General features: G+C 37.7%; 5 protein-coding genes across 5 annotated transcripts in view; 2 read left to right on the top strand and 3 right to left on the bottom strand.

The window, feature by feature from the left end:
- Nucleotides 1-648: 648 nt before the first annotated feature.
- On the bottom strand, nt 649-12,080 carry LOC139723782 (origin recognition complex subunit 4-like). The gene is made up of 11 exons (XM_071634991.1): nt 11,899-12,080; nt 11,213-11,303; nt 10,424-10,585; nt 9,517-9,565; nt 8,560-8,708; nt 8,019-8,192; nt 6,330-6,416; nt 5,306-5,414; nt 4,656-4,751; nt 3,824-3,891; nt 649-1,032 (listed from the first exon to the last, which is right to left on the bottom strand). The coding sequence occupies exons 1-11, from the start codon at nt 12,078-12,080 to the stop codon at nt 838-840; spliced, it is 1,362 nt and encodes a 453-aa protein (XP_071491092.1). The 3' UTR covers nt 649-837.
- A 3,394-nt stretch (nt 12,081-15,474) lies between these two features.
- On the top strand, nt 15,475-19,515 carry LOC139723789 (arylacetamide deacetylase-like). The gene is made up of 4 exons (XM_071634998.1): nt 15,475-15,621; nt 16,577-16,820; nt 17,588-17,651; nt 18,702-19,515. Exons 1-4 carry the CDS (start codon nt 15,475-15,477, stop codon nt 19,513-19,515), a joined length of 1,269 nt encoding a protein of 422 aa, XP_071491099.1.
- A 2,746-nt stretch (nt 19,516-22,261) lies between these two features.
- Nucleotides 22,262-25,600, bottom strand: LOC139723788 (thialysine N-epsilon-acetyltransferase-like). The gene is made up of 4 exons (XM_071634996.1): nt 25,456-25,600; nt 24,478-24,669; nt 23,619-23,659; nt 22,262-22,534 (listed from the first exon to the last, which is right to left on the bottom strand). Exons 1-4 carry the CDS (start codon nt 25,598-25,600, stop codon nt 22,262-22,264), a joined length of 651 nt encoding a protein of 216 aa, XP_071491097.1.
- Nucleotides 25,601-34,071: 8,471 nt separating this feature from the next.
- On the bottom strand, nt 34,072-71,312 carry LOC139723787 (melatonin receptor type 1A-like). The gene is made up of 3 exons (XM_071634995.1): nt 71,212-71,312; nt 67,394-67,460; nt 34,072-35,211 (listed from the first exon to the last, which is right to left on the bottom strand). The coding sequence occupies exons 1-3, from the start codon at nt 71,310-71,312 to the stop codon at nt 34,072-34,074; spliced, it is 1,308 nt and encodes a 435-aa protein (XP_071491096.1).
- Nucleotides 71,313-112,710: 41,398 nt separating this feature from the next.
- LOC139723780 (homeobox protein engrailed-like) overlaps nt 112,711-121,896 on the top strand; it is a 69,671-nt gene continuing 60,485 nt past the window's right edge. Inside the window, exon 1 of the mRNA XM_071634989.1 lies at nt 112,711-113,059. Coding sequence (XP_071491090.1) covers nt 112,711-113,059 — 349 coding nt within the window. The remainder of the gene's footprint in view (nt 113,060-121,896) is intronic.

Below are 121,896 nucleotides of genomic sequence, written 5' to 3'. Positions count from 1 at the left end.
TGCAGACTTTCTGGAGTGAGTTTTGCTAAAGACGATACTCTTGACCCCTTTCCATGTCCAGGCACTTAGCCGTGACCTACCATGCTTTTTCACTAGCACTCTGTTCACTTCTACAAACTTGACCTAGTACGGTAATTGTAAAGTTAGCCAGCCCACTGAGGCGTAACAATAAGCCTCAGTCCAATACGAAATCCATAGTGACACAATAGGTATTAAGAGGTATTCAGTATTATTTGGTGATCTATTCAGTGGCAGTTAGTTTCCACTCATCTGTGCCAATCAGTGAAGAAAGGCACTCTAGCAGACACACTAGTCAGTGAAGAAAGCAAAGTGAGGACTTATGAGGATATTTCTTCACACCCCTGTAGGCGAAAAAAAATATCTCTGTAGACCCATTAATGCAAAGTTGGGTTGCCTCAGTTTGCGACAGGCATCATGATATACAGCATCATCACGGTACACTCTTGTTGGGAGTGAATATTCGATGCATCCAACTGTCCAACCCTTTTGGTTCTTGCAGAGCCCAAAGTGATCAAAACCTGAATCATCCGCATTCAGATGGGAGCGTGGCACAATCTTGCATGACTCGGGTAATAAGATGGCTGTCTGGGCCAAACTACCCAAATAATCTTATACTAATGTGTGAAATTCACTGATTTCTGCTTTGATATGTCACAAGAGTAGCAATGAGGAAATACTCGAGCAACAAAATGCAGATACCTTCATAGTCGCAATCCCCACATTAGGACACAGCACTGCATCAGCATGAAGCTATGAAAAAGCTTTGGTATGTCTGTCGGGATCTGTACGCTCTCTCTCTTAAGGGACCTTGGAGGCTCACGATGGCAGGGGATTGTTGAACCAGTGCTTCAGCTCACTGGGGCAGGCCGGGTAACTGCTGAGGGCCTCGGCGAGCTGCGACGCCGTGACGAGGATGCTCATGGCGCGGTACTCCTTCTGCGTCCTCGTGGAGGAGGCCAGGCTGTGGTCCACCGCCTTCACCAGCTCCAAGGCGACCAGATGCTCAAATGCCTGACAATATCAAAGTAACACGGATGGAGTCAAGATAAAGCAAAACATAACGAAATTTCACCTGTTCCCGAAATTAATTCCGCTCCTAACTTGCTACAAAGAGTATTGTGTTGTCTATACAACGCTGCACACTGGCAGTGGTCCGACGATCCCTGACCAGTAAAAATAGCTGTCGGACCAGTAATTTTTTCAGGAATGGACCAGTAAAACATGGAAAAACTGGGTACCTACAAGTCTGACAGACAGATTGGACCAGTAGAAAAAATGGGCTAGTGCACAGTCCTGGTCTATAAAATATCAATTGAATGCTGTCAAATTACCTTTTTGCATACAAACCCGCTACTACATAATGTTTGCGTATAGTGCTGCAGCACGTGTGAAGAAATATAGAATCCTGATTAAAAAGGAAACTCCATTCAATGGTCTCGTTAAGTTGACCTTGATAAGATCAGCAAAGATTCTAACAATGTCAATCAAACAGACCACTTAAAGTTTGATTAAAATCAGACAAGAGATTAGAGAGATATTAAGTTTAGGAGATTTATGTTTCTCTGAGGCCAATGACATAAACTCATTCAATTTGCATTTCATGACTTTAACCATTATCACCATTTCATGAAATCATGTGAAAATTTAGACAGTCCATAACTCTCCTTTTATTGTGCAATTTCAACAAAACTTCCACCAATTTCCTTTGGTTAATTTCATTTTACTCATGAGAGAAAACTTGAAAATAACAATTTCATAGAGACAGGAGTATTTTGTAATTAACCCTTACTGTACTGGGCTATTTGGCTCCATGAAAATACTGGGGGGGGGGGGGGGGGGGGGGGGGGGGGGCTGGAAGGCCCCCCCCCCCCCCCCCCCCCCCCCCCCCCCCCCCCCATTGAGCTCGGAAACTCAATGTCCGATGAATTTGAAAATTTGCATGCTGATAGACCTTTGCGTGCTGAATCTGATGGTGTAATTTATTTTAATCAAGTATGCATTAGCCCAACATTATGATGTTAATTATCATTTTTATGCTGATGATATACAGTTATATATTTCTTATGACCCGAAGACTCCAGGAGCTTCTTTTAATGCCATCACTAAACTTGAAATGTGTATTTTAGATATTAAGAAATGGATGGTAGCAAATAAGTTGAAACTGAATGATTCGAAGACTGAGTTTTTTGTAGCAGCTTCAGCCCACAATCTGCGCGGTCTTTCAAACATTCAGCTCAATGTTGGTTGCACACTAATTAGCCCCTCAGAAACAATAAGAAATCTTGGTGTTATTTTTGATTGTCGAATGTCAATGTCTCAACATATTTCTCAAATTTGTAGTACTGTTACGTTTTATTTAAGAAATATTGCTAGGATTAGGAGATTTATTGATCAATCTGCATGTCATAACGCAGTGCGTTCTTTAGTTCTATCCCGTATAGATTATTGTAACGGGCTTCTCTCTTCCATTCCTTCAACTCAACTGGATCGTGTGCAGCGACTTCAAAATTGGGCAGCCCGATTAGTGTTTCAGGTTTCTAGGGACTACCCATCTCAGCCACTTCTGAAGTCGTTGCACTGGCTTCCTTTGAAGCAACGGATAATTTTCAAATTAGTTTTGTTTGTTTATAAAATCCTTAATGATCAAGCTCCGAAATATTTAGACGCCTGTTTGACTTTATATACACCTACTAGAAATTTGAGGTCATCTAGTGATCCGCTTCGTCTCACATACTCTGTTACTCGCACCTTAGCCGGTGATAGGACATTTACTGTGTCTGCTTCAAAGCACTGGAACAATTTACCACTTACCGTTAGACAGTCTCCATCAGTCAGTGTGTTCAAAAAAGCCTTGAAAACACATCTTTTCAGTAGCAACTATAGTTCGTAGCTGTATATATAACATTTATCCAATTATACATACTGTCGTACATGTTTTGAATTGATTGTAAGCGCTTTGGGCCTTGTGGGAAAAGCGCACTATAAATAATAGTAATAATAATATGCAAATTGTTTGCATATTAATTATTCATAATGCATGTTTTATGCATTTGGGGGATATTTTCATAATTTCAGCCTAAACAAGTACAAAATTACATAAAAACGGTAATAATGAAGAATAATGTTTCCCAAATGTGAAATAAATCAGAGAGAGAAAAAAAACGAGAAAAAACAACTTTTTTGTTATGTTTTGTAGTTTTTATTTCTTATGTTTTCTATTGTTTTATATTCCTTATGTACATCATTGTTTCTAAACTTTGCCCAATATATTTCAGAACAATATAGAAGCATGAACCAAGTGGAAAACCAATTCCTGAGTAAAATTTATAAAGTAATGCAAGCCATGGTCTATTGACAGTATGTAACTGTACACAAATATATGCAGCGATTAGCCGTTTTAATGACATGCGCATACTAATTGGCCCATAACACCCCCTAGGTAGGTCCGATATGGACAAATGTGGTATCTAAATGTGCGCAAGACTTCAGGGGAAAGAGTCATGAAGCGAGAATCCGAAATTCCCAGCAGTCGCGATGCAATTGCCGAAAGTATGGGGGGGGGGGTTTCCCAGGCCCCCCAGGCCCCCCCCCCACCAGTGGAGTTAGGGTTAATCAGGGGCGGATCCAGGAATTCTGTACAGGGGGGCGCAACTCATATTTCTGGTGCCACTCTCAGGTTTCATTTCATTTTCTTTTAAATTTCTTTTGTTTCTAACGAAAAATAAAGGGGGGGGGGCATGCGCCGGTTGCACCCCCTCTGGATCCACCACTGTTAATGCACAAAGTTCCTCGCATGACTCACCTTTAACACAACAGCCTTGTCAAACTGCTGAACTGTGTGTGACTTCTTCTGTATGAACTTCTGGTATTCTGTCAAGAAGACAACGACAGAGAAATAGGTAACATTGCATTCTGGGAGTGTGATACAATCATTCAGGACTTGCCTGAATTGGTGACAAAAATGGCTCTAACCTTTTGACACTAAATCATTTCATGATTACACCCTTCACCTAAGATGACTTGCCCTGCTAACACCATTTACTTATACAATATTTGATGTCGTACTGTTTGCTATTTCTGATATCTTTTTTGCATAATTTAAGTATTTTGACAATTTATCACTGGACCCTGAGCTCATCAGACTTCGATTCAACCCTACTGCACACCTACTCAGCAAATTACCCTGTCCTGTTACCGTCATAACTACAAGACTGAAATGATACTACAAAGACCACTCTTCTAGTCCGAACTGTGTAACAAATGAAATCTTCAAATTTAGTCTTGACCGTGTCTCTGGCCTTTATAGATATTTTCCACAAAATACACTTGATGACTTTTTAGCAATGCCTGCTGAAACCAGTTTGATGAAAATCTAATTGACTGTACAGAGTCATCATACACCAACATAAGTCAGGACAGATAAACAGATGCAGGCATCTCAGCTCTCGATGAAATGATTTTGGCAAACCCAGGTGTAGAACCATTGAAAATGAAAGGCTGTATCTTAAAAAGGTTGTTTTCTCATTCCCAACCCAAATTGATTGTGAGCACTGTCACATCACATCTATTTGAGCCTAGCCTGGTGTTGATTATGGGCACATTGCCATCCGCCCCGCCCAGAGCATTAGTATTACCATTGAACACCATCTCAAAGTTGAAGGGATCTCCCTCGTACAGTTCTGTAAGATGCCGCATCGCGATGATCAGACACAGCTGTAGGACCGACACTCCTGCACAGAAACAGATCAATAATAATACACTGTTGAGATGTACAGATGTTCAAAATAATGAATGTATGTACAACATCTGTATAATAGTATGTATGAATGAATATAATTATATTTGTATGAATAGGCATTTGAGGAAAGATTTGACAAGCTTTCAGTGTGCAGCCTACAGATCCAGCAAAAAGCCTGATTTCTGAATGACTATTACTTCATGGGTATGAGTGATACAACATATGATATGAAATCTAGAAAAATAATATTGATATCACTTTTGTTTGTTTGTTTGATGATTTGTTTTGAAATTAAGCAGACTTGAAGACTGTCTAATCTACAATTTCACAACTGATGGTCAAAACATGGAATTACAAGAATGACTACTTGGCACCCAAATGAACATTCTATTGAATAGAAGTTAATGATATTTTATTATTTTGATTTTTTTTTTTCAACAAAGAAACTGTGAACATCATACTCCACTTCAATTTATGTAAACATTTAATCAATTTTGCTTCATTTTTTTTGGTGTGCCAATAATAGCGCATTTCCCTTTAACTTACCATGGAGCATTGCAGATTTTGAGTCTGCACTGTGAACTTTGCGGCTCTCCAGAAGATGCAAGCCATTGATGGTCGGGTGATCACTGCTTATTCTCGAAATTGGCAACAGCTGGAACAAGCAACAATATCATGTCAGACAAATAACTGTCAGACCAAGACGTCAGTCGAATAGTAATCTATGTGAGCTATGCCACTTATTACTGTCTCTCTTTTGCGATGTAATCAATGCATTTATGACACCAAGGCAGGTACAGGTAAAGTGTAATGATTTTGGCAACAGGCACAGTAATCACCATCAAATGTTTCAGACATTCGTAGAGCAACTCTGCAAGTCACAGAGCGATCCCAGTAAGTCTCTGTTGTTCCAGCTGGGCTACGTACTGTATATGACTGCAGCTAACCTCGTATACATTGTATGCTGACAATCGGACATTCGTGCAAGTCAAGCAATTTTCTCCAGTCCCAGAGTATGTCAACTTAGTACATGTATGTGAAGTTTACTGCATGCAGAACATGAATATGACAACATGTCAGCACATATTTTACTCTCAAGGAAAATTGTTTAAAATTTCTTCTTTTTTTTTTCGTGTTGTATGAGACTGTACGTGTACCTCTTGCAGAAAGAAAGTAGACAGCATCAATACATTTAGTCATTAGTGAGTAAATGATGCCGATAACATCATTAGAATATTTGGCAAGGCCTACACTTCTTTTTCCTTTACAAATGAATGAGACACCAACTCATAAGTTATGTTGTGATCTCAATGATAGTACAGATGCATTAATCAGCAAAACATATTAAAAATACTCACACACACACACGCACACATACATACACAATCTCTCATCAATACACGGCAGAGTGAAGCTCCTGCCTAAGGCTTCACAAGAACATTACTCATGATGTAATGGGCGCTGCACAATGAGTAAGAAGCATGGTTTGGCAGCAAAAAGGTTAATGCAATGTAATGATTCTCACTGCATGCAATACAGGGTGAACATGAAAATAGAAGAATCCTCTCACCATGAGGTCGAAAAGGCTTCTCACAGACTTGTCCAGGTCGTAAGTCTTCCGCAGGATGTCGCACACTGTTGTGTCATCGGTAAGGATCTGCACAGGAATGACAGCAAGAAGTTCAATTAAGTTGGGAGCAGAGATAGTCTGAACATTTCACATGATAAATCAAGCTGGTAAACTCATGCTACTTACTCTCACACTGGGTGGGACTGTGTATATGCATGCACTGATGATGGAACACTGAAAACTAAATCACAACCACGAGATAACGGGCATGAGCATTTTTGTTATGTTTCTCATTGGGGCATCCATGATCCTGCCACTCTATTGTGACATTTTTTTTTTCAAAGTGCTGAATGTAAAAATGCCTCTCTCTCTAGGTTGTTCAAAAACATTCTTTACGTTTTACGAGAGCAGAACAATTTCTACAATCAACTCAGAGCAAAATGAACATCAAATACCACACATAATTTTGTCTTGAGGTGAAATGGGACAATAACGAGTTGTGGAAGAATATCCCTGGATAGTTAAGGGTCATTGTAACTCCCTCATTACCTCACAAATAGGCATGGTGAAGTGAAGTTTTGCAATTTTTCCACACAAAGTGTCCTTTGCACATATCACATGGTATACATGTACACCGATGTATGTTGGAGAGGACTTGCACAGAGATCTGTCACAACTGAGGAACATTTACAATGTACAACTGTACATCACAGTGCAAAAAATAAACTTATCAGTCTACTTTAAGCAAGACTAGTTTTGGCAGCTAATATGTACCATGCAGTTTGCAACAAGCTTCCAGTCATCCCTTTTGTAGTCTTTGTTCTGAATCAGAAATATGCTTTTGATGTATATAGTGTTAACTCTTTATGTGCCTCGTTTGCACGCCCGACTCAGTCGACAGTGTGCCAAGTTCGCATATTTTGCTCAGATGCACAAACTCACCCAAACCGATCGATGAATTGCCAAATGCTGTATTAAAGTGAAAGCTTCACTCGCAATTCAATTCCTGTCACATGTAGCTTGCATTATGTGGTGATTGACTATCAAGAGGTGTTCTCTTTTGGATTTGTGAGTAAATTCTAAGTTTCTGTCACTGGTTTGTCTGCAAAAGTCATGCCTTCACAATTAATCAATTATAGTAGTCACCGGCCATTTGAAAGAAAAAAATATCAAAGATTTGTTGTAAAATTAACATCATAGCAAAGCTTGGCATTCTCTCTACAACTTTGCTCATTACTTGCCCAGCGTAACAAAAATCTATAAAAAGTTACATGGATTGGAAAAACAAAATGTTTTCCTGAAGCATGACTACGTTATAGTCTCAGAATAATATGGCACACAAGGGGCTTTACACCATGGCGTATGAAGAGTTAACAATAGATATCAGCTCCACAAACCACTTTGTACCACAATCACGAAATCAAGTGTGATGAAAATTTGCATCATTAACCTGTAGAGGACAAGTCCCAAGTATACTCGGGCAAGTGTCTATGGGAAATGCGTGTTGTAGCAAAATCAGTCCGTCCTCAACCAGTTAATTGCTCCCAAGCTTAATTTACATTAGCACAGCATTGTGGACCATGTATCTGTTGCCGGTACCAATAGTGTCATATGACCCTTGAAGTCTATGACAATGGATGCTGCAAAATTGCTCAGCATTGAAGGCTAACATTATTCGGCGCCCCTTACCCCAACATGTTTGTTCCACTCGCGGGCAAACTCCTTGTGTGAGAAGCTGGGAGGCAGCGCCAGCGTTTGCCTGAAGACGTCGCAGTACTGGTCAAAGGTCAGGGTGTTGAAGACGTGGATCTGGCGATGAGAGAAACGTGACTTCACTCGCTTCTCTAGGAGTTCTACCACATCCTGCATGTTGGAAAATGGTTAATAATAAAACAAAATCATTCAACTCATGACATAATCTTATTGGTAAAAATTCATTACCACTGCAAGAACACAGCCTACAGTTATCTATGTAACTTATCACACTCTCTCCAAATCAGTACAATAAAAGAGAAATGAATCGAAAAATTTAGAGGCACCGTTTACACAACAATCCTGTCTCCTTTCCTGTTTTGTTTTGCTTTATTATAAAATCTCTCTCTGCTGGCTGGTACAACAACACTCTCACCCCTACGCTGCTGTGTAACATACTGGAACATGATAATTAAGCCCATCTCCAGTACAGAAAGTCAGAGCAGCTTCATCCCACCGTAGGTGTAGTCTTTCTTACCAGCCTACATGTGATTCCGATGACAGTGATTGGGGTTTGCGCAGACTGGCACACGTCAAACAGGTTGTAGAGCAGAGTCTGGTTCTTGTGGTGGGCAAAGAGGTCAAACTCATCGAGGACAAACAGGATCGACTGCGCCCCGCTGGAGTCTGTGAGAAAAAAAAAATGGAGACGGAGAATACAAGCATGTAGGGTGTGATGGATTTTACAGAACATATTCCTATGTGAAGTACCTTGATATGACCTCAATTCTTGGATAAGTTGAAATGTAGAATAGGGCACAGTTTCATGAAATTTGCCAGCTTTGACAAGTTGTAAGTCTCTGACAATTACCATTAAATAGTAACAGTCAGTGACCATAGTTTCTCAGCCAATACAAACTAAGGATTTTAACTGAAATTGTCAGAGACTGACAACTTTCATGAAATGGTGCCGTGGTTTAATATCGAGGAGAGATTACACTCAGCAAAAATGTGACGGTCTGCTAATGTAAGCACGAATATTTCATCAAAACAGGCGACATGATTTTAGTAATGAGATGATGAATGCCCTTTTCTTGAAGTATACTTGGCATCATGAAGTTGCAACTGATTTTGATGATAGCATTTTGACAGGTAACATTTATTTCTCATGTCAAGACCAAGAAGGTTAAAATCAAGCAGATTTGGAAGATTAAACTACACAGCTTTGGGTGAAAATGTGTTCACTATTTTATATGATATAGATCAAAAACCAAAACCAAGTCAGTTCTCTCCCTTTCATGCTGAACAGTGACCAAAATGAAGGGCTTAGAATGTCTCTGATCTATTTTCTCTCAGTTTCCTCTTTCCTTCTGTTTTCATGATAACTTCCTATCTCAGGGGGACTCTAAATTTAGCAATTACACATCAATCTTGGCAATTTCTCAATCTATTTCTTTTCTGGTCGGTAAAACATCCATAGCACTTTTACACATACCTGTTTTTAGGGACTGTAATAGGAAAGCCAGGTTTTCAGCAAAAGACCCCTGTAATCGAATAAAGTCATAATTCAGATGAACACATAATCATAACATTTCATTGTGCATTCAAAAACACATATCTTAATACTCTAAACTATCTTCAGACAATGACTGATCTCAGCTTGGTCACGCTACTCATATATTTCTCTCTTTCATAACACCATATCTTGGACATGCACACACAGTTATTAATTTGTCCATGAGACAAAGAACCTCGACACTGAGGAAAACTCATCCTCACAATATGAACACTTTGTTTGAAGGCTGGCTGAGCCTCACCTATTCACATGGAACTTTGGTCTCGGTCAAATCAAATTGCCACTAACTGCGGGACAGCAAATCTCTGGAGCAAATAGGGCTTTGAATGCATGAGCCCGACTCATCTTAATTATGTTGGTGAGAGAGAGGGTATTTTACGTGCAGTTTACTACCAATTGGTTGAATTTTGCAATCCTACAGGTGCAAAGCTAGATGTGCAAAGCTAGATGTGCACAAACAGAGATGTACCAAGCCCTGATTTGCCATCAGCCAAAGACTGATTAAAGTGCACACAGCTTTTGATGTGTCCATGCACTTGGCAATAAATTGTTGGGGTGTCTTACTGGCAATATACAAATCTCTTCCCCTGACTTCAATCATAGTGCAAACTGTGACTATCCACTCAAGTATGATAACATAAAGACCTTCTTGGATATGATAGGCATGAGAATGATTAACATGACACTTATTAATGGCAAGGAATATTGAGACATATGCACCAAAATTGCACTGAAACATGCTGGCGAAATTTAAAAAAAAAAATATGCTCAAACACCACATTTAAGTCAATATTAAGTCATCCTGCTGGTTGTCATGGAAACTCACAAACACTTTGTCTTCCACTACGTTCTCAAGGCGGAGTTGCCGCGTGATCTCCTGGATGGCGATCCTGTCGTCCGTCTGCAGCAGGCCGTTCAGGTGCACCCGCAGCAGGTTGTTAGCTATCTTCCGGCTCTTCTCCAGCTCGGACAAAACGCGAGCCAGCAGCTACAGGTTGGCAAAGAGTATTACCATAGGCACTTTGAATACTAAATAATGACTATCATTAGAATGATTGCTGTGTATTTACAAGTCAACATAAAGCAAGAAGGTGAAAAAGTATTTACAGCTTGACCATGGCCTTCAACCTCTACCATCAACCAGACTCCACTTGAAATCACATAAATTGTGTAATATTCTAAAATAGTCTCATCTAGTCTATTACAAATTTTCTTCAAACGATCTCTTTTTTGGTCTTTCTTTTTAAAAGTTGGAGTTTGAGTAGCAAGATTACTGACTTTGACCCAAATCTATAACTTTGCATCGGCATTCTGTCCACAAAATAGCATGTTTCTCTCTTTTTTTGTGCTCTAAAATTTTGATAGATGTGTATGTATCTCAAGATCATTGAATGTATCATAATCATAATCAGCATTCATTTGTGAACATGTGTGTTTTGTTTGCTTCTTTTTTTCCCCCTATATTCGAAGAGGATAACAATTAATGATTATGAAAATAATAGCATCTGTCATCATGTGATACGGAAAGTTACAAAAACTATCACAAAACATGCTAGGGAGAATTGGGGGGGGGGGGGGGTAATCAAGGCCCCCTTCACATGGGTCTGGCTCTTACCATGGACTTGCCACTTCCTCTGGGGCCAATTACAAGGGCTGAGTTACTCTCCCCTTGAGTGGCACATCTTTCTATGATGTCCAACAGATGCCTGACCAAAAAAAGAAAAGCAAAAAATGAAAAACCAAAACTATGAAACTCTAGGTTGCCCTAGATGAAACCAGAGAAGTAGAAAACACACACATACACACACACACACACACAGAAAGATATCAGTGAAAGCCTAAGGAAACTGGACTAAAAAAATAGAAGAAAGGATAATTACAAAATTGTAATTGTAATTAGGAAAGTCAGTATCACGTAGTATGTTGCTCTTCATGAGCATCACTAACTACATGTCTTCTCTCCAAACTTTGCTAGCTAGGTGCCTTGAATAAAATTATCTAAGTTTCTTTGCAGAAAAAAACATGCCTTACTTTAGCTTTTTATTAAAGGATTGTGGGTAGTGTTTATGCAACTTATGCAAGGGATAGTATTTTCTGAAATTCCTTCAGGACAAGAATTGTTCTTGCCATTTTCAAAGAAAGGAAAATCATTTCTCTCTTCAGTGACTAATCTCTCTCTCAAAAAAAAAAAGAAGAAAAATGTACCTATCTGATTTACATTACAACTGTAACTTTCACTCCATGGCATTAGATTTACTTCTCTGAAAATAGCTCTCTCACACTACACGTAAGATTACCTACCTCCTCTGATCCTGGAGATAGGGCAAGCTATCTGGCAGCTCATAGCCACATACACGCCTGCGCAAGATTCTCTGCACCTCCAAGTACACTTCATCCTCTACCACAGGCAGGCAGGGTGGGGCTATTGCATCCTTTCTGTCACCAGCGCCTTTACTCTTTCTGCCCATGTTCTTTGACGGCATCACTGAGGAAGTATGATATGATGCTCACTTTTTCTGTGAAGAGTAAATTTACAGGGACTTTAGCAACTGTCCTTAACAAAGAAACCTGTCTGTTCGGAGGAGTTTTATACCTAGCAGGCCAGGGTCTAGAAGTGATCTCGCTAGTTTCTATGAATTTCTAGCTAGTGGAACTGAAACGTTGGTTGATGCTCCCTTGTCAATGCAAGAGGAATCACTCACAGACACACACACACACACACACATACAGCGGCTTTGCAGGAAACAACAGCATCTTAAGGTTTGATTTTGACAGAAAGATCGGTCTGTATCTGGTTGTCGGGGATATGTTCCGCGGAGACTGCGTCTCGCTTCACGGCCCAGAATCCCCTCGTAAGTAAGGAGAGCCGTTAAAGTTTTTTTTTTTTTTAAATGATAAAAGATTCCTCCGGACAGACGGATTTTTCTGTCCAGGTTTGATTACACGCCAAAACATAGCAACATTTTGAAACTAGAAGCTCTATTTCTTTTCTACGTTCACCACGTTCTCGTGTTTCGACTCAGTGCACTATCCACTAACATGTATATCGGTAGGTGGGACCGTTAGCTCGATTGGCTGTGTACTCTATCTCAAAATTGGTCTAAAGAGTTCCAAAACGCTCAGGATAGTAACTTCGTTAGACACATTTAGGGTCTCATATTAAATATTCACAGATAACTGCCCGAAATCGTTTGTCTATGGACAATAACGGTACTTACATAGCATTTCATGGAGTTCGCGTTTGCTTCACATGCTCAGCCTGCTCCGGTCGTGAGCTGAGTGCTTACTCACATGGTTTGATTTAAAACGCCGCGCGCGCGGCATGCACAGAATCATGTCATGTGCACTAATGTGGGGTCGGGTCTAATCAAGTAACCCATCAGAGATTTTTCTCCAACTGGGGTAAATCTCTTTGTTACCCATTTATCTACACAATTATGTCCAAGCAGTAATGAGCCACCGGTCAAGTGTCGCAGACCAGATGCAGTCAAACCCACCTGTCTAAAGCGGCCGCTCAAGGTAGACGAAAAGATGGCCGTTACAGACAGGTCACAGGTGGCCGCTTTAGACAGGGTCTCTAACTCAATGGCCTTATCTCGGAGCATTTTTTTTTTTTTCAGTGGCAGTAAACGGCAGGTGGCCACGATACCTACACGAATACTAGTAGATAGGTGGTCGCTATAAGGCAAGTTTGACTGTAAAACTAGATTTAGAAGAAAGAGAAGAACCATCCACAAGCACAAAAATATCAAAATTGGGTTTTTTGAAAATAAGAAAATTATGAAATCATATAAATATTCGCTAATTCATGTAAATAGGCCTAATTAAAAAATAGTAGTTTTGAAAACATAAAATTTAGTGAGCTAATGACGTATGCACAATGATTATGCCCCCCCCCCCAAAAAAAAAAAAGAAGAAAAAATCAATTTTTCTGCTTTAAAAATGTAACACATGATGTTTTCCATTGTTGAATAACTAATGATAATCAATTATATCAAGATTCATTCATTCATTCATTCATTCATTCATTCATTTTTTTCCATCTCCAAGAGATATGAGACTGGGGCATAATTGCATTTGAACAACAACAACCACCCTGGGAATTTCAAGATTAAATGTATACAACCTACATAAGCAAGTTGTTCGCGCATCTACTCCATTCCATGCACATTATATCAATATTGTTAGTAAACAGGGACCACAGAACTCTCTGGTATGATCCTATGTGCGGCATCGAGTAAAGTCAGAGAGGATGGGGAGACAGGAGGGGGGGGGGGGGAGCAGGAAAGGGATGGGGAAGTATGACGGTGTAAAGTTCGGTGACCCGATGATTACAATAGGCGATAGGTTGATCTGTCCAAGGTCCCTTTCTCACTGTCTTGATAGTCCCACTCCTAGTGTTTTATTTCCATGAACGTTCCGATCGATTATGCATGCCTGTACCACTGTACCCTTTTCTTCCCGACAAGTGTACATTGTGCCGTGTAGACCTAACTGACCACGATTCGCCCAATTCCATTGTCTTACCGGTGTGATATTTGATGTTCGCCTTAACCATGTTAACTTGTTGAACCAGAATGACAGCTGAATGTAGTAGAAGACACCTTTCAACGTCTTTGATGGGAAGGGATGAACAATTTTGCTGAGTTAATCATTGAATGACCATCGGCGTGTGAATCCAACAGCATACTCCCTATACCGTCTTCTAGGCCCACATTGACTGAGATGAGCACTTGTTTTTTGGCAAAGCATAGCGTGAGTGTATAGGCATTGATTATAATTATGCTACTAGATTATAACCAGCAGTTGCACATTCCCGTGTAAGGTAATATATTTGATAATAACTTTGCTTTTGTTTTGTTTTGTTTTGTTTTGTTGGTTATTGTTGTTGATATGTGTTATTTCTGTCTCTTCACGCCTTGTAAAACAAGGCTTAATTGCTTTCCTTCACATGCCTAATTATTTCATTGAAATGTGACCCTGCCATTCTTCATTGAAGTTTAGCAATGGTGTTTAGGACTTCGGTATATCAAGGACGGACTGACTGATGGAAATTCGCGTCGGGGACAGATTTTAATCGGGCCCGATATCAGGAGGCGTCCTTTTCAGTATCAAGTTTTTGTAAACAACATATTTACCGGTTGATTTTCGCTGTAATGGTGTGTGGAGCAACCCGGAAGGGCACACTGCTAGGCTCACGTCTAGTACAGTAGGGTTTATGAAGTTGAGCAGGAGCTTTTAATTAGCTTTTACACTACTGCGGTGCTGCATGTCACATTATTACACCGGTAGTTGGTTTTGGTTTTGTTTTGCGGCCCTCTGTAATTTTGGTTGAATGTCTCCTCCTAAGAAGTGTGTGAGTCTATGTAATGACTCACTCAATTCCACCGATTTCATGGTATCGTGTGAAGGGCTATTCACGACGTTTGTTTTTAAACCGATGCCCACTCTTCGCAGCTTTTTCCCTTCAAGTTCAATATATCACAAACCCAATGCTGCAGATTATTATTTTTTCCCCAACAAAGATTATTTTCTGTACAAGACAGATTGCATTTACCTGCGCATCTTGATGAAAAAGAGAAAAAAATCAATGGCCACCAACGTTTACTCCTATACCTTATGAGTTCGGCTTGGGGAAAACGATGTTAACATGTAGAATTTCGAAGTGTCTTTTTTCCTTTGTGACGTGTTTTCGCTTGTAAAGATATTTCTGTTCTAATACACTTTCATGTTGACTCTCTCTTCATCTTTCAGGCACTGGGGGTTAAGGCTCGTCCGACAATGTTAGTGTGAACATCTGGCGTAATGTAGGAGCATCCAATACCGACCAAAGCAACATTTGGAGAATCTACGAAAATTTGATGAATCTATAGAAAGATGACTGACATGGGTATCTTTCTCGTGTTGGCGTCGATCGTGGCATTCCTTTGCTGGTACGTCGGGCGAATCCCCGTCCCACGAGGCCTGACGCAGCCCGTCAAATATCGCCTCTTGATGGTCTCACTCATCGTTCCGAGGCTCTGTGTAAGTGTGCTGCCTTAAAATTAGTAGCCTTAAAGAGGAAATCCGCCCCAAAAATAAATAAACCTGAAAGGAAGACAAAAAATATTCCTACAGAGCAATACAAAAATGACGAAAATCGGATAAGAAATAAGGAAGATAATATGACATTTTGAAATGTTACATTTTTTTTTCGGAAAATATTTCTTGAACAGTCCTTATGAATATTAAAATGAGCAAGTTTACGATGTCAGATTCTTTCAATTTCTTATTCATTTCATATTCAGAAATGACAAAAATCTCATGTATTAGGTGTATAAACATAAAACTTGCCTTAAAACCACCCAAAATTTCAAAAAAAAAAGAACAAACTAAATGTTAACTCTGATATATCTTGGTATGGGAACATGCTTTTACTTGTATTAGCTAGAAATAACACATTTTTCGAATCTCACATAATACATTTAAAAATTGTGAAGGTATGGCATCATCAACTCGCTCATTATACAAGGACTGGTCAAGAAATGTTTTCCGAAAAAATGTGAAATGTCAAAATGTCATATCTTCCGTAATTCTTATCAGATTTGTGTCATTTTTTGTATCTTTCTGTAGGAAATATTTTTCTTTTTCTTTTAAACTCTATTTCTTTTTTTTTTTGGGGGGGGGTGGATTTCCTCTTTAACATTTCATAAACTCGTGGGTCAAAGACATTTTTTTTGTATTAGATGACGCAAATGACATATTGATGACATAAATTTCTGCACTAATGTGGTGAAATATGTGTCATGATTCAGTTCATTTATGGAATCACACACAAGATGGAATATCACAGTACTATAATCTACAGGACATCAATTACATCAAGTATAATCCTCGCATACATTTGATTATTTGTTGATATAAACTGGAGAATATGCAGAGACTTAAAAAAATACGAGCAAAAATAATTTGCAAATGTGTATCTTTTCCCCTGTCTCAGGTGAAAGTCTACATGCTGTTACATCCGGGTGACGAATTTGCAAATCTGAAAGGCAGGCGACTCTTCAAAGAAGCCTTTGAACCTACACCCCGAGAGTATGTTAAAGGTTCAAACATCAGGTCAAGGGTCACGTATTTTGACGGGGTCAGAGTTCGCGTATACGAGCCAATAAAACGGAACCGCGACGGACTACAACCAGCATTCGTCTTTATTCACGGAGGTGGCATGGTGATGGGGTCACCAGGTAAAGTAAACCGAAACAGTCTAATTCTACAATCAAAAACCCAAATCAGAAGAAAAAAAGGCCCGCCAATAGAATAGCAATCAACAACAACATATGAAGAGTTTGTTCGCAAAAACCGATAAGTCCATATTTGCCAAATGGAGATATTTGCAATTAAAGGTCAAGAAAAATAAGGAGAATAATTTTTGCTTCTTTTGATCATAACTTCAAAAATGTAACTTTATATGTAGTGACCAAAATATCATTTAAAAGGTAGGGCCTATTATTTTGTACTTTATGACAGAGACCGTACTTCAAAATCTTCAAAAATGGACATCGGTTTTTGCGAACAAACTCTTCATATTATGTTAACCATGTTTTGTTGTTGTTGTTGTTGTTGTTGTTGTTTGGCCGTGCAACATGCTCTTTTAGCTTTCTTATTGTGAACTCTGATTGAAATTAATACACGTGTAATGTGTGTAATTGCTTTCATTATAGTGACCAGGTACTATAGAGGTCGAATTTGAATTCAAACTGCACAGTACTAGTGTCGATTTAACAATTACTGTGCAGTTGACTTTGATTGATTAAACGTTGATTTTGATTGATTGATCAATACATTTAACTGTTCAGTTGAAGTGGCAAATGAGTGTTTATATTACTTTCATTACTTTCCTCAATTACGTTTAGATAGATGGAGACAAATAGATGAAGTGATTTTGCAGGACTCGCCTTGAAACTGGAAAAAAAAAATCAAACGTTGAATTGTGTTTTTCTGTACCTTACAGAATCGTACGACGGACTGACGCGGAGACAAGCCGAGCGTCTCGATATGGTCGTCGTTTCCTTCGAGTGAGTTTCATTTTCATTTCATCTCATTTTTCATTTATTCATTTCCATTTTCAACAACAATGTAAATTTGCAAAGCGTATCATGCAAATAAAAATGCAATATACATATTCTAAATAATAATTATGTCAAAGACAGTATAATTACAATAGGCTGTAGCGCAAAAATGCATGATCTTCGTGATGATTATTTCCATGGTGATAGCGTAAGTAAAAAAAGCGGACTTTCACTCTCACTTCATGTAATATCATATCTATCAAAAACCCACCACAACCTACATGAATATGCGATATACCTTGTATACAAAAACCCATATGTATATTACAATTAAATGGTGTGTAATTCAGTTTGGCCTAATACCATATAATTAGTATATCACCTTCTTACTTAAAGGTACTGTTTACCATTGGGAGTAGTGATTTAAAAAAATGTTTAAGTTATCACATTTGACGCATATGTGTAGGTCAGTTGTATCACAAAACATCCTATCATATAAAAATTCTGCAATGAAGCCTAAAATATAAGGAGATATCACTATTTTTCTCACGAAACAATAACTGTAGACGGCTTAGTCTAGAAACAATCCTATTATAACTATTGTTCACAGTTTGTATATCTAACAATACTCAGCATTGATTATGCTGATTAGCGTTTTTACACTGGTTGTTTCTATCCCTAACTCACATTTCTGAACTATTCTGAAGCATTACAACTGGGTTTTTGTTTCATCTGCGAATGGTAAACAATGCCTTTATCAGTCACAGTATATGCATATATAATGTAATCATTTATTTGTACAAAGCGTGCTGTGATTTGATCTATATGCAAGTGGATAATCATATATTCATTTATTTATTTATCTATCTATTTTTCTATTTATTTGTATATGTTTTAACTTTGAAAGATTCTAATTACTGAAAAGCGATTTTTTTTTTTTGGGGGGGGGGGGGGAAGGGGAGCCGTTGTTTGCCAATTAAGTAGCCCTAGATTAAGATATCGATGTCCGTTGAAATGTGCAGAAAATGAATTTCATCTGCATTTCTCTCTCCCCAGCTACCGACTAGCCCCAGAATACCCATTTCCGATTGGGTACAACGACAACCTTCGTGCGCTGACGTGGTTTTTGCAACACGCGGATGAATTTGGAGTCGACTCCCGACGAGTCGCCATAGGTGGCGACAGTGCAGGTGGAAGCTACGCAGCAGCACTCTCCCAAGACATCTATGATAATCACTCTCTTCCTAATATCAAACTTCAGATTCTGATCTACCCCGGAACGCAGCAGCTTGACTTTCAGACGCACTCGCATCAGAAATTAGACGCTGATTTCGGTGACTACGGGGTTCTCTCCCGAAAGAGCGCCACGGAATTTGTAGTGATGTACGCGCGAGGCACAGTTGACGCACAGGCGATTAGGCGTTCGTGCCTAGAGAACGTGCACTATCATTCAAAACACGCCAGACCGTTCCGGAAATTCGTCGACCGGAACTGGATTCCGCCTGAGCTTCGTCTGGCCGAAATACACACCAAAGAGAGAAGGGAGATGAAGGAATCGAAGCCGGGACCAGACAGCGATGCGGTGTGGCGAGAGGTGTCCAAGTGCTATCTCGATCCGCGTTTCGCACCTATTGTGCGCGAAAATCTACGCGGACTTCCGCGCGCGTTTGTCCTGACTTGCGGTTTTGATTCCATGCGCGACGACGGTATTTACTACGCGCTTCGACTGAAGCAGGCTGGGGTCAATGTCCTATGGAAACACTATGAATCCGCTTTTCACGGTATTTTCTGGATTTCTAAGAATGTCCATTTTAAAATGGGCTTGGAAATGCAGAACAACGTTATTGATTTTATCAAAGATTATATCTAAGTCCCAGAATAATACATTATATGTTACCGCAGCCCCAACGAAGTACTGAGAACCAGTGTGAATTTCATTGCTGGTGAAAAGGGAAATAAAATTTGAATGTCATGGTGACAGTATTTATGACTCACGTGGTCTTCCGTGTGCAATATTGTCATTTTGATATACTTGAGGATGGAAGAAAGTTCTTATCTATTTGTGTTTCTGTCTTTAAGCTATAATCTATGTCCTATCTTACTAGTATAACATTTACATGGAATGCATATACAGGGAAGTTCAAATATTTCAGACATTAAGACATCACATTTTGTACGTATATATACGTTTCTTATTAGTTTACATATATTAAATATAGTATTTCTCACCTTTGTCACAGTATTTGTACACTGTGCTATAAATTATTTTGTGTTTTGACCCAATGCCTCATGGCTTCTAGACTGCACCTATGGTGCAATCGGAAATTATTATGTTCGGAACATCGTTTTGCAGGCCACTGAAAAAACCCCAAACAAACAAACACAAACGCGCAGAAGTAATAAGTTCATGTCAGTTACTCTAACGGACGTGCCTACGTTTGCCATGATTGTTGAATATTTTAACACAAGGTTAACGTTTAACACAAATTTCACAAAATTCTAATTATCAACAGTCATAGAAGAAAGAATGTAAACAATTAAACACACACTCTCTTGCACTCCACGCGTGCACACACACATACATTCATGAGAGTATTATGTGCATGAATATTATCGTTATATATATAAAATAGATTATATATGTAATATATACATTGTATATATATATATATATATATATATATATATATATATATATATATAAAGAATGGCCTCATTGATTTATTGTGTATACTCATACAAATTTTATATCTAGATATACGTAAATGCGTATTGATATCAGATATTACATTTTAATGTGTATTTACAATTGTAAATTTATTCAGTTCACAATTTCTTATTTGAATAAATCATACGATAATTCTTTAAAAGCACCTGTGTGGAGATCGCCTATATTGATATGATTAACATTCTTGTCCATTCCATTCACTTTACCCACTATCCGCTTAGCTAAATATACACTCATACAGCCCTATCAAACGTTGGGTTTTATAAGGAGTTATACATAACTTCTACATCGCAAATCCACTCGATACACGTTTAATAATGTTCACGTTGGCTTGAATGTCCAAGTCAAAATCTAGCAATGAAAACAGCAGAATGATTATAATCTTAATGAAGGGAAAGTTGCTGTGCAATATCAAACTTTTGTACATTTTAATGACAGAATTTTGGGTCACACATTATCACAGTTTGATTATGAAATGAATTGATGCCACTGCATACCTCCCATTCCCTTGTTCATAAATCTTGGATAAAATTTCCCCTTCAATTGAAAAACCAACAGAAAGACAATAACTTCCGTCCTATCAATTTTTCAGGAATTGCAAACATTTAGTTATTACCTTTGTGAAAGATATATACAGAGTGAGCGACACTTCGTTACTGATGAAAGGAATAATGTCCATTATGATTGAGACTAATTGACTATAAGATATCAAGTTCAAAATTTATAAACTCTTTTTATCATTCTGTGTCAATTTTGGACTGTATTAACTTAATAACTTTATTTTGAATTTACTATTCTAATAAAAGTGAACTTGAACATGAAGAGGACTCTTTCGAGTACATCACATTCAAGGACTCATTCACTCCTATAATAGAAAACTACATGCCTTTCCCTCCTCAATATATAAAAATATACAGATGTACATTTATAACATTATATTTTTATATATCTGGCCGATACATGAAGAATCTAACTTCAAGAACAGATACCATTTCATCAACTTATAGGATATTTGAGATTGAATCTGCAGAAATACAAAGAAGATAATTAAGATTCTTGTGATAGTAGTGATGACATCTTTTAAGGATATTAATTATCATGAGACAAAAATTCTGAAGTCTCATTGGAAAGGCATTATACAAAATGTATGTATTTTTCTCAGTGTAATGATATCATTTTACAAACTTTGAAAATTGCGATTACATTTTTTTTTGCAATATCATTCTTCATGTATACATGTACACATATATCCCTTTTCTTTTTACATCTATATTATAATATATCAAAGGTATATTATTTTTGTGTTTCCAGCTAAACGTAAACTAGTTCCATGTTCTTATTTCTCACTCTTCTTCTTCAATTTTTTTTTTGTTCTTTCATATTTCTGAGGAGACTTTATCGACAAATCATGCTATAGATACTTCAAAGCTCCGCAAATCGCTTCAAGCCGATGATGATAGATATTGGCAGTATAAGGTGGCAGTGTTTATACACCTTTGAACACCGGCAGAGACAATAGTTGTGTTCGAATGCACGCAGACTTGTGCATTAAGTCGTCTTTCGCACTGAGAAACGTCTTTCGGTGTGAAAGAATATTATGTGAATATTGTTTGACTCCCCGTTGGTATTACTTTGAGTGGCACACTTTCCCCGATGTTCACTGATGTTAGCACACTTGTCCTTTCCCGATATTTGCACACTTTCCCCTCGACATTAGCTCACTTGTCCTTCCCCGATGCTAGTACACATTTCCGCGATATTAGCACACTTGTCCTTTCCCGACATGTAGGGACACTGTCTTTACCCCGATATCAGAACACTTTTCCCATTGTTAGCACAATATTCCCGATATTATCACACTTTTCTCGATTTTACATTATGCGGATTTTTAATCACTTGTCTCTTCTTTTCTTCGATGTAGATCGTTGCCCAGTTGGGCTAGGTCGGTCTCTCCCTCGATGTAGATCTCCACCCCTCCGCTTGTAGATCCGCGATACTTATTGGACAATTTTTCCATGTGATCTCTATTCAGCGTCATGAATTCCCGCTGCTCGCGATCCGTCGCGTTCACGGCTCCGAGCTTCTGGTAGAACGTCTTCCCGCCAAAATTCCATCGTGACACACCCCACATGAGAGAATTACAACCGCTGTCGAGACATATCTGTGAAAAGAATATCGATAAATATTATTATACAGACGTACAAACGTACCTATAACAACACATATTATATAATTAAAAACGCACATTGTATCATACAGACACAGCCATGTACGCTGACTATAAATTTACGTTTTATATTTTGCCTAATCTTAGTTTATATAACTTTTCTTTACTTGTCTTTACTTTACTTTGCTTTGATACAATAATTCAATGTTGGATGCAGGACTATTGATTGTTAATCAATCTCAGAGTTTCATTCCACCTTATCAAAATCTGTGAGGTTCATCACGAGCGGGAGAGGGGAGGGGTTTATGTCAATTACTCAGGGGCGGATCCAGGAATTATGTAAAGAGGGGGCGCCTTTACAAAATTAAAGGGGGCGCACGCACCCCTCCCCCAATTTTTTGTCTTTTGATTTCTTTTATTCTAAAAATAAAAAAAGAATGGGGGGGGGGGCGCCCGGTGCGCTCCCCCCAGGATCCGCCACTGTTACTTGACCGGTGACTGTCATTATTCATGCGAGCAGACATACGGATACAGTAATACTAAGCATTCAATTTTCAATTCAAATGAAATTTCATTTTCAATATCACAAAGTTACAAATTCCTTGCAAATGAATAGATTCGCAAACAATGTTCAACCACAAAACGCTGGTTGATTTAACATTATTATTTCCGGCTGCGTAATGATATGCAACAAATCTTGTTTACATGACTGAGAAATTATAACAGGGGCCCTGTTTATAAAGCTGTTCGTAAAGTTACGCCTGACTGTACGAACGACTGGAATATGAAGTGCCAATACGTGTGCCTATTTCCCCCTTACGTTTTAACAAAGTACGACTGATGTATGTCAATATTTTATCTACATTGGGATAAAAATACACTTTCAACTAAAAACATGTGTTAACACGTAAGAATAATCATTCTCATCTGCAATTGTCAACTTCAGCTAAAAAAAAAAATTAATGATTACGAAACCCACTAGGCTTGTCATATTTAAGTCGTTCGTAAAGTCGTACGTAACTTTACGAACAGCTTTATGAAACAGGGACGTAATGACGAAAGCGACATTCAACAATACCTTTGACGTAGTGCGAAAGAGGGTCGGCGCGAGGTTATTTCCTGGAAGTCAAGAATAAAAATGAAAACAAGACGATATATTGAATCACCAACATGCTGATATTTATGGATACGTCAGAACAAGCGACGCCCCTGGAGTATCAATCAATGGTGCTCGTTAACATTGTGTTTTGGAAGTAATAGAAATGTCATTAATCATAACATGATTTCTATCTTTCTGCACGACCACTGGAATCTGTAATGAAGGACGATCGCGTTGCGTGTATAAGCCTTTTTGCCCTCTCGGTGAAACTTAATTGGTTTGCTTGTCTCGCAACAACACATTTACGTATTCCATGTGATATAGCGCTATTCTTCTCCATTTCAGACAGTTTTGAACAGACAACGGAATGACGTAGCCGTATGCGTCATCCGTTTAATACGCAACAGAATCAGAGACAAAATGAAATAACAAGCTCAATTATACTGTGTTTGTCCGTCTGCCTTTCTGTTTGTGTGTATGTACAGTTAATCATCATGCATATCCCACACACGATACACACATAGACAAATTGACAGAGACAGACAGACAGACAGACAGACAGACACACAATCATTGTGTATACATAAGTATTGTGTATCATATGCATTTCCTTTCGTAAATTTGATATCGTAAACACAGACCTATAATTATGCCACCCCATGCGACGGCGACAGTGGTACATTCGCAAAGATATAGGAAAAATACAACTGAAATGTTTCAGTTGCCGTTCATTTTCACTTTATGTCCAATTGTACAAAGAGATTAACAACAATTTAACCATGAAAAAGACGAAATCGAGCTTTTGAAGGGCGCACTTCTCTCCATGATCAACACCTACCCCTGTGACTCGACGTGACGAACATGCCGCTCATGAAGGCGGACCGACCCTTGTAGATGCTGTACATCTCGTTGAAGGTAGAGAAGCCGACGATTTCGCCGTTCTTGCTCTCCATCTGCTCCTGGGTGAAGTAGCACTCCACCACCAGGAAGGAGAAACGCGGAGGGTCGGTGAAGGCATCCCTTCTCAAGACTATACCAGGGGAGGAAGGAAGGAGATGGAGAAGTTAGATCATAATTCAAATTTCCCGTTTCACCTATTCATTCTTTCTCTTCTGCTTCATTCTGAAATTTGATTAGCATTTTCTTGAATTTAACATTCCGTGAGATGGAGAGATTTGATCCTAATATCATTTCCTATTTCACCTATTCATTCTTTCTCTCCTGCCCCTGTCATTCTTCATTGACATTTCTTTGTGGAAATTCACATAAATAGGCAAGAGATAGATAGATAGATAGATAGATAAATAGATAGGGGATGGACAGATAGGGAAATAGATAGACAGACGTAATTTATATATATATATATATATATATATATATATATATATATATATACATATATATATATATAGATACATATATATATACATATAAATAAGATTCAGATATAAATAGATGGGGAAATCGGTAGAGAAAGACAAATAAGGAAGCTGATAAAAATATAGATTGATGAACATTTGCACGCACAGAAAATAATATTATGTTTCAATATGAAAATATAGGACAACAGTGATTGTTTCTTATCGCTCCTACATTATCCCATAAGGCGTTATTCTTTTCCATTGCTCCTTAGATAGTATTGCTGGCTGAGGAGATACAGCAGACGTCTTTCGACGTTTATGATAATCTTCAAATTATGACGTCACAATCGGGGTAGACTGCCCCATTCACGAATCCTACCTCCACAACCCCCTCCCACCCCACCCCCACACACACATACACACAGGCGTGTCTCAATTTTAAGGTGGGGTCTTACTATCTTCTGTGGTGTCCACGGTCATGTCCCGGTCATCGCTGCTTGGATGTTGTTTTTGACTGCTGAATTCAGCTGTTTCCCGGATGGGACGATAGAGGTCGCTGCAGTCCTCCGGCCTTCCTTTTCGAATGATGTAGTATACCATGGCAACGCTTATACTGACCTTTTGGTGATTGCGGATATTCCAACGTAGACTGGTTCGCGCCCCCAAATCTAGTGCAGATGAGATGAGATGAGTAGCATTAACATTTCAGGCAAGGCTATAAGTCAGGCTATAGGCACGATATGCAAATTCTGCTACCCTATCAAATTATCTTAAAAGCATATCCAACACGAAATGCATTAATTTTCGCAACGATGTTCTGCTTTTGAAATGAACTTGCATATGCAACAGATGTTTGTACATGCTACACCCTGTAACATTTGCCTCTTAAGTTGAATTTGACTCTGTTTCTTAATGTATCTCCATTGAAGTACAGTAACAAACAAAACTGAGGTTAATGCTAACATAATACGTGTTCAATAGGAGTAACCTATAAACATGATGATGATGATGATAAATAGTCACAAGATTGATAAAAATGATGACAGTAGTAGAAGTAGTAGTAATAGTAGTAGTAGTAGTAGTAGTAGTAGTAGTAGTAGTAGTAGTAGTAGTATAGCAGTAGTGGTAGTAGTAGTAGTAGTAGTAGTAGAAGTAGTAGTAGTAGTAGTAGTAGTACTAGTAGTAGTAGTAGTAGTGGTCGCAGTAGTAGTAGTAGTAGTAGTAGTAGTAGTATAGAAGTAGTAGTAGTAGTAGTAGTAGTAGTAGTAGTAAAAGTCACTTCTCCCTCTAAAGTAAGTGTCACGGGGAAACTTGGACTTTTTCATGTTCACATGGAAACCTTCATTTGAAATGCTCTCCCGTTCTTACAACATGTCTCCTAAAGATTCCAAAAAGATAGGTGATGACAATTCTTTTGAGGTCGGTGTTCTACACCTTTACTATTACCCTCACGATACCTTCATGTTTCATACAGAACGCATTGAATTCAGTGAAAAAGTCCCTGCTCAGGCACTAGCCATGCACTGTTAAATGCCGGGATGACCACTAATCTTTCGCATGAATTTGATTAGCTACCACCATGCGAGATAATTGATTCAAACTGAATTTCGTCGATGAAATACCAAGCACACTGGGAACGTAATGAAAATCCTCCAATCGCGACGTTCAAAATGTGATCATTGATTGTTATAATTGTAGCGGCACATGAATGTGATGTCGCCTCTTGAACTGCGTAAATGAGAAGCCTTCCGCGCTGGAGACTGTAATAATTTTTCCCGCGTGACATCGATTGTCAGCTTTAATAAGGTAGAATAATAGGCAACACAATGGGAGAGAGATGACTCTGAGATTGCTCGCAATTGGGAGCGATTCATGATACAGCGTTGAGCGTTGATGAGTTTTGTGGGTCTCTTTATCTCCTTCATACACACCCGCAAGCACACACACACACACACACACACACACACACACACACACACACACACACACACACACACACACACACACACACACACACACACACACACACCCACACACACACACACAACACACATGCACGCACATTCACACTTTTTTATTTGGTTTTGTTTTAAACACTTTTTCAATAATCCTTATTCATTAATATTCAACCACACACCAAACATAACACACACACACACACACACACACACACACACGCACACACACACACACACACACACACACACACACACACACACAATATAGGAGACTGTCGTCATTTTGCTAAGCTTGACTGGAACAGAAGCATATAAGAAAAGCAAAACAAAATGTGCGTGTGGTAGTCTATGATGTAGAGTGCGTACATCCAATGGGTGTTCTAGAATTAAATTGTTTTAATGAAGATTATCATCATGAAAAAGGGGAAAAGGTATTAAGTTTTTACTTATCCGAGAAAATAAGCTGTATGTACAAGACCAACTTTAAAAAAGGGAAAAGGTACCAAGTTTTCATTCATCCGAGAAAATAAGCTGTATGTACAAGACCAACTTTAAAAAGAAGCTTTTCTTGAATTACATGAAACTGTGTAACATCGATGAATAGTATATGAGTATGTTACACTGCCAAAAACACATAATACACATGCTGCACGCGCGCAGCACTACTGAACATTTTTCTCTCACTACATTACTAGTATACAATGCTTAAATCGACCTTTTGTGCTGCAGACCAGCACTGAGCTTAATTCACCATGAGGCCGTCAGCCCAGTCAAACCACACTTATGGTGATGGTCTCCTGCTTCCTTTGTAAATCAAATATACTGTTTTTGACGATTCGTACAACCAGTATGATAATCATGGTACAGTATCGCATGACATTATACTTATAGCTATATTTTGTTCAAAATTCTTTTCAACAATGTTAAAATGTAAGTTTATTTTGTTTTGACTTAAGACATGTGAGAAGCAGAATAAATGCAAACATAATGAATTATTGATCTCTGTTTGATCGTGGTTGGTAAGAAATTCCAACGTTTTGGACAGAAGTGTCTAGACACGTTGAATACTGTTATTTTTGGAGTTTATATAGATGATAATAGGATGAGTAACGGATTGAATACGAATTCTCGATTTAAATAACCAGGATGATACGATCCCTCTTATACCATAAATCTACCGTATATGGATTACTGTTCAACAATGATCAAAGGTATCAAACGCTTGCTTTCTTTCATATTATATGTATTTTTTTTTCACGAGCCAGAAATTCTATCGTACAATGGTATTAACGCATGCATGAATGACATGTCCCAGATCGAAAGTGTTTCTATATAAATCGTCTTGTGTTAAAGAATTCACTGTACTGCTCAATCATTGATGGACTGCATTATCATTTCATTCAAATTGAATCCGTTTGTTTCTTTGTTGCTTTTAGTGCAGTCCTTCCTTGAATAATACCAATCATCATGCTTATGCGCAGATGTCACCATAGCAACGGATGTTTGCCAAAACGAGATAGGTCATTTGTGAACACACTGCCTGATGTCATCTATATCCACGCTGAACCGGAAGTGATTCGGAGAAGTCGCTTTGCCTATATCGGTGGAAATGATTACCACGACAGTGACCAAGCACGGATTTTGGGCTACACCGCAGGCAGTGTCTCTATGGCTAAGAGCAATTTCGTACAAAGATGCACGGAAATGCTTGTATTTTTCTCTCTTTCTCAATTAATGGTTTTGGTGGCTTTTTTATGTGTCTTGTAAAAAAAGTCATATATTCCAAATTAGTCATTACACATAAATGTAATTCCTAACATACATTTCATTATTGACTGTTCAATACAGTTCATCAACGCGAAGCCATGAATTTAGAAGGACTTTTGTCTTTTGGTATTGATAGACTTATTCTGTGCTGGAGTCAACGAAACAATATTTTATTCATTTGATTTTTGTTTTGTTTTGACACGATCGAGGTCATGCGATAAACCATAGAACATGAAATACAAAATGAATGGGATGGTTACTATTCCAAAAATAGCACTTTTCAATTTGTCGAAAAGGTCTTTGATATTTTCATTCATAGCATCATCTTATACAGCACTTTTGATATCTATTTTAGTAAAGATGAGAAATTCTGTCAAACAATCAAATTGTTAAAGGGGAAGTCTACCCTAAAAATAAGTTTGTTTGAATAGAAAAAAAATGAGGGGAAGGTGGTGGTGAAAGTTTGATCAAATTCTGATAAAGAATAAGAACATTTTGCAATTTTGAAGGTCCGACCAATCCAACAGAAATTGACCACTCCGTGGTGTATGAGATGGGAACTTAAGTATGCAGAAATGTTCCTGGGGGGGGGGGGGGGGGGAGGCTGTTGATTCAAGGGTCTACTGAAGTGCAGTGTATGACCACCTGTTGTGTGTAGAACAATGTTAGTATTCAAACATCCATGATAATTACTGTGAAAATATCACCTTTTTAAAGGACAAGTGCACCATTATATAGGCCTACGTATGTGGATTGAGTGAATGCAGCAATATTAGAAGAACACATCAGTGAAAGTTTGGGGAAAATCAGACAATTCGTTGAAAAGTTTTGAAATTTTAAAGTATCTGCGCAGTCATTGCTGGATGAGAAGACTATTACTACATTGTATGATGTCACACGTGTAGAACGATATAAGGAAAATATAAAAAGAATTTCACAAAATTTTATTTTTTGAAATAAGTGCATGTTTCCTCAACTTGCCACTGACGTATGTTAATGGTAATATTATTACCCCTGCCTTCTGAAAGAGGCAAGTCAAGTGTTCATTTATTATGCGAGAAAAGTGGAAATGTGTTGAATTTTCTTTACATTTTCTTTTATCGTTCGACGCATGTGACATCATAGGCTGTAGTAGTCTTCTCATTCAGTGCATTTATTGTAGCTGTTTTTGTTGTTGTTGTTGTTGTTGTGGGGGAGGGGAGGAGCGGAAACATACAATGTATATATTCAAACTATGAAATAATATCTTTTCTACTACTTAGGTGCTTTCTGCCTAGACCGTGAATGGACTTAAGAGTTATGTACGTTTCACGGCAATGATTTTGCAGTCCTCTTTGTGCTTGGGAAAATCATGTAGATCCCTCTTTGATAGTCATCTATTGTCAAATTTAACCCTTTCAGAATCGCCACGTTAAAATGCAATGGGCATTGTACATATGCATACACATGTGTGCCGCCGATGCATGGGACCTAAAGCGTTAATCAAGGACTTTCAGGGCTAGTCCGGTCTTGGTTGTGCGACGCTCAGACTTATTTTGGAGATTCTGCGACCACGTTGGCCTCTGATATTCTTTTGTAACAAAAGAAAAAAGGATAAGAATAATACTATAATTCCTGCAGGATCACGATCAATGTCAAACTGATATATAGTTTCTAGCCAACTTTGAAGCAGTTTACATGGGCCTATACTTTGCTAGGTATCAGATTTCATGCTTTAGATAATGACCTGGATTATGCACTTTTATTTAATGACAGAATGATATGAGCTCATTTGAAGATATTTCTTATGATATTCTTCAGCACACGAGGTAGTAGAAATATTACGATTTTAAATCGCTTCACGGTCACTATCGATTGCACAAAACTTTGTGTGTATGTTTGCTTGTTTGTTCGTTTGTCTGGGTATAAGCGTCCTTACAGGGGTAGTGATATCTATATAACCTAAGCTTGCCTCTCATTATAAACGTAACTTTCAAAGTATACCTTAGGGGGTGCTTAGCATGGCATAATTGTGCTGCTCAGGCCCTTTAAAACAGAACGACATGAACACTAATATATTAACAATCGGCTACGCAATGCGATTTTCATATCTGAAAACACAGACAAACCCACTTACGGCTTACAATCCCATGTCTATGGACGTCTGACGTGTTTTTTGTTTTTGTTTTGTTTTGTTATGTTTTTGACTTGGTTGCGCTCTGTCGAATATCATTTGTGTGAAATCGAGTATTACCATTTCATTACATGCATTATTACTGAACATTGTTGACGGGTTCGGGCTCAGTCTCCGCGGCCTCTCTGAAATATACCCTGATGACGTTAAATCTGATATACGTTAACATTTAATCACGTGCATGGATGAAAACAGGACGTGTCACGATGACGAATCACCAAGCTATACCCAAAAAAGAAATGGCAATCCTATCTCTGGAATGTCATGCAATTCTCATATTTTGTCTGAAGGTGACCTCCACGTACACTGACCGCACTGATCTAGCTCGGTAGGGAAATGGTATGGGAATCGAGAACTAAATAACTACATGTATAGGAGTAATTTCGGACGTTAGTGTATACAGTATATGTAATTAGTAATGCGGATTACGAATCGATCTTTATCACACCTGTTCATCGTCTCATATTCAAGCACCTCATAACCAGGCCTAGTCGAAGTTCTCAAGTCAGAAAGGTTATATTCTTACTTGTAAGGTCTTGTTTGTTTGTTTGTTTGCTTGTTTTCTAATCTATTCGGCACTTAGAGGTAGGAGAGATCTGGTACATACCCAAAATGGAATGATATCGCTGTGCACACCAAAGGTACCTAGACGAAATGAGCTGGCCTATCCCGGCCCTTCTGAAGTTGTGACAACGACGCCGATGGTACTTGAAATAGTAAGCCCTGTGCAGTGTTTGGCACGTCACGTCTGTACAGCAACGAGCATGGTATAGGTCCGGACGGATGTTGCAGGGTTTTAAACTAACCCTGACGTTATCTGTGTCAACCGAAGCGACTTCCGCAAAACATGACAAAGTCATCCCCGCAACTAACAACGTCTCCAGTTTCAAATAGATATACAAACAGACAGACAGACAGACACACACACACACATTAACTGAGTCAGGCATTTAAACCACTATTCTGAGTGTAACTTACTCACTGTCACAACGGAAGAGAAATTGCTTTGATTTCGCATTCACATTCCGTCAACCATCATCATTTGGATGTAATATTGAAAATCAAGTTGGCATTTGACGAATATCACAACCAGTGCTTGCCAGTTATTACCCCCCCCCCCTCCACACACACACACAGTATACGCACATAATAGCAAAATTCTTGACGAAATGATAATTCACTCTAACAAACACAGACCCAAAGCACACGAAGTTTGTGTAACTACATAACTATTATTACGGATGAGAGGGAAATACTGGTGGCACAGCAACATGTCACACATTCTGATAACAAAACAAATCACCACCACCATATCAGACTTAAGGTAACCAAAAAAATATTCTTTCCTCGCCTCAAGTGTGTTTGTGTGAGTGTGTGTGTGTGTGTGTATGTGTGTGTGTGTGTGTGTGTGTGTGTGCGTGCGTGTTTGTGTTATTTTCTTTGGACATAAACTAAGTGGTGTAACTCTTCATCTTTTTCATAACATTCAGAAAAAGTAGTAGTAATAGAAGAAGAAGAATGTGGGGATGAATAGCATGAAGACCGAGACGACTTCAAAATGTTACCAACACACTTAACTGTATAGTTCTACTTCAAGTCAAATAAGGGACACACACGAAGCGTTTGGCAGTTTCATTGGTAGTAAAAGTTTAATGGTCATTAATAATGATCGGTGCTTTGTATTTCTTGATCTTCATGCAGAAAACATGCAGAGAATTAATCACAACTCATGTAGATGATAATTGAATGTTATAACTAACGTAGGCGTAGTTAATGAGCGCAACCAGAAAATAATGGGCTTCATTACAAGATGTAAGTTAGCAGCTAAAAAATCTATGTGAAGAGTTTGTAATAGGTAGGAATAGAATAGTCGTTGATTCAAAGCAATATTATTGTGTAGGGCTATAAAAACTAACCAGTATGGTAGGCAAAGGTGTAAGCAGAGCGCATGACATTCAACAATTTTATATCGAAAGTGATGTTTGCTCTACATGTTTAGATTAAGGCCCTTTTCTTGCGAATCTTTCGTTTATGAAACTTACTTTGACATCTGTAACATCTGACATATTTCATCTCTCATTGTTTTACTCTTTACCTCTTTTATGATATTCACCTCTTTTATGAAATTTACTGTGAGATCTGTGACATCTGACATAGTCAATCCCTCATTCTTTTACTCTCTTACCTGACTTATTGTCATTTTTAGAAACTTTTTATACTTACCGACCCTTGATAATATTTTACCCCTGATATTTCAACCTGGCGCCAACACGATGGAAAATATCAAGACAGTCTCATAATATCATTACACCTCTAAAAAGGCAATGTTATTTATACTATAAAATGGCAAGATGTTTACGCTTATAGATGGTGGAATAAACCTGCTAAACGACACTTCGACCTATACAGACCCTCAACAAAAACAAACAAACAAACAAACAAACAAATAAACAAACAAACAAACAAGCAAGCAAAACACGCAAAAACGCAATACCCTCCCACGTTTGTAATGCTGTAAGCTCATTTACAGTTCATTCATCATGATATAACAGATACATGGTTACTGTCCATTCCCTCTTTAGCGTAATTATATGGGTTGGTGATGGGGTGGGGGATGCAGAAGATGAGAGTCTAGATAACTCTCACCTGAACGTCACTGAGGATAGAAATAAGATACTATGGTGTGACCAATAGTTAACTGGTCGTTGTGCGACCCTCAGTGAATCCTATTAGGCGTTTTATGCGTGAGCGCCCTCTTCAAACAGGTCGTTACGTATCAGTGAGTTTGCGTGACTACGGCCCTTCTTAACTGCAATTAGTTAATGGATGTATTTCACTCAGAAAAAGTATAGTCTTGATGCACACCGGTAATCATTATGTTATAGACCTGGATGACAGCAGCGAAAAGGTTTTCTGGATCTCCTTTGCTGTTAGACATGAACATGATGATCATGATGTTAGGAACAAATCTATTTCTATATGTATAATCCAATCTCTTGCAAGGTCGGAGATGTAACTTCGCAATTAATTTACCGCAGAGCATCAATCGAAATTGTTCCGCCTCGATAAAATGACGCGAACGTATGAGTAGAGATGGAGAGTGCGTGGCTATCCATGCGATTCTCTGTGGCAAGATGCTAAAAAAATAATAAAAAAGAACAATGGCGATATAATCACTTAGAGAGAATGGTTCGTAGCCACGCAGACTGGTCCTCGATATCAGAAAACCTGCGACTGAATATGCACTTGAAGACCTTGCGGAACACCGGGTGCTTCCAGGCGTAGATGATGGGGTTACAGCAGGATGCGGAATAGAGCGAGAGGACGGTGTACATGCCGGCAGACTGTGTCCCGGGAACGAGGACCATCGCCAGGGTAGGGCTAATGCATATGAAAAAGCAGACAACAATCATGATCATGTTCATAGTTATCCGATTTTCCGTTTCGTCCACTGCTGTCTCTTCCCTGTTCTCCTCCACACTCCGCAGCTCTTTGGGCTCTGGGGGCGTCACAGTCTCGATGGGCGGCACCTCGTTGCTACCCCCACACGTGGACGTATAACCCGTGGTGCTAGGCGTCGGTCTGCCGGGTCGCGCCCTTATGTGCGCCACCTGACGCATGTGGCGCCTCACGAAGAAGTAAATGCGAATGTAGCAGAAGCTGACGGTGATAAAAGAGCAGCCGAAAAGCAGCCCGCATATGACGTCTATCAAGCGGCTCTCCTCGCTCAGTTGACAGAGCCAAAGGATGTCACTGAACCCATACGGAACCATTCTCGTGGGTCCCAGCGCAATTAGGAACACAGACGTAGACGTCCACACGCCACCTATGGTCACTATCATATTTCGCTTCGTATAAACGAATCCGTAGACTCGATGTGACTGCGTGATCAGCACGAATCGGTTGATGGCAATCAGATCCAACATGACGATGCTACAGGTGATGAGGATGTAATTCAGGACTGCCGTCGACCTGCAGGCCACTTCGAACGAGACGGGATGGGTAGCTCTCGTCAGAGCGGACATCTGGACGGGGATATTCACGGAGCAATTGAGGAAGTCGCTGACGCTGAGGCTGACGACGAACGCGTTCGGCAACGTCTGCAGCTTTCGGCAGGCTGCCACCGAGAAGAGAAGGAGACCGTTTCCGACGACCCCAAGCACGGACACGACGCTGAGCAGGAAGGCGACGGTCATCCTGTGACGGTAGGCGTCATCAGGCTGTAGGAACGTGGACGGCGACGAGTTCATGGCTGCTTGAGTACGACGCGGTTTTGACCTTTCGAGACGTCCTATTTCAGCGGAGCTTTGAATCTGAAAACATAAATAGAGACGGTCACAGCAACATTTAAGAACACTGTTCAAGTTCGTAATTCAGAATCTGTAAATAGATGTCATTCTATTAAGTGCAAGTTCATCTTCATATACATTAGGGTTGAAAGAATGCAGCAACATTTGAGGAAAATCGGACAAGTCATTTAAAAGTTACAAATTCATGTTAGATTTGTGAAGTGTTACTGGCACCATCACTGGATGAGAAGACTACTGCAGCTTATGATGTCACATGGGGATTGTGTCGAACGCTATAAAGGAAATTTAAAGGATATCCAACATATTATTTTCCCTTTTGTCACATAATAAAAAAACACCTGACTTGACTCTTTTAGAAAGCAGGGGGAATAATATTACCCCTATATACGTCAGTAACGAATTGAGGGAATGTGCACTCCCCCCAATTAAAAAAAAAAAAACATTTTGTGGAATTCGCTTTATACTTTCCTTATGTTGTTCCACGCATGTGACATCATACACTGTAATAGTCTTCTCAACCAGCAGTGATTGCGCAGAAACTATAAAAATTCATAACTTTTGAAGGGATTGTCCTCTTTTCTTCAAACTTTCACTGATGGGTTCGGCTGATATTGCTGCATTCACTCAATCCACACGTATATCAAGGGTGGTTTGTCCTTTAAATGGCAAAAAATGAATTTCACATAATCATTCATATATATATATATATATATATATATATATGTATATATATATACGGATAGAGATATATAATATATTCACATGTGTTACACTTTCTTATTCGTCATGCCCTGTAGATAAAGTTAAGAATAACAACCCTTTACGCTCGCAGTGTACGTGTATCAAATGTAGTGGAAACCAAAGTTTAATATCGACCTTGTCTTCCGACCATGTTCTGAGAGTCCGTGACTTTTCTCCACGTTAGGTAATAATCATAATTCAAGTGTACTGTAACATTGGGCCTGTGTTGTTCATGAACTCACAATATCACCGTTTTAAACCTTTCCATCCGTTCTTGTCTTTCATCACATTTGCCAATATGCTTGCGCAGACTGTGGTGCGGAAATGAACTACGCTTGAATACCAGAAGCCTCTTATATAAAAAGAAAGAAATCAAAAGAAAAAAAAAAGAAAAATTGCAGGAAAGACGACTGAATAAACATGAAGGCCTCGAAAACCTATTTTCATACACATATAGATCTCTCGAATAGATGACCAAAAGTATTTGCCTACTTCTCCATCACCGCGAGGCGAAAATGTTTGCTCGCTTTGGTGAACAAACACGTGAGGTACGGTACATCACCTTGTTCCTAATATCATATACAGAAATGGTTCCTATCTGCTTCTACAAGTAGTCCTCTCTGAATATTGTGGAGGAAAAGAAAAATGCACATTAGTTTGTAGATTGCAAAATTTTAGATAGTAGGGGTGTGTGTGTGTGTGTGCGTGGGGGGGGGGGCAGTTACAACCACGCTTAAAGGAACACATCAATCCCAAAGGACGAACTTTCTTGGGACAATTTGGATGTATTTTTAAAATGTTCCTTGTGATCCATATCTTAGGTATGTTGACTTTTGTTAAAGGGATGGTATAGTATTGGTTGAGGTGAGAATTCAGCTTTTAACCCCTGCGACATACTTTGGAGCCATTTTATGAGATGTTAAAAAGCGCAAAATTCTAAGAGGAATTTAAAGTTTACTTGATCAGTGTTGATGAAAATCAATTTTGAAATGGTTGGGATATCCAAAAAAAAAAGTAAAACAAAGCGATCCTAATCAAAGGTGGGTCCCATCTTTTATTACAATCGCTTTGTTTTGGTTATTTCAGCCATTTAAAATCAAGTTTTCGTCATATAAGCTCTGAATTCCTCTTAAAAGCATATGCTCTTTCATATTTCATATGAGGTTTCTCATTATCTCCAAAGATTATCATCAAAAGAAGTTGAGAAGTTGGGAACCCGAAGCCCCATAGAACATAACCAAACCACTAAATACTTCATGAAGATATGCATTATACATTTTTTAAACATTCGTCTTACTTATTTTTTTTTCTGGATAAGGTAGAGTCCCACCTCTTTAAAAAAATCTTTCAGATCACCTTTATTCATACTCCAGCAGTGACATCACCCTCCTGTAACATAGTATTGGGCTGAACAACAGACACATTTATGTGCTTTACCATTCATTGCTATTACCTGTATTTGAGCATCACATGTTGTTTATGCAAATGCTTCTAGCATCCTTTTTTAACGTAACAATGAATGGTAAGGTACATTACCGTGTCTATGGTTCAGCTCAAGTATAAGTAATGCTTTTGTTTCTACCCTTCCGGGTCATAGCTAAAGAATTTCACACCGTAAGCATGGTAAGACGAAATTTGTAATGCTATATTAAGTTTCTGTCATTACTAATTTGTTTGATCTCTTTTGCGGGTGGGCACATCATTACTCCTGGATTAAGGCTGATTTTTTTTCTTTCCTGATATGAACTCATCAATTAAATAAGTTGAGGCTGTTCAAGCATGAATTAATAATGAAAACGCCAAGGATATTTTCGTTCATTCGATCGGTATATGGATAAATTATGAAATTATGCAAAACGTTGTGGAACCTTTTACCTTTACAGAGGGGGACAAAGGAATTGATTTGAGCAATGAGATGACCATAATGACTGTATACTGCAGAACCAACACCGAAGGACACATTATTACAATTTATGATTTCAAAATAAAACAAAACGCATTAAAAGCTTGTCACTACAGTAATTTGCTCAACCATACACTCACACAAGGCTTTTGGCAAACCCTTTTCAAGGACCTTGCCATTGTAATACTTACCACAAATAGCATACTTAATACATCATCACACCTTTTTTTTTGGGGGGGGGGAATGGGTGGGTGGGATGCGGAGTCAAATTATTTGATAACCTGTACATCTTTTACTGCTATGATAATATCACTTATATCCCTTGGAAATTCTAACCAAACTTTTAATCATGGTACTGCAAGCCCCACTTGCTCTGCGTGAACAACGATTATAACAATTATTTCATGCTCGAAAAAAAGAAGAAGAAAAAAAGAAACATATCAATACCTACAATATTACAAATTTCCCCCAAAACCATAATAATGTTGTTAAATCTGCTATAAACATTGACACAAGCACATCGTTTTGGGAAGACTTTGATTTGAACGATGGTATCTCAGTGACAAAAAAAAAGAAGAAGAAGAAGAAAGAAAGAGGAAAGTAGTAAGATCTCACGGCTCCGTATAGTTTGAACTTTGGGGCTTCTGTCAGTAATGAAGATAAGACTGGACCAAGGAGTAGGAATGTTATCGCTGTTATATCTAGGTGTTATGTATCCGTTTGTCATGTTTGCTGCTCCTTACACTGCAAAAAAGTCCGGTGTTAAATGGTGAACACCGAGCTGGTGTTAAATTTTCGGTGCTCATTTATGGTGTTAAATTAACACCTCCGGGTGTCATTTCCAAATATAAAACTGTTTTTTGAAGAGTTTGATAGTAACTGCACTTCTTGTTGATTTTTAATTTAAACAAGACGATCAAGAATTTTACATTAAAATACTAGATTTTTGAAAAAAATGTGCAAACAAATTTACACCACAGTAACGCCAGCTGGTGTAGTCTCTTATTGAAGTTTGACGGGTGTTAAACCATTGATATTAACACCAACAAATATCAAATCAACACCATGTGGTGTCATTTTTTCATTAACACCAGAACAGTGTAAAAATATCACCAGGTACAGTGTCAAATTAACCCCACAAAGTGTCAGGTGAACACTTTTCAACACCATCACAGTGCATTTTCAACACCTGTGGGTGTGGTCCTCTATTAACACTTGATCGGTGTTAAATTTAACACCCATGGTGTTAAATCTAACACCGATGTTTTTACAGTGTAGAGAACTAGTCATGAACTGAAACTTAAAGAGGAAATCCACCCTAAAAACAAATAAACTCCAAAAGAAAGAGAACAATATTCCATACAGAATCATACAAAAATTACCCCGATAAAGAAATAAGGAAGATATGACATTTTGGAATTTCACGTTTTTTTTCCGGAAAATATTTCTTGACCTGTCTTTATGAATATTAAAATGAGCGAGTTGATGATGTCATACCCTCACAATTTTTCATATGTGTTATGTATGAAATTTGGAAAAATTGTTATTTCAAGATAATACAAGTAAAGATATGTTTTCATACCAAGATATATCAGAGTAAACATTTATCCTTTTTTATTCTGTTTTTATTTTAAGGCAAGTTTTATATTTGTACAGCTGAGATATGAGATTCATTTCTCTATTTAAAATGAATTGAAAATTGCGAGAGCATGACATCGTCAACTTGCTTATTTGATATTCATAACAACTAGTCAAGAAACGTTTTCCGAAAAAATGTGAAATTTCAAAATGTCATATCGGGGATCTATCACTTGGTCTACTCCCACTTCATCCAATAGCCATTTAGTCTCAACTCACATGGCCTAACCCTGTTTCGTCTACAATCAGTTCGTCTAATGACCATTTAGTCCAACTACCACTTAGCCTCATTACCATTTGGTCTACTTCCAGATGGGCTATGCCCACTTCGCCTAATACCCACTATTAACTACAGTTTATTAGACAAAATGGGAAATAGTCCAAGGAGACAAAACTGGAATTAGACCATCTGGTCATTAGAAGAAACAATAAGTAGCCAAAGTGGGCATTAGACCAAGTGAGAAGTAGACCAAACGGGCATTAGACGAAATTGATAGTAGACCAAGTGAGATTAGCCGTAGTGGTGTTAGACGAACTGGGAAGTAGACCATCAGATAGTAAACCAAGCGGCAATAAACCGTCATATCTTTCTCATCCTTTATCCGATCTTTGTCATTTTTGTATCGTTCTGTAGGGTATATTTTTCTATCTCTTTTGAAGTTTACATGTTTTGGGGGTGGAATTCCTCTTTAAGGAACCGTCTGAAGTAATCAAGTCGTGATATCGAGAATGGGATGGGTGTTCATTAGTAGCCGGCCGTCTTGACTTATGCTGACGTACATGCATGCAATGAAACGTTTTAAAGTTAAAATACTTCTTCGTGTTCGTCATCAAATAGCTACTACTGTCCTCAATGTTGATATCATAACAAGGAAACAAAACTTGAGAAAAAATCATGGTAATCCAGAGAGTTTGAATGAGATTAAAATGGCTACATAAACTCTGTACGTCCTAATCCCATTTTGCAGGAGTTTACAATTACGTGATGGTATTTCTCTCCCCCCCCCCCCCCCCATAGGATGCCAGACCATTATTTATAATGATATTGCTCCGTTCCGCGACTTTGACATAGTAAAGTAATTGCGATCCACAACGCGTGACTGAGTGTAATCGATTCGGATAACCTTGTCAGCACGGCCCTCTTTTACACGACTATTAAGGTAATGTTTTTTTATTTTCTCTTTAATTCTTTTTTTCTGATGGTTTGGAAATAGAAAAGGATCCTTACTTATTGAAATGGGGATTAATGGCCTCCGTCCTTGCGTTATGAACGTTCGCACGCGTCTCCTCTTGAGCATTGTGCAAATAGCAAAGATTTTGTTATCACTCCTTACGATCGTCCGGTGCTCGCCCGAAGAGCCACGGATACTCTCTACCATGGCAAATACTCCCCTCCATACGGCGTGTGTTTATTTTTGAAGCTATCAAGCCATGACAGGCAGACTAGAGGAGACTATATCAATATGTGAAGAGGAACACAGATTCGTTGGTTCGATCTATTTTCTCAACTCTTGTCTTGGTATATAGTTTGAGCTCAGTTGCCATTACGGATATGGCGTCGTAATAAAGCGTGCCACGTGAGGAGTCCTCACCTTATAGCCCCACCCCCATCCCCATCTCCATCCCCGAATCCATCATGATATCAAGCGATGCGAGCATATTTTTCGCCACCACTGATCAATCTCGACCCACTATTACAAACATGACAAAGGGGAACGCAGATGCAGGTGATTGGACTCTTCGATCAAAATTCATGCTCATTTAATAATGCGAACGAGGGGACTCGAGGGGAAAACACGGGAGTGTGAGCTGTGATGGAGGACAACGATGCAAAATGTGAAATAAGGCTTGATTTGAGAGGAAACCACCGACAAGCACTTCCAAGACTCGTTAACAGTGGCAGGCGCGCGGCTAGTCGAAATCATTCTTTGGCACTCATCAAAGTGGAATTTCATTTCAAACGTTTTCCATCGACAGTTCATGCTTTGTGCTCGTATCATTATGCGGGACGATAAAAGAATGGACCGAGTGTAAATATCGCCAGTCAAGTACGGCGTCCTCCGGCTATTTCCCGGATGCTTTCGTTGTTGGCGCTTTTTAAATAAAATCAAAGACTACTTCATAACAGAAGAAAATGACATGCACGATAATGAAGTCGACTAATGAATAAAGGCGCATTTCTGTCGATAGGAACTGACCTGTACAACGCAAGAATTACATCAAGACTAATCGACGCTCATGGTCCATAGATCACTAGAATGAATTATCATATCATATAGGATGACATATTCAGAGAAACGATGCTTATCGTAATATAGATATTAGTTCTTATCATATCAAACCTTACTAAGCGCTGATGCCTGTGAAAATCCTTATTATGATTATGCTCCCAAGGATCAAACAGATAATCTTACGAATAGTATCGTCTTTCCATGTTTTAACTACACAACTCTGCATCACAATTAGGACGTTATAATTTGCGGATCCAGAGGGGGTGTGGGGGGGGGGGGGGCGCACCGGGCGCGCTCCCCTCTTTATTTTTTGTTAAAACGAATGAAATAAAAATGAAAAAAATGCGCGATGCGCGTGCGCCCCCTTTAATTTTGGAATGGCGCCTCCCTTTACGGAATTCCTGGATCCACCCCTGCGTTATGATACACGTTTTCTGTCGTTCCCTTCCTCCCTCTCTCTATCTCCCTTTATTCCTCTTCCTTCCCTTTTGTATCTCTTCTCCTTCTCTCTCTCTCCAGTCTCTCCCTCTCCCCGCTCTCTATACCTCTCTTTCTCTCACAATTGTTGAACTGTTCTCGCTTGTAACCATTTTGCCAAGCCTATAGCAAACAGCGCTTATATTGCGCCGTGTAAGGTGTAATTAATTACGGATATTAAGTTTTTGATAATATCATAATCCCTTGTTGAATAGTAAAAACTTCATCCTCTAATCATAGCGTTGCTTTGGTTTTGCCATAATGTATGGCACATAAGACTGCAAAGACCGTAACTGAAGACAATAACTGATGGAAATTAATTTAAAATCATAAAGCAGACTTTTGACTTTCGGGCGGCAATCAAACGTTTAGAGGGACTGTACAGTACTGGTTGAGGTAGGGATTCATGTTTTGAACATTCCTAAGAGAGATAATGAAAAGCCTCTTATGAAATATGAAAGAGCATGTATTTTTAAGAAGGATTCAATGTTCAGTTGATGAAAATTGGTTTTCAAATGGCTGAGATATCCAAAAATGTGCTAATAATAAAAGGCGACATGCCCCAACTTTATTAGTATCTCTTTGTTTTACCTTGTTTTTGGATATCTCAGCCATTTCAAAACCGATTTTCATCGAATAAACTTTTGATACCCCTAGAACTGCATGGTCTTTGACATCTCATAGAGTGGTTTCTGAATATCTCACAAAACGTTAAAAGCTAAATCTTCACCTCGACCAGAACTGTACACACCCTTTAATGAACTAAAAAGTTTGTAGGCCCGTAGCATTATGAACGTCAGAAAAGGGGATATTTATAACCAAAAATAGACAAATAGATAAATAGAAAGATAGATAGATAAATAAATAAATATATTACAAATCAATCAATAAATAAAATGAAAACGCAGACATTTTTACGATTGTTGTATAATCCAAATTGAAATTTGAATCGTTTCTCTGGCAATGAAAACAATTATAACAAATCAGTTATCACATGTTTGATTGTATATCAAATTGCACTACTCAAAATTATAGAGATATCTATCATCAAATGTCAGCATTACCTCTAAATGGAGAGGCTTTCTAAGATATCAATCCATTTGAATTTGTATTTGTATTTATTTGTATTTGATTGGTATTGTTTGTAACGGTTTTACATTGATAAAGCCGATTCTGGGTTCATGCACTGGTCGGGGAGGAAGGCCTCGAGTCTGGGTAATTGGACCAGAGGTATTTACCTAGAATCACCCCAGTCTTTATAAAATATTAAATGACTTTCTCCTATTTCATGTTAAAATGCTAGTTAGAATACTAAATAGATGAATAGATGAATATATAGAGAAGTAGATAGATGAATAGATAGGTAGATAGATAGATAGATAAATATCAATAATACAAATTATGATATTACTAATATATTACTAATATAATAGTAGTACAACTACTTATAATTTCAATGTATTGAGAATATGTATTTTTATTTCCATATTATTGTTCTTTTCTAGTGATATGTTTGTACATTGCCACTCTTTGTTGAAAATGAATAAAAGAAACGAAATATGAAGCAGAAGAAAAAGAAGAAGAGGCGGAAGAAGAAAAGTAATAACAACAATAGTAATATGAGACAATTAATTACGAAAATGTCAAGATGAAGTTCATCAGTCACATCATGCTCCTTGAAAAGTCTCCGTAAACAACAATGACGTTAATTTCCTTCCCTTTTCGTTTATTGATATAGCGGTAAATAAGTCGTGTGACCTAAACTTCCCATCAAATGTCTTTCGTTTTGCAATGACTTCTAAAATGCTTCCAAAATCGATGATGCCCTGAGTAATGAAAACCTTGCAGTTCCGCTTCGTCAAATGCTAATGAAAAGCAATCACCCTCTTCTCAGGGTTTGAGATGGCGATGGTCATGAATGTGGACTGATCAAACTTTGTTTTTCGGAAGACTTCATACAATCTGACATTTTTCCCAGTAAAAAGACAAATGCCAGATTTCTTATTAGTCAACCTTTACCCTGCCTCATTAGACATACAAATATTGATCGCCTCGTTATCTATCACTCAGGAGTCATTATCCCAAAAGCATCCGAGATTTCTTTAATACACTTCCATGTATAACCGACACCGCTAATATTCGTCTCATCCACGGACACTGGAAAAATTTGGATGAATTGATGATGTAATCGGTTGTAGATACGATAATAGCCAGTATGTCCGGTGATAATCTATTTCATTGAACTCTTATTTCATATAGTTTTTTTGTTGTATAATTTTCACCCTAAAGAAATCAACGCTTGCAGTCTTACTTTCCTGACCTGCCTAATCATTTTTCCCAGAATGTAAACATTAAAGTGAGTGATAGACACGAATCCGACCTTCCACTCATCCGAATACAGTGCAATATATACACCACTTATCCAATACAGCCCTTTTTTGTACCAAAAGTGTTACACCATGGTCCAAATATGTGAGATTCCTTTAATTATTACAATGCAGTTCACTTCATCCGTTTAATGTACTATCAAAATAGGAATAAAAAGACCCATACGCTGACATGTCACTTTCTCTCCCTTCCGGCCACAATATTTCTCTCTTATGAAAATAGATTCTATATCATTCTTTAGATACAATTGCATATGGAAAAGGCTACAGGCATCCTAACCCTGCTCAATTTCACAACATAACACTACTCTTTGCTAAGCCTATACGTACAATGCACAGTTACACGTGCGTCCCTATGAGCACACACAACCGCGCTCGCACGCGAAGACTGCGCTCATACAAAGACAAACGCAACAGCTCCACATTTTAAAACCTCTTTTCTAACCTTTTGAAGGCTTTTGAATTGTTTTATCGTTTGTTTCGAGGTCACCGTCAAGGTTTCCTTATGCTTGCTTTTTCTTGCAGTCTTTCTATTTCCATTAAGGAGGATATCAATCAACTGGCGGCATAAACTCTCAAAGAAATTATCTGATATGTTGCGATGCATGACTTCAAATGATTGTTGCTTTATCAACTTTGTGTACTTACAACGACACTTTGGATGTAAATCTGTGTTCAAGTAGTTTTTTCTTTTTTAAAGAGAATGATGCAGAATATAAAACAAACAAAAAACCAATACCACGTAATTTAGGACTCATTTAAAAGAGTGGAGTAAATATTCAAAATGGTACTTTTGTCATAAAATTTTTGTAAAATAGGCACAAATCATTGCTCTTATCTCACCATGTTTTACAGAGCGAGCGCTTTAATTTCCCTACCGTTGACAACCACAAAACTTTTATTGATTGCTACATTTTGAGTGTCTTCCGGTTTCATTAGCGCGCAACATTCGAATCACTTGATCGGGAGATTTCGCCGAAGCCATTAACCTTTAGTCACATGCAGCACCAGACGAGATTGAATGCAGTGGTGGCAGCCATTGTTTGATATTAGAGTCATATCGATCCACGGCGTTTACGGCACTTCCGGTTCAATGTCGCGCGCAATTTTTCGATTAATGATGTAACGAGACATGAATATTCTTGTCCCCATGCACCGACGGGGAACATTCGTGCCACAGAGTCATAAATCAAACTCAGAAATCAATATTGGGCAATTACACGAAGGATAAGGGGGGGGGGGACCCGTAAGTGTAATATACCTGCAATCCCTTCCGTTTGTCGTGACAACGAATTCGAAAAAAAAAAATGGAGAAATTCGTCGGATCTGATGACGCGCAAATGATATTATGTCAAGTCAAGCTCGTGACAGCCAGAAAGTTCTTAGAAACGTTGACGTTGACATTCAAACATTTACAAAAGGAGCTGTACCCAAAAGAAGTCATTTGATCACTATTTACTATTCATCTATTACTCCCAATTATTTGATGAATTCACAAAACACGTGATCTCCCTTTTCCGTGAGCAACCATACCGGGTGCTGTTCGTTATTCCGAAGGTGCGCTATTCCGAAGGTTTGTTAATCCGAAACACACAAATTCCCTATACCTAGAGGTTCGTTAATCCGAAAATGAAAAAGGGTTCGTTAATCCGAACATTTTTGTGGCGTTATTCCGAAGGTTCGTTATTCCGAAGATTTGTTAATCCGAAAATGAAATTCGGAATAACGAACCTTCGGAATAACGAGCTGTAACCGTTATACCACCCGTTCCCCTTGTGATGGATATTTTTTGCACTATTGTTTCAACCATTCGAATTTGTTTACATCAAGATGATACTCTTTATTATTAACATACAAGAATATAAAAGAAATACCAACCAAAGCATCTATTAAAGGGGAAGAAAGGCTTCCAACCTCTTCCCCCTTAAACAAACAAATAAACACAAAACAGACACAATAACAGTCATCAAACGACATACATTTGATGAAATTAAAACACTTTCTGAAAGACTATGGAAACATTCGGTTTCATAATAGAGAAATGGTGCACTCTCTAATCATGACAGATTGAATTCATGAAAGAAGTCTCATTTCCACTTCCAAAATCATGCTTTCTCTTTTGGATCAAGAAAATAAACGAATATCAAACGTACTAGTAGACAGCTCCTGAGATGGAACACTGCTCATTGAGTAAACCTGTACCAAACTTACTCTTTTTTTCGCCCTGACTAACTTTGGTGTGTTAACTTGTAAGAGATAAAATCGTATATCCTGTGACCAGGTGATATCTATCTATAAGATTTTTGCAGTCTATTTTCGAGAATGTTTAGGCACACGTGAAGAAATTCTATTTATTCATTTTTCTACCTTGATGTGCGGCTGATTGCCTGAAATTATGTAATTGTTGAGCAATTGACAGACTCAACGCGAAAATGCCTTCCAAAACAACGTTTGTAATTGTAGTCTTCAGATGATGCCGCGTCGCAGAGCTTCAAACAGTCATTAGTCCATGATCACTCGCCTTACGAATTCAAATACATCTGTGAATAAATTTGATCTATTTCATGACATTTTGGGTAATTCATATCGATTTAATTCCCCAGGAGATATCGAAAGGATGTTCTTGTTTAAAGGATCCACTAGCATCCTGAAAGGAACATGTGAAAGCATATAGGGCAATATTGACTGTAATCACTGTTGGACATTTTTGTTTCTTTTATAACAAATTGTGGATCCCACCTCTTTGAACGGTAAGGAGATAGGATCGGCAACTCACAAACTCATACAGACTGCATGCGCACACAAATGTTACATAAATTCCGCACGATTTCATCTTGAATCGCTGGCTGACAACGATCAGATTCCGGCAGGGGGCGATTGATACTTACAAATAATATCTGCAATATCAGCAGCCGACTTCACGCTTGTATATCTGTCCATAAAATGAGCGCCCGAAGCGATTGATTGGGGAATGATTCGCTGGACGCGGCAGGCATACTAGTACTTGTACAATCCAGAAGAGGTCGGTCATCAGCCTCCTCGGCCGACCCTCCCTGCCTCCATCACCATCAGTTAGAGAGACGAGGCGGGTGTGATGAGAGAACCACTGACACTAAATGATTAGTCCCACCTGATGACGTCATAATCTTCCTCCAAAATTTGCAATGATTTGAAGAGCAAAACCCATTAGTCGACGTAATCGGGAGAAACGATCAAACATTGCAGACTGACGAAGCAATACGACCATCAATGTACACACACATACACAGCTGAGAGTGTTTGACCAAGCTTGCCTTGGCCGCTATGCATAGGAAGTCCTCTTGAGAGATGAACTCCAAGCGGAACACTAAATTGTCTTGACGATGATCTCAAACTCGTTGATGCCAACCGATTCTGCGCAGTTCAAGCCACTCGGGACAGCAGCATAAGCGACTTCCGGGTCCCGTTTCATAAAACTTGTCATACAGTAACAACTGCCACATTTCTATGACAAATTTGCTGTCAGCCAATCAGCTGCATGGTTTTCAGCAGCTTATAACAACTGTTGTAACTTGTTATTGATAGCAAGTTCTATGAAAAGGGGCCCAGGCTAAACCGATTGGGTGAAAAAGTAGAGAGAAAAAAAAATCTAATGAACACCAGTTGCAATATAGCAAAGGCTTTTCATTCACACATAAGACTGATGTATCAAATTAAGTGACACCTTGGCCATACTTATCACTCTGTTGTAATGGTGGGGAAAAAAAGAGGAGAGCATAATGACAAGATCGGAAGAGACTCCTTTCCTCCTCAGTTTCCTTGCTTTACATAATTGTTTTGACGACGAGAGCGACCCTCAGTTGCAACGGTCATGACAATTGGTGTTTATTTTTATTTTTCACGTCCCTAAGAGAAACAGGCAGGATCGAGATTTGAGCGCTTACTTCTGCGAGCGATCATCACTATCCTTACAATCGGAAACGATGGACTTCAGCTGTACAAAGCAAACATTAAGATGCACGTACGCCGGAGATCGGAGCAGCCAATTAATTAATGCTTTCCTCCAGCCCAGCAAATGATCTGTATGTTGACGCCAAATGCACACACTATCATACACACGCACATCATCTTCACGTTCACACACACGCGCGTTTATGTCATTTCAAAGAAATTGTCAAATCATTGGAGACTATTATCTGAAGAGGAATCGCGCAAACAGGTCTAATGAATAGGTCAAGATTATGTTTCAAACAAATCAAAAGTCATCGCGCGATAAAATTGCGCAGAATTTGAGAAGTCGTACATATCATGAATACTATTTCGAAGACAGTCTACAAAGTCTACAAAGCATAGTGATATCGCATGCATCTGTTTGTAATTGACTGCTCCTTCTTGTGATAAATTATCACTCTCTCTTCTACATTACATCCACGGTACAAACTACTACCTAACCTATCCAGTCTTGCTGAAAATAACAACAATAAACACATAACCAAGAGAAATTAGCAGACGGCTTATATCTCCTAAGATTTTTTATCCATGAATACAATATGGGGATGTAAATGAAAAGTGAAAAGGACAATATACATTAAAAGGGTTTTTTAAGCTTGATTTTTTCATTAGACTCACAATGTGACGAGAAAAACACTGATTTTGCCCTTCGACGAGGGGAACTTAAATGAGTGTAAATGTGGAATTATACGCATCAGTCCTTCAAGCGACGAAAGTGACAGTTTGCTTCAAGAAAAGAGTCCAGTCACTCTGACACTACTCGCCCCGACTGCTTTATTTTTTTTAACAAACATTTTGTGTATACAGACAAACGTTTTACTTCGCTTAGGAAGTAATGCAATCGGATAGACTGACAACCAAACCTTGATGGCGCCAAACATAATATGACGCCCTTTTATATACCCCTTTCGAGACCACTATAGCTGAAGCTGACGTAACTGCAACCCAGTTTTTAGCTTGCAAGCCATTTGAAGTCAAATCCCCTCACAAATCATTCCACTTGTTCAAGCAAAGAAGAAGAAGAAGAAGAAGAAGAGGAGGAGGAGGAGGAGGAGGAGGAAGACGAAGAGGAAGAAACAAACAAACCAAGAAATACCGCACCTATCCTGTTTTAGTTGATCATTCCGCGATACCAATCCAACAATTCAGTATCATTCACCACAGTCATGTTATTACGACTTTATTTGTATGATTGATCAAGTGTGCGGGATATGTTCTCGTTTGGTTATCTCGTACTTAGAATAAAAATGACGAGTAACAGGTTTGACAGGTACAGTGTATGTGGTGATATATGCGCATTAAGGCGCGATTCCTGTCGTTCCTCTGTCTTTTCATTTTTTCCCCGTCCCGTTTTCTTGTCATCAGCTGTTTTCCCCTGTTCGCACCTTTCTTTTTTTAAACCATGGCAACCCTTCCATGACATACCATGCCGACAAGTATACGTCATCATTCGTTTATTTTTGGATTGATTGCGAAATATAGATATATCATTCCAAATGTTTCATTTCTCGGATGAAGCAAACATACTAACCAGTGAGGGCATTAGTAAGAATTGACCAAACAAGATACCAGTGGAACAGTCTAACACGCCCAGAGACATTAGCCGAGGATTTACACGTAACCGAGTATGGGCCGTTGTACTAACGCCTGGACAAAATGATGTGTATCATTTGTTATATAAAATGATGGGGCAGATCCTTGTCTGTTGTCGTTTGACAGATTGCCCTTATCTCAATGTTCATCACTAGATCTAAGCAGAAAGTACAAATGACTGGTCATTATACTTTACTTATCAGTACCAGTCATGAAGACAAATACGTGTTAGGCAAAATAGATACTCTCAACTATCCATTTGATTTGCATCATTTTGTAATGACTAATTTGATGCCCTTTAGCTATGATGAAGTCACATAATGTACCCCGAGGGAAAAACCCTTGCTCATTTGCATTTTTGTCTGCTTTTTCACCATTTGACATTTATCTATCACGTGAGTGACATTTGTGTTTTCTATACACATTGTCTCGTTATACCTAACGAGCTTTGTGTTGAGTGCTTACCACTAAAATTAGCCCGACTGTCTCACAACGTACATGTATATCAAACGTGAGGTAATTTCGGAGGTGCACTCGACGTAGAAAGATATTGCGTCATATAAATGTTGAGAACTTTATTTTCATGTCCCCGTGATTAATTTGGTGTTGACGGTGACATCTTCTTATCATGGGTCTCTCTTTCCTCTTTGGGCCTATTAGAACAATACCAACAACAAGAGGAGGAGGAGGAGGAGGAATAGGAAGAAGAAGAAGAAGATAAATTGTTCTCTTCAGTCAGCTCTTCCAGATCACACACACACGTACACACACAAACAAATCAAATCAGTTGGAGCAATATCCGAAATACCATCATCCCATTCATGGTGGATGTTTTAGGTGATAGGTCACGAAAGATTATACCAGTCGGATCTGCTCTGATGTGAATTTGATACACGTTGTCATGTAACCAAACCAATCAAATTTCTTATAGGTGTTGTCATGAAAGCACATACATGTATATGATGTACAGTTTCTTAAATGTGTGAATGTGAACGTATTGTATTAATCAGAATAGTGGGAAAGTTTCTGTTTGTCAAGCTACAGTACATGCATGCATGTGAAAGCAAAGAACTAAAAAATCTCCAGAACTTTTTATGCAATGCCTACATCATGTATTCAGCTACTGATGTATTACATAGGAAACGCTAAAAGTAGTTCAAACCCAACGACCCGGGGGAAATTCCTTACATACACACACACGTATGTGTATGTGTGTGTGTGTGTGTGTGTGTGTGTGTGTGTGTGTGTTCATAATAATTCCTTAGTATATGTTTTATGTGTATGCCTATAATACACTGTGAGTCAATGCATACCAAATAGGACCTGCATCTTTATTGAAGTATGTGGCCAAGTACATTGTATATGTTATGGCTATTCTCGGAAATGACGTCATGCACATACTATTTCATTTCATTTCATTTCATTTTTTATTTCATTCTCCTTTTTCCAACAGAACACAACACAGTATGAATTAGGTTATTATCACAATCGTATACACACAACTTGCAAATGATATCAAATGATACAGTAATAAGACGGAAGAAGACGGAATAAGACGGAACAAAACAGGAGACACACAATAACATGACACGACTAGACAGAAAGGTGGAAAATGGAAGGAAGGAGGAAAGAGAATGCCTACACGCTGATCAAAGAAACAAAAGAGGGAATTGAAGAGGGAATTGAAGAGATGCTTTAAACAGCCGGTGCTTGCATACAGCCGTGTAGAGATTATGATGGCTATTTCATGAATTAATGAGTTCAGAGATTAATTGACTGATGGTTGCATGATGAACCCTGTGGTTGTTGGGACTTGGTTAATAAAAACGAACCTCAGAGAGGGTTTAACGGAAAGGATTTCAACTTACGCTTAAAGGAATACAAAGAAGGAGAATTTTTTATTTCGCAACTTAATGAATTCCAGAATCTAGGGCCTGTGCATATAAATGTATTCTGAGCCAATAATGTTCTCAGAAGGGGTAGATGAAACTCAGTAGATTGTCTGGTGGGATAATTATGGAAAAATTGATTCTTTGTAAACATTGGATTGAATATACAGGGAAGTACATTTGTGTTGAAATTAAACATAAACTGTCCAAGTTGAAAAAAATACAAATCTTTAATTTTTTAAATGTATATGTAGTGAATAATGGATCTGTATGGGAACGTGGCGGGACGCCACAAATAACACGAAGTGCCCCTTTTTTGTAATAACAGTAATCTATCTAATAAAGTTTGATGAGCGTTACCCCATGCTAAAAGACCGTAATTAAGATGAGGTAAAATTAAAGAGAAATATAACGTCAGCAAAGAAGACAATGGAATATGAAACTTAAGTCTATTAATGATACCAGTATTAAGGGAAATTATTGTACTAATGTTAATAATATGTGGCCTCCATGAAAATTTGTCGTCTGCTGTAATCCCAAGGAATTTTATATGAGATACGCTTCTAATTGAGTGTCATCAAAAATAATCTCTTTACGTAAAACTTCTATAGAATTACTAAATAACATATACTTAGTTGTCAAAAGATTAAGAGATAATTTGTTAGCTCTTATCCACTGGGTCACTTTTTTCAATTCGGAATTAACAATGAGCACGAGTTCATCTGGATTTTGATTTGAAAAAAATTATTTGAATCATCAGCAAAAAGTATAAATGACAACACGTCGGATGATCTGCAAAAATCATTGATATAAATGGTAAAAAGTAAAGGTCCTAATAAGCTACCCTGTGGGACGCCACACTTAATGAATTCGAGACTTGAAACGTTCTCGTTCAGAGATACGTATTGTTTGCGGTTTTGCGGGTAGCTCCTGAACCACTCCAAGGCCTTCCCCCTTATTCCATAATGAGACAACTTGTAAAGTAAAATTTCATGATTTGTTGTATCGAAGGCCTTGGAGAAGTCCAGGAATATACCAATAAGATGAGAATGATTATCAGTAGTATGCGCTGCGTGGTCGATAAACTTCAAAAGGGCATGAATGGTACTGTGTTTTTGACGAAACCCAAATTGAGAATTTGTAAAAACATTATGAAAAGTTAAACAATTAATTGTTCTTTTAAATATCAATTTTTCCAAAACTTCAGATAAAGATGAAAGCAAGGAAATGGGTCTGTAATTACTCATATCAGAACCATCGCCTTTTTTGAATAAAGGGAAAACCTTAGCTATTTTCATAAAATCAGGAAAAACACCACATGATATAGATCTATTAAAAATATGTGAAAGTGGATCAGCGATTGAAAATATAATTCCCTTTAAAATAGAATTACTTATGTCATCGTAACCAGCACTTCGCTTGTCATTCATTGCAGTAACAATATCAATAATTTCATATTTCGTAGTTGAAACAAAAAAGATAGAACTTGGGTTTGATTGACCTAAAAATGTTGAAAAATGCGTATTTGACTGTGATACCCTTTTTGCCAAATTCTCCCCAATCACTGAATTATAATTAAGTCAAAGAGTCAGGGTGTATGGAAAAATCTAGAATCTAGAGGTTGGAGATCCTTACAGAAGGTTCCAGAATGGTTGAAGAAACATATCTATATATAATAAAAAAGACACAAAAATTACTTCAAACACCTTTGGGCTGGGAGTACCGTTACAACTGCCTCTGAAGTGACCTACTGATCTGTTTTGTTTTGTTTTGTTTTGTTTTTGTTTTTGTTTTGTTTTGAGAGAGAGAGAGAGAGAGAGGGGGGGGGGGGGAGAAGGCCTGGAGACATATTTCCCGTGGAACAATGATTCCCCTACATTTGTGGTCGGTTCCATGTTCATTTATGTGGACATTGATACACGGAAATTGTGACTTGCTGGACAATCACTTGTTTAATTATCAATTGCACATTGACAGGACGCGGTCGTCGTGGCATCTCGTTTCTACACCATCACCATGGATTAATATTTTGGAGTACTCTCTTAATTCCTTAGGTTTAGATGAAGGACATATCCAAAATTGATTTGAAAATTTCAATCTGACAGGTTTAAAAGTCAATCTAATTTTAAGTCTAGTTTTGGATTTGTCCCTAACCACGATCTTATAGATTGATTTCCTATCTAAGGAATTTAGAGAGTACTGTAACCTGTGCCCAATGATTTCTATGTGAGCAAAACATTCATCTGTGCGTCGAGCATTAATTTTCCAACATTTCCTTGCGATTAAATGGAACTCACCATTCATTCATATTTATTCATTTTTCAGCCGTTTATTTATCTATTTCATATTCATTAGATGATAGCAGCAGATTGCGTCACATGGACATTAAATTCAACCGACACTCCGGGGCTTGTCCATTCTTGATTCACGCTGTTAGTTTCAAAAGTACCCTGCAGCCCCTTAACTTATTAATGATTTTCTTTTTTTTTTCCAAGAATTATGCAACGACGAGGGAAAAAAATCAATTTCAATATTTAAGATCTACACAGTATAACAGATCATTAGCTCAGTGAACAATTATAAAGATACGCATTCTGTACATAATTGTATGTAAATATATATATATATATATATATATATATACATATATACACATATAATCCTTATCAGTCCCTAAAACTTCCTCCGCATTATTATTATAGATTTGGACAGCATGATCATAAACGTGCTGGCAATGAAAAAGAAATTGAACATGGCATTTGAGTTTCTTCTAACTTCATTTTAAAGCTAAACATTCAATTCAGTTTAATTCAATTATACTTTATAAATTAGTGATTTAAACAAAAGGTAATGTATATATATTTGTATGTTATAAACATGCATTCATGTGTTTGTCAATTCATAGAGTGAAACAATTTGAAAAAAAAGTACAAGTCGTAAGTCATAAGTGTTATACAAATTATTTGTGTGAATACTGATAATATCAATTCATTTTTTTTTCAATTCAATTAAACTTTATTTTCATAACAAGAAAGCAATGCACACTTTGCAATAGAAACGAAAGATATATAAAGCGATGGATTTAGAGTTATCCTCTAAAAAGCGGAGCTTGTAGAACGTGGATCAGTAGAAAAAAAACATACATTATACCAATAACATAGACGCAAAATTAATCTAAATATGTAGGCCTACTGTTAAGGCATACGACATTTTATATATATACATGCATGTTTATGATATGAAAGCATAATTAACGTAAAAAGTAATTAAACAATACAAACTTGAAATAATATAACAATTTTGCAGTACAGACACTATTCACTGAGCCTCTGTATCAGGAAAATAGGCGACAAAACACAATAGATACAACCACACACGATTTTTAAGTTATTTTAAAGGCTTTAAGCGAACATTTTGAGACGTTAAGATTTTTTAGACTTCAAGCGATCTTAGTTTCCAATCGTCTTTTTGAGAAGCAGCTCATAAGTTATCAACCATAAATGGAAAGTGTCTGCATAGATGTGGTCACTAACAATGAGTGATTCGATTATACAAAACAAGTGGTTTCATAGAAAAAATATCAATCACCTTTTGTGAAAGTCTTTATCTACTGGTCGTGATGACAAAACAAGTGGTTTCATAGAAAAATGTCAATCACCTTTTGTGAAAGTTTTATCTACTGGTCGTGATACTCACTATCATTTTGTATCCCCTGTCTTTCTTCGGGAACACGGATTATCCCTCTTTGTTTGTTTGTTGTTGTTGTTTTTTGACAGTCATGATTCAAACAACAAATTATTTGCGTATGACTTGTCTGCTGAAGCACTGAATTCACTCAAAATTTTAGACATTAAAGCGAAAGAAAACAACGTTCCACAAATTATTTGCGAACAAAGTACCTACCTCGGATGAGATGAGTGGTGATCATTTGTTGCATGCCTGCATCCATAAATTTCCACAAAATTGTTAAATGTGTTCGGAGGTCCTCGCAATAGTCGCATCTCTTTTTAATTACATTTTGTCCGCGTCACATCTGTAATGACAGCCACGAGGATTAATGTTCCTTCTTGCATGTGTCTTGGTGAAAAGTAATATTCGGTCTTCTGTATCATCAACTTTCCTTTGCCTAAACTAGCGGGGTGATTGGGCTTGGGTGGGGAGGGGTGTCGAGGGAAAAGATCCAGCTGATATCACAGTCGTGTGCAGTATGATTTATATAAACAGCTGCAGCAGTCTCCCAAAGTCGCTATCAAGCTAGACTGAGTCCCGAATAGTGGATCTACTGAGATGACATTCAAGTTCGCGTTACTTGAATGATCCTTTCAAAGCAACTCGTTCATGGACACCGGAACAGCCACGTCCGTCGGTCGTTTGAGTCCAAAATGCAGACACGACCACTCTGGCAGTTAGGGGCGCGAATAATATTACGTCTTCGATCTGCACCCGCTGGATATATTGCATGATGCGGGGAGGATGGGCGTGCGTCCGCCAAAGCAAACGGAGAGCGCCAGATCTAATTAAGTCATTAATAATTCACACGTATGGACCAGGTAAACTGTGACGAGATACGAAAGGTTAAAGATGATGTAAGGGGAACCCTGTGACCATGGAACTACAACAACGTCGCTCTATGCTATGACGTAGCTACCTTCCCTCCCTCTCCCTCACTATCTCTGCGACTAATCAACCCCGTCGTTCAAAATATGCGTCAAATATAGCCGAGGACGGTTTAACCCAAATCTTGTTTGCGAATGCAAAATTCTAAAGCAATCAGTTTAATGCCATCGTTGTCGAGAAGAAAAGGACTCTCTGTGATATATAAACATCAATTATTATGGAGCTTAGTGACCGCGTTGTGGTTCTTTTGTTAGATTAAGCTATCAAAAATTATTGTTATTTCTCGACTCAATGAAGCGAACATTGTCCACACTTTATCCTCGTTCACATTACTCGTATATACTTCCCGTGTATCTTTTCTCTCCATTCTGTTTTCTTTCTCTCTTCGCTCCCTGTCCGTTATTCCAAAAATATGTATATATGAATTATATACAATATATATATATATATATATATATATATATGTATATATATATATATATAGAGAGAGAGAGAGAGAGAGAGAGAGAGAGAGAGAGAGAGAGAACAGAAGACTTAATGAGAACAGACAGGCCTCGACTAGACGAGTGCAATTGAGGAGTTTGTTCGCAAAAACCGATAAGTCCATTTTTGAAGATTTTAAAGTACGGTCTCTGTCATAAAGTACAAAATAATATATTTTAAATGATAATATTAGTCACTACATATAAAAGTACCTTTTTGAACTTATGGTCAAAAGAAGCAAAAATTTTCTTATTATTCTCTTTATTTTTCTTGACCTTTAATCGCAAATATCTCCATTTGGCAAATATGGACTTATCGGTTTTTGCGAACAAACTCTTCAATTGTAAAAGCAAAAACATATGCGAAACATAATGACACTATAAGTCACTAGCTGTGATGATTGGATTTGTGTACGCGTGAATTGATGTCTCCTACTTTTCATTCAAAATGATGATTAGGATGAGCCATTAACCCTTTTCTGTGCCAATGAGTCAAATAGGACAAATTTCACACACAAACCTGTGGACAGGTAATGAATGTGGCGTGCTGAGGGTTAAAAATTTTTGGCTTCATACAAATACATTTCATGTTGTGTGCCCGTGTGTATAAGTGTGTGCTTCGCTCGGCATGTCTTCCACCCACTAATACCAACGTCTCCACGTTACCAGGGCATCTTTCAAGATGATCTCTGTGTCACAATCTTGAAAACGAGTGACCGCTGCACAAAGCATGGATGTGCTATAATGATTATATATGATAGTGTGGATTATGAATTACTGGGATATTCTTTCTTTCGTATAGGGACTATCTGGTTGCCCTCCGGGCTAGTAGAACGAATGACGAGAGGTACACAGCTATGGTTCATATGAGCCGTCTTTGAAATAGCGCCATCATTTGACGGTGCCGTGTCTCACTGACCTATGTCGAGTCACGCCAATCAGATTTATAGTGATTTGTATAACAATTACGCAGCTTTCCTTTGGCCTAGTCGTTTCGGGAATATCACAGTTGTTGTTGCTGCTTTTGCTGTTGTTGTTTTCTTTCAAATAGATTCGACGATGACTCTAACTTTTAAATTTGATTATGCCACGGAAATCATAACCTTCTCTTGTTTCTGGACCCTTGGATTTCCAGCCCTTTGGCGTTCCATCAGAGTCAAATTTCGAGAAGTGGAAGAGTAGAAAGGGATTTCGGTTTCACGAGGATATTATCCATTCATCATCCACATTATATCTTGTTACTCGATCTCGATCTTCAATTAACCTATGCAATCCAAAATGATCTCCAATATCCTTTGCATTATTGTACTGAGCTTGCACACAGGAGCAGAGACACAGACAGAGAACGAACAGGAAAAAACAGATATAAAAATGAAATGTAATATATCTTATGTTTATGTAAATATGATAGTTGCAAAGATACTGATACATAGACAAAGATATCTACATTTGGTGACATTTGATGAACAAATAGACGGCGTTTTTGCAAAGTTTATTCATTCATTCAACTAAAACGACCTTATGTAAGATTTTTTCTTCAAACATAAAATTATTCTCTGATCTCTGAGAATACATCTATCACGAAAATGAATAGATATATGATTTAAATCTTCGACACTATACAGAACTCATAAAACTCAGTATAAATATGACGTGTCTTCGTTTATTCTAATTGAAACATATGCCAGAAGAAACATACAATTTGGTTTGATTATTCTAAAATCGTATACACATGTCAGTCGACTTCTTATTTATGCTAAAATTAGCTTCATTGTATGCTTGAAAGAAAACGCCAACAAAATTAACCAACATCATGAATGATTAAAAGTATTTCATAATTTCCCCGAAGGAAAAAAAGAATAAACAAAAAACCTCGATAACCTATTTGATGGACAGGAAGCTAATCCATCAATGATGAAATGTTTGGAGAGACTTTATTACATCTTCAGAACAGCCATTTTGGTTTGACTATGAATTTCTTTAACCTCCTTTTAGTCCCTTTATCTGTCAAGCGTAGTCTGGTAAGTTTTTAAGTCTCACATTAAACCAAATTTCTCTACTCTCTTCGAGATCCTATGACTTAGGTTCGGAGACTTTTGAAACTAATCATAAATGTGTTACTAGGTGGTACTTGAAGAAGTTTCCGGTCTGAAACAATACTTTTCTTGAAATTAATGAATTCTTGGGTCCATTTTTTTATAGTTTTATTGCAATTGATTAACAAATTGTGCTTCATCAGCGAAAAATGAAAAAAAAACTCTTACGTAAGAGTTTATTAATATGTATAGATACGCAGCATACCCACCACTGTGTTGGGTCAGAATCAGCAATGGCTGTCGGACGGAAGCTTGGTAGTCTAGTGAACACAGCGCCTGTCCAGTAATCAGGAAGTCATTGGTTCGAGTCCACCCAAGTGTGTAAGCTTATGATTTTTTAAGGTGATTTTGTTATTTTGAAGGCTAGTTATTCCGAAACACACAAATTCCCTAATAATCCGAATAATCCGAAAATGAAATAATAGTTCGTAATGCGAGCATTATTGTGACGTTATTCCGCACGTTTGTTGTTCTAAAGGTTAATTGAAAGTTCTTTATTCCGAAGGTTCGTTAATCCGAAAACGAACAGAGGGAGACCACTGACGAACTTTCAGATTTATGAACCTTCGGGATACCGAAATGTAACTGATTTTTATCGTAGCTTCTCACGTCGATGACAAGCAATTTGTCCATAAGTTGCACATTTTCTCTCAATCTATATAAACACAATGTATTTGTACGTGTGGTATCCACTATCTTTTATCGATTATTAAAAATATCAAAGAATTTGATATGTAATTCTATGCCATTTTCGCTTTGGCTTTGACAAATAAAACAATGTCAACAAAACAAACTGAAAGAGGTTTCATGAAAGTTGAATCGGAGATAAGACGGCTACGGTATTTTAGATTTCACATGATTCAATGAAACTTATTTTACAGTAGGCCTAATGAGCACTTTCAATATTATATAAGAATATGACATCTTGCGTCACAAGATCTAGTCAAAGAATGAACACTTCGCAAAGATTTTAACTATGTTGGAGTTACCTCTTAATTGTGACTTGTATAGTCCTGCGGGTTGTAGTCACTACATAAAGACCATAATTTTTTTTTTACGAAAAAAAAAAAAAACTTACTGTGCATAAAAATATGAGAATGCTGTGAATGAATGACAACGCCACTGCTTGGTCTAAGTTGCACCTAATGCTTGCAACCAATCTGACTATTTACTCTTTTATGTTCTCATTAAATGAAAGTCACTATGAGGAGTAATCTATGACTACATCACTGAGAAACACAGCAAAATTCTTTCGTTAATATAAAAGAGCAACGCTTTCTCGTTCTGCAGTTGTTTAAGGTGTAATGAGTATTTTCGAATGGACAAATCCTCTTTTTTTCCTATTTCAAAGCTGATACCATGATTTCGATGTAACAAGGAGACCCTATATCGCATTCACTTAAATAATTTCAGCTCACTGTCACAATATCAATAGTAACAAATTGCGACTGTAACAGCAGAAAAAAAAACCCGCCAAACAAGTTCTATGAATTCTCTTTCCGTCAATGCGATGTAGAACCTCTTGTGATTTACGGTGTAACAAAAGTGTATTTCTTATTCGTCTCTACAAGAGTTTTCGCGATTACATCTCTGTTTGATTAGATACAGCTCGGTTTCGCCTGTCCACGCGATACGTGTCATTATCTGGCTGTATAAAATGCTCCAATGAAGACAGTGTTACAGTCCCTTGTGAGTCGTGACTTATACGAGGCATATCAAAATGAGAGATCTTGCAAAAGACAAAAAATAAATAAATAAAGAGAGCGTGTGATAACACAATCATTTCTATTGTCTTTGCCTCTTGAATTAATCTGTCCTCACTTAGTGTGCAGGATAATATTGTCGAATCTGAATTTATGGTCGCATTAAGGACAAACTGCCTCGCCTTTTAGAGCCTGTTCTGCTGCCAGAACGCGAGAGACAAAGAGATCATATCGAGGACTCGCGTGACACGTGTCCAGGTCCGTCAGGCTGGCGGACAAGCGCGCGTCTTTAAGTACTTTGCTCGTCACAAACACTTTCACGCCATAATGTTGTTTGTTTGTTTGTTTGTTTGTTTGTTTCCTTTCCTTTTGTTCTGTTCTGTTTCAGCTTGTGTTTTTGTTTTTCTGCCACAAGACTGCACGAAAAACAAACTTGTCTGTGGATTTAGATATAGTACTCAGTCTGGAGATCCCGGGCTGATGGATAACATACTTTCAGTTAAGAGATAGATAGGTATAGATAGGTGGATAGATAGACAGATAAATGATAGATAGATATAGAGACACACCCGGAATTGAGAACCAATTTTCACAACGAAACAAAACTTATGATTTACAATAACTCGATGGAAACAAGTCTTATGAAAGCCGCAATGCCGCTAAGACTTACCTAGTGATAGACCTGGCTATATAATGGCTACTGATTCCCAAAAGTTAGACGTCGGATGATGAAATGGTCTTATCAAACCACAAAGTAAGTACCAGAGTAATCGTTTATTCATGGGTCTTACGGAGTCAAAAGAAATGTAACGTCTCATAGAAATCATTTTTCAATCAATGACAAACGTGCAGATTGTAGACACATTTCCTAAAATAGTAAACGTTAAAAAGAGTTTCATAAATAGCTACATCAAATCGGCAAGGCGCATATGTAAAACCAATGATTTCTTTTTTTTTATTGAGCTCGATTAATCAAAATCAGATTTCTTGTACCAGAAAAAAACAACAACAACAAACGAACAAACACTAACTTGTGCATCATTCACGCCCATTAATCAGTTGACTTTGATTATTGTATCGAATGCTGCAGCATTACCATAAGCTTTGATATAAGAGTTGGAGTCTTTATAATTTATGAAATACAATTAAACATGATTGTCACGTCATCACGCTTTCATTAAGATGTTCAACCTTCCGACCGATTCATGCTGCAATGCTTTAGGTGGTTTTTTTTTTTGTGTGTGTCAGCATAGTCAACGTTTTATTCCATAATATGCATTTTAAGTTTCCTTATCATTTGGACTTGCTGTGGCCATTTCAATATTCAAATATTTGGATCTCCTTTGTAGCTCCTAAAAAAAAATAATAACTCCGCGTACTGAGCGCGACCAGATACATTTATCTAAATCATAGGGCGGTGAGTTGGCTCAGTCGGTAGCGCGTCTGCCTCCGACCCAAGCGACCCGGGTTCGAACCCGAGTCTGGACTGAGCAATGTTGTGTGTAATCATACCGTCCCCTCTAGCAAGAGGCAAAACACTCTGTCCCTCGGATAGGACATAAAATGGAGGTCCCGTGTGCGAGAGAGTCACAACTCATGCACGTAAAAGATCCCGCTTCATTCATTCATCGCAAAGAGCAGGGTGTTTAACCCGATGAAGTGGTCCCGCCTCACATCCAACTGGACCCCATGGAAGACCAGCTTAGCATAGCTGAGTATGGGCTACCCAGCCATCTTCTCAGGTGGAAAATGAACAAACAAACAAACTCTACACCTAACAAAACAATACCATTGTCCTGCATGTCACATTTCTCCTACAAATTCATCTCGAGGCGGCTGGGAGGTTTAAAAACGTTAGTAAGATTTAAAAGACAGGGCACAAAATTTTTTCAAAAAAAGTTTATCCAACAATTAATCGTAAAAAAAAACAACAGGTAAAAAAATCATCACGATCCAAAGGTTGGAAAGGCTTATCTAGCAATGGGACTCGCCACATGACGCCACGACATTAAAAATCATACAGCGGATATGGCTTTTATTTACACTTTTTTGAGTCTGAGCTATGCATGTATATGATAAATTGCATATCAAATTAAAGAATATTCTTCTGTCAATTAAGTAGGTGTTCTGTTGAAAGGTTGGACCAATAACTGACGGAAAGTTTTGTTCTATGCAGAGGAATCAGCAGCTACTGGCTACGTACGGTCTCGTGGACGTACGGGGCGACTCTCTTATTCTATAATACGAGACGCCAAGCTGAAAATCAGAGGGCAATGTCATATAGACATTGCTAAATCAAAAAGAAACAAAACAAAAACAAAACTAAATCAAACTATGTTGTAGAGTCTTGATAAAAATACGGTGTTTTAATGATAGTGCTATGCGATTTTGGCATTTCCAACGGTATACACCATATACTATGGTAACGTTTGTCCTTAAGCGATGGCGAAGTAAACGAGGGTAAAATCATCACCTTTTCCATTTCTGCGCAGAAATCTTTGTTAGAGTTCTCTTCTTATGTCGAAAATGACATCGATAAAGATATCATATAAACCCTCCACATCAAAGTGTGGTAGTAAACCTGTAGGTAATACGAACTTTTTAACTGGGCAAGGGTTGTACTTATTGTAACTATTATCAACTGATAATCAATCGAAGACATGACCATTCTGTGCAAGCCAATGCAAGTTTTGCGAGGTTATAACATCATCGCCTAATCGTATTTTCTTCAAACATTCTTCTTCTGATATTACTAAATGATATAATGCGAAAACGTGTGGAACTTCAGCATTCCATAACTTTCTTCCTTTATGCTTGACTGTAATGAAATTTCTCCGAATCTGCTTTGTATGACTCTATTCAGTGAAATGGATTCCGGTGGCATTGTCCTCCAAGACATATAAATGTATATGGCATAACAAGAGACACCTGCAATGCTCATAGTTAAGGGCAGACAGGAGAAGCGATGTCTCCCTGGGCCACGGGCCGGCGCCCAGACGAGGAAAATGCTAGGTCGCCCGGTATGGTATACAGGGGCGCCACCGGTAATCGATGTGTACAGCGGTAAATCAAGTCGCCCCTTGCGCTGCACCTCGACGCTCCCTATACAGGTGATCGTCTCGCGTCCACGACACCAATGTTCGCTATATACATACACACACACGCAACACACATGATGACACTTCATGACAGCAAGACGTTTCACAGGAAGAACGGCTGCTATTTTAGTCTAGACGGCACTTCCGTGAGGAGCTTTCCCAAAAACTGCGGAAAGAAAATAAGAAATGAAAGACGGGGAGAAAAAAAAGTAAGAAAGACAAAACCGCCTCCACGCCCATGCACCAAAGGTAGAATCAAGTTTTGGGAGGATTTCCACGTGAATAATGCCTCTTGTTTTCATGGTCGTTTTTTTTTTTTTCTTCTTCTTCTTCTTCGTGAGGAGAAGAATATCGGCGCGATCAAATTCAAAGCTTCTTTTTCTAATTTCCCCTCGACAGTTTCGAGAATCGGGTTTTGATTTGCGGCCAGACACGACAGGTAAGTCCGTGGCAATCCGATACAGGGGCCAGAAATTGAGCAAACGTGCCCCGAGATGTGGGGGAGGAATTCGGCGGCGTTCGCCCCGGCCTGATGATGGCGTGTACCAGGACCATGACCCCGCGCGAGCGATTGCGGATGTCAGCAATGATAAAATGTCACCAGGATAGATAGTCGTCGGAGCTACTTCTTAATCTGGAAGATGAACGGCCCTGCTATCTCTGGCTTCTTCTCTTATACTTCTCTCTCAATCCTACTTCTGCCTACAACTCGTTCTGTTGTTGTTGCATTTTTAAAAAAATATTACATCCGATTGCAATGACTTGGATCATAAATATCATCTTCACAAGAAAACAAGATCAACATTAAAATTTCGGGGATGGAAATTAATTCGGTTTAACCCTTTCACATGCGCACTAATCTTAATGGTTATTTGAATAGAATGCATTTCAAGATGAAAGACGTACTGATAAGGCGTTGAGAGAAAGAAAGAGAGAGAGAACCTTGCTGTTACAAAACTTGAAAGCTATGTAATCTATGCATTTAGTTATGTGTGTATTCGTATCAATGCCTGTACATTATGAACGCGTTCACATACGTTCGTATCATATTCATATCTGTATACATATAATTATCTATTATGAACGCGTTCACATTACGTTCATACACCTATACATTGTGCTACGTGTATAAGTGAATGAAGTACGTACTCCTTACAGAGAAGAAGATGAATTAGCTGGGTGTTGTGCAAAAACGTTTTAATTGAGTATCAATTTCATTACCTCAGAGACTGAGTTCCTTTGACAATCTATAAACTCCCTTTTGAAAACGTGCGATCTCATATGGATACGGGATATGTTTCATCTTAATGGCAAATAGTTATATGCTCACCTTTGCATATATAATGCATTGCTATTTACTTATTTCTGTGTGTTTTTCTGTGTGTTTGTCTGTATATCTACATCTGTCTTCGAAGCAAAGTGGAACGTAGAATACTTTATAAAGAAAAGAGAAATTCTGAACTGAAAAAAAAATAACACCGTCTTTCATAAGTTTGTAAAACTAATTTGAGATAATATTCAAACGTATGACTTCGCCCCCTGCGGGAGTTAGTCAGTTTTGTTATTCTGCATAGAAAAAAAATATGTGTCCGCCGATCTCGCAAACATGGAGGAGTTATATTCCCATTGTGCCTGTGGCGCTGATTCAATTTTACGAGACGATTGTTTAGGGGTTCATTTTGTTCTCAAACAATCCTCCTCTATTCTCTTCCTTCTCTCCTGAAGCAGATTGAAACTAAAACGTCTTAATTTTAGCAGGATTAGTTCCTCAACCCTAATCCATTAAGGATATGACTGAATCAACTCACAGTATATTCACGGCCCTCTCTCCTCCACTCACTGCTCAATACACACAATCATTATCAACAAACAAATTTATGACTAATCATCCATAGGAAGGCTTGCGGGGTTCCGCAAAAAAAAAGGGGGGGAGGGAGGGAGAAGAAAACAGCGAGTAAGAATATCATTTCTTCTATTAACCTATCAGGAGTATGGATGTTGATTGTAATACCTTACAAACCGAGATTCAAATGATTGAGCTTGATATATGAATATAACCCCTGGCAATGCAGGAAGGCGAAATACTATTATGATAACATTATGTAGAGTTTGAATATTAAAAACACAATCATATACAGTAACGACAACCCAATGCTCACGCTACCTTTGAACAATGAATTCAAAAATCACGCGCAAAAAGACTGGTGGAAGTTTTGTCAAAACAAGTTCTTAGTTTAATAACAACGATAACAATGCTAAACAGCAATAACAATAACAAAGTATTACATCAGAGAACAGCTTAACATTTCTCGTATGTATTTACAGATTTAACTACTAATATTTTAAGGTAACATGAGAATAGATACGATATAATATTGATACACAGAATGTGACCTGTACGCATGTACCTAATATAGATTACTTAACAAACTTATTTTTTTTTAAGTCACAGTAACTAGAACAGTAACAATAATATCAGGGCTATATTGTTGTTAACAAGAAACCAGAGGGTAGCGCCAGTGCTATTCGATCTTGATTCCTTCAGTCTTTTGTAATGTACAAATTGAAATAGTCATGTTAAGAGAAAATAAAACCGAATTTTAAATACGTTCGAAAGATAGAAAAAAATGTTTAAAAATTACGATATATAGTATAAATAACTACTTGAGATATCCTTATAACAAATGAATAATAAAAATAGGGATATATTTAGACTAATGTTATAAGCCACTACTCCATTCAATTGTCTTGTTTCTTTCATATATTCATCTGTAGGCTAGCAATCCAATACTTTCGTCAATCAAACTGTATATCTTGACTTGTATTGATACCCTGATCATTAATTTATGCCACTAAAAATATTCAAATATGTGTCATTTATTTAATAATAATTTTTCTGTTATATATCATGATAATCAATCTTATTATATTAATCAAGATATATTGTATTATATATTATACAGATTACTTGGATAGGCTCACACAAAATCATCTAAACCAAGATTCTGCCACTAACATCATCTTTCATTAATATTGCTAAAGTACAAATATGATTAATAAAAAAAAAACCCCAACAACACTGGAATGCACCTTCTCCCCAGACCGACGTTAACTTGCATATTTCCCTGCAATGTCTTTTATTAATCAAATGAGTAACTTGGAAACATCCAAGTTGTGCTCAGTCTAGAGAAAATGGCATTCCGATTTCTTTGAACGATGTTTGCACGTTGTTTTTAACGTCTTACCCATCATTTGTCACATGCTCCTCATTCAAAATAACGATCCAGCCAATTTCGCGGTAAAACTATTGAATTCGGTGAAAGAGCTCTGAGGAGCATACCTGCATCACCAGGTATGATAGAGGCAGACGACCTCGAATCGAAACTGAGGTTGACGAGGACAAACCACTGCGACAGAGATCGGATACGAGGGAGGGAGAAAGCACCTCAAGTTGACTTACTTAAAGCAAACTGCTTGCTGAAGAGGATCCGGAGGGACCCGAAGAAAGGATAGAGGGAGTCGAGAGAGGTGAGGAAGGGGTAAAGGCGGGGGGGGGGGGGGGGGGGGGGGCGCAAACTTGTTTGTTTTGCCAAGACTTTGTACCCTGTCGGTGTTCTCCCAAGGTCAAACTAGTACTGATCACGTGATTAATAGCGAAATGACATATCGTTTTTTGGGGGGGTTGTATTCCTTACCTAACTGTCCAGAGGAAGATTGTTTGCCTGTCGAATTTCTTGAAACTAACAACCAGTAGACAAACATTTTATTTTTAAAACTGGTATTCCAGACGATATAATATGTAATTTCACAGATCGCTAGTGCTTTGCTTTTGATACCTACGATAGAGCGTTTATATTCTCGGCGGCACGGAGCATGGGTTATAAAAGGGAGAGGTTCTTGTTTCTTCTCCTTCATTAACACCTCCCTGCTTTAACATAAACCATCATAAAAGATAAACTCGTCTGAAGGATTTTCCACAGTGCTTGAATGGATGCAGTACCGTTTGCGTCCCGGTCATGATTATGTGTTATTGTAATACCATTTCAGGAACCGTAAATCAATAAGAATAAATCAGAAAGTGGAATTACTCATGTATATCAAATAAAAGTAAAAATATAGAAGAGCCCTTTCATGTTATCACACCACTGTAATTGATTGTGTATACAGTGTACCATATTTATCATATTTAACTTGACATTTTTTCCTATTTTCAGTTCCCCCTCATTATTTGTTCCTCCTGCCGTAATACATCTTTGCAATGTAACTCCATAGTGTCGAACGATCTCCATTTAGTTAATTGATAAAGTTATTTATGAATGAATACACTGAATCTACTTTCACCACCTAACAACCATCAACGCCATTAATGACGGTTACAATTATTCATTTTGATACGAAAAACATAATACCACTGTAATGATCATTCCGAACCTATGTATTTTGGGACTTACAGTTTTACAAGCTAGCTTTTATGTCGGCCCCATCATATTTCTGTTATTTCCTTGGGACACCTTGATGACCATTAACATTTTGTGTTCAGTGTGTTCTGATGTTTTTTTCCTGCAATCAGACGACATGGTTGTATACATTTTGTATTCTTACTTGTTGTATTACTGTCAATGGTTTTGTAATTTCTTTAAGGAAAGTGGAAGTATGGAAATAAATTGAACTGAACTGAATATTCATTCTCATCATGGTAATGAGGTCAGAAAAACTATCAATTATTAGCATTAATGTTAATTAACTCACATAACATGAAAATTCTTCTCCTCCCTTTTATATCACACTTTTTCACACCTCTGATGATCACTGCTTCGTTGGCATAGGTCTGCCTATACCTGCCCATGTGTGCATGCACGTACATCCTCTACTGAGTCACCTCACCCTTCTATCCTACCACCTGCGACAACCATACCATCAAATTCCCCTCTCATTTATCCCTCTATGACGTTTATCACCCCCTGCGAAGTCAAGCGGCTAGCACTTCCGTGTCATCTCTCGAATGCGTTCCACCATTCGCAGAGCAGACGACACTGACAGCTCCTGAAGGAGTATGGACCCAGTGACAGACAATATCGATATGATTGTCGTCCGTGATTCTTGTCAATTAACCGCGAACAAATTGTCCAATCTTGTCAAGAGCCCGCAGCGCTAATCGAATTAGGTCTCGAGCAGGATATCGTATTCATGAACAACAGATGGCGCTAAACACTACGCGACTGGAGAGGGGAAAAAGCTCACTGTCACTCGGATCGGCCAGAGGTCGAGCTGGAGTAGTTAATCCCGCGGAAAAGGGGTGGCCAAGGGTATTACGGTATACCGGTGAGAGGGAGAACTATTTAAAGGGCCACAGACGCAGCTTTTTTCCCCTACTCTCACTGGAACACACTCATTTTTGCAGAGGTAATCTGTTCCGACAGATGTAGGTTTCCCCTCTCTGATTTTTAAAACAAACTATTGTCTGAGGGGCGTGTGATGTTTTGATTTCAGCCTGGGAAATACACATATCAATGGTGCTGTGCTGTGTACGTGCTGTAATTGCAATAGATGTCAATACGAGATTACAATCACGAAAACCGATGCGCAGATTCCTCGATTTTCGAGAGATAGAGAAGCTCATCAACCGCAGGGTATACTTGAAATAACCCCCACCCTTATTTCTTTTTTTTTATGAGCATTTTGTTTTCTTGAGTTTTGAGTTTCTTGAGTTGACCATCAAGAGAAGAAACTCTGTTGAATATAACATTTAATAGGATTTATGTCTCGGCTAAACTGGCTAAGTATTAGTTGTCCTAAATGTACTTTATAACCATCGGCTGATCGTAGACATACGTATGACTTTCATTTCATATTTGTACATATCATATATATATATATATATATATATATATATATATATATATATATATATAATTTAGTAGCCCGAATAGGCCACCAGATAAAAAAGTTAGTGTCGATCCCTGTATGAATATACATACATATGCGTATTATAGATATTGTGTAAATATTAGAGAAAAAGAGAGAGAGACAGAGAGCTTGCAAAATCAATTTATATGCACTTTGATTGCTTGTGCGTATGCGCTGGGTCCTCGGTGGTGTCAGAGTTCAAAGGGAGTTTAGGGTGAAAATTATTATTCTGACATTGAACTTTGACAATTATAACAGTAATATTTACGTCAACAATAGTTTATTGTCTGTTAGACAGACAGCCGGCCAAATGCGGTTGTCATAATTCATGTTGAAGTTTAAAGCCACAACACAAACAAAGGTCAACATTCAAGGGAATTGTGCGGGTTTATAGTTTTTATGGAATGCCATTTTTTGCACAAAATTTGTGTCTGTGCGTGTTCGTGTGTGTGGGAGTGTGTTTATATATATGGTTTGCATGTAAGACATGATATTTACGACAAGTTTTGTGCAGTTCCCCCCCCCCCCCACAAAAAAGAAAAAAATGATGCGAATACGGGTCACTATTAAAAAGTCCTCTCCTGAATAATTGTTTGTTAAAACACTTCATTTTGTTTGTCAGCCTACTTTCTCGTTTTGCTTTGTTTCATTTTGTGCATTTCTGTGAGTGAGTGTAGCAGCGCCCCCATACACTCTTGTTTTTTTTTTCAAACATGTGTTTGTATAATCGATACTAACACATCGATACCAGCACGTTTTTTGTTTTTGTTTTCCATAACCTTTTATCGATTCCATATTTAAAACAAATTCATGACAATCAAGTTACATATATTTCAAAATTAAAACAATTCAGCATAGCACAATTACAATGAAATCAAACCAAGCACGTGTTAGTATAATCGATAATGGAGAGGACTTTGCTTTTGATCCGTGCTTCTGAACCTTTTTTCAACCCGAGGCCCACTTTGACTTCTGCAAGAATGTTGTTGTTGTTGTTGTTGTTGTTGTTGTTGGTCTTTGTTTTTTGTTTTTTTTTTAGGAACAGTTGACTCAGATATTATTATTTCTTTTTTACCTTATTTTGGTCGACATTACGGCCCACTGGTTGAAAAGCGTGGCTTTAGATGATTAAAGAAGAATGATTAGAGTCATCAATGAACATAATGAATGCGCATGTGATGTCGTACTGGTTGATTTGGGCCTGAGGAAAACATTTCTGTTTCTCCATCTTCCACTTTCCTCCCTCCTTACATCCATCTCATTCCAGTCTGTTGCTGACTATCTGGGATGCGGGTGTCATCCAGGATGTCATACAGGATGACATCGATGAGCAAAATGTTGATGACGACCATGGTGGTCAAATATTATATCAACTTATTCATATACATTGTATGTGTGTGTGTGTTCGTGTGCGTGTGCATGTGTGTGTGTGTGTGTGTGTGTGTGTGTGTGTGTGTGTGTGTGTTGCTGTCGAGTCGCATATAATGGGGACGTCTGTCTGTGCGCGCGAAATTTTTGCGCATGATTTGGTCTATTCCCCATAAGGTGAGGGCGTGTGTTAACGACCGTCGGAGGACTAGCAGCAAGTTAGTCGGGAGGAGAAACAGGTGCGACTCGAGCCCGTAACAAGTTCATTCGTGATTGACCATTTAGCGTGATTACGCGAGACGGGCGAATCCCGCCGAGGAAAGGCTGTACGTCGCTGTCGTTTTCTCCCAGACAGATCACAGTAGTGCAGGTCCTCAGTAACTCGTCAGTCAAGATATCATAATCACACACACACACACACACACACGCATATATATATATATATATATATATATATATATATATATATATAATATATATATACAGTATATATACAGGCCCTATATATATTTGCGAGAGATTGATCCTAAGCGAAACGTATGGGTTGTATCATTGTGAAGCATAAACGTGGAAGAAATCAAGTTTGAGACGGACGTTGCTCTCTACTTTTCCCTTTAATAATCAAGATTGGGTCTGCATGTCTATATTTATGTTTTATATGTATATATATATATAATGCAGGGCTCGACACTAACGGTGGCCCGGTGGCCCGGGGCCACCAAAAATGAAAGTCGGGCCACCAAATTTCAAAAAAGGGCAAATTTGGTGGCCCGCCTCGGGCCACCAAAATTTTTTGAAAAGTATGTCAATAAATTCGTAACTTTTTGCGCCGGAAATTAGCAGTTAAATTTGTTTAAAGGATGGATGAAAAGGACTGAATGAGTGCCTGAGAGTGAGTGTTGCAAGTTTGTTGAAGTTTAATTTATGAGTAGATATGTTTAACTTCTAATTCTTACTATCATAAAACTTAGATATTTGACTCATTAAAAAAAACCAGGACTTTTAATGTTTTTATTGTTTTTTTCGGGACACCAAATTTTTCTCTCGGGCCACCAAAAATTTGAAATTTAGGATTTTGGTGGCCCCATCGGGCCACCAAACAAAAAAGTTAGTGTCGAGCCATGTATAATGTATATATTTTGTATATATACATATATATGTGTTATATGCTGACCTATCTTATATAGCATCAAATCGGCAATAAACATGACTGTAATCATATGCATTTTATGTTTATAATCATGGTAAAGTATGATCATTGTACCTCGGAAGTATGATTTAAAAAAAAATTAATCCATTTTTGTATGAGGTAATGTTAGATTGCGTCTCCGTCCGTGTTGAAATATTTCACTGGTTTGCGCAAAGGTAAAATTTCAGAAGAGTTCTAGTATTATTATCATCATTTCATAAAATTATATGATATTGCACTGTATGATGCTTCACCTATCATATCATGGCACACCATGACATGTAGACAACTATAATAACACGTTATCTTGGTAGATCCTGTTGAAGGCCATGGCAGGCCGAAAGGGAAAAGTATGTAGAGAGCAGCCCGCTTAAAACGTGATTTCTTCCACGTATTCATAATCATAGCAAATAGTGCTATCAAAAGCAAGATTTGTGATTGGCCCGATTGATACCACGTGACGTGCATAATATACAAATAGTGAATGGTCACGAGTGCAATGGTACGAGATTTCGCACGAGGTGAAAGATAGAGGCGCTCTGTTCAACGAGGCGAAGCCGAGTTGAAAAATGCGCCTCATCTTTCACCGAGTGCGAAATCTCGTTCCATTGCACGAGTAAAGACCATACACTATTTGATTTATACAACGTCCAAGTAGATCTTTTTGGTCTAAGTATATAGGCCTAGAAGTCTATATATTTAGGAAAAATATAGCCATACTTACATGTGAATCCACTGCGATTCTCTTTCTGGCTTGTGCAATCAGTGTAGATACAGGTCACAGCTGTACTACCGCTCATACACGTACACTAGCACTACGTAGGCCTACGTACGCGCATGCATGTACCGCACGTGCGTACACTGCGCTAGCTGCATGCGATCCTCAATATGCAACACACAGTACACGCAGTACCGTACAAATTCTCGAACCGTGGAATAGAACGAAAAAATCGAACCAAGTTGCACGCAAAAATAGAACCAAAATTGCACGGCGCGTTGAATGGAGTACTTATTGAATATCACGTCACCAACAAACCTCCAATCAAATTACAAGGATCTACTTGGACGTTGTATAAATGCTGTTATCGTGCACGATAAAAATTAATATAAAATAGCATACATACTTATGATACAGGCCGGCAGTGCACGACAAAAGTTATAGTGCACGCAAAATATAACGATTGCAGACGATAACCCACTATCGATTTGATATCGGTTTTTGCTCCCTCATTTTAATCATCGAGTACTGAATCCTGCACCTCATCGACGCGAGTGCGCCACAACCGCGATATGCTCGATATTATCGTTATTCTCGATTCTCGCTGGCTATGCCAGCAACTTATCTGTGTGGGACTAGACTTTCAGCGGTAGATTTAAACATGGAAGCTGAAATGAACAGGTTCGCTACTGTTACAGAGACTGGTCTATATAAATAGTATCTTAGACAATAAGGACATAAAGGATGCCATCAAATACGCCCTACGAATTTTGGACTCTTACTGTTCTGAAAAAGGAATCAATCCGACGGATATTGAGCAAGTCAACCCAAGATTTGTGCCGCTTTCTCCGTACATTCTATACGCGGAAGTGCGCCGTGGAAATGGGTAGCGTGTGTACGGTATACGCTAAGCGCTCTTTGATCACGCTACGCTACGCTACGCTACGCTATGAACTTTTACTACGACATTTACAACACACTCTCGGAATCCACTTGTGCAGCAATGGTGACTTCAATGATGCCTGCCACGAGCCTTGTGTTTAAATCCAGTAGATCCCTAATCCTACAAAACATCCTCTAGTCCTGGTCCTGGACCCACAGTGCAGTATGTAAACTTAGGGCGTCTAACGTGTTACTGTTATATCCGTGGTAGACCTATTGTAGCTCTGTCGCTCGTAAGTGACGTAGATCTAGCAGTTAGTAGTACATGTACAACGTTAGGCCAGGGCCACTAGACCTAATCTATCGTATAGGGCCTAGAAATCGTTAGATATAACCACGTAGACCCTAACACGTCAGGATTTTGTCTACACAGGTTCAAAGAAACTGGTATTATTGCTTGTCTAGACACGTGTAGAGTCTTAAATAACCTAGGCTTTCCTATTTTTTCAATTTATCTTGCCTGGGTATGTATGCTATTTTATATAACACATAGTGCATGACATCTTATTGCACTATAACAAGTACCAAGCACCTCCAAATTCTGAATTTGCCCTCAGGCAATTATATTCAATTCGGCCTGCGGCCTCATTGAATATAACTGGCCTTCGGGGCAAGTTCAGAATTTGTCGGTGCTTATATTGTTATAGTGCATTCAGCCTCATGCACTATATATATATTATAAAATGGGTTCAAGAATGCAGCCAATTAGTCCAGTCAAAATATGAAATGACCCACAACTAATTGCAACAGAAACGATTCCACTTGCATTTGACCCGGAAGAGCTATCAAAATAACATATTAAAAGTTCCCTAAAATTCGAGTGGTGGATCAGTGTCTAATTTGCATAAATTCAAAATGGCCGCCATACAACCTATTTATGCCTATATCTGGGGATATGTAACCCACAGAAAGTAAATTCCGGTGTCTAATCCTATGTTTTTTAGGTCAAGGAATACAAATATGTTATGTATAGCAACTTTCAAACATCCTTTTATATAGTTTTTGCATATATTTGCATATAATTACATGCAAAATGGCCGCCATATTGCCTGCGCAAGCCCGTATCTTCGTATATCATTAATGTAGTACACTCAGGAATAAGTCGCTATATATCTGGACATAAAACCGCAGAAAATAAATTCTGGTGTCTAAACCTATAGATGTTTTTTAGGTCAGGGAATACAATTATGATATAAGCAGTAACTTTCAAACTTCCCTTTATACATTTTTTTGCATATATTTCCATTCAATTAAATGCAAAATGACCGCCGTAGTGCCACTACAGGCTTATATTTCTATCTGTAAAAGGTACCTAGTGATGGTGTCTGTGGTCTTAATTTTACTACTGAGAATCACTGATGTAGAATACGTTCCACTCAGCAATAGTTACCTATATTTCACTAAAAATTTGTATATATTTATACATAAATCTATTCAAATTACTACCGTGAATATGATTTCAGATATACGAATACAAGCTGCAGAAGGTTGATTGTACTGTAATGTCTCATCCAAGATATCAAGGGAAAATTGTTATACCATTTAAAACCTTGATGATTATCCTTCACCTAGTGTGTATATTCTTGCATTTATTAAAAGTATTGTATTACATTGTACTCACATTTTCTTGAGATACAGCCTCAAAACAGAGAACAACTGTAAGTAGCATCGAATAGAACATATCTTTATTAACTGTAGATTCAACTTATCTTCCAAAGTGTGCTCAATAGGTACACAAATATTAAAGTCTAAAATTATGTAGTAGGAATCGTTAAAATATTTCATGATTGCATGATATCTAATGTATTATGTTTTGTAATTTGCCCTCATGTTTACTGCTTATTACTTGTGTCTATGTTGCAATTCTTTATTTCTTCTCTCTCTTTTTTTTGCCAAGGGGGGGGGGGGGGGCATGTCATCAAGTTCATGATTATCCATAAGCTACTCTACAAAAGTTTAATGAGTTTGGACATATCTCATATAGCTTTCAAAGTGTGCTTACGGTACACAAAAATTGGTCTTAAATCATTCAGCAGGTTTGTTTTTTTTCAAACATCTTTTTTCTTACCTACGATGATTTACATCCATGTTTAGTTGATACTTGTGTCCTTTGTTGCAAAACTTTTGGTAAAGGCATGTTTATCAATGAGCAACATATGACCGTGATAATTTGTATGGAAGTGGATTTTGTCATATTTTTGCACGGTTTCACCCAGTGACTCACTGAAAATGTAAAACATTGTGATTTACAGCCAGATACAAAGAAAAAGAAAAAAAAGGAAATGCCTTAACATTTCTATTACTAGTACTCTGGATTCATCAGTCGATCAATACAAACAGCATCCTTCTCATTGGCTTCAAGCTCATACAACACATATAAATTCTTATACGTCTTACTTTCACCATTTTTCATGTTGTATCTGCAGCTTTATTAAAAGAAATGTTTCCTATTGCATTGAGGCTTCGCACTAATAACATTTTCACCAACACACAGTTGTTGTTTTTTAGAAATGCGAGCAGCATGAAGGCTGAATTCAATTTTGCTGGCGAAAAAGCAGTCTTAAGTCAGATAAAAAACAAAATACATAACATCATTTTCTGTTCCTAACCCTTCCAAAAGGTCCCTTCCCTCCAGCTTTTCTTCAAGTTAAACAGTGGAAGGGAAATGACATACAATCATTGGAATTGGGACGATTTTAGGAAGATGTTTAATCAAAAATATGTTCTGATCACTACAGAAAAAGCTGCAGCTATTAAGGAACTCCTGAAGAAAGTCTGATGCAACTGCAAGACAGGATGTTAGCAACTGGCAGTGTATAGTTGCAGGGCAAGCAGATTTGACTGCACACAACCCATACCAATGTCAGATGCGGGCCATTATATATCAGACACTTGTAATGTTGTATTTCTAAAATATGTGAGGAGTGAGATTATGCTGTTCTAATTGGTGACTAGGAATAAGAAGCATTCTCGAAAGACATCGACACAGTTTACAACAAACGTGAGACTTACCACGCTTCAGTATGAAATGGAGCCGAGATCCTGTTTGCTTTAAATTAATCAACTGCAATTTCACACCATCCTAGTCCAGAATTTGTGGTAAACACATAAAACACTGTGAGTGTAAGCTATAGTTTTGTATACTCCTGTTTCTATTTTGAGAGATCACATTACATACCTTAGTATCTGTATTATCACAAGCTAGAAAATGAAAATGATGTACAGGAAACGAAAGTTTTCTTGAAATCAAGTGACTTTGATCCATTAGATTTTAAACTCATCTTAGCCAAAGGTTCAAGACAGCAAAAAAGATTCAAGCTAATATTGCAAATAGCCATCATTTATATTCTACTGTCCGGTCGTCGGTCATGCATACATTTTCAAAAACCATTTCCAGCTAGGTTCTCTTAAAAAAAACCCATGTAATGACAGATTTTCAACAAACTAGGCAAGTAGCATCCCAAGGATGATAGGCTTTCAAGGTGTTCAAATAGACACCATATTCCGAAAGGTCCCAGAACCCCGAAATTAAGGAATCTATTATAAAAAAAAACTCCCGTCACACACACACACCCTCACACACACACACACACACACAAAAGTAGAACCAAGTGTAACAGAGCTAGGTATAATGTACAAAGTTGAATATCTTGGAGATTGCATATAGATTTAAGTTTACTTTCACAGTTTAACTTATTTTCGAAATATTACACATTATATATATATATATATATTGACAGCAAATCTTGCACATATAGACGTGGCTGGTGTTGGGTAGCACCCCTTTAATCATCGAGTGTGGTCTTGTAGTGTTGTCTGTGTACAGACAACACTACAAGACCACACTCAGCACCAACACAATCCTGAAGAAGGGCTTTTCGCCTGAAAGCTCGATGATTAAAGGGGTGCTACCCAACACCAGCCACGTCTATATATGCAAGACTTGCTGTCAATAGATTTACTGTCCTTGCACCGCCCCGCCATGTTGTGGTTAAGTCCTTTGATGTCAGTATATATATATATATATATATATATATATATATATATATATAATGATACTTGTAATCAATGTGTTGGTACCAGTACAGAAAGATGACGAATCAGGGTGGTAATGCATTTCAGTCCAACAGTGCTATTTAGTCAGACCAAATTTTCGACGCAAACATTCGTCTTTCTTCACAATTGTCATTGTCGATCCTGAGGAAGATGAATGTATCCGTCGAAAATTTGGTCTGAATAAATAGCACTGTTGAACTGAAATGCATTGCCACCATACTTCGTATGTATATATATATATATATACATATATCACGGGTACCATCTACCCCAACCCCCCCCCCCCTCCACCCCAGGCCACAGGATGCCCAAAGGCACCTTAAATATTACCTATAGGTGCGGATGCCTTGGGGCTGGGACCAGTTATTGGGGGCCACTTTTGATTTTTGATCCTCTTTTTGAAAACATATGGTCAAATTTTCAACAAACTTAGTACTGTAGGTGCATTTATCGCTAGTGTCATGAATATATGAACATCATGCCTCCCTGGGCCATGGAGGTCCCTAAAGGCTTGTAGAAATGGCCCTTCCCAAAGTCTTCCAATTTCCTCTCTCCCAAGTAATAGTCTGTAAGAATGCATGGAAGGTGAACTTGAGATACTCGAGTGAGGGCTGGACCCCTGGGTCTTTTATTCAGAAAGTGAGTGAGTGACATGGTATCCTGATATGACAAGAACATTCTCTAAACAAATGTCCAAACTCACGAAGCTTTTGTAGAGTAGCTTATGGATATAAGCTACTCTTAATTTGAATAGATTTATGTATAAATATATGCAAATTTTTAGTGAAATATAGGTAATTATTCCTGATTGGAACGTTTTCTACAACAGTGACTTTCAGCAGTAAATTAAGACCATAGACACCACCACTGGGTACCTTTTACAGATAGAGATATAAGCCTGTAGAGGAATTATGGCGGCCATTTTGCATTTATTGAATGCAAATATATTCCAAAAAATGTATAAAGGGAAGCTTGAAAGTTACTGCTAATATCATAATTGTATTCCCTGACCTAAAAAACATAGGTTTAGACACCAGAATATATTTTTTGTGGGTTTTATGTCCAGATATATAGCGACTTATTCCTGAGTGTACTACATTAATGGTATACGAAGATACGGGCTTGCACAGGCAATATGGCGGCCATTTTGCATGTAATTATATGCAAATATATGCAAAAACTATATAAAGGGATGCTTGAAAGTTGCTACAGATAACATAATTGTATTCCTTGACCTAAAAAACATAGGTTTAGACACCGGAATTTACTTTCTATTGGTTACGTATCCCGAGATATAGGCATAAACAGGTTGTATGGCGGCCATTTTGAATTTATGCAAATTAGACACTGATCCACCACTCGAATTTTAGGGAACTTTTAATATGTTATTTTGATAGCTCTTCCGGGTCAAATGCAAGTGGAATCGTTTCTGTTGCAATTAGTTGTGGGTTAACCCACTTTTTGTCGTATTTTGACTGGACTAAATAGGAAGCGCTGAAATGAGACACACCTCCTTCCTTTACTTCAGTACAATTGCACTGCCTGTAATCCTATGGTAGATTGCCAATCGTCTGTGCGCGCGGCGGCTCCTTTGATGAATTGCATGCATGCGCGCTGTCAATCCTGTAAACAACTTCTAGTTCGGGCTGCCGGCCGGCCTGCCTGTCTTCCCTTGTGCATAACATGTGTGGCGTACGTACGTATACTCTACTATATGTACACTTTGTACAGTACAGTAGACCAAGCGTTATGGGACCGGACGCGTACATGGAGTCACTTTGAAGAGCAAATCCAACGATTTAGCAGGTTAATTCTCACGCCGTTTTCAGAGTATGTTGTCTAGTAGGCCTATATGAGGAGTCTATATCAAGTCTTTAAGGTAAAGGGTGCATATTCTATGTAAAATAAGTAAGTTTTCATGCGGGAACTTAAGTGTCCGGAAACCCAACCCCCCATTATACTTATACTGTATGTGCGGGACTTCCGCGAGTGCGACGTGCGTAAATGTTTGGGACGAACATCTTCGGACGTCTTGACCCACAAAGGTACGTGAAAAACGCTGAAAAATGATGTTAGTTTTCGAATTTTCGACCCATTTTATAAAACAAATGATGCATAGGATTATTTCGTGGCGTTAGTGGAGGCGTAGCTCACTCGGGTATTTACAATGTAGTGCAACATGCACTCGGCTTCGCCTCGTGCATGTTTCACAATTGTAAATACCCTCGAGTGCACCACGCCTACACTAACACACTCTATCCTGTGCATCATTTGTATACTATTTTGCACTGCTGCGCGCAGTCATGACATTGTGTACAATCGTAGTCTAACGTCTCCGTAGTAGGCGTAGGCCTACTGATATCGTGATTCCCACGCATACAAAACTTGTAGAACACACAATACCATGTCATAGATTAAATGTATTGCTACGAGCGTGCTCGCCATTAATACACGTTGCGCCTATACGCTGCAGCCGCGTAGCGAAAGCACAGAAGAGTTCTGTGAGCGTAAGGCGTAGCCACAGTGTGTATGAAGCGCAAAACAGACATCCGTGCATACGCTCGCTCGGAATGCATAGTCGGTTCGCAACATCCCAACTTCAGGTATTAGCCCGACCAGACGCCATGCTGCGAGAGGCTGTCACGACACATGTGTACAGCGACAGGGCCGGCTGTGTATGGTTAACGTAGTCCTAAAAGCAAGCGGTCTGAACTGAAAGCCCCATTTTGCTAGAAGTAAAGTAAAACGTATACAACCTTCTGATCAGTTCTATTAAAGATTTGGACAACATCTGTATTGGCATATTCTATTATGAGGAAACACAGGCTTGATTCTCCATGGACCGTGCAAGGTACGTATAGGCTAGTCGTAAGCTGGAATTCTGATTTGTGTGTGTGTGTGTGTGTGTGTGTGTGCAGAGTCTACAGCCTACTGGGCTAACGGTCATGGCCTAGACCGTCCTAGAGCTAGAAAAATAAGTGTTAGAAATACACTCTATTTACTATAACAAATAGTGCATGCTCTTTCATGTACTATCCAAGCTAATATACACTCCAAATGCACAATTCACCCTCGTGCAGTTCTATTTCACCTCAGCCTTCGTCCTCGCTAAAATGAAACTGCACTTGTTGGGCTAATTGTGCATTTGTCGTGTATTATGATCTAACGTTAGTATAGTGCATTCAAAATCATGCACTATTTGTATAATATATATATATATATATACATATCCATTTATATATTCATAATCATGATATACACGTACAAGTATATACCTAGCAGGATGCATGTAGGCCTACATACATGTAGGCCTATATCTTTATGATATTTACGTCAGAATCTTTGAATATATACCTCTGTAGACCTAGCTGGGATAAGACTTGTGCAGTCAGACCGCAGCACCGGATAATTCGCTCGTATTTATTCAACTCGTATGCAAGCCCGCTCGAGGCTTGCATACGTAATGAACTGCGGAAGGGGATTTTGTCCTTGGGCTTTCGGCAACAAAAATGCACCTTATATTTACAAATCTGGTATCAAATTCAAGGAAAATATGTAAGCTATCGTCACATGTTACTCAAATTTTTGTAAATGAAAAATATCATAGCGTGATTTGAGCTTGAAAAATGATGAAAAAAAGTAATTCGTGTAGTACACGTTCAAGACGTCAAAAGATTACCAAATTCACCTTGCGTGTCAATGAAAATGCATTATTTGGTAGTCCATCTCTTAATCTTTGTATCTATGTAAATATCTTGACAATTTGTTGCTTAATCCGGTCAGGAACCAGTAAAATATACATCGATGTCAGTGCTGGTCAGCTTGAAACCGTGCAATCTCAAGAGTAAGCTCTCTCATTGGACAGCGCCTGCATTCAGCGCTTGCATTACGTCATTACGCTGCTACGGTTTCATGCCACGTGCGTGCATAGCGCATGCATGCATACAGGCACGCGTGCATGTAGTTCAAGTCAAGTTCAAGCACTGAATGCAAGCACTGTCCAATGAGAGAGCTCTTTCGCGCCACTGTCCTCGGGCCCCTACTTTTTTTGATTTATATTAATGATATCATTAATTCCTCTCCTCGTTTAAACTTCATTTTATTTGCAGACGACACCAATGTTTTTTATTCCCACAAGGATATTGTAACATTGGTGGATACATTTAACATGGAATTAAGTAATATTTCGAAATGGTTTAGAAGTAATAAGCTTTCATTGAATATTGATAAAACATGTTTTATACATTTTCATACGCTTCAATCTCAACCCACCCTTCCTCAAAGTATTTCTATTGATGATATAAACATTGCTGAGAAACATTCAACCAAGTTCCTAGGAGTGACCCTAGATAACAATCTAACTTGGAATACTCATGTCCAGAATATTATAACAGCAATATCAAAGGCAACTGGTGTGTTAAGGAGAATAAAATACTTAATTAACGATCAAACTTTAATGATGTTATACAACACCTTATTTCTACCATATGTAATGTACTGTAATATTGTATGGGGCAACTGTAGCAAAACCAAATTGAACACAATTTTTCTTCTTCAGAAAAAGGCTCTTCGTATATGCACACATTCAAATTTTTTGGCTCACACTGATCCCATATTTTATCGCCTAAAAACCCTAAAGGCCCATGATATACATTCATATTTAACTGCTATATTCATGTACAAACACATTCGAAATTTATTACCATTTTTCCATAATGCCCTAGTTACTAATGATCATATTCACTCATACCCTACCCGTCGTTCCCATGATTTTCATTTAAGTAATCCAAAGCTTTTACTTGCTCAAAAGTCGATTAGACATCACGGTCCGGATACATGGAACACTCTTCCTGAAGAGTTGAAACAGTGTGCCTCCTTGTTTTCATTCAAAGCAAACTTAAAGAAGCATATTTTATCACAGTATACTTCAAATACGAATTAAGCCCGAATAATTTATATGACTTATGTTGGTCTCCCGATAGTAGCAACATCGTAAGTCATTCCCTCTTCCAGCAAACCAATTTTATCATTCCAAATCCCAGCCTATCTGCCCCTGTGCACTCTCAAGCACTCGCACGCACATTCACCACCTTCACACATCAGAGTTTATTTTCCCCTGCTATCCTCGCAGCAGAATTTGTATTGTTTACCAATTTACCTACCTACCTTTTCCTCGGGCCGGCCATCTTTTCAAGCAATGCTTACAATGGCGGCCCTCTGCATTATCATTTCCTAAATATAATATTGTTATTGTAATCCCAGCTGCATAGACATGCATACTGTAATATCATTAATTTCCTTTTATATCATTGTTTATGCAAGTCAAACGACTCTGTTTCAAATATACTTTGTATATTTCCCATGTTCACGATTATTCAGTTTATGTACAATGTATATTGATTTGCAGAAAATAAAGTATCTATCAAACAAAACTGTACACTTTGTGTGGAGCATACTTCCGGCTTAAGAGTGAATTTTACAGACATTTCAAAACGGAAAAACTAGTATAAATCATGCTTGCGTCTCCTTAAATATATGATGAGCATCTAAGTTTCCTCTCTACGAAAAAGCCAAAATCAGAAACAACAGTTTCTAATCCGGTCAGGAACCAAAAAGGAACTTTAGACGACAAAATCTTCCGTGAAAAGCAGGTAGAATTTACACAAATTGAACTGATTATATCGTCATGATAAGAACCGATATTATACGCAAATTTGGTATCAAAATAAAGATCAAAGTCTGGAGAACAATTTACCGTGACTTGTAGCCATGATGAATGTATGTACAAGTCGCTACACTGTGAAAACCATAGCCCTGTCAAACTCTCGCAAAATCTCGCACGTACGAGACACCTTTCGAACGCAAAGATCGTTGTCAACGAGAGTGGTGAATAAATCTTGCCGGATCGGCTCATTAGCATCCGTGCTGCGGTCTGACTGTGTGGTGGTGTGTTCCGCGGGACAGAATTCCATGCTAGAATTCCCTGTTTAAGAGTCGGGAGCATTGAATCAGCTCTACCGAATCTGAATCATTTTCTCCCATTTTGTTGTTTGTTTGTTCCTTTCTCATATTCAAATTACACTTCTTGCCAACAAGTTTAGTGTAAATATATCATTAGATTCTCTCCCAAGGTAAAAAAAAAAATACCCCTCAATAACCTGTCTTGAAGACTGTAGTACAGAAAAATCAAGGCCAAGTTCTCACATGTTTTCATGCGAGAGAACAGCTGTTACTCATATAATGTGCATTTCATTTCACGATCGCTTTTCTTCTTTTTTCGGAGGGGGTCGGGGTGGTTGCTATGATTGAACAAAGTCTATAAAAGCAATGCACATATATATGATATATTATGGGGCCTCCATGACGCCATGTAGTCATTAACAATACGTGTGCCGCAATGGCGTTATAACTTTACAGAAATGTTGTTGTGATAGAAATAGATTTAAATAGGCAAAAAACTATAAAAACTGTAAAAAGTAGCATCATCTCATTGAAAATTTTTTGCTTTTTCCTCCATTTCTACCTATGGATAAATCACATTGAGAACCGGAAAATCGTCATCTTCAGTGAAAAAAAAAGGAAAAGAAAAACAAAACACACACACACTCTTTCACCGATTTCCGTCAACAGTGAAGCGGTTGTTGCAGAAGTACATTTTTTTCTCTCTTTTCTTCTTCTTCTTCTTTCTTTGATTTATTCCTCACTTTTGTCCTCTCCATATTTTCTATTTTATTCGGACCAACAATTGCCCTCGGAAATATTTTCCTCGCATTCTCTTAAACTTATCCCTCTCCTGTGCTTTGAACAATTCAATTATTTATATAGCTCTTCACGCCAGCCCTGTATATGTATATAATTTATTTCCTCCACTCTGGCCATGAACTCCATCGCTTCTCTGCCCCCCCCCCCCCCCCCCCCCCCCGCTCGTTACTTCCAGTTAGAGTTTGACCCGATTCCTCGGCGCAAGCAGGGTCCATTGGTCCCCGGATTGGTGTGACGGAAGAGAAGGACAAGTTCATTTCCCAAACCTCTCCAGTTATCAAGTGGGTAAATCCATCGCAATTATGGAATTTCCCCCTCCAGTTTTCTCCTCCCATTCGTCTCCATTTCATCTTTGTTTTTTGTTTTGTGCTTCTCTTTGTTTTTCGTAACGTCATAACTTTTACCTACCAAATTAATAAGTTATGAGGAATTTACTATCATCGACATTGTCCTTCGGTTAAAACGTTCTAATTATTTAATCGATCTAGGACGACGTTCGCCTGTTTTATTTTGGTCAGAATGAAATTTTGGCTAGAAATTTCTTTATCAAAGAGAGTGGCGCTATGCAACCAAGCGGAACCTTTGTTTTTTAAAGAAAGGGGTTTCACGCACCCTAGAAATCGTGATTTATTCCATTTCAATCGGGAGAAAACAATTACTGTGCACAAAGACTTTGGATACAAACAAAAAATAATTCACTAAGCGTAAGATATATGGTGTCGTTAACAGTCAATTTATTAGTATAAGTCTTTAGAGAAAGAAAGCCAATGAAGTTTGAGCTTTACTTCTGTCAGTAATCATGGTAATGATATGTCAACACTGTTCTGTTTTGTTTTTTGAAGGCAGTTTAAACCATTGACGGCGTTACAGCGATCAGATTGAACCAAGATTATGTATTGGTACAGGATTAACGGACAAATTCTACAGATTACATGTTGCTGTAGCTTGCCTCCACCCCCTCCCCCACCATCCCAGTTGATAACTCAGTTGTTTTCTGATAGTTTTCCGATTACACTTGATGATGTCGAGTCATGACTAAACTCAAGTACCCACACTGTAAATCTTTCGTTTAGACTGTGTTTATTCAGGGCTTAGCAAGGTGATATGAAGCACATTATGTAAGTAAATTATTATTATCATAATCACTTGTGTGTTTTCCTGTGATTTCAACCGTGCATACGAAATATGTTGCCTGAGTATTTGAACAGATTTACGCATTTCATAAACAGTTGATAGTGTTAGAATTTCTTATGATATGACATGCAATCTATGGTATGTCAGGATTATCTCTGTATCGAAAAATCCAAAAACATGCAAATTACTGTCATAAAGGAATGTGGAAATTTGAATTACATATTTGTTTATGTTTATAAGACAAAGAGTTAGTCTCTATCACAGTTATTGTCAATCCATGTTGGCTGTTGACCATATTGCTCTCTAAAAAATATCGAATGAAAATATTCACTCTTAAAGGAGTAAATTAAAAAAAGAGTGAATTTAGAGTGAAATTAGAGTGAATTTTGAGTGAAATGTTCATTTTCACTGGTTTTAGAGTGACCTCAGGGATCACTCCAAAATCTTCGAGTGATCCTTGAGGTCACTCCAAAATGAGTGAAAATGAACATTTTCACTCAAAATTCACTCCAATTTCACTCTAAATTCATTCTTTTTTGTATTCACTCCTTTAAGAGTGAATATTTTCACTCGATTTTTTAGAGAGTATATGAACTATTTGTCTCTCGCTTTGGCATTTGCCTCGTTAGTACTTGTCATTTCAAACTTTATCATAGTTTAAATAGACAATTCTAAATGTTTTGTAACTAAAAGTTGTTGCAAAAAAAAAAATAGTCATAATTACATAACAAAACCCGAGCGTGAGCCCAAGTCTAGTCAATGCAGATGAAGAAGTTATCTGTGATTGCTTTTGCTGTCAATTGTGAAGAAGGTTATTATTTGTGATATTGCTTTATTTTTTTCAGTGCTATTTGTTTTATTTGTCCACTTGTACACATAAATAATGTAATAGATCAACAATATTGAATATAATACGACAAAATCAGTGATAAGAAAGTTTACGCATAACACAAACTTATATAAACATTACAGCTTCATGAAAGAAATAACGTATACGTGTATACTTCGAGGTAGAAGCGGAGGAGACCTTTATCAATAAGCAGTGTGCTTGACAGCCTTGGAATAAGATATATGACATGAGAAAATTCCAAATTCTAATTGTTACTGAAAGAGTAATATGCATGTTAAAGAAATGATGATAATATCGATATAAAACTGTTGCTAATTTAGATGACGAAATGATATGAAATGATCACTGTTTTTATTTTCTTTTTTGTTTTGTTTTGTAGAGTTTTCCACAAATCACAATCGTAACATACATCTGTAGACCAAACAATAGCAACCAAAATCGATTAGTTTACATAATAATTAGAGTTACAGTATACACTTAAATCACTGTATTGCATGTCAAATTCATATTTGAAATTACGATAATGAGTAGGCGGGACCTACAGAAAACCAGATACTTGTGGGGTTAGGTCACCAGAAAAGAAGTCCACACACACACACACACACACACACACACATTATGCGCTCAGGTACAGCTGGAGAAGCGTGCGTGCACACACCGATACAAAACAGAGAAATGTAAGAGGGAGAATAGCACTGACAAGGCCTTCATAAACACAGCATGAAAATTACAAAATAATGTAGGTACCTGCAGCTGCGAGGTTTAAAAGAACATGAAAAACAAGGAACTGGGGAAGAGGCCAAATAGACCTGTTAAAAAACTTTGCCGAGCAGTATAAATCAATGTTACTAATTTTGAATCATTTCTGTTTTCATGCTGTCGCCAGAGTACTGTTAGTATACTTATTGATGAAGCTTGCTTACGTTAAAACGTATAAAATTCGAAAGTTTGTCTTAATTTAGTATCAAAGAATTCCAAAGTTTCGGGGCATTAAAGATGAAAGTACTTTGCAATATAGTTTTGGGTATGATACATGCCAATTTGTCTAGCTGAGTATTTCCGTATTTCTTTATTTTTTTCATAAGTTGATAAAGACTCTAGAACTTAATGCAGTCCACAGTGTAATTAATTTTGTGCATCAAAGGTCCTAACTTCATTAAATATAAGTCATCAATTTCAAGAATCATACTTGCTCTACAAGAAGAAAAAACATGGATCACTGTAAATATGTAAATAAAAACCCCTCAGCATCATAAAATCATCTTCTAAGTTACATATCTTACAAAATTTCGTTGAGTGTACACAATCTGTGGGAGCTGGATTCAATACAACCTGACCTTAGATATCTAATGAATTACTGAATGACATAACAGATTTTGTTGTTGTTGTTGTTGTTGTAAATTCACTGATAGCTTGAATCATGTTGTTTTAGATGACAGCCCATTATTGATAGCTTCGCGAAATATGTTTGGATCTTCATGAGAAAACAAGACAGTAGAGACATCGGCAAATAAAACAAAATGCAAAAGTGTAACGTTTTTTAAGTAATGATCTTAGTAATGATATTAATAGTATTGCTAAAGATTATACTATTCATCATAATGGTTATTTTTGATACTATATTGGGACGTTATAACTTAAAATTGCAAAATTCATGACACATAACCAAACGAGTCAAATGCAATACACTTGCTAATTAAATTAACAATGATAAAATTACGAAGTAATATAATAACGAGTGTTATTGATAAATATCATTGTGGATTTATTAATCATGATGAATATTATTTGTATATTTTCAAATTACTTTTGAAAGAATGTTTAACAGAATAACAATTTGTAAGAGGTTGTGAAGAAACATTAGTAGTTACACGTAAAGCGATATATCAATTACTTTTTATTTGAGGAGCAATTCGACCGAAAGAAAGAAGAAAACGACCGCTTGAAATCAGGGGGATCACTAACACCACGCGTCCTCTACTGGCACCTCAAAAACAAATGAACAAAGCACACACAAAAAAAGTGAAAAGCCACCTGAAAGATGAGACCCTACATGAACTCATCCACTTCTGTGAAATTCAAAAAGTTTGCTTTCCTTTTGTCTTGGACATCATGGCGTCCTTTATCCTTGAGTGTGAATGTGAGTGTAAGTGTATATGGTAGAAGGAGAAAGATGAAGAGGACCAGATAGAACAGAAGGAGAAATAAAGACGGGGTGGGGAGAGGGATAGAGAGAGAGAGAGAGAGAGAGAGAGAAGCTTCAGTGCATTTGCCACAAGAGGGGGTGTTCGTCATAGATTCGTCCGAGTAAGGCGCTCTGGCCACTCGCACCGCCGCAACCTGAGTTCATCAACTTCGGAGATGAAAGGTTATTTCCGAATTGAGATATCATCTGAGATGAAGAAGAAGAAAAAAAAACTGGCATAGAATGACAACAAAGAAAACAACACTGAAAATAATCACTGGAGTTTACGGTAATAGTCATTCAACTATTACAATCGATGGAAAATTGGTTTGCCAGTTCAGTTTATTCAGATAGCACACAGATATAGGCATGTCCTCATTACGTTTTAATAGCAAAGCTTGCTTCCTTTTTCTCTTTTATTTCTTTGCCCCCTCCTCACGTACCAACGATTTGAGAAATACCAATAAAGTAATGTTTCGGTCGATAATGAATTCTAAGCACTTAAAAAAGTAGTTGATTGTTTGGTCGTTATGAATAAAAGATGATTTCATCCGAATTATGTGATTATTTTATCCACGTTGATTACATTTCAAAAGAAGACATTTTGTGAAAATTGAGGGCAGGTCACTGGGAGACGCACATGCGAGGTCAAGTGGTTATGTACAGCTCCTCTTTTAATTTACATAGTATCGTGTTGCTAATTATATCAATGGTGCTGGGTTCCCCCCCCCCCCCCCCCCGAAGCATGTCAAAATTTCATACCTTTTTTTTTTTTTTTTTTTTTTTTACTTTTGGTCAACTTGAACGTCGAGGAGTATTAGCCAACTACTCTTTTGATTTAACTTAAAAATTAATATTATTCTTGAAGAGGCCCATCACCGTCACCGGCTTATAACCTTAAAGAGGAAATCCAACCCAAAAATAAATAAATTTCAAAAGAAAGAGAAAAATATTCCCTACAGAACGATCCAAACATGACAACAACAAAAAATGAAGAAAAAAAAATAAGGAAGTGTGATATTTTGAAATTTCACATTTCTCGAAAAACTTTTTTTTGACCAGTCCTTGTGAATATTAAAATAAGCGAGTTGATGATGTCATGCCCTCACAGATTTTCATGCAGATATTCGGAAATATTGAAAAAATATTTTCTCTTTCTTTTGAAATGGATTTATTTTCGGGGTGGATTTCCTCTTTAGGGGGGGGGGGGGTTGGCAACTATTGTTGCAGTATACTCTTGTATGTTCACTGAGGTATAATGTAATCATTGTAACTGGTGTTAATGAGCACGTGGAAATATTTACTTCACCCTCACTGCCACAGCGGGGAGAAGCTCCGCGAGGACTGAAGTTTGTCACCCTACTCGCGAATTTTAAGAGGAATCACGATTGACCCCTACCTCTCTTCCCGTCCTCAGCACGGTCAAGGCAGCTGAAACTTGCCTTTTAGAATGGATTGTACCCCCCCCCCAAAAAAAAAAAAAAAAAAAACCAGGTTAAAATTATCGCATACTATCTTGCCTATATCTTTTTTTTTTTGCCTGCGCTCTCTATCGTTAGTTCCTGCATGAAAGCATGATGAGCTACAAGTAAGCCTATATATTAAATATTGCATTAATCTTTAAGCTGCTTAATTCTGTCCAACACCCGAGACCGAAGCATGTCAACAGTAAGCCCTGGAATAGAATGAAAACAGAAATCTCCAAAAATACCAATTCATAATTCTTCTAACATGTATAATCTAAATAGATTCCTTTATGGTAAGTACAAATCCGACTGAACGATTCAAGAACTATCCTGCCGTCGACAGCACAATTATACAATGCAGTACGAGGGTATTTGCCCCTTATCACCTGCCCTATATTGGAGAAGGTCTCCCTCCACCTGGCCACATGCAACACGCTTACAATCGATGAGTCGAAAGTTGTTTAGGAAACCATGCGTGACGCATCGTGACGCATCGCTGAGCGTCGTGAGACACTCAGTGCTCATCCGTTTTGAGAAACTCTCTCTCCATAATGTTCTCATTTGTTTTTCTTTTCCAAGAAAATAAACCACAATAATCATTCCCTCAATAAGGGACATGGCTTCTGGTGAGTTTCTCGAAACATTGGCACAATACGTTTAACACAAACATGTGGATCAATTTGATGATCTTGCCCATTTCTTTTTCCGGGGAAAGGGGGGGGGGGGTGGTGTTTAGGAGACAAGATTAAATTCTCATCTTTAGGCACTTCATCCAGAACATCATGACGTTTTGATGGTACATGCTATGTTCCACACTAAACATGAGAGAGCAAAAAGTTATATTTCGTGCATGGGAAAAAGACGATTGTAATTTTCTACCACTTAAGATTATTTCTGAAATCTAGATCTTGTTAAACAGACCTTTGCTGCCTGGGAAAACTCACAAAGTTCCGTTCGTCATACTCAATAAACTGTTTTGGGTTTTTTTTTTCTGAAATTGTGAACGAACACCCCTCAACATAAAAAAGAATATAGATATAAGGTAGCTTAAAAATGATACCACCTGTTTACAGTGCAAAATTTTAATTTGTCAACCCATCAAGACGTTGGGTAATTTTGCTTCAGAAATCATCATCTTGTCCTCATTAAAGGGATGGTATAATATTGGCGAAGATGAGGATTGGACTTTTAACTTTTTGAGAGAAACCAAGAAACCACTTATGAATTAGTACAGAGCATACCATTCTAGGAGGAATTCAAAAGTTTATTTGATGAAAAGCGGTTTTGGAATGGCTGAGACATCAAAAAACAAAGTAAAACAAAAAGATCGTAATATTATAAAAAGGTGGGTCAAACCTTTTATTAGGATCGCTCTGTTTTATATATATATATATATATATATATATATATATATATCAGCTATCTCAAAAACCAGTTTTCATCAAATGAACGTTGAATTCCTCTTGGAATATTTTATAAGATATTTCTCATTTTCTCATCCAAAAATGTTTGAAACCTGAAGTTAGGTCTCAACCAAAACAATGCAATATCTTTGAAGGGGAATTCAGTTTGAGAAAAAAAGTGGTCTGAAAAGAAAGAGTAAAATATTGCAAGCATAACAGTCGGACAGTGAATATTCGGTCAAAACCGGATGAGAAGTAAGGAAGCTATAAAATCTTAAAGATTTGCTAATTTTTACAAAACTGTTCTTGAGTAGTCGCTATTAATATACATATAGACAAATGACTGCGATGATGTAACCTAACAATTTTTAAATTAATCAAGTAAAAAAAAAAATTGGCAGAATTTATTTGTTTTTCTGCTGAGAAATTGCAAAAAAAAGTAATGCTATTCCTGGTTGAATAGCTTCAAAATAATGTTCAGTTAGATATACCAAGATTTGAGACTGTATTGGGCATGATTGCGTTTGAAAAAAAAAAATGTATTTTTCAAAAATTTATGTGCAAACTCTATACGGCAAATTATGAGGGGGATGACATCATCAATTCAATATTTGCATCTATTCATATTACTGTTTAGGAAATGTATCATGAAAATTAGCCAAACTTAACAATTTTACAGCTTTCTTAATTTTCATCCGATTTTCGTAAAATTTCAATTGTTGCGCTAATGTAATTTGTTTCTTTTTATTAAGACTAATTTTCAAATGGTCCGGAATCCTCTGTTAAACTTCCAGCAGTGAATTGGATTGTGTATCCTCAGTTAGATAAATGTGTAATGGAACTGGTTCAATTCATCAAATTATCTTAAGGTAGAGAAGATGTGAATATTCACCATTTTTTCACATAAACATTCATTTCAACCTTCTGAAATTCGCCAGCAGTCTAGGGATCAGTTAAAAGAGGCTATAGAGGCTTCTGATAATATTCTGCAACCTCAAATACGACTTTAAAAATTACCCAAATGGGGCTTAAATTAGATAGTGGATTCTATTCTACCTTGAAATAATGAATGACAAAACAAAATATAGAAACACCATTAAACCACACAAACGAGAACGCTTGAACCTGGTGGGTCATTAGCATGGAAACGATTGAAAGACATGTGTTTGTCGACTTGATGCAACAATTAGCAATCAACACTTCCGTCTTATTTTCTCTCGCTGTTCACTGTGTCATATATGCTTTTGTCACGAATCTCATTTTATTTCATATGCCGATGATACCTCGCGTCTTATCTCTCGTAATGATATTAATTTTTTTTTCAATCTGTGGATGGAAATTTTGCTGAAGCATATAATTGGTTTAGGTGAAGTAAACTCTCTTTGAATATAAGTAAAACAAAATGTGTATTTTTCAAAAGGGAAGGTGTGCAATATAATATGACCATGAAAATTGATGAAATACATTTGAAATATCATAAATCTGTTAATTTTTAAAACGTTGCTTTAAATAGTAAATTGAGTTTCAATGATCGTATACTGATTCTGCTTGTACAAGAATCTCTCGTTTTATTGGAATCCTGAATTTTGTTTGCTCTTTATAAAGCTCATATTTCATCTTTTATTTTACCTTACTGTAATTCCATGTGGGAACATACCTATTCTTGCCAAATTAATTCAAAAAACTCTTCTTACTGCAAAAGAAAGCAATTCTAAATTTAGTATGCACAAAATCAGATCGTAGAGCACCAACATCTAAACCGTTTAAATCATGACGCGCCCTAAAATTTCAAGATTTGAAAATATGCATTTTTTTTATGCAACACTATCTAAAACTAAAACTTTGACACCATGGCCCCATTTTATCAAAAGATAATTATAATCTATTATAACTTTCCTTACCACACAGGATGCCACAGACATACAATAGAAATCAACTATATAATCAATTATAACTCTCCATAAAACAGGGCCCATATCTGTTAAAAATATTCTGTAAATTCTGATTTACATAACCATTATACGAGATCGTCAAACTACTTCCATCGGAAGAGTTATTCAACTGATAAACGATGAAAACTGGTTCAGAAGCTATTTGAAAGACAGAAAACAATTTGTTTGTATAAACAATGAAAAATCTTCTTTGCGCTCAGTTGATTGTGGAGTTCCACAAGAAAGTATACTAGGGCCGTTACTTTTTATTATCTACATTAATGATTTTCCAAAATCTTCAAATGTTCTTTCTTTTATACTATTTGCAGATGATTCTAATCTTTTCTTTTTTCATTCAAATCCTCATACATTAGTTGATGTCATGAATATAGAATTGAACAAGATAATGCAATGGTTAAGAGCAAATAGATTATCGCTTAATTTGCAGAAAACAAATGTGATGTTGTTTAGTAATACCCTTGATAAATTGCCACATGATATAATTTTTGAAAATGAAGTGATAAAACAGGTCTATTCTGTTAGATTTCTTGGTATAACTGTAGACAGTAAGCTTTCTTGGAAACAGCATATAGATTGTATATGCCGCACTATTTCCAGTAACATAGGTGTAATTAATAAAGTAAAGTTTTGTTTTTCTGTTAAAAAGTTGCTAATGTTATATTCAACGTTAATTTTACCTTATTTAACGTATGGAATTATAGTATGGGGAAATACATATTCAACTTATTTGGATAGATTATTTTTGTTACAAAAAAAAGCACTATGTAATACCTCCAAATATTCCCATACTGACGGATTATTCGTGGAGAATAAGGTTTTGAAAGTAAGGGATTTGTATTATTATTACCTTGGTCAATTTATGTACAGTTTGTATAATAATTCACTTCCTTTAGTTTTTGAAAATATGTTTAATAAGAATAAAAATATTCATAAATACCCCACTCGTCAAACAGATGAATATCATTTGCCCCTTACCCGAACTCTATTTACAAAATCCACTTATCTACAGTGGCCCAAAATTTTGGAATTCCCTTGAGAAAAATATAAAAGATTCCATTAGTTTGAAATCATTCTCTAGTAATTTAAAGAAATATTTGATTAGCTCATATGTACCCCATGATTAGTTTGACTGTTTGGAATTGTTGTTCTTTTTTCTTCACCCTGCATCGAGAATGTTGACCTGCCGTTCGCTCTCTCTACTCCCCCTCTCCCCCTCCCGCCCTCTCTTTCCCTACTCTCTTCTGTGTGTGCACAATGTATGTGGATGCATACATGTGTGTGTACGTGCGTGTGTGTGCGTATGTGTATGTGGGTAAGTGTGTATGCTTGTGTGTATGTGTATGTGTATGTGTATGTGTATGTGTATGTGTATGTCTATGTGTATGTGTATACATGTGAAAGCGTATACTTCATGTAACCATCCGATTCGATTGAATGAAAACTGTATACTTTCAATGATTAGCTTGTACGGTACATGTATCGTTGTATTGTGTTATAAAGTCATAATTAATGTATTGTAGTAATGTAACGTAAGTGAGGGGACTGCAATATACAAGTTCGCTTTTCAGCAGCCCCTCAATTTCCATTTCCATGAAGTTCTTTTAAGAACCAATATGTATTATTATGTTCCAATATATGTAATCATGTCAAAGTGTATTACCTGTGTTTGATTGGAAATGAAAATAAAAAAACATGCATGTGAACATGCATGTGTGAAATGAAATGAAATGAAATAAATGAAAAAAGAAGAAGGTATGTCATATAAAGTCATAATAAAGAATGCGTCACACTGGTCTTGGCTTTTGGAACATTTTAGTTTCCAGTAAATGTAATACCCAACTTAATGATATTTCTAAAAGACGATATAAAAGAATGTTGATTAGTACGCACTGATAAATTTGGTTCGTCTCTGTTATATGAATACATAGGCCTTTCACTCTTATCTTTATGTGCAACAGTACAAGCCTTTGTGGGATTTCTACGCACATACTTTTTTTCCGATCATTAACCCACACAAAACTTTGATATTGAGCTTGTAATCTTTATGTACCTTTTGTTAGATTATCTGTTTTCCTTTTATTTTTTTTTCATAATCTCGCTTTGTTCCTTCAATGTTTGCACTGTTTTATATCTATACTTTTGTAATTACTTATTATACATACTTATTTTTAGATATATAATGAGGTGAAGATAAAGCCTGAATTGAATTGAATATGTTTCTTGTAGAATTGTGCTAATTTATTTCTATTTTTCTATGAATTGTACCCCAAGAATGCTTTCCTTTCCTTTCCTTTCCTTTGATTTCATTTATTTCATTTCCAACAAAGTCTGAACACGGCGTGATATTTGTTAATACATGTACCTGGTTACACAAAATCAAATCTCTGTATGAATATTGTGTAATAATTGTAATTAATCTTACCATCATTATGATCATTATTATAATCATTATCATCATCATCCTAATTTTTATCAGCAAGTCCAAATAGGAAGAAATATTCATTAGTATCTTCTTGTACTTAAAAAATGTACCCGTCTCTCTCACTCGTTGCCTGTTAACTCCTCAAGTTTCCAATAATCACTTTCCCTTTTGAGTAGTATATAATGGTGTCAGGGTTAATTCCATCCTGCTTTAATAGTTAAACTTCAAACTCGCTGTGCCTAGTACCATATGAAGTTCATTCCTATACTTCAGCATTTTATCTTTATATCATCATATCAAGTTATACAGCATAAACGAATCAGCTTTTGCTGGTACTCACAGTTTAGGCCTATCGTTTAAACAGACTATTCCCTGTAGATGTTTTTCCTCCTTTCTCTATACCGCTTTATGTCAAACGCATATGGGTTTGATGTTTAGAGACATGGCTTGTATTTCCGTCGCCTACATGTTCTCTTGACCCAATGCATGTTCTAAAGGAAATGAAAAAATCCGTCATGTTAATGAAGGGTTTACGATGCAGGGCCCCAGAAAAAAAGGGGCATGTACCGTGAACAAAGTGTAAAAGTTTAAAATATCCTGACTATGAACTTTTGTTATTGTTTCTCTCCGTGTGTAACATCACCCCCCTCCCCAAGCTGAGTTGACCGACCATTTTCAAAGATATCCCATTGTTGTGAAGTCAGGTTTTCAGCGATCTCGTGTCTGTACCGAGTTGAAGTGGGAAGTGATTGGAGAAACAGACGCTAAGCGCCACATCACCTCAAGGCAGAGGCTGCAGCTATACAGAGAATGTAGAAGGCTTTTAAGCGCGGGAACGTCCGCACCTCGACGTCTTGCGTGTACGCATCTTTGCGTAGCGTTGCCCGCACTCCAACCCCGCACGTCCCGGTGATTGAGAAGGGACCGAAGCGGTGTATCGTATGGCACGGCCCGGCGGAAACCATCGAGCCCTGGGACGTTTCCAATTCACCGCTCTCCTGCTTAGCCGTAATGAAGCTCAACCGACCGTGGCTGATCGCTTTTGGCCTCTAGCGAAAGTCGTCAGGGGCGGCATTTTCCTTCTCGAGACCGCTTAAGTCGTGCTTCCTCTCCCTAAAAAGAAAAGAAGACGAGAATAATGTCTCACAGAAGTTTCCAAGCGCTACATCCACTGGGAGCTGGGATTCCTACCTCACTGCCGTAGATAGGACGCTGAGTTGATTTCTTCTGATATTCTTTTCTTCTTCGTCTGTCTTTTCCTCTTTCAGAGACGACCTCTGGCATTGCACGCGCGCGACCACCGCGCCAAGAGATCTACGTGCGGTTTGAGAGAACAGCGTCAGTTTCAGCCGCCGCGTGCAACAAGTGCGTCCGCGGCGTGTTTACGGACTGCCGTTCCAACTTGCTCTACACCAACAACTGCAAGCGTCGATAAACTGTAACCGAACTCCGCAGCAATCAAAGTGGAACTCGCAGACAAGTCATCGCGGGAAGCGCAGATCGTTTGGGTTGACGACAGACCACGCTGTAGATCATGGGCAGGCTGAGAATTCTGGCGTGGAGCAAGATAGAAAGAAGGCAGAACGCTAAATTAGCATGCCAAGTGAAGTTGAGATGGAAACCAAATCCTCCTTCACGCGCAGTGCGCGAGGAAACGGAACGATCGTTTTTAGAAACCTGCGAAAGTTCATTGACCATTTCATAACACCTATTCGCGCGAACTACCGTGCGAATGTTTTGACTATAATATCACACTGTTTTCCAGACATCGGCGTGGCTTAAGCTGTGCCAAAGCGTGTACATAATTATACCTGCATAATGAAGTTAGAGTTAATTTGATTAGGCGCATATTCGAATGCGTTCACAAGTCTTTAAGAAGTGACCCTTACAAGCACGTCACTTGGTTATTCTTTTGTTGTTCAATATCTTTCTTAGCAATTTAATGTATAGTTAGACTTGTTATTGCTGCAATTGACGCAGTGACGGTTTTTATGAAATAAAATAAAAAAGAGTAATAAAATTGTAACCAATTTCTGATCCATCTTCCGGTGTGCGTTGCACTTTTTTATTTTGTTGTTGTTTTAGTGTGAGAGAGACTCTGCAGTGATGTCATAATAAAATTTTGTATTCCGCACGATTTTACGAACGTGTAGTCTGTGGAAAAGTACGGGTAGTGTCAGGCTCTTTTATTAAACTGTTCATGTTAGATATCAAGATGAGAAATGTAATGGTGGTGCTAGGAAAAGTAACCGGCTCGATGTTACGAAAGCTTAAAGTGTAATTCCACGCCATTTTGAAGTTGATATTAGTGATGTAGTGACAAAATGAATCAAATGGAAGAAATTAAGAGTTTGGATGCAAAAACAGATAAACGTCATTTTCATTTTATTTTGAACGTAAGGTCATCTCAGACAAGTCAGAGAAAATGAAGTTTTTCTTACTACACTGCACTCGTTACATGAATATTTTTAAAGATGTAGCCTAATCAAATTATCACATATAATATTATCATAATTTGCTTTTTTTAAATTAGATTAAATCTGAAATGTTTCAAATTGATGGAAAATCGATACACAGTCTTAAAGATTTCTATCAACATCGAACTCAACAGATGAATATTAATGGATCTTAACGTTCCGTATGATTTCACGAAACGTGTTATTGGTTGCACCCAATATTCATATCACTATAAGCTGAAGTCTCGTCATCACCTTCCGACTATCCCATTGGTTTGTGCAAAGAGAACAAGAGGAAATTATGGGGCTTATGACGTCACTATATAGTCACCGTTGCCAACAACAACAAAGCTGATGAGAAGGATTCTTTCTGATTGGAATTCAAAAAGACAAATTTTGTGAAGATTTGTATGAAGGTCCAATCGAGATCACTGTTATGTAAACACAATCTTAATCCATAGTTTTCAGTTTTCAGGTCTTTTTGTGTTTTTATTCAGAAGTCTACCATCTTGTTTGTCTGAGTATATTGTAATTTTCAAAGCCAACTTGAATGTGCGAATAAAACTGCACCTTATGGAGGATAACAGTTCATTATCCATGCCTATGATCTGCTAAATTACACTGAGAATATCTAGCAAGTATGCGTTACTGATGTAGAATGATAATTCTTGTCTTTAACCCAGTTTTCACATTATATTGTGGTTGCCTTCGAGACAGTCTCTGTAATTTGTTTTAAAGCCATGTTGTATGTTTAAAACGAGTACCAGCTAATATTTTAAATAGTTTTTAACAGGACAATTAAAGCAACCTATGACTATGATACCCCGATAATGTCGCAGACAATATTAGAGCAGCAGATGCAAGAAATGAGGCAATCAATGTGTAATTCATTTTAATAATGGTAAAGTTTATATGTACGGAGCCGAAAAATAGAATATGAAGAAGAAGAAGAGTACACACAGAGAAATTACGGTTCTAATTTGCACCCTACAGGGTGCATATCGTTGTAACACCAGCGGCTCCATTTAGGGTTCTATTTTTGGGGGTGCTTATTTAGCACCCTATATTTAACACCATATATGGTGCATATTTGCACCCCTCCATTGGGTTCCCTTTCTGCACCCAATAGGGTTCATATCGTTGTAACACCAGCGGCTCCATTTAGGGTTCTATTTTTGGGGGTGCTTATTTAGCACCCTATATTCAACACCATATCTGGTGCATATTTGCACCCCTACATTGGGTTCCCTTTCTGCACCCCATATGGTGAACAAAAATTCAGGTGCAAATTTGCTCCCTTTCTGGTTCATATCGTTGTAACACCAGCGGCTCCATTTAGGGTTCTATTTTGGGGGGTTCTTATTTAGCACCCTATATTCAACACCCTATAAGGTGCAAATATGGACCTCTATACAGGGTTCCCTTTCTGCACCTCATACCTGCACCCGTTATGGTTCATATTGTTATTGTTGTAATTTTGCACCCTATGGGGTGATAAAGTCACCGCAATATAGGATGCAATACAATTTGCACACGTCTCTATATAGGGTTACCTTTCTGCACCCCATATGGTGAAAATTATAACCTTTTTTTAAACCAAAATAATTATATACTGGATGCCTTCACTGACTTCACAAACAATTACCTAATGTCTACTGGATGCCTTCACTGACTTCACAAACAATTACCTAAGGCAACACTCCAGACATGACGCAAAATAGCATGCATAGATTTACACACAGTTTCTCAGTCAATTAAATCCACAATCTTTCGAAAAATGAAGTCAGAGACTTCAATTCAACAACAAATAGAACATAAACATGATGAATACAGTGCATACTTACATATAAATTATTAACATTTTAATATATGTCTAATGGAAGAGGGACAAGTTAACAGCGATTTTCTTTTTCATGGTTTACTTTAAAGTGAACATCAAATATACATTGTATTTCTACAAATTCTAATACGAGATGCATATTTTGTCATAAAAAGGGCAATGTAAATCAAAAATGTATGAAATTTGGTCAGTACATTGAAAAAGAAAAAATATTTGTTCTTTCCATCAAATGATTACTTTTTCTTCTTTTAAAGGAAGTTACCACATTGACAAAAAGCACTAATTCTTTTTATTTAAAAAATCCCTGAAGCTTGTGCAGAGTAATAGTAAACTATGTGACAAATATCTTTCACATTGTCCTTCTACTTCTAGAATGGATCATAGATATGTACCTTGAATTTACCGGTACATCTTAAGCACCTTTATGTGTAATCAAAAGCACCTTTATGACGCTCTTAGACATTAACAGCGATACGTCAACTCTGATTTCTTGTACACAAGTTATTGCCAAAACAATGAAGGGTATGGCAAAGTTCTGTCATATATATTTGAAACTCACTACTTAAGCACATATTCCATCTAATTCCAAACTTGAGAGCTAGCGAATGTGCGCCATTATACAATTAGTATACTTCACATTTTGTTTTTCATATACAATTACACCAATGATAAGAAAGGTGAAAAAAAGAATCAAAAAATGAAGAATGCACATCTAAATTTGGTTACTTTTTTATGCACACAGCTAAAGATATGTCCCAGTTATAAATCTTGGGCAGAATAGCACATCTGAAAACACTTTTCATTGCATCAAATTAACATTAACAATTCCACAGAAAATGTAACCTCAGAAAGGGAAAATAAAGTTAACCAATCAGTGGCATGACAAACTGGACATAAAGAGGAAGGAATATGTCTTGTGAGACAAGTTTAAAAACAATTTTTTTTGATACATTGTTGTTGTTTTTTCAAGCGATGGAAACAAGAAGCACATTGTACTCAGTAGACCATAAATATAATTACACAATGTATGCAGTTTAGCCCCAACATTCAAAATATTGTAAAGAGCAGTCGATTTTTCACATTCATAAAGCAGGTATTGGTATTGGCACCATCACAAGCATAATGATCAGAAGCAAAATATATTATTATTACTATCATCATCATTATTATTACTATTATTATTATTATTATTATCATTATCATTATTACTACATGTATTACCATCAATATTTTACAGATATTTATGATCATGCATGAGAAATACCTCAAGTGTTGATGTTACAGTCTCACAACTCTTCCAATCATTTTAACACTTAATTTTCACCAAACCTTACACAAATATATCAGCACTTTATACAACCTACTTAAAGAAAGCTTAAAATTATAATCAGAGTTAGAGGGCAAGCCCACCTTCATATAGACCTACATGTGGATTGAGTGAATGCGCAGCAATAAGCCAGTCCGGAGATAGCTCATGTGCACATAGGTACAACTGACCTTTCATTTTTCTCAGTTGGTTAGGCACTTCACTCAATTCAAAGTGACATAATGCAGCAGCTTGCCCACCATAGCCATTTATGGAACTCATATTCAAACAAAGAATGAACCTAATCAGTGTAGATGAAGTGACCAGTATGGTTCGTCAATCAACACTTAGGGAATCATCTATTTTATTAAGTGCTGTTTTGAATATGTTAACAAACTTTTTTTGTGTGTTAACATTGCCAAATACCAGGCTTGCTGTCAAGTGGATGTACTGGCAGGCAATATTTATAAGGATTCCATGAATAATCCTAGCATTACAGATGCTTATCTCAGTGAAATTAAAAAAACCAACCTGTCTCTCGGTACAAATAACCTTTTTCCGCACATGCTCAAACTGGTACCCCGAACTCGCTTATACTATTAGAACACATCAGTAAAAAAAGTGAAAAGCGGACATTCAGTTCAAAAGTTAATAATCTTTAAATCATTTGTGCAGTCGCAGCAGAGTGAGAAGAGTTTATGATGTCACCTGCGTAGAACAATTCAAGGAAAACCTAAAGAGAATTTCACTTTTTTTTTTCTTTTAGGTAAAACATGCACATTTCCTCGACAAGTCACTGACGTATGTAAGGGCAATGATAATACATGTAGTTTCTGCCTTCTTAAAGAGTGAAGTCCAGTGTTCTTTTATATGCAAAAAAGTAGATATGATATGTTGAGTTTTCTCAGGTTTTGGAACAAACTCTATTTTTCAATCCTTATATACATAAAGGGTTTGTGAGAAAATCATGCTTCTGTCAAGTGTCACAAAGCTACTCCACTTATGACATTGCATTGCCAGAGATTGCCCAAAATTGACATACATTGTGTGGCTGTCTACTACAAAAAAACAGCAGGCGACTTATTTTTTTTTGTTCCCTACTTAAACAATCAATTCAAAGTGTGCATGTGTTATTGAAGCACTGAGGCTATCGATGGTGAAGAAATATCTAATATATATGAACAATACAAACTAACCCCATCTAGTATGAAATATAATGGAAAGCATAATTTGAGTATTTCATATCCATTAGCAGATTCATATTTTCATCCATAATCCACCCCCCCAAAAAAAAGAAAGAAAAAAAGATAAAAGTGAATAGAAGTCAAGTTCTCTTTAGGTTGTGTTTAAATTTGTAATTTGCCAGTTCGTTCTCTTGTATTTTTCTATTATATATTTCTTTAGAGTATTCTTGTAAATATTCAAGCCCAGTGCATTCTAAGAAAGGGAATAACCTGACAACAGTTTAGAAGACAGAATAAATAGTTATCGTTATCTATGAAATTAGACATTTTCACATATATTTTGCAAAAAAAAAAAAATGCTAATCTTCATTTCATGGAGTGGCTTCATGCTCACCCTAGGCTAAAAACAGGGAGGTGATTACTTTCTGGATTAAAATGGAAAGATGTTTCTAGAGCCGTGGTGTTTAGCAATTCTAATGGGGGGGGGGGGGATTCAATGTGACCCGTCTCAAATTTTATATGGTTTAAACATACATGACATAGCCTATGACATAGGAGTCTCATTATTATGCCTCTGCCCTGAATGGTGCCGGAGGCATATGTTTTCAGGTTGCCTGTCTGTCTCCCGGTCTGTGCGGATGTATCTACGGAAAAATTGATGGGCTTTCATCAAACCTGTTTCAGGGATACTACATGATGCTGATGATCTTATTGGCTTTTGGACTATATCTGCTAAAAGTCAAAGAAAATTTGAAAATAACGTTTTTGCTACTTCTCTAGTCAGGGAAATCAGTGTACTCGTGTGTACTGGTTGGTTGGCGCATTCAGTTGGGTACAGCAAGGTTTCATCCTCTGCTTTCACAGGAAAGCCGACTCCCAACTTCTTGTTCTCGTAGTGAAGGTATATCTGATCCTCTGCTTCAGCAACCTGCAGCTTGGTCTTCATAGCTAATCTCATCTTACGCTGCATAAGTCGAAACTCCTCGAGCTCTAGTTTTTGATGCGTTTCTATAGCACCTGCTTCAGCTGCCAAATAGTATGCCCTTCTGGCCATCACTCTCAGAAGGACTGGCATGGCTTCCACACTGACTCAACGAGGAACCAGGATTGACATCCTGAACATCTTCCATCTCCAGCTCTGGCATCCTATATGGCTCACCAGTCTCTCGAGGTTGACCTGCATCACTCATCCTGAAGACCATTATTGAACTTGATGCATAGTGAACTCGATGATGAATAATCACAGGTCCCTTTGGCCCAGTATGAGACCAAGCTAACACCATGCATCAGCATGGATCAGCAAGGCTCAACCTGTAATTGAATAAAACAAAGTTCAACATACAATCAATATTGGAATATCTACCTGCTAAAGTATGGGATCAAGTAGTTGTACTTCTGAAGTGATTTACCGTTTACATACCTTGTTTGTGTGACTTATTTTATGTCATGTCTACCACATGCAACTTCTCCAGTAGATATTATCTAAATTCACATATCGTGTATCATTGCTTATGCTCTGTGACTATGGCATTGCTAATTTATAACACACATTCTATTTTCATTGATAGACAACAAGGAGTCAAGGCCAACCTAAATTTTCTGACTTCAATCTTCATACATGTCTTAAATTCTCCTAAATGAACTAGGAACGCTATTTTTCTTCATTAGGCACATCATACATGCCTACATCGTTCTTCGTGTCAACTTCACAGAAACCAATATCCAACTGAGCCTCAACTCGGCTCAAACGTAATAATTCCTATTAACGAATATGATGCGACTACATCCGGTCACCTATTTACGTACGTACCTTGGTAACTGCGTCCAGCAGCCCCATACGCATAGCGTAATTACGCTATGGCTATGCGTATGGGGCTGTTGGTCGTAGTTAGTACCTTGGTTAAGGCTTTCCGTATTACCGTGCACTTTCATTGACTTATTCGCTATGCTTTACTGTATGTACCTGATATGTATGATCGCACTTCTGACATGTTAGTACACATGTACCTCGATACAACTCTTTCGCATCAGTTTTCACCACTCAGCATTCGATTAGCATAATTCACACATATCATCATCGATTACTGTGAAATATTTTCAACGGAATTATAGTACAACTATCTACTCACAACGTTTGGCTCATCAAAAAGATTAATTCATCATCCCAACCTCACGGTCGTCTGTCCATTTCAAACGAGGAACGTCAGTAGTATGCACGTACGTACGTATACCGCGCGACCAACGGCGTGGCGTGCGCATGCGATTTTAGCTTTGCCATTGACCAAGTGCTGAACGGTCCACGCGTGCACGCATAATACGTGTACTCTATGATAACGTCATTGAAATGATATTCTTGATCCCGGTGCGAGAAGAAAAAACAAATGTTTAATTCAAGTAGTAATTTTTTTAGTACAGTATTACTGATGACACTGTTACTCTTTAACAACGTGTAGTTATATTTTCAAATAAAAATATACGATAATATCCAAAAATAGTGTGGCATTTCAAGCAAACACCATTCAACACCCACATGTCAGCTTTCGGGAAAGACTATGGAATGGTTCCAAATTCGAACCCTTAAGACTTGGCTCCCTTTAGGGTTCGGATTTGCACCCCTACACCCATCCCGAACCCTATAAGGTGCCTTTTAGTTAGATTTGCTCGTAGGGTGAAAATATGAACCCTAATAGAACCCTAATTTCTCTGTGTGTAGATGAAAAAGAAGATGATCTTAGTAAGGCTATTTGTATAAACAATAGAGATTATTTATGAATATAAGGACAGAGATGTTATAAATTGTAATTGTAATATTTGATTTTTGTTTTGTAAATGGTAAAGGTTAACTCTACTCTGCAATAGTTCATATATCTTTATGGGTATGTATGTTTGTATATAATGTATTCATGCTGATGCTTGTAAGATGTCCGCAATTCAGTCTGCGGGCTGCAAGGGATGTTATTCAATAAATACCTTTCAATACCTTTCAATATAATCGAAGTTACAATGTGATATCACTCTGGATAAAACATCAACCTGTTCATAAGACATTCAGACAGGATGGGATTCAAGGTCAGAATCCTTCTTGTTAAGAGTCCCATGCCTTATTTACTAAGCTGCGTCTCTGCTCTCATGTTTTTTTGTTGTTGTCACAACAATCATGTGGATACGTTATAACTATTTTTCTTTATTTATTTCGCTTTGATATTTGCATTCAAATTTAAATACTCTGTTTTTTTCCGCAAAGTCACCTTCAAATAGGGGAAATAAATTTAGGAGTGCAAAGATTTTTGTTTCGAATTGTAAATGGGGTGCCGTAAGAGACTCGTTTAGGGATGGGGTTGAAGTTGAAGAAATGTTTGTTATGTTGCCACACATTTTCTTCCCCCTCCCTCTCTCTCTCACCTGCCTCCATGTCCCTCCCTCTCCAGGGCAACAATCTGGTTTCCATGTATTATTCTTAAATTGTTCCGTTTGTGTCAAGTCAAAATGAACTCGCACCAGTTGCTTGGGTTCGTAGAGGACTATGAACCATTGATTTCTTATGTTATTTCTTCAAGAAGCCCAAAAATCTGTAAATAATCATACTGCACGAAAATACTTCTACTATATAATATACTATTATATTAGAGTATATTATTATAGTAGCTGCGCAATATAAATGTCCTTTATTATCATTACTATGAAATATCCCTGTGAGCTTTTACATGTAAGTTGTGTATAAAAGAAACAGAGTTTTAAAAGCCATCGTTTTTCGCTCATTTGGATGGATTATTTTCCCCTTGTTGATCGTGTCTAGTCACCCCATACGCTCATGAAAACTAGTAGGCCTACATGACTTAATAGACATATGGGTTGAGTGAATGCAGCAATATTAGTAGAACACATCAGAGAGAGTTTGAGGAAAATCGAACAATGCGTTCAAAAGTCATGAATTTTTGAAGTTTCTGTCCTGTCACGGCTGGATGAGAAGACTACTATAGCTTGTGATGTCATATGAGTATTGTGTACAACGATATAAAGAAAGTATAAAGACAATTCAACATAATAAATTATTTTCACTTTTCTCGCATAACAAAGGAACACTCGACTTCTCTCTTTCAGAAGGCAAGGTGAATAATATTACCCTTAACATATGTGTGTAAAAAGTTGAGGAAATGTGCACTTTATTCAAAAAGTAAAGTTTTGTAAAATTCTCTTTTTATTTTCCTTATAATGTTCTACGCATGTGACATCATACACTTTAGTAGTCTTCTCATCCAGCGGTGATTGCGCAGATACTTTAAAAATTCATAACTTTTGAACGGACTGTCCGATTTTCCCCAAACATTCACTGATGACATAGTTGCATTCACTCTATCCACATCTTCATGAAGGTGGACTTGTCCTTTAAATTGTTCTCGCGAGTTGCATTTGATATAGCTGCGACCTATAAAACCAAGTCTGAAATCTAAATGTCAATTGAAGAAAAAAAAAAACCAACACTTTGTCTTAAAGGTAATGTTTACTTTTGGGAGCAGTAGTTTCAAAAATGTCCGAGTTATCACATTGATGCACATGTGTAGGTCAGTTGTATCACATAACAGCTTACCATGTAAAAATTTCGCAATAAAACATAGAATATAAGGAGATATCACTATTTTTCTAAATAAACCATATTCTGTAGACGGTTTATTCTAGAAACAATCTTATTTCAACTATTGTTCACATTTTGTATATTTAACAATACTTGACATTGATTATACGGATTGACATATTTACTTTGGTTGTTTCTATCCCTAACTCACATTTTAGAACCATTTTGAAGCAGTACAGCTGGGTTTTTGTTTCATCTGCAAATGCCTTTAATCAAGGAGCCTTTAATCAACACTACAGTCTTAAAGACACAGACACAGACACACAGACACACATACACATACACACCATCACACACACACACACACACACACACACACACACACACACATAAATCAGGAACCTTCGGTCTATTGGTTTGTAAACATTTAATACTATAATGGAGAGATATACACGCGGCATAACCACTATACACGCACTTAGGTTTGAGAACTCTTACAGGATTAGATAATAAATTGTCTATTGATGTTTATTTGTCATTCTGTGGTGTGATTTCTGGTAGTTTTCCATACATGTTTTTTTCGGTTCATTTTTCTTTAAGTCCTCGTTTCACTATTACTATAGTAGTCAAGCTTTTTGTTTGTACGCACTAGCTACGAGGACTATGGTCGTGTTCTATTCAGTCATTTTTTTTTTCTCCACTGAGCAAAAGTCACCATGTGGGGGCGCGATGTGCCGACATGCCTGGAAAAGGTAGGTTAGATTGCTTCGTAGAGTTTTTTTTTTCTTTTCATTATTATCATACATATCTGTCTGCGTGATTGCAAAGAAAGAAGTACATCCACGGATGATTCCATCTCGGTGTCAAATACACTGCCTGTTGTAGAAATGGTGTAAGGTCTCATCATACTAATTGAGTGTTTTAGGGTGTTGTGGTTTTTTTTTTTTCAATTTGCGGTTGAATCAGTCGACTGTGTGCTCGTGTAGTGTTACCAGCATAATTTTATTACATACATAGTATATTTTAGTATGTGTTGGTTTGTTTGGGTCGTTTTTTTTCTTCTTACTTTGTAACAATTTCACAATCAACTGAAAAAAAAAAAGGTTACACGATTTTTGTGTGAAAGAAGGGATTAGACAAGACTTAGACCGAATTTTTGAACACAGAGTAATACGTATGATATTCAGTTCCTTTCAGTTTCAGTACTTTCAAACACAATTCAAAAATATGAAAAAAAAACCTGAAGTGATTCAGTGTCATCCAATGACTGTCAAAAGAACATGAATTAAGATATGATAAAGAAATTAATCATTATTCAAATAATCGCGTTTCTATAGACGATGCAACGAACCTATATGCCATGCAAATGCATGTTGACTTCAATTCAATTTCAATTCAATTCAATTCAATCATAGTTTTGTGTGGATTTGTATTACCGTAATCGCTTTCACAAGGCCAATTGAATATCTTCATATTTGTTATATATTTTGTTATTTTTACTGTCATTTTTCTTCATTCTTTTTTGGAAACGCCAATGAAAATCGTCCTAACCAAGATTCTGTTGATTGATGGCATCGTATGCCATTGACAGTTAAACTACTGATATGATCAACAAAAACACTGGAATGACGCCTGTCCGGAGATCAGGAGGTCGCAGGTTCGATTCCTGCTCGAGTACGTACGTCCATGATTTCTTTTATCATAGCTACTACTAAAACACTGATCAATTTGTCAATTAGTTGCAAAGGAATTGATTCTTTTCTTTTTCAATTGGTCAAAAGCTATATGTTTAAATACCGCATTCAATATGAACCTTCTAAAGAAAAACAAAAGGACTTAAGGACTCTTTTCTGAAGCACTTTCTAGGAAAGCTGATCACATGATTGACTCCAAGTTGTTACAAACTGCTGTCAAGCCAAATATGCTCCAATAAATTTCATTTACGGTTCAGAGGTATTTTAACGAGTTAATTTTTTTATTCTGCATCATGATCCCCTATGACTTTACATCGATGTACATACGAAGTACATACCATTGTAAACATACTCTGTTTCTACTATTGTAAGTGATCACGGACATATTCTTTTATGACTTTTGGTGTCATTTTTTAGTTTAGGATTTCTTTCAATTCTTCTTTGCATCGAGTACCCTTGTAATAATGCAATCGATTTTTGCTTTGCTTTGCTTGGCTTGGTTTCCTTATTTATATCTATTTTCAAGCTCTAGGCTGAGTATTCTGACTTTCACCATAATTCCATAATCAACCCCTTTTTTTCTTTTATTTAATTCAAAACGATTATTGTTTTAAGTTTCACCTGACAATCATATCATTATAAATATTGCTGGTATCAAAATTTTATTCTGCTCGACTGTATTTGTTTTTGCTTTTATTGAGCGTTTTTAAGTCTAGTAAATGAGGAACGTGGTGCAATTCCATATACTCGTGATTGACTATATATCTCCTTCCACTATGTAGTTTTACATTTTAAGGCCTGTCAGGAATATTTGTTTATGCACACAACTGATGGTAACTTAATTACCATAATTTGCATCATGGCATAAATTCATTCTCTCTACATTTTATATCATAAACTGTATTCCTATGTTTTGTACTCACATATTACTAATTAGGTATAACGATGGATCAGTTTTCTATGTGAAGAGCAGAAACGCAATAAATGGATTTGTGGAGTAAGATGTAAGACGACGTAGTTTCTCCATATTGTATCCGAAAGTATTCGAGAAAGTTATTGCGTGAGCTTTTTACATGCCTGCCTCATAATTCCTGAAACGTGTCTTTATGTACAAGCTGTAGGTTTTCTTTCGAATCCCAATTCATGTCGAAAGTTCACAAAGCTAAACGAAACTTACTTGGCTTAATAGATAGTAAGAAACTTACTTGGCCTATAGACAATAAGAAACTTACTTGGCCTCACAGATAGTAAGAAACTTGGCCTAATAGATAGTAAGAAACTTGCTGGTTATCCTTTAAAGGGATCGTATAGTTTTGGTTGAGACCTAATTTCAGGTTTCTGACATTTTTTGGTGAGATAATAAGGAACCTCTTATGAAATATGAAAGGGCATGTAATTCCATGAGGAATTCAACGTTTAATTGATGAAAATTGGTTTTGAAATGGCTGAGATATCGAAACAGAGCGATTCTAATAAAGTGTGGGACCCACACTTTTATTACGATCGCTTTGTTTTACTTTGTTTTGGGATGTTTCAGTCATTCCAAACCTGATTTTCAACAAATAAACTTTGAATTCCTCTTAAAATGGTATGCTCTGTACTATTTCATAAGTGTTTTCTTGGTATCTCGCAAAAAGTTAAAAGCCCAATTCTCATCTCCACCAATACTGTACTATCCCTTTAACCATTTGATACTGTTTGCTCAGCTCCAGTGTATCAAGGTTCTGTGCAGCAGAAACCCGTTTTCATGCAGCCTCTCTTTAAACCGTACTGTTTGATGTTTTTTTTTTTCCACAAAGAGCATAATCTGTTGCAAACTCCTCTTTGCCATAGAATTCCAGATCACTAACTATTTGATGACGGCGATGAAACGGCGATGTTTCTTCTAATTCGGTTGTTTTGGCTGCAGAAAAATCTTATGGCTTTCGTGTCATGTTTCACATAATACTGTTTGTCTCTATTAAAACGAAAGCAGTTTATGGAGATCATGTGATTAACATAAAGGAAAGCGATAAACTCTCAAGTAGTACTCATTTTCATTGCCAATGTGTGTTGGTGAACTGTCTGTCCCCATCTCTTACTCCTTATCAAAATATGAAACCACCATTGATAATAAAGTGGATAACATATCATGAAAAATAAACTAATTGCAAAGGATGTCTTACGATGAGGACAGGTATAGCAGCCATGTCGTGTATCTGCAAAGCGAGAAATGTGTTTTGGGGAGAGAAGTACCATTGTTGTTTCGACACGCTTCAAGAGGTTGTCATCCACTAGTTTTTCACCGTGCAATTCCCTCATGTCGGGCGCTGACTGGCGGTGAAAGAGAGATCGGTGGAGAGAGTGAGAGAGAGTGAGAGAGAGATGGGAATGAAACAGAACTGTCCTATTTGTGCGAAATGAAGATGGAAATGTATTTAGTTGAATGCCAATAGTTTATAGATGTGATGTGGCTCGGAGATTCCCACTCTCCCCCCGCGGGACGATTGTGACTTCTACCGAGACTTTTCCTGTCAGGTGTTTCAAAAATCAGATTTTCAGATACCGCGGAAATACGCATGACGTCACGGTCTATTCCAGTTCCCATTGGACGGCGCGTTCATCGACTCCGGCCCAACGTTGTCTACGCCAGATGGAGGGGTAGGGTGTTGGGATCTTGGTTTCTAACGAGGGAGGTGATTTGTCCATTTCCATCGGCGCTGCGATCCATACAAACTTTCGCGTTTATTACTTTTTTGTCCTGCGTCTCTATCTCTCGCCGTCACCCCACTCCCCGTCCATTTTTTCTCACTTTCTCTATCCCTCTCTCTCCCCTTCTGCCATGCACCTTAGGTAAGGTTGGACCGACATTTAAAACAAATACAGCTCAAGTCTAATTTCGAGTATTTTGGCACGGACCGCACAGAGCGGACTCTATTCTTAAGACGGTGATTGGTGTGTGTGTATGTGTGTGTAGTCCTGGTGTCACACAACTTATCACTTATTCTTCTTCAACGCCTACTCACCCTTTCTGGTGTGACTCTGTCGTCTTTAATTCAGTGCGGAATATTTCGAACTATCAAGATTTGCCGACATCGATAACCCAACCACCACATTATCTCTATACTATAGTATCACATCAAAATTTGGCGTGAAGTTTCAATTTTCATCGCTGCAAGTTTCCTTCGAATCGGCGACGAAGAGACTCTAACTAGAAGAGTTTTGGAAAGGTAACCATCTCGTCCCGAGGAACAGGCGGGTGGTTGCCATCATGTCAGCCTTATCTCTCGGCGGCCGCGAGCAGCGATCACCGACCCCGCTGGGCATTCCCCACGTACCACGATCGCATCCCGGCAATGAGCTCGCCGTCAAGACGCGATTCACGGACTTCTTTATCGAGACGATCCTCGGACCGGAATTCGGAGGCTCGAAGAAGACGAGCAAGAGCCATCGGCAGGACGATGATTCAGACGTCGGTCCACCCGACAGGGGGCACGGCGCCAAGATCGCCGCCGAAGCACACCCGCTGGGCGGCGGGGAGAACGCGTCTCCCAAGATTGCAGCGACCCAGTGGCCCGCGTGGGTGTACTGCACACGCTACTCAGACAGACCGTCTTCAGGTAAACTATCTTTCTCTAGTGAGACTGTTACATATTTTACAATGAATGCTGTCTTTTCTACTTACTACCAGATTAATCACGTGAGTTTAACAATGTCAACAAATTTTCTATCACGATTATGTGCTTCTCTAATGTGTCATATGTGTTGTGAAATGCTCAACAGAACATCGTTCTACCACAGTCATGTTTCGGCTGTTGGACCCACGCATTAAGTCTGACAGTGGGTGTCATTCCAAGAACCAATACCGCGTTGCAGTAATGCTGAAGAAACAGTCGTATTTCTTTTGCGTTGTGTTTACAGTCTTTCTTGTCCTTTTTTCCGTTACAGAGATAGTTCACTATTTTCCCGATACTTATCATGACACATTCTGTTACTCAACCAACATTTACAAAAGCCAACTGTACTAGTTACTTTTCCATCAGAGCAAGTTAAGTGATGGTGCGTGAACCGCGAAACCGTGGTTCACATACCATCGCTGTACGTCAATATTGATACAAACGTGACTGTCAATCAGACACATTTACAGATATATCATTAATTGTTAGGGCGTGTAATTCTTAAGGAGTTATCAACGGCCAAATCTTCTTTTGATTGTCTTAACATCCAAGCAAATGATGGATTCGAATTCCGTCTTCAATTTCTTTTTCTCTGATTGTGTCGATACTAATTATTGAACCATTGACCCAAAGGGCATATCTCTGATAAGCAAAATATATCATCCATCTGACAAGCGGGAAAAATATATACATATATATATATGTATTTTTAAAATTTTTTTTTTGAGCTTCCACTTCTCAAAATTTTGATAAAACGTTGCAATGATCTGCAGAATTATGGGTTATTTTCAAATCAAGGAATTTATGACAAGCCGAAGCTATTTTCATCTTCTCAGTGAACATGATGAAAGGCTGATGCATTATCGGAGTGTTTAATCTTGCCAAAATATTTGAACTTACAAGATTATCAACCTAGTAAGCCTTTTCTTTATTATTTTCTATATCATTCGGAAGAAAGTAAGTTCAATTATCATTGATTGTTTATGCAGGTTAGTAAAGGGAATGGGCCGATTTCTTGTTAATTGATGAATGCATTACGTTAACATTGTTAACGTGAAATATTGATTAACATTGCCAGATATAAATTAACATCACTAAAAAAAGTTTGCTGCCATGTCTTGCTGTAAAGTACAGCAGATAATCAATTTTACTTCACTGTCCCTATAATTAGGTATGGTTTGTAGGATAAGCAGAAAATACTTTGAGCAATGGATGTAAGGTGAAAAATGTTCCAGCCCCGCTTCCTATGGGATTATCATAATGAACCTAGACATCAGACACAGATGAAAAAAAAAAAAACTATTACCGGTGTACGTAAATTTGAATCCCCTTTATTTTTTCAACGTGTATTTTCAACAATTTTGCTTTCACTGCGCTACACGATGTATTATGTGTTATGACTACTCTGTACGCTATGTATGTGTAGCACACCTCTGCCTTAACGGAAGTGGACCAATGGAAGCTTAACGTTCTCTTTTTGTGGTAATAATGACATGATAGCAACAGCAGTACGTTGGCAAGGTGTAGAGCCGCAATCGCATTTGTTTTACCTGACTCTATGCGACACAAATCAGCAAACGTTCTGAGGCAATATTTCCGTCTCTTCCCTCGAAAGTTCCCGTGTGATATACCGCTATTATACGGCCGAATATACTTGCATTGTGAGTGGCAGATGAGAAACACGTGTCGAATCAGCCGCGAAGAGTAGCGAGACACGATCTTCCTGTAGTTTGTGTCTATCATTTCGATATTTTTTTTTTCTTTTTGCTCTTCGCGATGGCGGAGGGGAAAAATGGCGCGTGATTTTTTCCCCCTTTCTCCCAGCGACCGACGACCTAATTCAATAATCCATTCTCACCGCATAACTTCCTTAAAATGTGGCCATCATTTTCGAATTTTCCTTTGCCACTTTTAGCGTGTATATCCTTTCATTTCATTGGTGTTTGGTTGGTTTGTTTTCTATCAATTTGTCTATAAAGGAGTATTTTACGTTTCGGGGTGAACTTCTGACCTTATGGCGAGTTCACCTGCTGAAAACTATGACTTTGTGTGGGCGTATTTGATAAATTTATTCACACATTTCATTTTTCATTTGTCTTTTTATCTGCAAGTTTTATTTCCACTACTTCACTCTTGTGTCTGTGTAATCTTTAGAAATGATCGTTGATTATAGGGTGATTTCTGTACGTGCGATTCAAAACAAAAGCGTCCAAGGACAAAATGCGGTCAAAGGTTAAACAATTTGGCTCACTACAAGCTTTGATGTCTTTTGTGGTCATAAAAACGTGTAATGGAAAGCGTGCGCATTTATTTCTTGTTGACAGGGGAAATCTTTCTGAAAAAAAACCCTTAAATTGCAACAACTTCCAACACTGACATGGGTAAATGAGCAGCAGAGAGGTTCAGGTTCAGGTTCAGGTTCAATGACATCTATTTCCAGCAAAATCAAATAACTGTAAGTACAAGTACAAGTAACATACGATCAATTTGAAAATGATAGTGGTGTTCGTGATAATAATGCTATCCCAGTTTATGTATTTCTTTCATGTTTATAATGCTGTCAACCTTATACCACGACTAGAAAAACCTGAATTTTCAAATCTGAAAAAGAGACATTGATGGCGACCGTTTTTATTATACCCCATGTTTTGAATAGGCCTATAATATGCTTAAAGGTTCTGTTTACCTTTGGGAGCAGTGATTAAAAAAAAAATTCAAGATATCACATTTGATGAATATGTGTAGGTCTGTTGTATCAAAACATATTACCATATAAATTTTTCGCAATAGAGCCTAAAATATAAGGAGATATCAGTATTTTTTTCTCAATCAACCATAACTGTAGACGGTTTATTCTGGAACATTTTTATTATTACTATTGTTCACATTTTGTGTATTGAACAATACTTAACATCGATTACAGGGATTCAAATTTTTACAGTGATTGTTTCTATCCCTATCTCAAATTTTAGAAGTATCTAAAAACACTAATGCTGGGTTTTTGTTTCATGTGCAAATGGTAAATTATGCCTTTAAGGTATACATGCCACAAACAAAATATGAAAATGATAACCAAAATGACCGGACATTGCTGACCCGAAACGCTCTATATGAAAACACATGATACAAGTATTCATGTCTGGAACAGGTGCACTGCCTTATGATGAATCTGTTTAGCCTAAAAAATAATGATAACCGCTATAAAATCGTCTCTGCATGCTTATTTGAAGACTGTCATACCGGAAACAAGTTTTGCCTATGGTTGAAAGGATCAGGTACTAGTATTGTCGAGAAGGTCAATGAGTTTTTAACCATTCAACTGAAGATCAAGGAGCCAAAATAATTCTTATGATGTAAGCAGAAAGCATCTTTTACATTCCTTACCCGGAAGTGTTTTTAATGTTTTCCGCAACCCGACCAAAGGAGGAAGAATATATCAAAAGGTGAGGGCATGGAAGGATGGTTAGATAGGTGTAATAGCTTATGCAGCATATGATTTAACATACATATGAATAAATATATCATTGTTTACACACTCACACGTAGAGAGAGTGTGTGTATACATATGCATATAGACCTACATATATATATGTATAATATCATGTATATTTATGTGTGAGTGTGTGTGTGTGTGTGTGTGTGTGTGTATGCCTTTATTAGTAGTATCTTATCACTATTCTCTCAGATTATGTTTGTATCCAATCTCAGTGCTGACAACACGTTTCTCTTCTCATTCTATTATTTCTTTGTTTTAGATATGTTTGTTTATTGCAATTTCGTTCTGCGGGCGATAAAAATGTTTGTTTTCTATGCCAGTTTTTTTGAAGTATGCATTACATCAATCTATAAATTGTCGGCATTTGAGTGCTACAGTAAGTCATCCCTTGTAGTGAAATTGATTACGGATATTTTTGAACTTTAACACATTTCGCGATGCCCGAGGAGGATAAGGCGACAATGGTCGAAATAATCAAATTTCACTGCATCCCGTACAAGCTCGACAACCCTCTGCTTGTGATATTGCGGGCAATGTGCGCTGTCGCTCGTGCGGTCCTTTCATCGCTTTACCGTCACGCCGTCACCTGCGTCGATCTACTCATCCTCTCCTTTTTTTTTCTTTTCTTTTTTTTTCTTTTTTTTTGGGTATACACTCCACCGTGAACCTTCACACACACACACAGATAGATCCATATAGGGGGAAAAAAGAGCATGGAAGGGAGAGGGGGGTTTGTCATGTGTGATCGATCAGCAGTAGCATGGTAGCATGATAGAAAATCTCGCAAATGAGATTGTATTTGTTCTAGATCCCACAACAGGTACGTGGAGAAATCAAAGCGGAGATCGCCAAGCGCGTGATCTTCCCTGCCTGTCAGTCACGGGGGGCCCACGGTCGTCTCACCCCTCTCCACCTTGCTCACTCTCTCTCGATTCTTATTTCTCACTCCCTCAATTTCTCTGTCCTTTTTCTCTCGACTGACTGCTTGCGGTGGAAGCTTGAGTCTCCTGCCTTCAGCGTCGAGGAAAGGGGCCTGGCCTGGCGGCTGAGCATGATTAGCTGCGACAATCACGCGGTGTAAATGACTATTGACGCATCTGCTGCCGGCTACGTGAAGGGCAAAAGACGTGGGATTATACCCGCCAAGAAATCCTTTCCGCGTTTCCCGTTCTCTCCTCTCTACATCCCCACTCCCCCTCGTCCCCCCCCCCCCCCCCCCCCCGCTTTCCCCTCCTCAGCCCTTGACTTTGTTATTTTTTCACAGAATGACAGAGCACGAAGGTGTGTAGATTTGTGTCAATTTCTCTCTGTTTTGAGATACAGGAGAGCGAACGAGCAGACTCTGAGGTTTGATGTACGCGTACCAATCGTGTAGAGTAGTGGGCTTTAAGTGGTCTGTATCAGGCGGGATTTCACCCCTTGTCAGCGTGCTACCCCGGTAGAAGATCCCGGTGATGAGGACTTAGCTTGAGCCTCTCGCTCTCCCAGCGATGACAAACCCTCTGTGTGCTCCTGTCAGACAAAGCCCCACGTCATTTACTATGTGTGTGAGTGTGTGTATGTGGTTTGATCATTCGTCACCGAGATGGTCAAATTCACAAAATGTCCGAGAAGTCGTATAGGCAGGTTCAAAAAATAGGTGATGAAAAGTCCCAATTTTAATAGTGGCGCTCGGCCGCAGCAGTTTAGCGACAGTGGCAGGGCATGCATGGCAAGACTCACACGCCCTCGACTCAGGCGGTTAGCTTTAGCTCTCAGAAGGGGTTACTCACAAACTCACTCATCGGAAGCCGAAGCGCTAACAGCGCAAAGTGCTGCCAATAAAGGAGAACAGACGCGAAGCAATCAAACTGTCGATTCTAGTCAACGTATTGGATGTCGTCGGGGGGGATAGCCATGCTCATACGCAGGCATCGTTGTACAACGCGTCAGCTGACTTTATGTAAAAAAAAAATGAATAAAATATAATATAAAAAAATCCACAGCAATGTGTCCATTGTTCGGCGAGCGTTATTGCTCAATTTGTTTCTAATTCTGAAAAGTTGTCCCATAATTTAATTATTGCCTACCCATTCTCCCCCTTCTCCCCCTTCTCTCTCTCTCTCTCTCTTTCAATCTCCCTCTTCCTCTTGTATCAAGCAGTCTTCAGTAACAATGAGAGGATATTTGATATAAGAACTTTTTTATTTTCTTACTATTTAGTCTACTTCTCCTGATCTAGCTCTCTGCTTCTATGAATAGATGACGTGCTGATCTACGATGACCTCACATTAAATACGATGCTATGAGCTGCGCGGGGTGGTGTGCAAACACTACCATAGACATAGGTCCCAACATCAAGATGCGATAATGAGCGGGTAATGAAGTCATAATTGGATGATTCAAAAACTTCGTCAAGGGGGCTATAACAATTGAGAACGGTTATAACATTTTATGGGGGTGCATCTTTAAAGAACTTTCAAGAAAACTAATACTTGATAGCTATGATTTTTTCCCAAAAAATTGTTAGCGAGTGGACACTCGACACAGTACTAATTCTATGTAACACAGACCACCGGGGCTTTGTGGGAATAGTTTTGTCACGTACAGATGTCTAACGAAATTACGAGTTCCGTGTTCGAGATGCTTCGTTACAGCGCATGCAAGACCATGAAGAATGAGACAATTATGAATGGCAACATTGATTAAATTTTAATATCTTTAGTATTTAAACCAATATGCCGTATGCGTCTCGCCGGGGGGGGGGGGGGGGGTCATATTCTTTGTACGACAGAGAAAAGAAAACTTAAGAACTTAAATAAGGTGGAGGGGTGGCAACCGCAAGTGACAAGGTTAATAACAAAGTGCTTTTTGCTCATGTACATACAGTTTTGATTATCATGCTTTGTTACTTTGGAAAAAAAAAAACTGTGTACGTGTATCTATGGCTCTGTGCATATAGGTATACACTTGTATGTGTGAATATTTTCTCTTTTTTTTCTGTTTGAATGCATTACTGGTGAAAAATTATACCCAGCCTTTTCACACTCAAGCTTTTCTCCTAAAAACTTTATGCTTCACAAGATACAGTTAATTTCCAGCTTATTCGGAAAACATATAATACGATTAATATGATACATACATATTGTCACTTCATGTGTATAAAATACCCCAAAGACAAACATTATCAACGCATTCATAACGACGAAATTAAAAACCTCAAATACCAACCTTTTACTCGCAATAGTCTCCAATTTTACTCTGATGTGTGTGATATGCAATAGCTTTGCGTGATTATGGGGCAATATCAATATCTAGAAAATCGTTAATGTTATATCACAGTTATTTTTTCTTTTAGCTCTCATTGGATCACATATCTAATTGTCATATATAGTTACCGTACGATTTCTTCCATTTAGACGCGAAACGTCAATTCGATAGCAGAAGAAATCAATCGAATCTTCGATCTTTATATTTCCAAATATTGTTTTCTTCCATGCCCAGCGTAATTCGCATTCATCCAAATTCCATCATTTTGCATAATTATTAAATGTCTATTACCAAATTAATTTTTATTGCGAGAAATAAGAAAAATAATCTGACAACAGTTGTGTGGAAATTCGATCAAACAGTTATATCTTCGTCCTTATCAACTTCATGATCATAATTCTTGCCATATCTTTCTATTCGCACGTTCACTCAATATAAGAAACACACACACACACATCGGAATCTATACGTATACCTGACGTCCTCCTGTAGTGTTTTTGCACCACTTTCAGGATTTGAACGACTCAGTTTTACCCTATCAATTTTTCCTGGTGATATATTATTTTCCCCTCAGAATGCACACACACACACTCAAACAAACACACACACGCACACACATACACACACACACACACACACACATGAATAATGTCGACGTATCGCCATGTGCTGTGAATGTAAAGTCGTGTACTGTGCACTAAACACACTGAAAACAACTTAGTAGATTAGCAGGAAAATACTTAGATGTCCAACAGAAAATTGTCGATTTCCATAATGCATAGCACAGAACAAGACCGAATACCATTTCCTATCTCAATAACAGACAAAGAAAGGCAACTAAGAATTCGTGCAACTAAAAGTCAACCAACTGCTGGTATGTCGCTTATGAATGTAAAACGCAGGTTTTGTTACACGTAGCAAAGTGAGGACGATTCATTTCTAGACGATATTAAACATATCATCTTGTGTCTGTTGAGTCTTTCACACAGTTTCGTCAAAATTTGCTGGTTGGATATTCATATCATGTCTTCGCCCCATAACCCCATGTTATTTGTGTGTGTGTGTTTTTTTTTTTTGTGGGCAGAACTTTGACAAAATCTCTGTACATTGATCAGATAAAGATAACACAAAAACACGTCAATGATTCTTACCGTTACAGCTGATACAGGATGAATTAATGTCAAGTATCACATGTGAAATCGTTCTTCGACTGTGAGAATGATGAATAGCGTTTGTTACGATTATCTAACATTATCATGAATTCTTCGTTTTACCATAACTCTTTGTCTGTTCCAGTAAATAGACAGATTCTGTCTAAACTGTTACATCTTATCATAAGGACACATAATGGCCTAAATCTTAGGTAATTAAGCCTCATGAGTAAGGCATTAAAACAGTAGATGATGTATCGCCGTAAAAGCACTGGTAAAAGAGATAAGAGAAGTTGTAACAGAAAGGGTATAGTAGTACTACCATTAGTAGTTTAGTAGTAGCAGTAGAAGTAGTAGAAGTACTATAGTAGCGTTAGTAGTAGAGGTAGTAGCAGTGATAAATATAAGTCGTATTCGTGTGATTACTGATAAAAGACTTGGCAGTAGCTGTAACAGACAGGACAGTACTAGTGGCAGCAGTAATAGTAGTATAGCAGTAGTCATTGGTAATAGTAGTTGTAGTTGCAGTTAAGATAATTAGGGATTGTGGTGTATAATAATACTGACAGTAGTAGTAATATTATTAATGACAGAACTATTATAGACAGCGACTGTATAATGGACTCAGGTTCAAGAATGCTTCAAGTCCTTTTCATGGTATTAGTTAAAACATTAGCAGAAATCATTTTATCTTTTTTTCTAATGCCATTTCTTGTTCCTTTTCATTTTCTTTTCATTGTCAGGTATCCATCTATAGCTCATACAATGTAATAAGAGAGCGAGGTAGAATAAACAAATTCAAGAAATAAGGAGAAAGCAAATTAGCCACTGGAACACCAAACATGAACAAAAACATCTGCAGTTTATTGATAAAAGTATGTTTG

Source organism: Diadema antillarum, unplaced genomic scaffold (genome assembly GCF_040938485.1).
Source record: "Diadema antillarum isolate AM-2024a unplaced genomic scaffold, OU_Dant_1.0 scf00000200, whole genome shotgun sequence".
Lineage (NCBI taxonomy): Eukaryota > Metazoa > Echinodermata > Echinoidea > Diadematoida > Diadematidae > Diadema > Diadema antillarum.
The sequence above is the reverse complement of the archived record's forward strand: the minus strand, read 5'-3'. Positions and strand labels throughout refer to the sequence as shown.

What these genes read in the sequence shown, in the direction of transcription:
- LOC139723782 (XM_071634991.1), bottom strand. Translation starts at nt 12,080, where the DNA reads ATGCCGTCAAAGAACATGGGCAGAAAGAGTAAAGGCGCTGGTGACAGA. An exon ending in ATTACAGTCCCTAAAAACAG is followed by an intron (nt 8,709 to 9,516) that starts GTATGTGTAAAA and finishes TTTTTCTCACAG; the next exon opens with ACTCCAGCGGGGCGCAGTCG. An exon ending in AAAATCTGCAATGCTCCATG is followed by an intron (nt 4,752 to 5,305) that starts GTAAGTTAAAGG and finishes GTTTCTGTGCAG; the next exon opens with GAGTGTCGGTCCTACAGCTG.
- LOC139723789 (XM_071634998.1), top strand. Translation starts at nt 15,475, where the DNA reads ATGACTGACATGGGTATCTTTCTCGTGTTGGCGTCGATCGTGGCATTC. An exon ending in CATGGTGATGGGGTCACCAG is followed by an intron (nt 16,821 to 17,587) that starts GTAAAGTAAACC and finishes TGTACCTTACAG; the next exon opens with AATCGTACGACGGACTGACG. An exon ending in ATGGTCGTCGTTTCCTTCGA is followed by an intron (nt 17,652 to 18,701) that starts GTGAGTTTCATT and finishes CTCTCTCCCCAG; the next exon opens with CTACCGACTAGCCCCAGAAT.
- LOC139723788 (XM_071634996.1), bottom strand. Translation starts at nt 25,600, where the DNA reads ATGGTATACTACATCATTCGAAAAGGAAGGCCGGAGGACTGCAGCGAC. An exon ending in CGTCACGTCGAGTCACAGGG is followed by an intron (nt 23,660 to 24,477) that starts GTAGGTGTTGAT and finishes CTTGACTTCCAG; the next exon opens with GAAATAACCTCGCGCCGACC. An exon ending in TCTTTCGCACTACGTCAAAG is followed by an intron (nt 22,535 to 23,618) that starts GTATTGTTGAAT and finishes TTCTTTTCACAG; the next exon opens with ATATGTCTCGACAGCGGTTG.
- LOC139723787 (XM_071634995.1), bottom strand. Translation starts at nt 71,312, where the DNA reads ATGGTCGTCATCAACATTTTGCTCATCGATGTCATCCTGTATGACATC. An exon ending in CAGACTGGAATGAGATGGAT is followed by an intron (nt 67,461 to 71,211) that starts GTAAGGAGGGAG and finishes TCTCTGTCGCAG; the next exon opens with TGGTTTGTCCTCGTCAACCT. An exon ending in TATCATACCTGGTGATGCAG is followed by an intron (nt 35,212 to 67,393) that starts GTATGCTCCTCA and finishes TTATGTTTTCAG; the next exon opens with ATTCAAAGCTCCGCTGAAAT.